This window comes from Cenococcum geophilum (assembly GCF_001692895.1).
Source record: "Cenococcum geophilum 1.58 unplaced genomic scaffold K441scaffold_40, whole genome shotgun sequence".
Classification (NCBI taxonomy): Eukaryota; Fungi; Ascomycota; class Dothideomycetes; order Gloniales; family Gloniaceae; genus Cenococcum; species Cenococcum geophilum.
Genome location: NW_027137598.1, coordinates 296582 through 439514, shown reverse-complemented (window position 1 = coordinate 439514; position 142933 = coordinate 296582). Strand labels below are relative to the sequence as shown.

At 39.1% G+C, this 142933-nt stretch overlaps 20 protein-coding genes across 20 annotated transcripts in view; 12 read left to right on the top strand and 8 right to left on the bottom strand.

The window, feature by feature from the left end:
- The window catches only part of K441DRAFT_220612 (subtilisin-like protein), a 2498-nt gene extending 2407 nt beyond the window's left edge, over window positions 1–91 (top strand). The window contains exon 6 of the mRNA XM_067640588.1: window positions 1–91. This exon is cut by the window's left edge and continues 616 nt beyond it. The gene's annotated coding sequence lies outside the window, so the exon portion shown is untranslated.
- Window positions 92–21194: 21103 nt separating this feature from the next.
- Window positions 21195–21470, top strand: K441DRAFT_436327 (uncharacterized protein; the record flags this gene model as incomplete). The annotated part of the gene is made up of 1 exon (XM_067641656.1): window positions 21195–21470. A coding segment is annotated over one exon (276 nt), but the record flags the coding sequence as incomplete, so codon positions are not given.
- Window positions 21471–22066: 596 nt separating this feature from the next.
- Window positions 22067–24031, bottom strand: K441DRAFT_730330 (uncharacterized protein). Its single transcript, XM_067654217.1, has 4 exons — window positions 23542–24031; window positions 22851–23482; window positions 22764–22799; window positions 22067–22632 (listed from the first exon to the last, which is right to left on the bottom strand). Exons 1-4 carry the CDS (start codon window positions 24006–24008, stop codon window positions 22529–22531), a joined length of 1239 nt encoding a protein of 412 aa, XP_067500721.1. The 5' UTR covers window positions 24009–24031; the 3' UTR covers window positions 22067–22528.
- Window positions 24032–25727: 1696 nt separating this feature from the next.
- Window positions 25728–26567, top strand: K441DRAFT_438736 (uncharacterized protein; the record flags this gene model as incomplete). The annotated part of the gene is made up of 2 exons (XM_067641663.1): window positions 25728–26084; window positions 26208–26567. Coding segments are annotated over 2 exons (717 nt in total), but the record flags the coding sequence as incomplete, so codon positions are not given.
- On the top strand, window positions 26418–27031 carry K441DRAFT_664845 (uncharacterized protein). The gene has a single exon (XM_067649414.1). The coding sequence runs from the start codon at window positions 26559–26561 to the stop codon at window positions 26970–26972; it is 414 nt and encodes a 137-aa protein (XP_067500719.1). The 5' UTR covers window positions 26418–26558; the 3' UTR covers window positions 26973–27031.
- A 181-nt stretch (window positions 27032–27212) lies between these two features.
- Window positions 27213–27973, top strand: K441DRAFT_616376 (uncharacterized protein; the record flags this gene model as incomplete). The annotated part of the gene is made up of 1 exon (XM_067645742.1): window positions 27213–27973. The coding sequence occupies one exon, from the start codon at window positions 27213–27215 to the stop codon at window positions 27909–27911; it is 699 nt and encodes a 232-aa protein (XP_067500718.1). The 3' UTR covers window positions 27912–27973.
- Window positions 27974–53147: 25174 nt separating this feature from the next.
- K441DRAFT_575420 (uncharacterized protein) lies at window positions 53148–53420 on the top strand (the record flags this gene model as incomplete). The annotated part of the gene is made up of 1 exon (XM_067644165.1): window positions 53148–53420. A coding segment is annotated over one exon (273 nt), but the record flags the coding sequence as incomplete, so codon positions are not given.
- Window positions 53421–59791: 6371 nt separating this feature from the next.
- Window positions 59792–59968, top strand: K441DRAFT_575446 (uncharacterized protein; the record flags this gene model as incomplete). The annotated part of the gene is made up of 1 exon (XM_067644167.1): window positions 59792–59968. A coding segment is annotated over one exon (177 nt), but the record flags the coding sequence as incomplete, so codon positions are not given.
- Window positions 59969–80467: 20499 nt separating this feature from the next.
- On the top strand, window positions 80468–80883 carry K441DRAFT_688957 (uncharacterized protein; the record flags this gene model as incomplete). Its single annotated transcript, XM_067652250.1, has 4 exons — window positions 80468–80525; window positions 80585–80589; window positions 80620–80679; window positions 80734–80883. 4 exons carry the CDS (start codon window positions 80468–80470, stop codon window positions 80881–80883), a joined length of 273 nt encoding a protein of 90 aa, XP_067500715.1.
- A 17519-nt stretch (window positions 80884–98402) lies between these two features.
- On the bottom strand, window positions 98403–99361 carry K441DRAFT_730318 (uncharacterized protein). The gene has a single exon (XM_067654216.1). The coding sequence runs from the start codon at window positions 99011–99013 to the stop codon at window positions 98855–98857; it is 159 nt and encodes a 52-aa protein (XP_067500714.1). The 5' UTR covers window positions 99014–99361; the 3' UTR covers window positions 98403–98854.
- Window positions 99362–103048: 3687 nt separating this feature from the next.
- On the bottom strand, window positions 103049–103600 carry K441DRAFT_220488 (uncharacterized protein). Its single transcript, XM_067640587.1, has one exon. It carries the CDS (start codon window positions 103447–103449, stop codon window positions 103111–103113), a length of 339 nt encoding a protein of 112 aa, XP_067500713.1. The 5' UTR covers window positions 103450–103600; the 3' UTR covers window positions 103049–103110.
- Window positions 103601–104684: 1084 nt separating this feature from the next.
- On the top strand, window positions 104685–106614 carry K441DRAFT_698532 (uncharacterized protein; the record flags this gene model as incomplete). The annotated part of the gene is made up of 7 exons (XM_067653073.1): window positions 104685–104759; window positions 104811–105367; window positions 105419–105555; window positions 105597–105752; window positions 105802–105963; window positions 106014–106118; window positions 106151–106614. The coding sequence occupies 7 exons, from the start codon at window positions 104685–104687 to the stop codon at window positions 106612–106614; spliced, it is 1656 nt and encodes a 551-aa protein (XP_067500712.1).
- Window positions 106615–111318: 4704 nt separating this feature from the next.
- K441DRAFT_220440 (uncharacterized protein) lies at window positions 111319–112158 on the top strand. The gene is made up of 3 exons (XM_067640586.1): window positions 111319–111655; window positions 111707–111806; window positions 111858–112158. Exons 1-3 carry the CDS (start codon window positions 111581–111583, stop codon window positions 112103–112105), a joined length of 423 nt encoding a protein of 140 aa, XP_067500711.1. The 5' UTR covers window positions 111319–111580; the 3' UTR covers window positions 112106–112158.
- A 2472-nt stretch (window positions 112159–114630) lies between these two features.
- On the top strand, window positions 114631–115616 carry K441DRAFT_220418 (uncharacterized protein). The gene is made up of 3 exons (XM_067640585.1): window positions 114631–114844; window positions 114973–115295; window positions 115366–115616. Exons 1-3 carry the CDS (start codon window positions 114811–114813, stop codon window positions 115450–115452), a joined length of 444 nt encoding a protein of 147 aa, XP_067500710.1. The 5' UTR covers window positions 114631–114810; the 3' UTR covers window positions 115453–115616.
- Window positions 115617–117970: 2354 nt separating this feature from the next.
- K441DRAFT_575731 (uncharacterized protein) lies at window positions 117971–118317 on the bottom strand (the record flags this gene model as incomplete). The annotated part of the gene is made up of 2 exons (XM_067644179.1): window positions 117971–118084; window positions 118162–118317. Coding segments are annotated over 2 exons (270 nt in total), but the record flags the coding sequence as incomplete, so codon positions are not given.
- Window positions 118318–118681: 364 nt separating this feature from the next.
- K441DRAFT_664838 (uncharacterized protein) lies at window positions 118682–119937 on the bottom strand. The gene is made up of 4 exons (XM_067649413.1): window positions 119623–119937; window positions 119419–119592; window positions 118996–119277; window positions 118682–118933 (listed from the first exon to the last, which is right to left on the bottom strand). The coding sequence occupies exons 1-4, from the start codon at window positions 119728–119730 to the stop codon at window positions 118793–118795; spliced, it is 705 nt and encodes a 234-aa protein (XP_067500708.1). The 5' UTR covers window positions 119731–119937; the 3' UTR covers window positions 118682–118792.
- Window positions 119938–122480: 2543 nt separating this feature from the next.
- On the bottom strand, window positions 122481–123986 carry K441DRAFT_679711 (kinase-like protein; the record flags this gene model as incomplete). Its single annotated transcript, XM_067651299.1, has 3 exons — window positions 122481–123393; window positions 123451–123779; window positions 123969–123986. 3 exons carry the CDS (start codon window positions 123984–123986, stop codon window positions 122481–122483), a joined length of 1260 nt encoding a protein of 419 aa, XP_067500707.1.
- Window positions 123987–124322: 336 nt separating this feature from the next.
- On the bottom strand, window positions 124323–124505 carry K441DRAFT_575299 (uncharacterized protein; the record flags this gene model as incomplete). Its single annotated transcript, XM_067644155.1, has 1 exon — window positions 124323–124505. A coding segment is annotated over one exon (183 nt), but the record flags the coding sequence as incomplete, so codon positions are not given.
- A 30-nt stretch (window positions 124506–124535) lies between these two features.
- On the bottom strand, window positions 124536–124868 carry K441DRAFT_679710 (uncharacterized protein; the record flags this gene model as incomplete). Its single annotated transcript, XM_067651298.1, has 1 exon — window positions 124536–124868. One exon carries the CDS (start codon window positions 124866–124868, stop codon window positions 124536–124538), a length of 333 nt encoding a protein of 110 aa, XP_067500705.1.
- A 369-nt stretch (window positions 124869–125237) lies between these two features.
- Window positions 125238–127007, top strand: K441DRAFT_698529 (uncharacterized protein; the record flags this gene model as incomplete). Its single annotated transcript, XM_067653072.1, has 5 exons — window positions 125238–125534; window positions 125597–125674; window positions 125746–125802; window positions 125858–126197; window positions 126453–127007. Exons 1-5 carry the CDS (start codon window positions 125461–125463, stop codon window positions 127005–127007), a joined length of 1104 nt encoding a protein of 367 aa, XP_067500704.1. The 5' UTR covers window positions 125238–125460.
- Between the last annotated feature and the right edge of the window lie 15926 nt (window positions 127008–142933).

Sequence of the window (142933 nt, the reverse complement as noted above, 5' to 3'; positions counted from 1 at the left end):
TCGGGGTTGATGTATTCGGGGGCATTAGGCGGACAGGATCCGGACAGTAACTCTTGGCAGTAACTTTACTGTCCGAATCTTCTGCCAAGTGTCATTCTGCCGGTGCAAAATTAGTGGCTTAGAGCTTATTTATTAGAGTTATAGCTTAATTAGCACGGCCTACCCCCTAGAGGCACCTCCGCGCCTCCATGCCTCCCCCGCACCTTTACGCCTCTCCCTGCGCCTCTACGCCTCTACGCCTTTGCGCCTCTACGCCTCTACGCCTCTACGCCTCTACCCTTTACATTTCCGCGTCCTTACGTTTTTATATCCACATCTATGTCTCTACACCTCTACCTAACCCCCATAAGACGTGCAATGAGATGCATAAGGAGACGCATAAGGAGATTCAAGGAGGCATGGGCAGAGACACGGGCAGAGACACGAGTAGACGCACGAGCAGAGTCACGAGCAGAGACACGAGTAGAGCCACGAGCAGAGCCGTAAGTAGAGCCACGAGCGGAGCCACAAGCAGAGCCACGAGCAGAGCCACAAGTAGAGATGTGGAAAAGTGGAGAGGTACAAAGGTGCGAGGCGTAGAGATATAAAGGGGTGTCTAAAAAGGGAATATCAAAGCTAAGCCTTAATTTACCCCTGTAGATCAACTAAGCACTGTTCATCTAGACCCACTTCCCCACCTATACTGACCCACCTTCCTATCTAGGCTGCCCCCTTTACTTCTCCCGTTGCTTCTCTCTTTACTCCTCCCTCTGCTCCTCCCTCTGCTCCTCCCTCTGCTTGTGGCTCTACTCTTAGTTCTGCTTATGCCTCCGCTTATGCCTCTGCTTGTGCCTCTATTTGTGCCTCTGCTCGCGTCTCTGCCCGTGTCTCGCCCGTGCCTCTCTTACAAAGGGAGACGCGTAGGGAGAGAGATGCGTGGGGAGAGAGACGCGTAGGGAGAGAGACGCGTAGGGAGAAAGACGCGTAGGGAGAAAGACGCGTAGGGGGAGAGACATAAAGCACAAGAAAGAGTAAAAATAGATAACGGCAAGGCTAAAATAGGCCCCAAATAGTGTCTTGGCTTCCTTTACCGCCTACTAAGCCGCCGCCGATCAAAAAGATTCGGACAGTAAAGTTACTGCCAAGAGTTACTGTCCGGATCCTGTCCGGGCATTAGGGACGGCGTTCTAGCGCAGCTCGTCACTTATTTCCCTTTACCATCACCATCGTAGAATGGATCCCGCCAGTGCTGCGCTAACTGAAGGCCTTGATCCTTCAAAGCCCAGAACATATGCCGCCCTGTTAGAATTTAGCAACATTCCTCCCTCTACCGTGTGGCATCGTGCACACGGACAACGCTCGAGATAAGAGAAGGCGGAACGCCAACAGTACCTCACCCCTTCGGAAGAGAAAGCCCTTGTTGAGTACTTATTACGAATGTCTAATAATGACTTCCCTGTTCCGATTAAGTATCTACGTTCGCGAGCGCTTATTATTGCGCGTTAGCGCTCCTCCTCCTAACGTAGTCATAGGACCCGTCAAGCACCTTGTTCATCGTTATTATCGGAATTCAAGAGACACTGGGCCCGGATTTCGGACCCTATAACATCGGTCGGTTTAATTGGTCGGCTTTTGTGGACACGCTAAACATAGGCGAACTAAGAGTTCTATTTTAGGAGTGGCCCTGTTTTGGGAGCTTTTCTTAAACTCGAAAATCGGTTCTACGTTTTAGGGGGCTCAAATTGGTCCCCTTTTTTTTAAAAAAAAAGAAAAAGTTCGTACAGTCGCTTGCGAAACCGGCTTTCGCCTCGGGCGCAGCTGTTGGAAACTTTTCCCTCGCTCTCGACCAGGGTTTCTTCTTTCCACCAAACCAAATTTGGTCAAGCGCCGGGTGCCCAATTATGGCACCCTGAACCAGCCTTGCTATCGTCAACGTTCCACTTTGCATCACAGATCAATCGAATCCAGTCCAAGACCTCTGCATATCTGTGCGCTAGCCGAAGAGTCCTTTTACCTATCCTTCACTCAATCCTGACCAAACAGGTACGCAAAAATTTTTGCGTGCCTGTCTAGAAACTCATGTTCAACGCATTCTGACCGATCAGCCTCCATCTCTAGGCTGAGGCCGACTGTCCTTTCCTTCAGGAAAGTCAACGTTAAGTCAGCTTGGCTGGCTCTCGGCATCGTGCTATAAGTCTCTTCTCTATGGAGTTCAGCGTCTGGCGTCCGTGACACAGTGCATGGGCTTACATACTCAATCGACAGCACTAAATTTCACGAGAATGTATCTCAGAGTTTCTAGTGGACACTCATACTGTCAGCTCTGGAATCATCATTCTATTACTTAGTGACTGGGTTGCTCACGTTTCTGCTCGTATCAAGGGATGCTTTTTGAAACCAAATAGAGACGAAATTTATCTGAAAGAGCGGGGGAAGTTGGTGCGTCTTAAGAGTCAAAGCTCGGAACTTTGATTTTAGTCGTATAGTACCACTAACGAAAACAATATATGCAAGGGTGCCGACAAACTTAGAATATGACAAGTGTTAAAGGACAATGGGAAATCGGTTATGGTTGGCAACGTTCTTCAAGTTTACAACGTGTCGTAACACGTAAACACTCCAGCCCCTATTTCATCGGCATGATGTCTTCCGCTTCGTAAGGGTGTGTGCTTGATGCCCTTCGGGTACCCTGGCGGACGCGTTCGTTCAAACCATCGCTCTTTCAGCCGTTATACACGCCGTCAACCTGGGTAGCAGGAAGAGGGTCTTTGGGATCTTCAAGGTGTTCGAAATTCGGAAGGCAACCGTTTAGTAGCTTCTTGTCAAGTTCTGTTTCCGAGAGAGCGTCGTCCCCATTAGTGGTTCCTAGTGTGGTTTAAAATAAAATCTTATCTGATAAGATCAATAAATTATTTTATTTTCGTATTTGTCATTATTTTTATTAATTGGCTGAAAAAATAAAATCTCTTCGCATACCCCACTGTACCCATCTAATATTAAGAATTCTATCAACTACTATTCTAATTTTATCTTTTATTGTACGGTATAATGGCTTCTAAAGTAGAGTCTTCTATTTTCTTATCTACTCTTAAATCTACTAAGGTTAAAGGACTAGAAGCTAGTGTACGCGGGCTATCGGATATCTCTCTCTACGAGCACACTTGGCTGCCGTATAACCATAAACTAGAAAGATATAAGAAGAATAAGATCTATTACTGTAAATACTATATAGATCTACTATATAGCGGAAAATCTATAATAAATCTTCGAAATTACCTTAAAAGCAAGCATTAAATTAATTGTCTAGTTGATGGCCTAGGCATTCGTATAATAGTAAAGACGTGGCTTAAGGAGTTATATAAGAGGCTCTCGGCTACTAATTAAGGAGAAGAAATTAACTAGATTATACTCCGTAAAGTTCTTAATAAGGAGCTTATTTATAAGGCTCTTATTTTATTAATTATTATATAATATCTTCTATTCCAAATAGTTAAGTAGCTAGAGTTTTATATACTTTATTATATTCTTAATCCTTAGGCGGACGATATTATTACAATAGCTTATTCTAAAGTTAGTAAACTAATTAATACCTCCTAGCTCTCCTAAAAGGATATTATACAAAATAAGCTTTAGGCAGTAATATTAAGTATCTATATCTCGCTTAATATCTAGATATCTCTAAATAAGTATCTTCTTCTTATAGTCTACGTATACTTTACTTAGTAGAATAAGCAGAAGCTTTTAAGGGCGCTTCTTACTCTTTGTACGGTATAATCTTATACCATTACTGGTTATAAAAGATTCTAGCTGGTCTAGAGGAAGGATAACTCCTATATTATATCCTAATGGCGAAAGACCAAATTTCACGTTACTCTATACGTGAGTCTATATGAAAATATAAACATATAGTTAGATATCGGATTGGTATAATGGGATCATATTACATAAAACGAATTATTAGAGAGTAGTTAAGAATCCATTAGTGGTAGCAAAGACGCTGCTTCTATGGAAAGCTTAGTAATTAACTAGCGTATATTAGCTAGAAGCATCGGATTCTAAGGCCGCCTCTACTTTCGGTTTAAGCTTAGCTTAGCTAGGAGCATTAAGTTCCAAGGCCGCCATTGCTTTCAGTTCGCAATATAAGACTTTAACTACACCCTCCCAACCGTTGCCGCAATGAGCGCCCGTTGGCCGCTATATACAGTAATGCTCTTTAGATAAGATAATACGACCACGCGACTGAACTACGGCAATAGTATAGTGGTAACCTTTAACTACCTTGTCCTAAACGTTGATTTGTATATCCTAATATGCCTAAAATATAGCCTTAGCCATTGCTATAAAATATCAGTAGTGTATAGCAAAAGTAAATATTAGTAAACTAACAGAGAACTAGTCTAAAGTCTATTGTCGACGGCACTATACTAATGTAGTTGTGCCAATAGGAGCAAGGAAACTATAGTTTTCTATTAATATCAGCTTCAGAAAATATTAGTTAGAGGTAGAAACGTACAAATCGTCGAGATTAGCATGCAGTAATTGGTGCTATCACTGAAATTGCGAGGTGTGGGTCGTAATGTAAAGGATTTAGTGGAGAAGGTATGGGGTTCTCAGCAGCCTTTTATATCATAGCACTGACTTAAGACTTAGCTTCTAACGCATAAAGGATAGCAAAGGGCGCGCTAATTGCGGTGTGCTTAGGCTTAGAAAGATTAACCTAACCTATATATATGCACGCGGCGGGTAACGAAAACCGGTAAGTGTCTGTCTCGGAATTGTTAAGGCTAGATTATAGATAGGAGGTGCCACTAATGTATATTTGAAGACTGTAAGGCTATAGAAAACTTGCGTAAATACCGCCTCGCGTCTAGCTATGCTTTAGACACTTATGGAATATAGGGCCGCTATTGGTGTTACGGATAGTAAAAATTAATAAAGGTTAAGAATGATATTTAAGGCTTAAATTGGATTGCCAGACGGTATAGGACGAGAAGACACTACGAATGCATTTGTAGAAGCCTATTCTACGCCGCCTTTAAGTTCTTTACCTTGCCGCCGGTTTTAGTAAGTGCACGCTACTTAACAACAGCATTCTCGGAGCAGGGCGTAAATTAAGAGGCACCAAATATAAGGGAGGAGTGAGCTGTATATATATCTGCGGAGGTTATTAAGCGCTAGGAAGTTTAGGGAGAATTTATATATACAACTGTGGAGGGCGAGATATTAGCATTGTGTTCTAAATAGAGAGGCTAGTCGTAGAGCTACTTGCCTATAAGTATTGCCTTTAGGATTAAATAAGAATTAGTAGGTAAAATTAATGGCTATATATATATTATTTAGAGGATACTATATATAATAAAGACCGGTCAAAGGTCGCGTGCTATATACCGTTAGTAGGTCTTATTGCAGCTATATATAAAGTCTAGGCCACTAAATATTATAAAGGGCGGGAAGGACGGTGTAAATATATATATATAGGATAAGATGTCAGGCATCTAATGCATATAGCGGCCTGCACAGCGGCTATTATACATATTGATTATAGGATACTACACATAGCAGAGATCGTTTAAAGGTTATGCGGCGTAATAGTTCCTATTAGAGCATATATAGGGTTTAAATTAGGCTGCCAAACGTTATAGAGGACGAGAAGGGGCGTTATAAGCATGCCTACGGAAAATAGGGGTTAGCAGCCTATTGCAGGTAGAGAGATATAGGTTATACAGTTGCTTGCCTTTAGCGGTGTGTTTAAGGCATTAAAAACATTACCACTAAATCCTCGCTAACAAAAATAGTAAAGCCTAAGCGTTAATAGTAACGTTTACTTAAGCATTAGGGCGTTAAATGTTTGAGGCTTATTTTAGATGCCAAGCATTTTAATATCCGTGCACGTTTACTAGCGGAGGTTAAAAAGCAAAAAGCCTGACGAAACCTGCCCCGCCTGCCCCGCCACTAAGTCAAATTTCCCAGCAGCGTCTATACCAAATTTGGATATAATAGTGCAAGCATAAGTAAGAATGAACCGCCTAAAAAAGCTCTCCTAGAGAGCAATATTGTTATACCCGTTATCGAAGAGAAGTATACAGACCTCGCACGGTCTAGCCTTAAGAAGATAATCGAGAATATTACATAAACTAGCGAAACATCCGCTGACCCTTTTATCGGTCTAGGGGAGACTAGGGAAAGCTCTTAAGCGCGCCAACGTGCCATAAATGTACGTTTACTTTAGCTCACTCCTATAGTAAGTCGGACGGCTAATGTAAACAAGATACTAAGATCGAAGATGCTAGAAATACTTTATAGGCTAGGGGTTAAAGTAGATAATATTTCCCTTATAATAGGCCTAACACTCTATTTTACGGGGAAGTATACTTAGATATATTACCTATATAAGTTAGTTATTTACACGTTAGTATTTAGCCGTTATAGGGACTTATAGGTCTTAGATAGTAATAAGGTTCTAAAGGTTAAAAGCGATTAGGGTTATTACTAGGCTAGGCCGCGATATATTAAATAGAAAGGGAGCGGAGGCGGCATTAATATAATTATAACGGTTTCTCTTATAAGCTTAGGCGTTACTGCTAGTTCTGCTTTATAAATAGTTAAATAATTATATTATATTAAGAGTTTAAAACTTAGGTGTAGGAATGTCCCTTATATATCTATTGCAGAGTATTAACCTCGTCTCCTTACTGTCGCTGCTTTCTAATAGAATGTTAATAGCGGTATTAGCCTTATATCCCCATTCCAGATTATTAAAGCTCATCTCTATATTGCCGCTGCTTGCTAATAGCATATTAGTAGCGGTGTAACCCTTATATGCCCATTGCAGAGCATTAAACCTCATCTCCTTACTGTCGTTGCTTTCTGGCGGAATGTTAATGGCGGTATTAGCCTCGTATCCCCATTCCAGATCATTAAAGCTCGTCTCTATGTTGTCGCCGCTTGCTAGTAGTATGTTGGTGGCGGTGCGATCCTTATATGCCTATTACAAAGCAGTAAAACTTGTCTCCTTGCTATTGCTACTTGCTAGCGAAATTTGCGCAAGGTTGCCGCGGGTATTAAAAGGTGGGGGGAAATCTTGTAACAAGTGTTCTTAACTAGGGGGGATTGTAAGGGATTCGCACACCAGCTTAAAGGCTTAAGGATATTATCCAACCAATTGTAGAGAAAATGTTCTATGGCCTATAATAAATTAGAGATTCTACTATTTAGAAGTATAGCTCTACTCTTATATATTTACATACTCTTTACCTAACGACTTATAACGGCTGCGAGTGCATCTAATCCCCCCCCATTATAAATTCCCCGATTTAATAGGTGATTCTAATTCATATTCGTCCCTTAGTAAAATACGCCTTCTAGCAAATTATTTAATTCAAGTCCAGTAGGGCCTAAGTAGGCATATAGTTCGATTAGCTAAGGAATTCCCGGTACACTTAATGCGTTTCCCTCTATAATACTAGTTAGTAACCTCAAAATACGGACTGGAAAGAGTACTAACGGATAGGCAATTAGCCCTATCTACTTACGCTAGGGATAAAGCCTAGCTCTAGCGTTGGGACGTAACTCCTCTATTAGCTTTAATTACTAAACGTAATCCGCTGCGCTGCCAGACCTGCACCTTAGGCGCTTATTAAAGCAGCGGAGTAGGTAATAAAATGGACCTTTTTACAGGGCTCTAGATATGCCTCTATATGTAAGGGCCGCTTAAGCATAAGAGTTTTTATATTTTAGATTAGCTAAGCGGAATAAACTAAAGTAGGTTTAAATAGTTATAGTAAGCTATTACAAATTCGTACACTAAGCTTATTCGCTTTTGCAGATTCCACTTTATCCTTAATTTTCAAGGTTATAAGAATTAAGACTGCCGCTTTAAGCTTAGGACCATTATTTAGCAATTAACCCCACCTAGATTTTTTAGTATTTTAGCATTCTTACACCTTTAGAGACTTATATATTATTACTAATTAATGCTAAAAGTAGAAATAGGAACCTATAACCACCCAGAGGAACTTTTAGATTATTAAACTTCGCCCTAGCTGCAACCTAATTTATTATATTTTCCCGTACCTTTTTCTCACTAGCCCTAGTGGCATTATAGATAAGCCTAGTTAGTATAGTATAGGTTAGTAGCAGTTAATATAACTAGTAATAAAACAGCATTAAGAATCTCCAGTAGATTCTGTTAATAATAACATTCTTCGCTAATAGGACGGTAGTATCATATCGCGCACCTAAGAGACGGCTAATATCAGCGTCTGATTTTTCTTCGGTTCTAGTTACTTAGAAGAGACGAGTTAAATCCTTAGTCTATTCTAAGTAGTCGGCTTCAATACTATTAGGAATGCAAAGCTACTTCTCCTTTATATTTAGCAAGCACTAAAGGTTAGCATCTAGCAAGAGGGCTTTGTCTAGCGAAGGCTCTATAACTAGTAACTCGCTTTAAGGAGTGCTTAATACTAAGGAGTTGTCTAGTAAAGGGCTTTAGGTATTAAATAAAGGCTCTATAACTGGTGACTTACTTTAAGGAGTGCTCAATACTAAGGAGTCGTCTAGTAAAGGACTTTGGGCATTAGATAAAGGCTCTATAACTAGTAAATCGCTTAGAAAAGTGCTTAACATTAAGTATTTATCTAAGACTAGATACCTTAAGGCTTGCTTAGCTTTTGAACATAGTGTTTAGGCTAATAGAGTAATAAGACTTTAAAACTAATAAACGCATTAGCAAATTTATATTAAAGAAGACCCAGCTAGTTACCTCTTCGTCTATAAGAGCTTTATTAAGTGATAAAGACTTAAACCGCTAGAATCCAGGCTTACTAATATTAGCGCCTATTATTAAGGCGCCGTAGGTATGAGTATAAAAAGGTTGCTAGAGATGTCTAGGGAAGCCTATACTATTTAGGCTGTGCCAAGGCGCCTACTTTATAACTATAAAATAGGCGCCTTAGCACAGCCTAATATCCACTAACTAATTCCCAAAACGTAACGGATGTATACGCTTCCTATATAACGGGACCAGAAATATAGCAGTGCTAGCATCCAAAAGATTTACGAGATCGGACCTATGGCGGAAGCCAATATAACATTTAAGAAAACTTTAAGCTATAGCGATGTTTTTCTTAGATAGCCTAGGGGCTTTAATCCTCAAGTTTTAATATAGATATTAGCTAGGTTAATACATAGACCTAGTCCAAAAATATCGTTTTATGGCGTTCTGCAAACCATCCCTACAAAATAAAGACGTTCTTACTAGAGGTTATAACCTATAAGCTATAGGCATACCTTCTCAAATAGGCACATTGACGCCGCAATGTCTTTCTTCGGCTTTACGGTATACTCCACGAGCGCTCCCCGAAAAGAAGTAATTACTATAGCGATACCCCTTTATTAGGGAAGCCAACGTTGGCTTCTAGAGGAGGGCAGTTATTAATAAATCTTTGGGTATATCCAAATCTTAAATATTATAGTAGGGGAGGATAGACGCTTAGTAATATATAGAGTAATTACGCCCTAGGGGCTAGAGATACACATTACATTATTAACTTATTGCCCTATTATCCTTAAGACCTTACCGATTTTCTTTTACCTTACATTTCCCCGCATACATAATCTGCTGCTCGAGCATTAGGCTAATGTATAGTACACTTATTAACATAAATTCTGTTCTTCCCCTTATTATTATTATACTCCTAGCCTACGTGGTCGCGGCCTTTAGCAACACTTACACCATTCTTATTACTAAAAGTCCTTTTATAACCTATATTAGGCCTTATCTAATTACTTATAATATAATGCATTTTGTTGTCCTTACTACAGTATGCGGATTATCATTAGGTATTAGGTAGTAGAATAGGTTAAACTAGGCCCTCCTAAAGGCCGCTTTATTTCTTATAGCTACTCTAGAGGTAAGTATAAAGCCTAAATCCCTTATGTATAACTAATACCTAGTTAGATTTTTATAGCAGCCATTTTTCTTCCCTTAAGTGCGAAGAATATATCCCTTATAGGTATTCTAAGATAGGTGTATCTGCTTATAAGTTCGGTTATTATAGTGCTAGGGATATTTTTAACAATACTTTTTGCGATTATATATATGAAAATTCTAAATTAGGGCTCTAACACTGACTTTGCCAAAGTGGAACTGCTGCTATAAAAACTAAAGCATATTGCGGAATACTGGCTATCCTTCTCTTTAGGAGTGTAATTATCCTTTCCTTTTACATAGACTACGGCAAGCCTATATTTGGCTCATAAACCGTAATTATTAAAAACTAGGGTTGGCTACAAGCTAGTTTACACGGATTTTTCATTATCGCGATTAGTATAGCCATAGGCGTGTTATCGAAATTCCCGGAATAAGGTTATAATATAGACTGGGTATGTCTTTACAAACTACTTTTCTTTTAATTACTAACATTTACAGGTCCTTCTTTTAATAATATCCTTCTTAAACCTTCGCGTTATACTATATAATAGCATTAGATACCTTAAACCGTCCTCTCCCCCAGATCGATATACCGGTAAAGATAACGCATTAACTATTAATCTACGCTCAATAACTGCTAGCAAATTATCTGTCAATATAGATCTAGAATCGATATCTCCTCCTCCTTCTCCTCTTCTTTTATTAGTTTATAAAACTAAGTTACCGGATAGGATCTACCGTTATCTATACTCTTAGATTACGCAAGGAAATGTTCCCCCTTGTTATATTACCAGTTTATTATCTAGCGCTACTAAAGCCCAAACAGAACAACTACTACTTGGGTTAGCCGCTTACCATAAGCTTCAGCGTTTTTGTTCAGATAGCGAAGTTACGACTAATATCGCGTATAAACCGATTTGTATATTTAGCAAAGAAGAATAGGTGTATTTCTATACCTATAACGATTTCAATAAAGACTGTAACATTGTTATAAGTCCGCATTTCTTTAAGCTAGGAGGAACTGAGGAAATGGAGAAAATGGATACCACAGTCGTGCAATTAATGTTTATCTCCTTATGTTTTTTCCGGGATCTTAATATTAGTTGTAGATGTTATAAATTTCTACTATTAGTAGATTAGATCTCCAAACGTAATTGCGATTAACTTTCTTATATCTTGGTTAGACCACCTCCGCTATAATGTAAGAAATCCGCAATTCTATTCCTATAGTTGTTTATCAAATTAAGTTAATAAAGGCAGTGTCCGTCTAACCTTTGTTTTACTACCTAAACTAGTAGAGCTACCACCAGTCTAAAATAACGATAAAGCGCCACTAGACTGATTTGCTAGAGTACCTATCCGTAATAATCCTAATAGTGCCCTCGTCCGGCTAATAAATTGCGCCTCTCTATACTTCCTCTAGCTTAGCAGTTCGCCCCCTAACAGTCTATCTTCTTAACTTTTTATATCCTACACTTCTACTATCTTAATTGTGAATCTTAACACTTTCTTAGTACGGTATTAAATGATATTGCTTACGTAAGTATTCAGTTATCTAGTTATTATTCGTGCATACTAAGCCAATATCTTATCTTTAGGTTCTTAAGGTCAAGACGGACGGATACATCCTTTGGGGTTCTCTGTAGTTATTGTAAAATTTTCTTAGTTCTATACATATAAGTTTAGCGCGCTAAATTTATAAAAATCCAGCAAATTCTTAAAGTATGCAGCTTGTAGCATGAATCCTTCCGGGAATCACCCTACTACGGACTTTAAGACAAGCGGCTGTAAACCGTGCACATTTATAGGCAGCTACCTTGATTTAGGTGAACACGTCCGACTAGGGAGCCAACCATAACACGGACCATGAACGCCAACTTGGATGCAACATTCCTTCTTCTATACTTCTTCTGTATCTACCCCTTACCTAATACTATAGGTCATAGCCCTAGTAATGGTAAGTGCAAGCCCATTCCCCCCCCCGCGGTCAGTCTCTCTGTTAAACCTCATCCAATGGATCTACGGGAGATCCTTAATGATAGACAATACAAGCTTCTTTTATAACCCCTTACACTTAACAAGCCTTCAGCATAATTACTTAACGCCGACGGTGCCTCATGGGGGGCTAGTCGGGTTTTTCCTCATGTTGATTTCAATTTCTCTTTCTCTCTAGATTAAAGCAGATCTCATTATATAGCAAACCATTTATCTATATCTCCTAATTTTCTAAACGAGTCGATACCTTTGATGCCAGCCATTTATAGGACCAATTCCAATGCCAACGTTTCAATGCAGATTCAAGGGTTACTAGATCACTGTGACGAAATCTAGTAACCGCCCTCGTCATGAAAGAAAAGCCCACGGAATACAAATCGACCGCAATTCTTACCTCTGTTTATATCCAGACTATAAGAAATCTCGGAAAGGCAAGGGATTTAATGAGCCGTAGGAATTGGAAACCCATATAAGAAGACATACTTAGAACCCTTATTTAACCCCAGGCTATATCGCGACGCCCCCTCAGACGAACCTAGGTTCGGCCGGGCCAAGTTCCAATCCCCAACCGGCAACGGATACTCTAGTACGGCCGTTTAAATGCAATGGTTAATATATCCCTAGCATACCTAAGTTACCAATGCATGTTAAGTGTTAATTAGTTAGCAGGATACCTGCCTAGCCTTCCACCCACTAGTCTCGACGCCTACACGCAGGAATTCATTCCAGTAACGTCTTCCGATACTATCCCTTCCCAGCAGAGACCAAATAATCCGACTTTTGGAAAGCTATGTGAGGGCTTAGAGCAGCCGGACTATATAGCGCCTCTACAAGATTCAATAGGTTGGGATTCTAATTCTCAGCCGACGACGAATAACTCAGCGTGGTCCTCCGAATATATCTCGGATGCCCGTCGCGTTATTACTGGTATGTCTATATTTCTCCTTAGCTTGCTAATACGTAGTGGGCATTAATGAGATATAAGTTATCAGATCCGCGCGCGCAGGAATTAAATCCAATAATGTCCTACCCTTTCCCCTCTACACCCCCTCCTGACAAACCGTACATTAAATATCAGGTAAGCAATGGACAGTACTGCCGAGCCTTCAAAACAACCACCAGCTTCATCACAGATCCCTATAACCGTAGTACACAGCGAACATACCCTAAAAGTGGCAGTAACATTATAGTCTTTACAAATGAAGGTGGCTCTCCCCATATCTTTAACGTGGCCTACATCCGTTAAATATATTAAGTCTCGTTTAATCTACTATTATCACCACGCCTACTATTTTTATTAAATGCTAATATAATTCATCTATAGAGCTTAAAATACTTCAATTGCTGCTTAAACAAGCTGGGAATATATCCCAGCTTAACGCAAAACTGTTAATACGGATGCCGGAGACAAACGACACACACATTGGAGAGATCCGAAGCGAGATTCAGGAGTACCATATAGCGCATCCAGAGTTAGCAGAGTGTCAACCACTTCAGAATAAGATCCTTCAGATAGCTAGCCCTTCATCCTCGGAAATATTCAGCAATTCACTTCCCCAGTCGGGTACAACAACCAGGCAGATAGAATCATGGCAACCCCCCCCGGCAACTCCTAATAGTTACTTGGAAATGCACGGAGGCTATCCATTTGCACCGCCCATACGGCAGGAAAAGGCATCTCCTACGTACAGTGGCAACACTCCCGCTCCGGGACTGTCCACAGCAGCTTCACGAATAAAATGTGAAATGTGTTGGAGGAGCTTCAATAGACGCCAAGACATGCTTCGACATAAACGAACTCGTAGGTTCGGCTTCATGCTACGACTTTTTTTAATTTCTAATGCCTCTAGATACGTCAAATTCAAAAATTAAGTGCTTAAAATGCGATAAAGACTTTTCGCGAAAGGAAAATCTCATAAGGCACCTGCGAGTTCGTCATTAAATCCCTACAAGCGTCTAAAATTAGGTTGTCTTAGTTGCCTACCACCTTATGTCTTACCACCCCGTTCCAGTTGCCTATTACCTGTCTCTGTTGCCTGTACCCCTCCCCCTTCCTGTTCCTACACCCTCCTCATGTGTATATAGAGGCCCTAGAGCCACATTTAATAGAGTTCTCTGTTCCGACTGATACTAGTACATACGATATTCCGGAACATTTCTGCCTCATTCTGGAACGAGTCGTCCTTGTTCCAGAATAAGTCGTGTATCACTTTGATCGGCTCCATTCCGGATTACTTGCCTTATTCCGGAAAAGATTTGAAGCTATATTAAGATTTAATAGAGCCTTTTTAACTTTTCGGTGAATATATAGATTTTGGCTATTTCCTAATGATTATAAATAAGGACCAATATATAATTAAGTTAATTTTGGCTGTAAAATAAGTGGTTATATATCTTAGATATTATAATCTATTATTTAATAGAGTATAGTCGCGATATATAGTATAAAAATATAAGATCTTAATTTTCTAATGAGATTTTCTATTACTCTAGAGATTAAATTTTACCACCCCCCCNAAANCACTANAACACNATTAGATTCCATCTAAACTAGGTCACGCTGCAATTTAAAGGTGTATTTAAAGGCCTTTCTACGTTATAGATATAGTCTATAAGTAGTAGAAACCAATTAGGTAGGGGGTAGTCAATTATGTTCCCCGACACCAAAATTTATAAATCGCGTAAAGCTTTAAACCTACTAAAATCTGTTAAAAGCCGGGCTCTCTAACGTTCTGCCGGCTATATACTAATTACCTAATTAGGTTTGGCGCGATTATAATTTAGATTTCTCCTAGCTACGCTAACCTTGCTTGCTCTATTATTCTCCTTTCCTTTAGCTTACGCAGCCTCGCCAGTAGGCTTAATTAATTACCTTCCTTATCCGCTGTTATTAATTAAGGTTATATAAAACTTTATAGAAGAGTCCCCCGTCGGGCTTGCTTTATTTAAGAGTTAATCTAAGTACTAGCAAGCCTTCTATAAGCTCTTACTGGAGGCTTACCCAAAGAGTCCTCCGTCGGTTAATTTGTATAAGGCTTTCCTCTATGGCAGTAGGAAGAACACTCTGTATTTCCTTTTTAACAGCTATACCGTTAATCGTTATATCCTTACCTATACCTACAGCGGGTAGGCCGTGCAGTTGTTAAATAGGCTTTAACTACTATAGAGAGCGGTAGGATTGTACTAACGCTTATATTAAGGCGAGCATTATAAGTCTCTAGCGGCTTAATAAGCTCGCTGCCTAAGAAGAGCTCCTTAATAATTCCGTACTAAGTACAAACCTTAAAGTAGCCGTGATTTTAAATCTTATATATGCGGCTAGGTATACGGGAGACTTTAGTACTACGTTAAAGCTTTCTAGGAATTCCAAAAAGGACGACGTCACCTATATTAAATTCGGTAACGTAGTATTGCTTGCTATACTTCTTCTTCATTCGTTCACGGGAGTGAGCAGCTCGCTATCAAACTCTCTTATATAAATCTAATAAATTATAAGTAGAGGAATCTAAACGTTGTGAGGGACTTTGTAGCTATTACAATCGTAATTCCTTCTAACGTTCCTTAAGTCTCTCTTACACCTACCATATAAGCTCTCGCCATGGTGGTATAGAGTGAATAGGGTAATTAGAGTCCTTTACCGCCCAAATTGACTTACGCTGGTAAGAAGGCATAGTAACGTTATGGTACTCATCAAAATCTATAGGTGGCAGGCCTACTCTACTAGCTGCGCGGTAGAGCTATACACGTATATCTTTAACCCTTATAGCAAGATTATCTATAAAAGAGCCTTCGGGTATATAAAAAGGATCCTCTAGATCTTTAATCCAGTTATCTAGATATAACTCCTCCTACTAATAGATAGATCGCTGCCTTCTTTTAATATTATAATTAAACTTAGCTTGCTATAGAGCTCTAGTAGCGGCGTCGGCTATAATCTATCTATTTAATTTAGTAAACTCTTCTCTTATTAATTACATCTGGGCATCTTAGCTTAGTGTAGGAAAGCCTTCTAGTAGAAGTGGAGGCTGCCTAAATCTACTTAATCCTGACGACTGCATAGCCTCTATAATCTCACGAGTTCGACTTAAGATTAGTGAGCAGCCTTTAAAGGTTTAATCGTCATTAGATAGGGTAGGGGTTAAAGGAGTCCTTAGCCTCTATATATTAACTTCTAATTAATCCTTATTCTCCTTATCTTCTAATTAATCCTTATTCTCCTTATCTTCTAATTAACCCTTATTCTCCTTATCTTCTAATTAATTCTTATTCTCCTTATCTTCTAATTAATCCTTATTCTCCTTATCTTTATATTTAGCTGCGACCGAGCTCTGGCTGCCGTTAGGTTCCTTATTAAAATATTCATTATCCTTACGCTCTTGCTTAGCTGCCTATCGCCTATTACCGTTCTCATCTAGCAGAGAACTAAGAACTTCCTTATTGCCATTAAGATCCTCTTCCTCCTTAGCTTTGGAGGCGTCGGTGACTTCTAGCGGAGGCTCTACAGTAGCCCGGTGGCCGGGCGCCACTAAAGTAGATAGCCAAGGATCTCTCCTATAGAGGCAGTAGAAAGGTATATAGCTGATTAATTTATAGTAGGTGCGATTAATTAAGGCTACGATAATTGGGCAAGCTGCCGCCTATCGCGAAGTTCCTAAGAGTCGCTTTGCTACATAAAGCTTCTTCTTTACATAACCGTTAGCTTGCTCTATAAGGCCTTACAACTAGGGGTATTATAGCCGGCTGTTAATTATCTTGATTCTATAACGCTAAAGTAGTATAAGAAGGGCGCCTTTAAATTCTAAGCCGTTATTGCTCTGCCAAATACGCGGGTAAATATAATGATGTATCCATTGGAGCACAGCTACGGCGACTTCCTCAGCGGTCTTCTGCTTAAGGGGGTAGAGGGCGTAGTATTTACTAAAGTAATCGCGTATCTATAGGATCTATTTGTATTCGCCGTCGGCCTTATTGCGCATATTAATAAGATCGCCCTAGATACGATTAAAAGGAGCTCTAGAGACAATTACATTAAGCGGTAGCCGTGTAGCGCTAGGGGCGCTCCTACGAGAATGTTAGTGTCACGTACGACTGACGATTTTATAAAAAGTTAAACTTACTTAATGCACACCCGGCAGTGTTCTAGAAGCTAAACAACTTCCACCAGCCGTATACCATATTAATTAGCCGCAAGCGTACTATATATCTTCTTCTGCCCTATATAGTGAAGCTCCTTATAGCACCAAACGATGGTATTATATATTTCTAGCTTAGGAACAACCTTTAAGCTACGGTTAGGCGAGCGAATTAACCGCCTCTAGAGGCCGCGTATATATTCTTCGCCTTATTCCTATATAAACCAGCGGCTCTTAGCCTTTGATTTAGCGTTCCGTTCGGCCTGCAAGAGAGCTTTACGGCCTAGATTAGTAAGCCAGGAGATAATGTCGTTATATTTTTCCTATATAACGCGCTTTATTAAGGCGTTCTAGGTTTCTTCTAGATACTTAGTAAAGGTAGGCTTTACTATAACTAAGAAGGAAACGACTGCTTAGCTAGCGTTATAGTCTTCGTTCACGGTAGGAGTATTGGTAAGAGGTAAGAGAGCCGCATTAGGTGCGGCCGCGGAGGTGGCCACGGAGGTGGCCGCGGGGGACGACATTGCTGTTACTGGTGTTAGATTTAAGCTAGCAGTAGAGTTAAATATATATTTAGAACTTATAGAAAAGGTACGCATATTGTTGAGGATCTAATTAAGTCATACGTAGAGGCGGTAGGTAAGGAAGGATTAATAAAAAAAATTTAAAGTTCGCGATAGCCCCTGCGCTAAGCCTAATTAGGCGATTATTAAGCAAAATTAATACTATAAAGGAGCTTACGAGAACTCTACAAAATGCCTGACGCTTAATTGTAAAATATTATTCGACTACCAAATATACACTTATTAAGTGGATCTTTTGGCGACGTTATATAGGCATAGTTAGCGTAATTTAAGGTTATTCTAGACCCTATGCGATAACTATTTACTAATTAAATCTAGAAATAAAAAAAAATAAAGGCATAAAATGAATCTATTTTAAAGAACTTTACGACTTGTAGTATACGTGTGGCCGTTGGCGAGCCTCTACCTGCTATACCACCTAGCAATTGGCCTAACCTTTAGAGATCTTTTCCGGAATGAGATAAGCAATCCGGAATAAGGTCGATCAAAGCGATACACGACTCATTCTGGAACAAGGACGACTCGTTCTAGAATGAGGCAGAAATGTTCCGGAACATCGTATGTACCAATATCAGTCGGAACATTCTCATTCTTAATCTCCCGATTGACATGTCGAACGCCCACTTGGCCCAAAAAGACTACTTGAAGATAAGCACTAAGGCACGCAGGATTTACGGGAACTACCCACTCCATATTAGCAGGACAGATAGATAATACATTAGAGAGAATATGACTAATTCACCGTCTTATAGGGATATAACTTATCTCAAATATGCTAAGTAGGTATTCAGATATTCTCACCTTTTAATTGCTCTATTTATTCGCAGTTGCAGGGTCTTAAATATAAAAATAATACGCGCGCGCGTTGGAAGATTAAAATATTTTTAGTTTCTATCCGGACTGTTGGCGAATTTATTAAGAGGTAATTGGCTATAATATAAAGCTTATATCCCTATTTATCTGGTCAAATATACCAACCCCTATCGTTATAACCTCGACTTCGTTCTTTAAAAGCAGCTATATAAATCTTTAAATTATTATAGATTATAAGCACCTTATCGCCCTAAAAGGTTCTAGAGAACATCCGTTTACTCACAACATTAATTATGGCCAGGGAAGAAAGCGAAGAAGGAACCGATCCAGACGCACTATGCGAAAAAGCATAAAAGAGCGCATAATTATGCTCGAGGGAACGGTCGCTAACTAAAATACTAAACTCGCCACCCTGCGGCACAAGATTATTTCCTAGAAAGGGCTGCTTTAGGCCAAAGAGTTCTCTGAGGTTCTTAACGAAGACCTAGCCTTTACATTTTACTCAAAATCCGAAAAGATAAGAGAAATTAACACTAGACTTATAAAGGAGGTCTCTAATAGAAATAAAGACCTATTATGCGCTAGAGATTACAAAGAAAAACTTAAAAAATAGCTTGGATAGCTTTAGCTTCAGCTTAGCGCTACGCGTACGTTATTCTTTAAATATTTATATCTTACCCTAGCTTAGCGGTCTACTAAAATAGATACTCTCTATACTTCTAACGCCTAGGCCGAACTTTGTAATCGGCCTACAACATTAAATACAACCCCTGGCTTAATAAGTAAGCAATTAAACACTAGCTCTATATATTTAGTATTAACTTAAGACTTAATAGGATTTGTAGAGATAGAGTAAAGCTAGATTAGTTATAAGTAATAATTGCCCTTGCGCAGGAGCTGGGTTTAAGCATTTACTAATACTGGCCCTTTTTACGCAAGGCATTAATTGTATTCGCATAAAAGAAAAGGAATTCCCCTTAGCCATTTAGATGTCTTAAAGGGGGGGGGGTTGGGTAATTCGGGCGCTAAAAGCCCGCGAGTCGGCCTGGGTGCGAAAAGAAGCAGTGATCTTTATTTTAAGTATACGTCCTATCTATAATAGAGTAAAGCTTTAGCACATAGTTCGTTATATATTTTATTCCGCCTAAATAGAAGCAATTTATATAATTCTAGATTCTACTTTTATCCCAACCTTTATAACAACACTTTAGAATTAGGATATTTATTACTCTAATATATAATCTATAGAGAGAGCCCATATTAACCATTGCTTAAATTTATACGGGTATTTAAAGTAGATATTCTAGGTACGGCAATAATCTTCAGTTCTTTGCGCATAGAGTAGGGTAGAGAACTAGATTAAGGCTCTTCTAAGTAACGTTAACTAAGATCCTAATAAAACCTATTTTATCTTAATTTACTTTTGCTTTTAAGGCATTAATAAATAATAGTTTTACAAGCCTTTTTTAGGAAGGGATTAGAGAGATATAGATGTAAATAATTAAGAAGAAGCGGGCGTGGGAATTATGTAGACCCTAAAAACCAGTTAAGGCCCCTTAGCGGAGTGCCGCTAATGTAGCACAGCTTAAAATATAAGCGGCTTTTCACTAACAGATAGCTGAATTTGTTACTAATTAATAAGAGTTCTTTATCTAATAATCCTTATAAATTATAGTATTCAAGGCTTAGCTAATTATCAATTAGCTAAGAAGTTACGTGTTTAGCCACGTAGATATACTACTAATATCACCGTATATTATACCTAACCATTCTAACTTATAAGTCAGCATAGTCAAATTTTAGAATCCCATAGTAATATATCATGCCCCTATTTTATAGAGCCTTGATTTGGAGTACAGCAGCAGCTAGGGTTTTAGTTCTTAATAAATATATACTAAATGCATCACAACCTAATCTCACCCTCGTATTACGAGCAGCTGTGCCTTAAAAGGAGTGGTGCTCCCTTACTTAATTAATTCTAATTAAATAAACATGCGCCCCTACACTTAAGACACTTTTCATCAACTTAATCACCCTCGAACTTTAGTCTATATAGGAAGAATTGGAAATATAGGCAATATTCTAACAGAGACCAGTCTTTTACCATCTATTATACTATAATAGTGTTCGTATTAAGGCTTTATTATTATAGCAATAGAGTAAGCAAACCTTTTCTAGAGCTTTCCGGACCTATACAGGAGCAATTAGCACGATAGCATTCATATTAGGAATGCCCTCTATACTCCTCCCCAAAGCAAGTTATTACTATTTAAGGATTACAACCCCCTCTATACCACTAGCTCCAGCTTTAAACGGAACAGAGAATTCAATATTAATAATTATCCTTCTCCGCCTAATACGGATAACTGGGTAAGCAATACTTTAATAGCTCTAGAAAATATGCCATTATTACCTTTACAAATCCATAAGTGGACAAACAACGCTAGAAAGACTCTGGTTGCTAGCATAGTCCTACCCCCGCTAATAATAAGAAAGCCCCCCCACTATCTTAAAATTTATAGCTAAACCACATAACCTGACGACCTATTACCTAAGCTGCATTACGGATCTCAGAGCTCTAGAACTGATTTAATTCCGCCTAAATAAATAAGAGTCTCGCCTCAGGAAATAAGGAACCGTTTGCCCCCGCCGTAAGCTTAGCAATCCCCCCTAAAACGACATAAGGTATCTCCAAAAGCTACCACTAGCACTACGACTATACTAGAAAAGAAAACACGCCGCGGCCGCAGACCTCTTAGTGTCTCTAAGGAAGATAGTGCCGCTAACCCTGCCTTCTCAGCTAAGCGCGAAAGCCATCTTAAAAAGAACCGCATTGTAGCGCATAAGTGCCGACAGAAGAAGAAAGAGTGGGTCGAGGGCCTGGAAATGCAAGCACGCGAACTCACAGCTGTCCGAGCGCATCTGAGATCCCATGTTGCGATGCTAGGAGGGCAGGTTCTATTGCTTAAGAACGAGCTGCTCTCCCATACGAATTGCGGATGTGGAAGGCTTGATGCGTATATCAATCGAACAGCGACGCAGATTTCACCGTCATCTTATATGGCAGCCTTGGAATTGCTAGGGGATATTAAGGGAAAGAGGGCGGAAGATAAGACTAAGCTGGGAGATAAGGACGCATTTAAGCGTTTGGAGGATATCCTGAAGATGGACGAGGGTGAAGGGTGAGGAGCTATTTGACATCACTTCTAGAAATAATTTCCTTAATGGCTTATCTTCTACTAACGTCGGAAGAGCGCGGAATCATGTCGCATCATAGCCTAACACCACTTCTCATCTGCAAAAAAATGAAGTGAGATTCCTATACATCAGGCTAGTACCCCTCTTATTAATTCCTCAAGTAGATATGCCATTTAATTTTATTCAATCGTTTGTAATATCCAATTACCGTGAAAAATTTCTAGTGGCGTAAGCCCTAGCGTGCTTTGACAACCCCGGATCACTCCCTGTAACCGACTACCAGTACACCATCAAATTACCTACACCTTGACTCGGTCAACGACTCGGTCACCGACTCGGTCACTACTTCAATTAATTACTCCGTTACTGCCTGTACCTTTCTTATGTATATATAGAGGCTCTAGAGCCACATTTACAATCAAGTCGCTTATTCAATTCTCACACACTGCAAAGCTTACACTCCCTAATAGCTCTGTCCTTACTTTCCTCGTCCATGTTATGAAATATTCTTATGTTACGTAGATATAACTATATAATTAACTGCGGAAATAGCGGAAATAAAAAGAGGGAGAGGTAGAGCTTTTGGGGGGAGCTCTGGGTCGGGGCAAGTGCGCTATCTACACGTGATAGCTTACGTGTAGATAACATCACGTGGAGGCCCGTGCCTAAAAGACAGGTGACGCAAACCGCAAGCGGTTTGCCCAAGCAGCCTTGAGGAACGAAGGTAGGCGATAGGCGAATTTTAGAGGGAAAACAATAATTTGGCGTGGGTGAGGCGAGCAGTTTGAAAGCTTGCAGTGGATAGTCCGACTGAACTTTCGATCCTTGTATTTAGCTATTATTATAATACATCACACAAGTTCCTTTTGCAGTACACTTAATGTTTGTAGGTGCTTTTATGCCGCCCGTCGCATGCTCATCACCCATACACTGCTGCCTGTGCTGTCGTACTCATTCGACCGTTTGGAGGGTGGTGTCGTATATGTGTTTAGTGTGGTTACTACGGAAATGGGGTTTAGGTCAGCAGGCTAGATTAAAGGCATGGAGGGCAAGACGAGTCATAGTGTAGGGATGGAGGCTGGAATTGGTGATGGTTGGATTTAAATCAGGGTACAGAAGATAAGCACGTACTAGAAGAGGAAGTGGAGTAAGCAGTGGGTGTCGATGCTAGAACATCATGTCAGTTTAATTCACGAGAAGAGAGAGGTTAGTACTAACAGCAAGGTGTAAGTCTGGTTGATTCTGTGCGTGAAGTTTGTCCGGTAGATGATATTATGCTCATCGTTGGGGTTATAGCTTGCTGAGTTGCCCGGTTTGATGGTGACATGAATTTAGCCCGACCAGAGGGATTCGTGAAAGGTTGCTTGGCTGGAGTGGTCACCAAGGGTGATGTGGAGATGGAGTCTCGGCCTGCCTTCTTGAAGAAGTCCCAAGTGTCCGGCACGATGATGAAGATTTTATCTTGCGTAAGCTGCGGTGGGTGGATCATAATACGGTGATTAAGGAAACCTGCTACCTTTCCAGTACAGAAAAATAAGGTATTCGATTGGAAATGGGTTTCACGTTTATCAATTAGTTTCTTGCAGAGCAATAACCAGGGTTTTAGGTGGATGGGGAAGATGATAAAGACTTGAAAAGGGTGGAAGCCCTTAAAGGGAGTTTTGCTTGGATTCCCGGGGGTAAGGTAGGTTGAGAGCTGTATGAATGCACAACATTTCAGTTGGATGTCCTCTAGGCCCGCCTCATCGTTAAGGAGTGTGTGACCAGAGCCGATGACAAGCCCAGTAAAACTGACTATCGGAGAGGCGATGGGAAAGGTATCTGCGATGTCAAACATTCGAGGGGTAACGCTGCGGCATTTGTTAGAGATAGTCACTTTGTATAACAAATGAGGGTATAATGAACTTACGGTTGATAACCTTGGTCGCGGACGATAAGTGCTGGAATAGTGTAATTTGCCAGATCATCGCCAGTTGCTTGACTGTCATCTAGTTTGACCTCCCAGGTAAGCGCATAAGGGTGAACACGGCCGTACATAAAGAACCACATGTCTTCCCATTCGGATGCAACGAGTGTTTGCTGATACATTGACAAGTTAAGGCTAAAGAAGGCCAAGTTAGAATCGTCATGTTCAGAGTTCGCTCGGAGGGCCCAGTACTCCGGGCTGGTTATCCAGGTTGGCGGGGGAAAAAGGATTTCTGCAATGGTCTCGACATTGAGACCCTTAATTTGCTGCTCCTCGGAAGAGGGAAGCTCCCTTAGGGATTGCGAGCGTGCAAAAAACATCATAGACATGTCGCCGCCTGCATTCTGTTGGCTCTCGAGGGGCTTGCGGGGATGGACCTCGTCATGTCTGGTTGGAGTGGAAGTAGGCATTGCGGCCGTATGTGAAAAAGGACGATAGGTGTGTCTGACTGGAGGGAGATTGGAGAGTAAGGCCTGTGCAAGGAGGGTAGACCGTAAATGTAAATGCGCGAACGGTTTCTGGAGGGTTATAGACTGTGGTCTGGGGCAGCATTGGTTAAAAGTCGGGACGTGCACGGAATGGATAGGGTCGGCGAGGTAAGGTCTGATACGAAGTGGAGGGTGTGTGGCATCAGTCGGCGAGGTAAGGTTTGATACGAAGTGGAGGACATGTGGCATTGGAGGATTGTGATGATCGGAGAGTTGATTACGAGAGATAGGTGTGAAGACTCTTTTAGTGTATCGAGCTTTGTCAAAATGCGGGGGATGGAAGGGATGGTTTGACTTGCAAAGGTTGCGGAAGTCGCAGAAGGACCTTGTGCTGAAGCTGGAAGGAGAACACGTGCTATGTGTGATGGGTGATAAAAAAAGAAAGGGGCTTTGAAGTTATGATCGGGGAAGGTGTGGAATTTGCAAAAAGGTCCTTGTGATAAGAAAGTGGCTTCGAAGTTGTAATCGGGGAAGGTTGCAGAACTCGCAAAAAGGTCCTTGTGACAAATAGTGCTGCAGCTGGAAGGATAACGCGTGCTATGTGTGATGGGTGATGAAAAGGTAAGTGGCTTCGAAGTTGTGGTCGGGGAGATGTATTCCGACATCCTAGTGGGACATGTGATGTGTAATAAAAAGGAAAGCGGCTTCGCAGTTGTGATCGGGGAGATATGTTCCGGTATCCGAATGGGACAAGTCCAATGGGGTACAAAGCCATACGCATTGTGAATAGAATCTGTTCGCGATGATCGTATTCGAAGTATGAGTGGAAAGAATCACGGGGCAAGGAGTTAAGTCTGAGTCGTGAGCTGAGCGAGGTAAAGGGCGTAAGGAGCTGGATTAGGTTGGAGGACTGGTGGCGCCATTAGCATTCAGTGAGATAATGACGAATGGGAGGTATTCTGCTGTAGAAGCGTGAATTTAGGATTCGATATGGTATATTTGTAGAGCGTAGCAGAGATAGAGAGATACAAAGGGTGCGGGTTGAATCGGATCAATATGAATGAAAATAATCAAGATTCCCTGTTTCTATCTGAGTTGTTGCGCCGCCAGGAAGCGCGCAATCGGCAGAATATAGCGCTTGCGGGTTTGGGCATACGCACGTCGGCGGATATATTTGATGCCGCACAGAAGGGGTTTGAACAGGCCAAGGCAGAGCGAAATGGAACGGTACGGGAAAGCAAAGCAATTCCACCAGATTCTGTCAGTGGCCCAGATGTGGATAGACACAATCGGCAGAACGTAACACTTGCAGGTTTGGGGACGCGCAAGTCGGTGGATATATTCGACGCCGCACAGGAGTCTGAACAGACCGGGGCAGAGCGAAATCGAACCGTGTCGGGAAGCAGAGCGATTCCACCAGATTCTGACTGCGTCCCAGACGTGAATAGACGCAATCGGCAGAATGTAGCACTTGCGGGTTTGGGGATGCGCACGTCGGCGGACATATTTGATGCCGCACAGAAGGAGTATGAGCAGGCGAGACTTGATAGGTGGGTTCGCAGATACTGGGCTCGAGGGCAGGGAAGCATAGCACCCCGTGAGGTCGTTGCCACTGCTGAGGATGACGTGGCACAGGAAGGTCGCGTTGTGGAGTCGACCGTCCGCCTGCCACAACGGAAGAGAGAGTATGTCGGTAGAACCGATCAGGAACGGCCGAAACGTGCTAGAACCGTGGCCCGTCGGGAGAGGAGCGATGATGAACAGAAGGAAGACCTTACCAGCGTTCTGCGGTGTCTAGAGGAGGAATTTGCGGAGAAAGAGCGACTGTCTCACGAACAGGCATGGTGTACATCAATCCCTCTTGCCAGGAAGGTATTCACGGTTCAGGAGTTTTACAATGCGTTCCATAACAGAAATACCTTGCCGATACATACCTGCAGAATCTGTTATCGCAAGTTTGGCAGGACAGAGCTGCGGGAGGTTGGTTGGGATATGTGGATAGCAAGTCAGATCAAGAAGAGGAAGAATTCACCCTTTAAGTGCAGCAGCTGTTTTCCTGTGGGGGAAGGAATTCTCGCGTGTGTAGATTGCGTGAGGCATCTGGGGCGAGGTGCTTTGTCCAGTGCGACTATGCTACATACTAAGCTAGGATGTGAGCATATGTTTCCGGATGAGTTGAAGGGACTTACACCGATTGAGGAGAAGCTCATTGCGCTAAACGCTTGTTATGGGTTCATCACCAAGTACAGCATCTCAAAGAGCCAAAGACAGAGCGTGACATACCCGAAACATATCAAAGGGCATATCACAGTGTTTCCCAACAATGTGCAGGAGCTCGTGACAAACGTTCTACCTCATCCACTCTTAAGGGTTCTGGATGAAATTCATGTGTCGTGGCAAGGAAGGGAGAAACCTGCACCAAGTGACCTCTCAGCACTCCTGTCGGTGCGGCGCCATGTTGTAGAGAGAGCGTTGGTGTGGTTAAAGAGGCATAATCCTCTATATGCCAACATCGACATTGACACGGCCGAAATGGATAGCTGGGAGGCGCTGGCGCACGGTGTGCCTTCTCAAGTCTATGAGCGTTTGGAACGGAACGAGCCGTCGGCGTGGGAGAAGGCGCGAACAGGGCAGGTTGTGCCGCCCACAGAGCGTGGTTTGGAGGAAGATGGCCCGGTAGACATTCGGGAAATCATGGCGATGCTTGGGCAGGAGGGTGATGCAATAAGCAATAGGCACGAGGGGGAGGAGGATTGTGAAGATGGTGAAGATAGCGATCATGAGGTGGACCCTGAGGATGCTAATGAGACCATTCACGAGATCGGTTCTTCTGGGATGTTTGCCCTCGATGCCGGGCCAGACATTGCGGATGCGGAGAAGCTGCAGTATGTTTGTAACGCTCTGGGGGGAAATAATTTCTGTGACCAAACTAGTGGGAGTACTTAGGCGGGATCGGCTGAGATCCGGCACGAACATGCCTCCGAGCCTTATATTGTTGTGTCTCGAGGTGATCAGTTCGCCGATTCTTTCGACACCTGGTTCTTTGCAAAAACGTTCCCAACGCTGTTCCCGTTCGGAAATGGGGGTCCACGCCAAGCGGAGGAGAGTATCAAAGATGTGGCGGAGGGTGTGGGAGTGGCTCCTGAGGCAGATGCTACGGCACAGAGTCTCCTGTCATCCCGGAACATGAGCCTGGAGATGTGGGCACAATTGGTACTTCAGCGACACGGTGGTCGTTTTGCGACCCACCACATTTTTGTGTTTCTCGTCTTCAATATGCTGGTCAGGTCAAAAAATCGTCGTGTCAGCATGCTGAGTGTGAAAAGGAAGGACTTTCCAGAGGTAGAGCGTATCGTACAGTCGCTGAGCGCTGAGAGGCTGGAGAGGGCTAAGAAGGATATGGAGGTTTCAGGAAAAACCACCGACGACGGTGTCAACCAGCTGTTAAGGAGCCTGTCACTCTACGGGTGTCGCCAGCCGATGTCTAGAGAGCATCGCCTACGCATGCGGCGAAGGATCAAGTCCCTCATAGTTCGGTGTGGCATCCCGGCCATATGGTTCACCTTGAACCCGAATGATATCACGAACCCGGTAAAGCTGAGGCTGGCAGCATACAGAAGTCGCGAACCGGAAGAAGCAGAAGCGTTCCTAACGAGCCTCGATTTGACGTACAAGCGGGCACGACTGGCGATATCGGATCCCATTAGTTCGGCAATATTCTTCCACAGGGAGATCTCCATGTTCTTCAAGTACTATGTGCGGACAGGGAAGCGGAGTTGGGAAACTGAAACAGCTCCTCCTTGTGATAGGCTGAAGAACATGAAGGTTTCTTATCATGAGTTAGCTTCAATAGCGACTCGTCAAGCCACGTTGTGGTCTGCATAGACTTCGCTTGCGCTACCAACCACATAAAAGACACCTGACACGTCAACGAAAATAGTACGCCCAGCTGTTCTATATCATTACTGCATAGCAGCCGCTCCCCGTAAACTTGGCCATCTCTTTCCGTGTCCTACCCTATTTCTTTATCTATTAGAACCTACTTAATAGCGAAAAAGGAATACGGGGTATGTTATAGATTACTATCACGTAAAAGCTATAAAGGTTACTTAGAAATACACAACCCTAACCAGATAAAACCTTATAAGTGCATATATTCCGGTTATAAAAGAGGATTCGTAAGACTTAGTAATCTTAAAATTCATCTACTAACCTATAACCCTACCCGAGTAAAACCTTATAAATGCTCATATACTAGGTATAAAAGAGAGTTTATAAGAAGTACTAATCTTTAAAGGCATAGGCCGGTAAGAATAATTTAACATTAGTTAGAGTATATACTAAGCAATTATAGTGCTATAGTAAGCAGCGCAATTATAAAAAATGCCCGCACTGTAAGGAAGAATTTAGTTAGAAAGATTCGTTATAGAGGTAGAGTTATCTATTAATCTATACACGTAATACTAATATTATTATAGGCATAAAAGATGTGGGTGCCCTACGCTTAAAGAAAAAGTAAAAGCAGTATTAAAGAAACAAAGTTTAAAATTGCCCAAGTTAACAGATATTAATAAAGAGTATTTTACAGCGGAAAGTGTGTCTGCTATTAATGAAGAGGAATTAGATTATAAATAAGTGGTTATATTAATAAAGTAGGAAGGCATAAGAAGTATAAAGCGCTCCTTAAAACCATTTAAAGTATCAAGTCTCTATATAGTAAGAGCTCTAGAGAGTACCTAAATAGGCTTATTTAGTTATAATATCAATATGCTTAGCAGTAGCAATAAATAAATATATAGATTTTTTATTACCCTATAAATATACTTAGTAGCAAGGGTATAAAAATATATAGATTTTTTATTACACTATAAATGTCCTTAGCAATAAGGGTATCCCTTCAACCGCTAAGTTATATCTAACGTTATTAATAAGGATCTAGGCCAATTAGAGACTCTTCTATATAGCTACTATTATGGTATAGCTGTCTATACGGCCTTAGCGTTAGACGCCAGTGGTTAAAGGGATAAAAATATATAGATTTTTTATTATACCCTAAATTGGCTTAGCGGTAAGGGTATATAAATAAATAAAAAATTATTATTATTAATTCTATTTATTGCCTAGTTCGGTCCCTCTTTTAGGAGCAGGCTTCTACCTTCTATATATAGGAAAAAGCCCCTAGTAGGGGGAAAACCTAAGTATATTCTTCCAGCTAGTCTTACACGCTCCGCCTTTACTTAGCACCCATGCCGTACGTTTAAGTGCATAGCGTGCCTAGACCCTTATTAAGGCGCTTTAACTTTAGCTACAGTTTCTTCGGCTGGAGATATATATAGCTACCTTAGGAACACACTAGACTCCCTTTATCTATTAGTTGTCTTACGGGATGGACGCTAAGCTTTATCGTCCCGAAAGATGGGATAAAGATATGCCACTAAACTATAACGAAACTAACGCGAAATAAGGTTATCTACTATATAATAGTAGTCTAAGGATATGTCTAGGAAGTAAGCGCCCTTTACTGTTAGTCAAGCTAGGATCACTTCTTAATATTAATTTATACTTCCTTTTATAGTTAATTTTGCGCTTACAGAAGCCGCCTATATAGTTATGCGGATTATTTAGAGATTCCGGACGATTAAGTTACCTAATAGTGCGGTTATAGAATTGACAGGAGTGGAACAGCAGATAATAACTTTAGTAGTATCTGCTACGGAAGGCTGTAAAGTAGAGTTATAATAGTGCATAATAGATAATATGCTATCCCTTAATACGGTAAGGTCCTTTACTAAGGTCGCTTATATTCATGACTAGATTTAATTAGATATTTGCATTAACCCAGCTTTTCCAATTAGTTTATTCTTATCGATAACCTAAGTACCAAAATTGCCGTATTAAGGGATAACTGTTTAAGGCTAGCGGGAGGGGGATTAATTCACGGTATTATATAATCAAATTTTATACACGCACAAGATAAGAATGGAGATAGCTAGTGGTAATAAGTTAAAAGCTTTTATAAATGTGCACGTTCCTACCATATTATTAAACGGACGATTAGGAGTTAGAACTCTAGTATTATAAGTGGGCCTAAGCGAGGCTAATAAGGTATAGAGTCGGACCGAATGGAGGCTTTGCTTTAATCTGGTAAAATCCTAACTAGACGGCGCTATAACAGCGCTAGGGCCGTATTTCTGCCATATTCCGCAATTCTACTATTGGCTCGCTTACGACTAGCGCCTTAAGATATTTGTTTATACTACCTATAACGGCACTACCATAGTATAGGGTTAGCGAGGTTTAGTGTCGCCCCCGGTAGCATCTAATTTTGCTTAAGCTTCGCCTAAATTAGTATGTAGAGCTAGCAAGTACGTGGTTAGGGCTTGAGCTACGGCCTACCTTAAATTCAGAGCTCTAAGCTCGATTTTAAAGCTATTCTAAACTCCTCTCCCTTACGTGTTATAAAGCCTCCTTCTCCTATTAATATAAGCTCTAAACGCGGGCGCATATATTTATACTAGCGCCGGCTATAAGAATGATTTTAAATAAAGGCATACTGCCAGTCACCTATATTTGGAGCTATATTAAGGAAGGCAACGGGGTAAAACACTAAGATCTAGAGGTGATATTATAATTTAGCAAAGCCCCAAATTCGAGGTAGGGCCGTAGCTTAAGCCCTAACTACGTACTTACTAGTTCTAATATACTAATTTAGGCGAAGCTCAAGCGGAATTAGATGCCACCGCTGCTATACACACTAGGGAGTCGACACTAAACCTCGCTGACCCTATAGGGGCGCATCACCTGCCAAATTCTGCTGCAATACTGCCATATTCTGCCAACTAGCGCCTTGGCGGCCAGCTTATATATTTATTTACGTCGGCCCTAGAATATCCCTTTTTCTTCTCTTAGCTTAGTATCTTTGTAATACAGTATTCGTTTAAGCTTTACCTTAGAGGCATTTATTCAAGCTATAACACTACCTCTAACGACCTTCTCCTTAGCTTAGTATCTTTGTACTATCCCTTACACCAATATTTTGCGTCCTTAGAGTATAGCTCTAAGGACGCAAAATATTAGTGCAAGGGATAGCAATCTATAAGCTTTACCTTAGAGGCGTTTATGCGAGCCGTTATAGGCGCTAGATTACATTTCAAAACTTAGATTAAAATAGTTAGAGTTTTGTACTAATTATAAATAACTATTATATATATATATATATATATATATTTTATTTTTAGTTTATTAAAAAGCTTTAAAGCTAAGTGTTTATAGGCTTTTTATTTATTTAAAAAAGAACCAATTCCATTCTCTACTTTTTATATCTTTAAGATGTTATATTCTAGTGCTATTATAAAGGTTACGTCAACTAAATCGCCTCTTAATATAAATACGCCAAATATAGATACCAGCCCCATTTGGAATCAGCTTCTAAAAATAAGAAAAAATATACAAAAGATAGAGAAAGATAATATCTAGCGCGTAGAAGACTACCTTAGTATAGAACGCCGTATCTTTAATCTAGAACTAGAAAAAGAAATGAGACTTTCTATTAGTAAGCAGGATAATCTAGGGCAGTAGGTTGGGTCTATAAGAGCGAAGTTTAAAAGGGATTATATTGAAGTTCTAGATTTAATAGAGAAGCTTAAAAAGAAGGTTACTATGCTTTAAAGCAAGAGAGAAAAGCGTTACAAATATCTTACCTATTGTATCGAGTTCATTCTTAAAGGGAAGACAATATAAGTACGTCGGTTAATAAATTATATTCGTCTAAGCACTTAAGAAGAATAGGATAGAAGGTAGTTAATATAAACCCCTATGCTAGTTGTATATAAGCTCTAGACGGAGCCTTACAGTATATAGGGGGACGACCTCCTTAGACCCCCTAACCCCCCGGGCATACCGCGTGCTCCATTTACACAGAGCTCCGTGCACAGTTTGCCCTAAAGCTTCGTCTACACAGCTCCTTACTAAGCTACTCGTAAAATTCTCTACCTCTACGCAGGTGCAGAGCATATAATTACTACTCCTCCGCCACCCTAGCTTACAGAGTTCTATAAAGTAGATATATTATATATAGGCAGAGTCCTCTAAAAAAATTATAAATCGGATTCTAGCTAGTCAAATGCAGGAAGATCCTCTATATATAAGAATTACAAGAATTTGAAATCTAAAGAGTTAGTTTAGCGCGAGATAAAGAGCTAAATTTTTCTATTAGTTCCCTCCTCCTAAATCTAGTTTTATATAGTAAAAACTAGTCTACAAATTATATAGAAGGGCTGCTATCGAAGAAATACTTCAACTTTATACTCCCAATCCTCAGTATATCTAGTAAAACTTTTACTTACTCTCTCTCTCAAGCTATAATATTTAGACGGGTTAAGAACTACTACCTATAGAACCTTAAACTTATATAGGAACTCAAGACGGATAGTTTTATAGATAGTAGTTTTATTATAACAGATATAGTCACGGAGAATCCTTATATAGCATAGGCTATCTAAGCATAGGACTCCGTACTGGGCATCGCAGTAGTAACAATAATATAGGTGTTTCTCGAAGTACCAAGCTATCCAATAATCTTCATCTTATAGATTTACTGGGCAACAAATTGATGTAACTAGAGACGTTAGGAAATGGACTGTTTAATAGTAATTACTTTTTATAGCTGCTACAAAAACTTATATTCTATATCTTTTAATAGAAGAGGTAAGACTAGTTATAGATGACCGTATATAACCGAATTAAAACCTTCTAAATATAATTTTAGTATTTAAAATACTCAAAAAAAAATCCTAAACAGTAACCTCTCTTTAGTAAATAAACTAAAGCAAAGCTATTCTAATTGCGTTTCTAATTAGGTCTTTATAAATAGGACGCGGTATAGAAAACGCATAGGAAATAAGTAATTAGAAGGCTAATTAGAATACAGGTAGGCTGAAAGAGCCGAAACCTATTAAACCTAAGGACTGGAGATATTAAGCAGACTAAGTACGAGCACCCTTTTCTAAACAGCTACTCTTTAGCAACTATATTAGGATGCCAAGGCCCTTAGGGTATATAGCAACGTAATAATAGTAGCGGAATGCAATAAGTATCCGGTTCTTAATGGAATAGAACTATAGAGCTAAATTCTGCTGTTCTCTAATACGGGGCGACTACGTTTTATAGGCGCCTCGCCTGCGCTAAGCCGGTTATAGCAAGTGCGTCTCTATGGCCTAACAAACTACTCCTTTTAAGAATTCCTTATCCCCTTATTCAAAGCGAAAGAGTATTTAGACGCTTACTATTACGACATATAGATTAAGCCTTTGAAGCCTCTACACGACCACCTATAAAGATTTACCCCCAATATAACCACCTCTTTCCTTGCCTCTCCTTCTTTACGTTATATCCTATGCGTAGAATATATTTCTAGTCTACAGAAGCTCTACGTTCTTACACTTAATATTAGCTAAATCCTAATAAGACGACTACGGACGAGAGTACCTCCCTAAATCCACTAGTACCTATTAAAAACAGCTTCTAGTTCCTCGATCTTGTCTATTAGATATGAATTTTAATCAAATATACAAGAAAGTAGCGTATATGGCTACGGGATGCGCTGGTATAGGACTAGGAATACTTTTTTTTCTAGTTATTTCCAGTAAAGAAAGAATGACTAAAGGAGTTCTTACTTTATATGTTAGTAAAACAAAGTCTAATAAGTAATTTTACTAATTCTAGCCTTTAGTTTTTATCTTCAGAGTATAAGTCTAAAAATCTAAAGAATATAACAATTGGAATAAGATACTTTTGTACAAGTTATATAAATGCTACATATTGTAATCCGCTTCCTATTCAAATTTCTTCACTATTAAGTAGCTTATCAATCTCTTATCCTATAAACCAGCTTATTTCTTTAGATAACGCTTTAGCTATACTTCTTTATAAAACAGCTGCAGGTTGCTTAATTATTAGTACTATACTCGCATTTTTCTTATAGTATATTTTAGCACTCTTGCTTTCTATTTCACGATGCGGTATTAATATATGGAATCCATTTCTTATTCCTATATATATTGCATATAGAAGTGTTTTTTGTATAATTTCTATATTTCCTTACTATTTTATTTTAAAACCAATATACTCCACTACTTACTTATTACAACCTAATATTAAAGTAGAAAAGGGAGATATAGAGGTATTTTATATAGGGGTATTTTGTCTTAGTTTTTGTATAGTACTATTCGCAAGCATTACTCTATTATTAAGTAGGTAGTATAAGTAGACATCTATAGATCGCCTTAAATAGCTCTAGAGGATTAAGCTAAGATTAATCAAGCATATACACTGGACGAGATCTCAGCCAATAGAAGTTCTATTTAATTAGGCCATATAACAATTTCCTTTCCTTAAGAACCCCTTGTCCACTTATACTATATTACTCTCTCTTAGCTAGCAGTTACTTCGGCTTAAAAATATATTACCTAGAATCTAATATTCTAAGCAGAATCCTAGGCTCGCTATCATCGTTGTATAGTGTTAAGCACTGGCTAAGCGAGTCAAACCCCTTCTCTTTTCTAATGTTATAGTTCCTTGAAGTTAAACTTATTAATACTCGTTTATTCTTCCAATAGAATAACCGGTAAAATAGTTAAGAAATATATGATTTAAATTGATTTTGCTTTATTAGAATGTAGAAGAGTAAAACTTATAATAAGCAATTAAATATACTTTAAAGTATTTAGAACTTTATTTATATATTTTTTAATAAATATACTGGCTATTAAAATTATAAATAGTAGACTTAGGTTTTATAAATAGTTATAATTAAATATAGTTAAATATAGGTTTTTTTTATAATAATAGACTTACTTTCATTATAAATAATAGTAATTTCCTTAATTTTACTAGCATTATGGATTCTACTAATTCTACTAACTTAAAGATAGGTAATAAAAATGGAGTTAAGTGTTCTAATAGTAAATCTAGAACTATTCTCGATTTATCGTAAATACAAAACTCTAATATAAAGGCTTAAGGGGCTAAAGCAAGGCAAAAACGGGAGATATTATGTAAAAGAACAAAGACCCTTTTCAAAAAAGCAGACGAGTTACAATCTATAGCTGGGGCAAAAGTATTCTATATTCTAAACGTGCAAAATAAATAGTACTTTTACACGTCTATAGAGTAGCCGTCATGGCCACTAACTATAGAACAGCTTATACGTTAACAACCTTTATTTAAAGATATATTCTAACTAAGTATAGAGTCAAATATATCTAGTGCCTACAAAGCTTATACCAAAAGACTTTAAAAAGGAGAAGAAGAACTAAATATAAAGAGAACGATGGCCATTTTCTATTAGCCCTTATGGTTTAGACAGCTAATTTAGTGTTACGGCTCAAACAAATGCCTCTAAACCAAAGATACTAAGCTAAGGAGAAGGAAAAGGGGTCGCTAGGACCGATATAAACAAATATATAGAGGTAGCCGCCAAGGCGCTAGTAGTCGAGCTAATTATAGGGTGTGGCAGAATATAGTAGCATTTAGTAGAATTTGGCAGGTGACGCGCCCTAGCACCGTCACATTTAGTTTACGCGTAACTTAGTAACTTCTCTTAAAGCAACCATAATCCCTATTAAAGCTAGTAAAACACCTTATATATATTATATACGTTTCTCTTAAAGTAGACAGTGTTTTATAGCCACTTTAGGTATTAAGTATAGTTATATAAGAACTCTTTTTATTACCTAGGCTAATAGGAGTGGGTCTCTATATACTAAGGCATCTTTACGCAAAACGTAGTGGTGTATAGTTTGTGTCTATAAATCACCCTTAGTATCTCCGCTGCTAGAAGGAGCCGCAATTTCTTTAGCAGTTAGGAACCGTCCACAAGGACTATATAGTCGTCTCGTCGCATACTTATGTTGGGATTTATACTAATATGGCTTTCGTCCTTTCTAAAACATGCTGTTAAATTATATACGAGCTTTACGTCTCACCAGAATCCGCTTATACTGCTTTACGTTAACGTATAAGGGCTTAGCCTTAACAGCTTCAAGCTTAGGTAACTATTCGTGTTACTCAATTAAAAGTGCCTACTAAGGATAATAAGTTGCAGCACCGCTTTCCTGTGGGTTCCTCCGCCTTTATAGTATATTAGGTAAAGAATGACTTCCTTTATCAACAAGTTCTGGCGATAGATCTGGCTTAATTTGTGTTATAGTTACTAAGACATTTAAATATCCTACCAATTGACCTTAATCTTCGCTAAGATAATACCGACCCGCGGTAGAAGCCTACGCAGCTTTTCGTATATCCAGTCGATATATCCCTAGAGGAAATCCATACATATTAGTAGTTATATCCTCTTTAGGATTCGGGTATCGTGGGTCCTACTAAGTAGCGTATGCTAGAGGGTTCTAATAGGCCGGGGGCTAAGGAACCTCTTATGGTATATAACTCTTACTTGAGATTTTATTGTCTTAATCTGCTAGAAGCCGATCCCCATATACTGTTTGCTATTACTAATGTTAGAGGTCTAGCTAATGTTCTAATAAGTACTATAGTAGACCTAAAAGATTTAAAATAGGTTGTTCCTCGTATATATAAGAGTATATAATAACTGCATTATTTATAGTTAGTAGTTCCTATTATTAGGGCGAAGTAAGAGCGTCTAGTTCTTATTTATTAATGTAAGGATTAGATAAAATGGCTAGATCAAGCATAGATAAGGGTGTAGGTTGCAAATTCCGCCAGGCCTAGCGGTGGCGGGGCGCTTCCAATATATACCCTAGGCTGACCCCTTCTTCTACAGCGCCGTCAATAGTACGGAGCGGCGTGGAAAAAAGGATAGACGGCCTACACATTTGTAATAAATCTCTACCACCAATGTGTAAAGGTTTTACTTCCCGTGCTGCACTTAGTAATCAACTAGCTACCTAATCTAGAGCTCTAGTATCTAGCATTAGTGTCTTAACGGAGAGATAGTTAGCCCACCGCTCCCGATTCTACAGATCTTCGCCTTTAAATATCTGCATAAAAGAGCTCCTTAAGACTATCGCCATTCTCTATAAAATTTCAATTTTTAATTCCTCCTTATTATTCTTTCTAATGCTTTCTACTGGCCTTATAGATAAGGCTTAGGTGGATATAGTCATTACTAGTGTCTTACTGGATGCCTTTTACCAAGACTACTTATTAATTACGCCGTTATTAGAACCCCCACCTTGCTAGGAGATGCCTATAATCGAGTCTTCTAAAATTAGTCTTCTAAAATAAGCAGAGGGGTCCTCTTTAGCTCTTCCCTAGCTTTCCCTAATCGCGTTTTATAAGGCGAACTAAAAATAGAACCACCAAATTATATATTAGAAAACCATATTTCCATCTTAATTCTATTATAGCGGATATTAATAATAGCAAACCTTTAATTAAACCTAACCACTCCTTGTAAAGCTATTACAATTCTCTTAAATCTCAAATAGGCTATAAACTTATGCTCGGCGAAACACGTCACTATGGCTATTATTTAGCAGAAGCTAAATAGCCGTTTCTAATTACTAGGGCCTTTAGGGCAATGGAAGACCATCTATTTAACTCCCTAAATCTTAGCGCTAGAGCTATAGTACTTAATGCGGGATATAGAGTAGGACACGTTGCAATATATATGGCAAAGAAAGGGTTACGCGTTTTTGGAATTAACGTCGTTAACTATTACCTCACTAAGGCGAACAGAAATATTAAGGTAGAAAATTTTAAACAGCAAGTATCTGCCCAAAAGATAGACTACCATTATCTAGACGGTCTCTAGAACAATTTAATTAACGGAGTTTATATTATAGAGACTCTTATATACGCAATAGACCCAGAATAAGTCCTATATAAGTTTTACCGAGTCCTTAAACTAGAGGGGTCCGTTATATTATATAAATACGATTTTAAATTCAATAAAGCGCCTAAATACCTTAAAGATGCTATAGATAAAATTAATACTTTCGCATCTATGCCAGCAAATAGGAAATTTGAAGAAGGAGTCCTACCGCAAATGCTAGAGGATATAGGTTTTCAAAATGTTGAGGTATAAGACCTATCCAACAATATTAGGCCGATGCTTTGTTTATTCTTCGCTATTACCTACCTACCTTTTCTAATTATTCGGCTTTTTGGCCTTAAGAAATAGTTTATTAATACTATTTCAGGTATAAAGGGCTATAGGGAAAGAAACTATTAGAGGTATATTGTTATAACCTATATAAAGCCAGGAATTCCCAAAGTTAATATACCATCGATTAATCCGGGCCTTCTAAAGTCTTAAGCGGTGTATAAAAATCTAGGCATTAAACGTTTATTCAAGTTCATAATAGTTATCTTTTAAAGTATACTTTAGATTAGTAAAGGGTGATTTTATTAATTATAACTAGGGCGGAGTTCTTGTTACACATAGGGTGTCTATTAGAGTTAGCCCCGCGAGATATTAGCCAGGCTTCCTATACTGCAAGCGCCTTTATTAATATGCTCGCAAAAGTAGCCAAACGACGTCTACTAGTTCCTTAAAAGCTTCCGCCGCAGTTATACTTTAGCCTCTATCCTAAGCCACGAGGCAAATATCTATAAACATTTTGTTAGCCTAAAATTTAACAAATATAGGGAATCTGCCTCCGTGGAGCTTAAAGGAGAATTACTATTCAGCGAGAGACAATAGTGAAGCCATCGCCCTAACGCTTAGAGAAAGAAGACAAGAACATTATATACAACATTAAGGAAATAGCGGAGTCGAGAGCCCCTTTTTAGTCTTTTTAAGACACGGATAAGCTAGAGTAAAGGATCGCTTAGGGGTTCTATAGAAAAACTATTCCTAGTTACCCAATTGCTTTATAGCCTTTTATATATGCTCCTAGTGATATTTATACAAGTCTAGTAATTAGCTAGTAGTGGTAGAAAGTTAAATAGATTGGCTGCAAAGTAAAACCGCTAGAGCCGCTCGCCGCTCCAGAGCTGGACTAGGTAGTGATAAATCTCGCCATAGCTTAGACGGGTAAAAAGTAACTAGCTCTGCCTGCCCTAGCAGTTCGTATGGCGTCTAGCTAAGGAGCCCCACAAGATAGAATAGTGTATATTCTATTCAACCTACTCGCCTAAACTTAAGGCGGCGTAGCTGTCCTATAGGTATTATCTAGACACTAAATAAAGATTAGACAGTACTGGTATTTCCATAGACTAATTAGGGCAGCGTAATTTTATAAAGACGTTATTAGGGGAGGGCCGGGGACTAGATTGGGTAGTGCAAGCCTTTAGTGGATACGAGTTAATAAGAAAACAAGGGGGCTGGATAGGATCGTTACTTTATAGCATTATTCTTAATTACTAGGCTTATCTTAGTTACTACTAGCGCAACTACTAAGATAGTCCACTATATCCGGTAGGATAAATTAGGCCCTATATAGACCTAGAAATTTTAGGATTATTTTACCATAGATTAAACAAACTTATCTTAGATAAGGGAGGATTTTATAGATTTCTCCTTTGTTAACACTGCTTGCCTTACTTAAATTGCAGCCGATATAAATTATACTTAGAGCCTTCTAGGACCTATTATCGAGCTTAAGGGGTGCTACTGTCAGATGTGTCTCTACACTTTATAGGATAACTAGTCCGGAACCGAGTTATAGCTAGAGAACTTTCGTCTATAGACTAAACCTAAATTAAAAATAGTTAAATAAAAGCTTAATAAGAAAGATAAAGTTATTAAATAAACAAAAGCTACTATAAAGAGATTAGAACGGGGGATAGACCAAATCGCCGAAGCATATTAGTATAAGAAAGAGGGTGGCTAATGCCAGAATTAAGTAAAAGCAGATAGTTAAACTCTCTTCTCTTTAACTAGTGTATAAACTAACCTTATATTAGAATATGTCTATATAGGCAAAAGAGACAGATGCTAAAATACGCTCACTTAATAGTATAATTGCCCCAAGTCTAGGAGGTCTTCTCCTTTACCAATATACTAAGTTTGTCGTAGATTGGAATACGGCGCGTTTATAAAGGCTAAGATTATATTTAACCAAATGGATTTGGAGAGATTATGTCAGAGAGTTTTAACAATAATAATAGTTAGAACTATAATAGCAAAAGGGCTAAAGTAAGATAGTTTAACTACAAATTAGGGAAAATCTTCCTCTCTATAAATTTTAACCTTCTATGCCAGATACCTTCTATAAGCCATTTTATAGAGACTATTTTGCACCGGGTCTAAGATTAGAAGTAAAGGCTTTGGCTAAGAAGTCGTTTCAAGTCCTATAGCTTAATCTTAGCGTTATTATAATAATGTAGAAATAAACGTACCATTTATTACTATATGCAACTCACTGCGAAGTTCTAACTTATATTTGAAGTGATATATACGGTAAAGGTCTAAATCTTGAGATTTTTCAAGGTATAACTATAATTTTCTTAATAAGCCTGTTAAGAGACTTGGAAGTGCTAAGGTAAAGTAGATATACGGTTTTAGCTTAAGGGCTTATAAAGCGTAGCAAAACTTTGCTTATATATGCATGGGCGCCTTAGGAGATTTAGCGTTAAAGCAGCCATCTATAAAGTATCTTTCCGTATAGTTACACGCGATATTTAGCGTAGTTAGATAACAAATAGTAGTCTAGGGTTTATAATCGTGAATCCTACAATAATAAGTTTCTCCTAGAGTGTAAAGACGGCTCGGAGTCGTAATATAATACATAATCGTTCTAAGATCGAAGTTCGATCTTAGTATTTGCAGTATTATAAGCCCTATTATAAATTATAAATATATAAAGACTAATACCTCAGAGTATTAATACGCTGTTATACCGTTATCGTCAGAGCTAGATAACTTATCTTGGGAGGTCTCCTTTAGGAGGCTATTAGAATTAATATTGCCTTATATGATATTAGTTTCCTAATAACGTTATCTTTGGTCATGGGCGCAATCCGCGGAATTATCTATTATTGCTAAAATATCGGTTTCTTCTATAAAACTCTTAAAACTATTATATTCCTCGCTGTATAGACTTTTATATTAGCTCCACAGCTTAATATTAACTTCTTTTTAAGTATAGTGGTCTCTCTCCTTATAGCGTAATTCCTAGCATTAAAATTCTTTTTTACGCTCTTAATATACCTCGTGCCTCTATAAACCCTAAATATATCCTATAATTTCTAGGCTAAGATCTAGTAGTAGCTAAGAGAGGCTTAAATTATCTAAAGCTTTAAATTTCGGCTTCATTTCGTTATAAACCTAGAGATGGGCTAGAAAATGTAGTGGGCTAATTAGAACAATCTAGGCCAGATTAGAGGGAGGATTACTAGGAGAGGGAGGGTTAACTAATTATACAGTTTGCCTTTAAGTGGATGTTATTATAAGAAATAGATAATAGTCGATTACTCCGTAATTTTACAACTTTATCTTATAGCTAGTTAAAGGCGAGACTATACCGGTATTTATATAAGTTACAGCATCACGTAATAAATAAAAATAATTATAGTTATTACTTAGCGCGAATATTTAGATTATTATTACTAAAATTAATTCTTAAGCTATAACTAATATAATTCTAAATAAGTTAAATAGTTATAAACTACTTAGACAATATACGGACAATTTTCTGCATAGCTGCAATAAGTAAAATAGCAGTACTCCAGTGTAATGCCCTACGTTTTATTGCTTTGCTAGTAACAGAGGGTCTTACTAGGGAATTTTAACTCCGTAGAATGATTGTAGCGGAAATTAAAGATGTGCTTAAAGAGAGAAAGGTGGAAGATATACTAGATATAGAGCCTAAACTAGTAGCGCCGGTAGATAGTAGAGTAGTGGGTAATAATAGAGTATTGGATACTATAGAACTAGACGCTAAGATAAATATACCTGCTAAGGATAATATAAAGTTAACTATATTTAGTAATGCTGTAGTAGATAACATAGCTGTAGAAGACGGTAAGGCGGTGGATATAGCTAAAGTAGATCCTAAGCTAGACATATTTACTGGTAATCCTAATAATACAGTGCTTAATAAAGATAGAGATGCTATAGTCGATAAGGCTATTAGCGTCGTAGAAATTAAACTTAGTAGTATAGATATAGGCATTACTGCATTTTAAATAAACTGCTCTATTTAGTTTCCGGGATTTAATACAAACACTATCCTAGTAGAGTAGTAGGATATAGGTATATATTACTTGCAGTAAAACCACTAGGGATTTATATTTTGGACAAGGAAAAAAAGGGTATCATTAGTACGATTTAATGGATTAAAGTGAATAAAATCTATATTAAATGAATTTATAGCCATACAAGGCTGCTTAAATGTTAATTATATTAAGGTGTAATTTAATACAAGAAATTAAAACTCTAGAACATCTTTAACGTTTATAGAAAGATTATTCGGCAAGAATAGCAATTCGCCATACGCTCTAACTTAAACCAAATATGTAGTTAAAGGCTAGCTTGCTGAGGGCGTTTGCGAGAGGAATCTAGTTAAAGCTATGACGATAAGTAACGGGCTACTCGCCGGCGTAATTAGCGTATTAGGAATGCTTAGTCCTATTACCTATATTCCAGATATTGTCTGAGCTTTTAAAGTAGCCATTTAAGAGGTCACGGCCATCCAAGAGGTGATTTCTGATATAATGGTTTGCGTATTTATAAGTGTCAAGATGCTTTACGCGGTAGAGGAAATAACCGGCGCTAGCGTTCCAGATAGAGCTACTGCGATTAATATTTGGCTGATCTAAGAGAGCGCCGGCTAATTGCTCTGCGGATTAGATTAGATAGCTCTAACTAGCTCAAATTTCAATTTAATATCAATTAAACTCTCTATATCTCCATTAACTTAGAATTTAAGGTTAATATTATAACTTGCCAGCGAGAGCAGTAATAGAAAGAGAACTAGTTTTATATTTAATTAATAACCTAAAGTACAGACCTAGAGTAAGAGTAATATTTATATTTATATTAAATATATACTTATTTTTAGGTTATATAAGTTCTATTTTAAGTTATATCTATATACCTTATTAGTTACCTTCCTAATTTAGCTGCTCCCTAAACTATTCCGTTTTAAATTATATACTAAATAAGTTTAAAAATAGAAATATATTTTTAGAATATGCTAATGAAAATAAAACCCTTTCTTCTATCTATAATGTCTACTTAACTTACATATTTCTTCCACTTTAAGTCTCCTACCTTTAATAACTTATCCAAAAACCCCTTATCCCCCAAGAATTCTAAAATTTCTACCTCTTTAAGAAGAAAATAAGCTTTCTCAAAGACATTCTCAACCTTATATTCACTTCAAAGCGGCCGCTGACTTAGATCTAAATAGTTCTTAAAGTAAAGATGACTTCCTTAATGAGATTGTTAAAGATTACTATAATCTAAGTAGCGATAGTAGCTTAGGTAGGATTTTAATATCTAGTAGTTTAATAGCCAATAGAAGGAAGATTGCTTAATATTAGGTATAATACCCATTATCTACCAACCCGCTAATAAATATATAGCATATTACTAAGAAGGTGTTACATTATATTCGCCTCAGCTTTAGGATAAAAAAAAGTGGAAAATAGAGGATATTATTAAGGAAAGACTTACTCTATAAGGCAAAGAGTATAAAGTTATATAAAAGGAATCCTGGGTTCCTAAGTCAGGATTAAGAAATGCAGAGCGTGTACTATATATATTTAAAATGCGGAAGGAACCATTATAGCTGCTTTTAGATAAACCAAAGTCTATATATAGTAGAAGGGATTCGTTTTAAGGCAGTACTATAAAATATTAAGTAATTAGTTAGTAATATAGATAAGTTAGACTAGCCCTAGAGTTAAGCTAAATTGACATTATACTTTTAAAGATTTTATAAGAACGTAGAGCTCTCTACGGAGGTGCGTTACAAAAGTCTTTGCCGGCCCTGCCTAAGTTAAGCCTAAAGAGCCCATATATAGCCGAAAATTGGGCGCATTCTAAGCCGGTTCTAGGGGACCCTAGGCGCTATTAGGCGGCTTTTAGCCCATTACCCTACTAACCTTAAGGCAGCCACCGCCCATAAGACCGCCTAATAAGGGGCGGTAAAAACTTTTATAACGCACCTCCGTACTACGGACTAGAACTGCGATCTATATATAAGATATAACATAAAGAAGGACTTAATAGGAGATTAAGGCTCGTGCCTATCCCCGACCTCTAATTATATCTTAACAAGTCTGCTAACGTCCGTCCCTAGGTCGCGGAAAGCACCACTATTAAGCTTTTTCCACGGTTAAAACTAATAAATAACCCTTATCTAATCCTTAGAGTCCCATAGCAATGCTAAGAAGTCCTTATTAGCCTTGTGGCTGTTATAGCGCAGATCTTTATGTAACCGGTCAGTACCTTTAATTAAAAAGACCGACGGCCCTAGTTAGCTCAAAACAACTCCGCGCATCCCGTAGATTTATTACAGTGTAATTTACTATAGTTAATATACTGATTTCTTGGTCCAAGCTTGTGGCTATAAATATGTGGCTAATTAGGGCCTTGTTAGCCCGCCTTAAGGGAGGAACAAACGCAGCGTTATAGCTTACCACTAACACCGACCGCAAGCACCAGTAGAAGGAGAAGCTTCGCAACAGCTAAGGCGTCCTTTCTTCTCCTGCTGCTTTTAAGGATTTATCCGCACTATTGCTAACGCTCTTTAAGAGTATAGGCCCTCCAAGTCCTTAAAGACTTCCCCTTCGTCCTCCGTACCTTTATAATAAAGAAGCATCTTATATAAGTCATTCTAGATAGGAATATAGTCGTTAAATAGGCACAAGCGGACTCTATCCTATGTCTTAATATTCACTTAAAGAGGGATTTAATAAGTCTTAGCGAAGTTATAAATTATAAGACAGGCGAATTCCTCTACTCTACCTTTACCTACGTTAATGATAAAGACATCGTATGGGTTGGTCGGGTACCTAGAATATAAAAGTACAACTTAACAGTTAAGGATCTTAAGTGAGAGCTGCGAAGAATCCCCAATAAGAAGATTTACCTGCTATATACGTGGATGTCTGTTATATCGGAATCCGATTAAAAGAACCTCTTTATTAAACGCCCTAAAATATTATGCGCTAATAATAAATACGAGATCAAGCTCGTGCCGCGGATACTTTTTAAAGAAGCCAAGGTTTTAGAATTACTTAAATAACATCCCTATCTAAACATTGTTAGATATTACGGCTATATTATTAATCGCGGCTATATTACCGGCCTCGCCCTCAAAAGATATAGAGTTATCTTATAATATCGTCATAAGGATATTCTATATAATCTTAATATTACTGCTTGCATAAACGGCATCCGTGCTAGTATGAGGCATCTCCATTTTCTTGGACTTGCATATAATAACCTCAATCCCATAAATATTGCCCTTAATAGCGATAACAAACCGATCATTCTTGACTTTAGGTCTTATAAAAAGTTTAGTAAAAAACTTCTTTTAGGAGGCATATATGGCTAGGTTAACAAAGATTACTCTATATCTACCTAACGTTATAATAAATCCGCGTTAGATAAAATAGAAGCGTAGCTAATAGAAAAGACCGAAAGAGCCAGAAGCACTTAATAGAAAAATATATTGTGTATATAACCAATATATAGCTTGCCCGCTATACGCCCAAGTCGATTATTAATATTAATTCAGACATGCCTTCCGCGTCCTCGCCCTTTAAATAAGTCGTTTAGAACGTCCGTTTCGAATCATAGGCAGCTTATACTCGCTTAGGAACCATAGTTTAGGTTACTATTAAACGTTGGGCAAGTACTCCTCCCATAATCATCTCTCCTAACCTCTATTCGCGTTTGTCTTTGGCCCTACTCGTTATACTAGACAACGATCGTAGTAGTATGCGTGCACCTTACTCTGCATTAGCATAGGACGTAGATAATGGAATTTTCCAGCTCACATTAGGAAGGGTAGGCTTGATACTTCTTCGATATTATTACCGTAACGTAGAATTATACAAAAGTTCTTAAAGTCAATGGCGCTTTTCACATAAGTCATCTAGCCACCAGGTTATCCGGCTAAGGGCGCTACTAGAAAAAGCCGGCCAAAACCGTAATAAAAACGCTAGGGTCCTTTTACGAGCTATCCCTTTATATAGCATTTAACACTTTTCGTATTAGGCGCTTTAGGCGCGTCTGCTTAGGTTAGGCCACTGCTCGCCATATACCCCTTAAATAATACCCATACACTTCCCCAAAACAAGCTTAAATCCTTCTATTTTAAGTTAGAATATTAGGTGCGTTTAACTTATTTACATCTAAATCGCGAAAATTAAATGTTAAAATACGACATATCTAATATATTTAAGATTGTTTTAAGTTAACTAATAGGACTACAGAGTGCTCTGCGAGGCGCTATAAGAACTAAATTAGGTGCTGCCGCCTCTATTTAATGTCTGTAGATTGCCTCTACGGACACACCTACGCCTACGCCTACGCCCGCGCCTACTCGCAGGTAGTGCAACTAGTATTTCGTTCGAATACTAAGAGCTCCCGCTAAGTAGAGTTATCGATGCGATTCGTAAAGCCAGCCGTAGAGCTAGCCAGCCGCGCGACCGCGACCGCGACCGCGACCGCGACCGCGACTACGACAACGCTGCAGGCTCTTGGTATGGGCGCATGGTGTTGTTTTTACGATTTAGGTGTAAACATTAAATATACGTAATATTCGAACTTAAAATAGAAGGATCTAAGCTTACCGCTTAACCTTCCCTAGACTAAACCTTAAGTCCCTTATAGCAAGATACCGAGGCTATTAGACGCGTTTTAGTCAAAGAGTAAAAAGGCAAGTAGATAGGTCCGTTATTTCCTCCGTATTTAATACGCGGTTAAACCTTAGACGAAGGTCTGGAAACGAGATAAAGAAGGCTCTCTTAAACCGCTGCGGGTGTTCTATAACTGTTACCAATATAATTAAATAGTAGTAACTCTTTAATTAACGTCTAATACGGATCCTACTGGCCCACGCAGACTACTCCGCATAGGGGGGAAAACTTATATATATATAGGAAGAAAACCCCTATAGTTGGGGGAGGAAAAACCCTATAAGCAGCCTTAGTAGGATAAAAAACCCCAATTTGCCATATTTGCACGTAGCTGCGGCCCTATAGGCCTATAGTACGTCCTCCTCCTTAGATATTTAAACTCCTTAGGAACTACTGCTTCCTTCTCTAGCTTATCTAAGCTAGGGTTTACTACGTCCTAGCTAGGCCTTGCCAATTAATTACTTATTGTTGTTGTTTCCCATATCTTGGCCATCCCCTATATACTATCTCTTATTTAACCATTACTATATACCCATACCTCCTTCCCCCCTAGGGCCATTAAAGGCGTAAGGGGGATTTATCCGTTCTAACTACTATTCTAATACCGAAAGGCGAGTGGGATGTATATATACTCCGGGTATCTTTTATACCTAGGCCCCGGTTACTAAGCCCTCTCTAAGGGCACCACTCCGTTAAGAGGAGATAGGGAAAACCGTGGGGGGTTGTAATCTAGGCTGCTAGGCAGTATTACGGCAGTAGAACGGCGAGTGACCGCATACTCCGCGGGCGATCGCCCTAGGGGTTAGGAGGGGCCATATATCTACTCGTGTTCGTTCGCGTTCGTTTAATCGTTTATTTAATATAAGGGGTTGTTAATACTTTCTATTGGGGGTCAGGGGATGCTATTAAATGCTGTGATCCATATTGGATCGTATAGGTGCCTTAATAGGAGAACAGTGCAGTAGCTGTTATTATAAAGGGGTACCAACGGTGGTGGTTTTCAAGATCTCACCATCTTATGTGAAAACTTTTCACCACCGCCCTAACGCTTACAACTACCACTAGGTCCTATCGCACGCTATATAACGTCTCTGCGTTAGCTCTAAGTCTGAACTTTAAAGACCTAGGTTTGTAGCCGTCACCACGTATAGGTATAGAGTCCGATTTCGACGGCCGATATAATTAAATAAAATATTACTTAAATATTCTTAGTATTTAAATTAACGTATTTCATCACCGAGCGTCCAATATTACCAAGTGTCCGACGTTAAAACGCACCAAAATTTAGGAAATTCATACCTTAATATCTTAATAACTACTAAATAATAATTTTTAATAACGTAGATTTAGACTTTTATATACACTTTACAGCTTCTATTAAAGTTGTATAGTAGTTAGATAAGTAGTTTCTAAGATATAAAATTTGGGGGCTAAAATAGAGCCAAAATTTTATATCTTAACAACTACTAAACTAATTACTATGCAACTTTAATAGAAGCTGTAAAGAGTATATAAAAGTCTAAATTTAAATTATTAGAATTTATTATTAAGTGGTTGTTAAGATATTAAGGTATAAATTTCCTAAATTTTGGTGCATTTTAACGTCGGACACTCGGTGATATTGGACACTTAGTAATGAAATACGTTATAATATAAGGGCCCTTTATTAAATTAATTATTTCCAAGTCTCTTTCCATTTTTTAATCTTATTAATGATAATATTTCTAGATACGTGATTAATATTACGGTACTGGCAGAACTTAGTAGATAGCTATAGTTACGTAACTTAAAGATTGTATAAAACTTCAAGCGGCGCTACTTGTCTGTTCCCTTTCCTTTTCTTTAGCTTTGGATCCTCGTTTATAGACAATCCAATTATATAGGCTTGCATACGTCTACCTTACTGTACTCGTGCCTTAATTAACTAAGTCGCTAACAATTAAGGTAATATAAATACCCGATTATTATTACTCTCTTAGCAGATATTACGTAATTAGATTTAAACTCTAAGTTATAGAATATATTAAAAGGTATATGCTTTATATATTTTATACCAAGACTACTTAAGTCTTACTTTAATCTTATTGTAGAGTTAACTATCCAGGATTGTATAAAGCTCTTACGGTTATAAGTACTAAGACACTCTAACAAAAATTTAACCTCTTTCCTCTTCTTAACGGTATTAATTAAATATACTATACCACCTGTAGGGCTAAATAAGACTATTCTATATCCTAGCGTATATATCATTCTAGTATCTATAGTACTAACTCTATTCCTTTTTATTAAGGTAAAGAAACATTTATAATTAAGCGCGGAAAGCATATAAAGAAGTGCTATATTTCTTATACCTTTATCATTTAAGAAAAGATAAATATTTCTTTCCTATAAATAGAAAATAATGGGAAATAGCTAGATAGCTTTTACTAGGTTATTTTATTAATCTAGATATAGGAATAGGAAAGGCCTATAGGTTACTTCTTGTCCTAGCAGATCGGCAATATCCTATATCTCTAAAGGGTATCTTAGCTGCCGCGATAATAACCCCAGTTGGTCTAGCACCCGCCCCCACTGCGGCCCCAGCACCCGCTCTTGCTCTTACTCTTACTTTTACTCTTACTCTAGCTCTTACTCTTACTTTTACTCTAGCTCTTACTCTTGCTCTTACTCTAGCTCTAGCTCTAGCTCTTACTCTTACTCTAGCTCTAGCTCTGGCTCTAGCTTTAGCTCTAGCTTTAGTACCTACTCTAGCTTTAACACCTACTTTAGTACCTACTCTAGCTCTAGCACCTACTCTAGCTCTAATACCTACTCTAGCTCTAGCACCTACTCTAGCTCTAACTCTAGCTCTAGCTTTAGCTCTAGCTCCGGCACTTACTCCTACTCTTACTCTTACTCTTACTCTTACTCTTACTCTTACTCTTACTCTTACTCTTACTCTTACTCTTACTCTAGCGCCTACTCTGGTTTGCCTAAGTTAGGTAAAGTAAGCTAGGGTAAGCTAGAGATAGATAGTAAATTAGAGAAAGCATTAGAGACTTTAAAGGATGAATATAATGGGGAAAATGTACTTATATTGGTATTACCAGAAAGTTCTAAAAATAACGCGAAAAGTTCTACCTCTGCCGTTAGGTAGCCAAAGAAGGAGAAATAAATATCTCTTTTAACTGCAAATAAGCTAATATACAACTCTGGCTCCCTCTCTACTAGCCTATAGATATATCTTAAATAAAGATATTCTTAGTCGATTTAATAAGATTTATTAAAAGGACGTCTATAAAGGTAAGTTATAGGGTACTTTTATATATCTTAGGTAAGTAACGGAAGGGGTTTTTATACACTACGGGCTATAATGTCCTTTATAGCATTGCAAATTTTTTATTTAATAATTTTAATTCGTGGCTTAATGCGATAGCGCTTTTCTAGGAAGTAGTTTTCAAGAAAATGATAAACAAGCTGCTAGTTAGGACTCTCTTTTTAAAGTTTAATTATCTTTAGCAACGTATAACCTTACTTAGATGCAAGACTAGCAAATAGAGACTATATACGTTCGCTAATAATTGCCTCTAATTTCAACTCTCTTTTATCCTTAAGGCAAGGGATTCCGGTTAGCTGTAAAGAATAACGCATAGTAGCTAGCCACATTGTTTTATACGTAATAGAAAATGCAATAGTTTGAGATTCTTTGATAGTGTGAAAAGAGCCTTCGGCAAGCTCAATTTTTGCCCTAGTATCGCGTAAATAGCTTTTATACATGCTGAACCGGAGAGTTTTATTAATATTTATGGGAAATAGGGACTTTAAAGCCTTTACCGGAGCCTCTAGATACTTAGTATCTTCCATAAACAATAAAAGCGAAGGAATACGTCCCTTAATATTTATAATACGTTGGTATATTCCTCTTCTGCTATATCTATCTCTTACTATAGGAAATAACTATCCATTTTTTATTTGTAATTCAATCTCTTCCTAGTCACATTTTAAGTACGCAGGAGTTAGTAGTTGTATTAAACAAACAGTTCTTAAGTCTAGATAATACGGGTGAAGTTCTCTAAGGATGTCTAAATAAGTTATTTGAATATGTTCTAGATAATGGACAAGCTCCTAATATAGATTAGCTAGCTTCTAGCTATATAGGAAATACTTAATACCTTATCGCATTTTATTGTTAGGATACGGTGTAAGGTTCCTATTTTAAACGTTACCTAGAAGCTAATAAACTCTGTTAGACTATTAAAAGCTCGCCTTAACAACTAATCCTTCCTTTCAGTTAATGTTTATATATCTTTTCTCTTACTTAGTAAAAGCCGATTAATCCAAATATCGTACCATCTATCATTACGAGACTTATAATAGCGTAAGTTGCGATAAATATCGCCATTATAGAAGGGATAGGAATAGGAGTAGTCGGTTTAAAAAGCGTCTTTATAAACATTAGAGAGATCTATACCTAGTTAGATATTTCTTAGTTATTATTTAGGAACTGACCAAAAGAATAGAAGTCCACTACCCACCACCTCTCTTCAGCATTAAAAAATCGCTTCGCTGCCTTAATTCGGTGTCTACCTTCTAGATAAACAAATAATCTATCTCTATAGGAAAGTGTCTTTAGTATATTAATATACTGTATAAATTCTTTTACTGTTATCTCTAATGCCTACAAGATATTACTAATATCTTCATTATAAATTAAGGCTTTCACCCGGTGCTTTAGATTAAGATTATCGCAGCCCTCTATATAAAATATATTGATAAGATGCTATATATAGTCATCATCTACGGTTTAAGTAGGTTAAACTTCTAGCCCTTTAACGGCTAGGTTTTTTAGGCGGACTTTAGCAGAACCATAGTAATATCCTTGTTTATTATAGAAATTATAATAATTATTATCTAAATTATCTATAGCTTGTTAGGGGATTCCCTTAAAGGGTGAGAGGCCCTAATAAGGATGCTGTCACTATAGGCAGTTTCTATTTTTACTTAAAACCACTACCCCTACTATATATATATCAAATGTTCTAGTTTTCTCTTTATCTACAGTAAGTATGTCTCTCTGCGATCATATCTCATAGCTACAAATTGCCGGTTCTAATAGCCTTATAATTAGCAATACTAGCCGTTTCCGGCACTTAGTAGATAAACTTCCGAAACCACATTTATAGATACTATTAATAATCTTTTTCTATAGCAAAACGGGTGGAAATAAAGATACGGCGTTGCGTTTTCTTTTTCCCTATAATAATACTAAAAGAAATTGATCCGGAGGTATAGTAAATATATATGTAGATAATGCAACAATACACGCAGAACACCCCATATTCTTTACCAATAGAAATACTAAAGTTACACTTCCGCCAAAGTAGACACCGTCGACTTGCCATAAAATAACAACGTATCCGCTTATATGGCCATGCGTAAATACCTAAATAGCGCTTAACATGGCCCTTACCCATATTATTCTACCGCAGTGTAGTGTTCTTATAATTTTTATAGACGACTTCGACAGTATAGACCTACTCCTCGGCCAGCTTGTGCGATGGACCGCTTTAAATATTTTTTTAAACCTACCCAAAAATATCCGGCCGAAACTTATCCTAGTATTCTCTATAAGTAACGGAACTTATAATTAACAAGTAATACAAACTATTAGTACGAATTCTTATGTCCAGGCGATATTTCCTTTAATTATCGTTTTTCTAATTAACAAAAAGCTTTCGCCCTCGGCCTGCTTTCGTCTATTAAAGGAGCAGCTTATAAAAGAAATTAACTTTTCTAGAGATGCTCACCGTTAATCCTATTAGCTTTTCTTAGCTACTTATCTTAAAGGGTTATATTAAGCTTGCTTAAGACATACAACACAAACTATTACTAAAGCGTTTAATCCCGTTATGGCCACAAGAACGTATACAATTCATAACGGCGTATTACTAAACCACCTCTAAAACTTCTTACAAATGGGCGTTAAATATGTTACATTGTACGAAGATATTACCACGTACATTGCTTTAAGCCTCTTTTTAGACACTTATCCTTATAGTACCCCTTATAAGCTCCCCTAAACAATAAGTCTTTTTTTTTACTAAAGATATTACAGTATTTACACCTAAAATTCTCCTGCGGCTATATAGACAGTCTTGCCTAAAAGCCTTTAATTTAGTTTATAACGTTGAAGAGCTTGCCTTAAAGCAATTTTAGAAGGTAGAGGAGAAGTTCTATCGCAACTTCTAAGAACTATAAAAATGGACTAGGGAAAACGATAATGCGTCCTCTATAGAGTCGCATATAAGTATAGCTTAATCTACTAAAATTATCTAGTCGACTTTAAAGTCTAGTAAAACGTGCCTTTACTGTTTTGTACGTATCCCACAACACATACTTAGCTACGGTCATTTAGTATATAACACTTACGTTAAAATGTTTAGGAAAGGTGCTCTTAGTACTAAATATAAGTTTACTATATCGGAATATATTCTTTACAGAGCTAGCTCCCTTACTACACTAATTAAACTACCAACTTATAGGGTTAGAATTCTTAGTATTAATAGCGGTAAAACAAGGGGGGTAGTTCCTCTAGAGTTCCTTATCCTCTTATAGAAGACTCTAGGTTCCGAATGCAAATTGTAAGATTTCTTTAATTTAACTGTAGGTATAAGCTCTGGTAAGAACATAATACACTTAATTTAAGTAGAATAATAACTAAATTACTAGGAGGATTAATTGTTCTTAGTATAGGTCTCTGCTTATGGGACGTTATATAGTGCAGTAAGAACTTTAAATCCATTATAAGGAGATTTTTCGCAAAGTAAAAGGAAAAGAAATCCTTTTTTAGCGACATTAAAAAGCTCATTAAGGCTTAGAGGTCTAACAGCTACTATAATACGATTGCTCTAGAATCCTTACTAAAGGAGACATTTAGTAATCGACAAATGTTTAGAAATCTACAGCTATCGGGCAAAAAGATAGCAGTTATCGCTACTTTAATTTTAATTAATCAGGCGCATGTCTTTGCAAATTATAATATGTATAAAACAGGTTTTGGTACACTATATTCCCTCCTTTTACTTCTTTATTAAATATAGAATCCTAATTAAGGTAAAGGATATAAGCGGGAAAAAGAAGTTAATATATAGGAAGCGTAAGTATTTTTAAGAATACTTAAAGCTTATATTAACCCTTTTATAGAGCAAGAGCCACCTCAGCCGCTCTAATGTAAGATTTAGCGCTTAGTAATATATTTAAGCTAACTATATAAGTTTATTTCCCCAAGTAGATCTAGAAAGTAGCCCTTACTTAGACGGTACGCTACTATATAATAACCCAATCGGAATTAGGGTATGGGAAAGCAATTATATCTAGCCTAAACAATTTCCTAATATAGTCCTCTTTCTAGGGACTATAATATCGGATCCTTAGCTAAATACAACATCCCAATTTCTGCCCTAGGGGGCAAAAAGTATCTATAACTCACTTTCTTCCCATACAGATGGTTAGAAACAATGGCAAGATATATATAATAGTCTCAATAGAAATTTAAGGCAAGATTACTTCTAATTAAATATTAAAGTGGAACAAGTACCCGGGCTTAATAATATTACGCAAATAGATAACCTACGAAAAGCAGTTTAATTCCAACCCTTAGGAAAGTCCAAACAGGAAAGAGTAGTCTTAGCACTACTTATATCTTCGTTCTATCTAAAGTTAGACTGCTTACCATATTATAAAAACGGGTTCTATAGATATAAAGGAGTTATACGTTGCTGAAATAACAGTTATGCTATTATATATACCCTAGCCAAGCTATTCTCATCTCCCCTAGAGTTTACTAGTAAGACAACTAGCGAGAGAGGCCTTTTAGCAGTTTTTAAAGGAGAAGAAGACATCTACTCATAGTGCCAATGATACGGTAAACAGATTGTTTTCTATATTAGACACCCACGCAATACAATTACTCTTTCCCTAAGAACAGACGAGCTAAACTACCGAAAACTCAGCGGCTTCCCACATAGCGTAGAGTGGTTTATAAAACAATAGAGGCTTAATGCTTAGTTTAGGACTGCAGACCATTATATTCCTAGAGCTTTTTTTTATTCTAAATGCGATATAACTAGGCTTTAACACCGTAAGCGTAAAGATTATAAGGCTGCGTGGCCACCGTTAAAACGGCAGCGGTAGGTATAGTTATTTATATCTGCATTCTATAATTAGATAGACACAATTGATTATAAAGTGTCCTGTCTTCACGCTCTATTTACAGATATATGATAGAATATAGCTTCAAGTAGCAGAGCCACGTTATTCCCCAGGCTTTTAATTAATAAGACTAAGACCAATCAACCCAGGCCTCCAAAACGATCGTTTCTTACCAGAGGAAACATTCCACCTAAACTTCCTATTGCTGTTAACTCTGGAAGTTTGTTTCCAGCTTTGCCCTAGCTAAAGGCCTTAATTCTACAGAATAAATCCCCTTGGCTAAAGTACTATAAGATACTTAACAAAGACTAGGCAGGCCTATATATAATTACGCACAAGAATAACTCTAAATTTATAGCAGTTGTAATTAAACAAAGACCTATAATGCACCAAAGTCGGAACCAGATTACACTTATACCAGTAAAACACCCAAATATTATTTCTCTTAAAGAAGCTTTTATTTTCTAGGATCTTTACTTAATTTATAAGCATTTATATATTAATATAACGCTAAAAGAAATTCAAGCAAGCCCATTAATTACCTTTAGAGATTACGAGCTGGCTGCAATTTATAAAGAAGTAAGTTTCAAAGGCCCTTTATATTCTTTAACTTATAAGTTCCTTAGGTTTTAACCAGAGTTTATTTTATTCACAATAAGTTAGGTATTTAGTATAGTTTTCTAAGTACGAAAAACGTCCTTGTCTCACAAACAGGAGATATTAAGCTTAGTACGTTTCTATATAATACTCTAAAGCTTGAACTAAACCTAGAGAAGCAAATGTTAGCGACAGTATATTACAGGGCCTTGACAAAGCAAATAATATTAGAGCCATTGGTTCAATATTAATTGAGTTTATTAAGCCCTTATCTGGTTTTTTAAATGCAGGCTCCTTAACACCTATTTATTTAGACCGATGGACCGAAAGCGCTTTAGAATTCTTTAAGAAATCAAAAACTGTATCTGTAGTAGAGCTTCTACGTATAGGGTATCCAAGCAACGTTTTCTTTACCGCAATTGACAGTAGTAGGACGACTTTCTTCAAAAATCACCTAGACCAGCCTGTCTTATACCGCATGCCATAATTACTAAAAGGTATCGTACTATATATATTAAAGATGACGAAGTATAAAGCTATGTGTAGTATAAGATTAAATTAGTATAAGCCCCTAACGTGTTCCACCACCGAGCGTATCACACTACCGGGCGTATTACTTTAGGGAACACCAAAAAGCCTAATTTTAAATATAAGCTTTTCTATATATATTTTAGTGCGTATTATAATATTAGAGTATATAACTTAATAGTTATTATAATATAGAGTTTAGGGGCTAAAAATAGAGATATTTCTAATATCTTAATAACCACTAGACTATATGCTTTTATATTATAATAGGCACTAGAATAGGCATATTAGAGCTTATATTTAAATTTTTAGAAAATATTATTAAGTAGTGGTTAAGATATTTAATATTTAAATTTAGGCTTTTTGGTGTTCCCCGAAGTGATACGCCCGGTAGTGTAATACGCTTGGTGGTGGAACACGTTAAACAAAATATATAAATAAAAATTGTAGAGATATATGCCTTATACTAAGGATGGCTAAAGCTATTCTATGTCTTGTAAAGAAACTATTAATAGTGTCGTAGTTAGTGATTATCACGGTGGTGTAGGGGAATCCATAAGGTGGAGGACATCGCCATTACATAATCGCAGGAGGTGCTTGTAAATGTTCGCCAATAGCGATTTATAAAAAAAATAGCCAAGTTTAAAGATAAAAAATTAATATATATATTAATCCCTGTTGCTAAGGAGAGTAAGTATATAATTGTTATATAGGGAGGCTGTGACGGGCTCGTATAAATGCTTCTAAACCAAAGCTTGTAGATTACTACAAGAATACTAAGCTAAGGAGGAGAAGAAGAAGACTTTTAGAGACTAGCAAGATATAAAGGGGTCGCTAAGGCGCTAGTGGTAAGCAGGCTAATAGCGATTTTCCATCCCGGGGATGGAAAATCCTAATTAGTTAGCTCTATAAGTAGTGCTAGTAGATTTTGGCAGAATATGGCAGATTTTGGCAGATTTTGGCAAATTGCCCAGAAAATGGCAAAGTAGTAGGTAACGCGCTCTAGCACTGTTATAGAGGCAGGCTCTCTCATTGTAAGGATAAAAGAGAGATTCGTAAGTGTATATGCTGTATATTCTACGTATATAATTAATTCGGTTATCTTAATTTACTAAGTTCTAGCTAGAGTATATAAGGTATACCTAGTTGTGTATTACTATTCTATAATATACTATATATAGTATACTACATCTATCCTACCTCTTTACTCTTCTTCTGTCTAGAGGAATACTTTTAAGTATTAATTAATAAACGAGAAAGGATTTAGTTCTGTCTTTGCTTACTATCCGCCTTTTAAGAATATAATACTTTTATAGAAGCCTTTGGTACCGGCTCCAAAGTCCACACTCTTTTAAAGTTTTTCCTATCTTTTCTTTAAAAACCTTTAGAATCTGGCTCCACACTAGTCCATCCTGCGCACGTAGAATAATTAGCAGTTCGTCTTTATAACTAACTCCCTTACTAATTAGTTCGAGATAGTTAGCCCGCGTATATTAAAATAATTTTAGTGAAATAAAAATCCTTGGCAGCCATATAGACCGAGGGGTAGGAATAGTTTTAATAATAACTAATATATTATTTTTTATAGTTACTTAATATATATAGTACTACGTAAACTATATAGCTTTTTAGCTAGGTAGCTACCCGGGCGCGTAAGTTTAACCCCTTTTAGTAGGCTTTTGAAATAAAATTAAATTTAGATAAGATATAAACTTATTAGAACCCTTCTAAAAATAACATTTAAGGCGCCAATTGAAGCTATAAAGTATGAAGGTGCCACTAAAAGGAGAGACAAAAATGTATATTATAATCTTATTGTTAAGGACTTTCTAATAGAAGCGACTTATTAAATACGTCTTTACTTAGGCAAATAAAGGTAGCGGCTCCGCGTCAATGCCGGGAGAACAAGTACCACCCCCTTATAAAGAGTTAGTGCCATAAAAGAGCTTCTTAAATTGATTTCTTACGTTTTTTTAGTCTGCTGACAAATATTAAAGAGGAAGAAGAAATACTACTACATTACGAAGAGTTAGTGCCGTAATAGATTTTTATATTAATTTCTTATGTTTCTTAGCTTGCCTATAAACGATAGAGAGCATAAATCGAACTAATAGTGTGGCTGGTACTAAGAATTGGTTTTATAAGCTTCGGCCAGGCGGATTTCTATAACCCTAGGATAACAATCTCTTTAGTATAATAGTTATATTTATTAGAACTTACAGAACTCACTTTAATTCGCCTACTTATTTTATGTTCTAAACTATTCTTTATACTCGGATATATTAGAGTCTATCTATAGCCCTGAGATTAAACTAACACTAGCGTCCCAAATCCAATAAACGCGCATAATTGATAGTCCTTGTGTAGGATAAATATAGGGTAAGCCCCTAAGGATTCGCATTGGTAGTCCCACTTACTGCTTGTAAACTAGGTCAGGCACATTAATGATTTAATATTCCGAGAAATTAAGGGCACTCTTCGCTGTGTCCAAAACAGTAAGGTAGCAGATTATTGTAGTAATCTAATAATCGTCAGTCTATCTCTTTATATTATTAATATTCAATATTAGTATAAGGCCATATTGATATTGAATACTAAATTCTTACTAAGCCTCTATATAAATATAAGGTGCGAACCGCGCATAACCAAGGCCTCGGCCGAAATGCACGCCTAGATGTCGCCTAAAATGGATACCTTATGTCTTAGCCGGACACCTTACATCGTCCCTATAACCTTTATATACCTTATTATACTATATTATATATAATAGAGTAGTATATCTCTCTAATACTTAGTAAAAGCTATAAAACTAGCTATTTTTATATATTCTCTTTTAATAACCAATATATTTCGTATTGAACATATCATATTAATATTAAACGTTTAATATTCAATATTCAGTACTATAACACCACTGCATCTATTAGCGACTCGGTCAATCGAGGCACGAGCACGGCAAGAGGGTCGCGCAGGCCTATACGATTATATTATCTATAAACGAGGATCTAAAGCTAGAGAAAGGAAAGGGGAAGAACGGAAGCACTGCTCGAAGTTATATACAATCCTCTGGTCACGTGACGGCAATTTACGGCAATCTAACGGCGATTTGCCAGTACTATAACAATGGCAACGTAGAGCGGGACACGTTATAAGGCAATTACCTTTACAAATTTAATATTTACTAATAGTAGTCCTTTTTATACAAGGCTTTAATTGTATCTATATAAATAAGAGAGCACGTGAGTCGGTCTGCGTGTGGGGAAATTAGTAGCTATTATTTTAAGTGCCTACTTAGTGTATAGCGAGCTTTAAAGTAAGCAAAGAACTCTCTTCTGTGATTTAACTACTATATCTTCCTAAAAATGATCTCAAATAGTAGTGGAGTGTTAGAATAAAGGAGGAAATGGAACATGCACGGTTTAGTATTGCTCTTAGCTGTTCTGCCTAAAGCGACAGAGTTAGATCCTTACTAGATAGTTATACAAGTGTAATATGCCTTAGTAAGAACAGATATATCTTTAAATACGCTGCGAGCCTCAAACTAATTTAGATTTACTAATTCTTATATTTTGTCCACTGTTATATATTTAATCTTCTACCTTTTTTCTACCGCTCTTCTGTTCAGGCTGGGGCTTATATACGCTTAAAATAAACAACTTACGGTAGTTTCTAACGGAGTTTTTACAGGAAATAATAGATATCCTCGCGGATATGTCTCTTGTAGTGATCCGGGCTTTGACGATAATATAATGACTTATCTTTTACTACCTTTAGCTTTAGAAAGGACAAGGGTAAATAGCTTGGATTTTCTATATACTCTAATATAGAGAACCGCTAACTAAACTGCAACATTTCCGCGACTTAATGTATTACTAGGAGCTTATATAGCTATAAAGTACCTTGAAAATAGATATATTACACTACCGTAAACCTAGCTAGGTAAGCCAAGAGCAGGTAAAATAGTCTATATATTTAGTATATCTCAGCCAAGTAATAGTGAAGTATTAGTAGACGTTCTATAGTGGACATTTAACGGTACCAGCGGTGACCTAAGAGGAAAACTATTAACTGCTTAAAATTTTAATAATAATAGATGTTATTAAATTAATAATGGTAGCATTTCTATAACACGTTAGAATTAGTTTCCCAACCCTATCCCTAGCCAACTAGGGTCCACCTATAAACAATAGTGCGAGACTAATCTATTAGTACCTACGGATCTATAGACTAATTCCACGTATACTATATACTGGGTTTAGTAGTGGCTAATAAAGCCTAGCGTGCCAGGGTTACCTAGCAGTAAAGATAAGTATTATACAACATACTCCGACCTTAGTATTATTACTAGCGTGCTTTAGGATAGCCCTTTAAACCCACTTCCCTAGCAAGACCCTTAAAGCAACACTGTTTCTAATTTCTAGTCCCATATAGCATACACTACTAACCCTCTCTCAACTGGTACTATTGCCTCTTTCCTATCTTAGTCGGCAGTTTCCAAATAATCGTAAAGGTAATGCCATGATATATATCTCTTTATATTCTTTATTTCACTTAGACCTTTAGGACGACACTAGAATTATAATATTCACTGCTCTAGAGGGAGTGAATAAGGTAGAAAATAATATATACACTCTAATAGATAGAGTCCGTATTCGGTAAATAGAGTTTAATAAAGCGTCTGCATCTACTTCTCTAGCATACTAAACTATTAATATATTTATTTTCCTGCATCTCTAGTTATCTTGTTAATTTATCTATTACGGATAAGTTTGGGTATTTATACGGGACGTCTATAGGACTAAGGATTAGTAATAGTAATAAACGTCTAGTTAATTCCAGAGCAATAATATAATAATTATATAATAGAAAGTCACTTAAAACTCTACGTCTAATAACCGTAAAAACGGGCTCTTTACCAACCAAATAACATAGTTTAAGATTCTATAGCTTATCGTCAGGAAAACGGGGGGTGGCGCACGAAATTTAGTTTCGCTAAAAGTGTTTTTGGGGCCCGGGGCTAGCTCTCCGCCATATTAGCCGACCCCCTAGAGCTCTACGCTAGCTTTCCGCCATATTAGCTGACCCCCTAGAGCTCTACGCCAGCTTTCTNCCATATCAGCTAGGCCCTAGAGCTATACGCTAGCATTATGCTAGCTTATGGCTATAAAATAAATATTATTACTATTATTGCGTTTATTGCTATTAGGGTATTAAAATCCTAAAGGCCTCCTAGCAGGCTCCTAGCAGGCTTCCTAGCAGGCTCCTAGTAGGACTTTAATTTTCCTGGTTATCTTAATCGTCCTGACAGCGNCCCACAGTGCTATCGGGTCCCCACTATATTCCCGGCAGCCTCTACGTGTCTTTGCATACCCCTTGTACACCTAAATACCACTTATTTTTTTTTACCCTTCCTTCCATCCTCTCTACCTAGGGAGGCACTACAATGGCAGCTAGTAGATGACTGTGGCCAGAACCAGACGACCGTCGCCAGAACCAAGACGACCGTCATCAGAACCAGACGACCGTCATCAGGACCAGACGACCGTCGTCAGACCAGACAACCGTCGTCAGGACCACCGTCGCCAGAACCAGACGACGTCGCCAGAATTAGACAAACCGTCGTCAGACCACCGTCGCCAGAACTAGACGACCGTCATCAGGACGACCGGTCATCAGGACCAGACGGACCGTCGCCAGAACTAGACGACCGTCGCCAGAACCAGACGACCGTCATCAGAACCAGACGACCGTCATCAGGACCAGACGACCGTCGCCAGAACTAGACGACGATCGTTCGAACAACCAGTCAGCAACACCACGAAACGACTTAATCGATCGATCGAATCGAACCAGAGCCTCGATATCAGCCCGCTACCGAATCAAATTGAATTAGATACCATAGACAGATATAGACGGTAGGCACAGACAGGTAGGCATATACAGGTAGGCACAGATAGGTATAGGGCAGGCAGGTAGGCAGGGCAGGTAGGCAGGCAGGTAGGCAGGCAGGTAGGCAGGCAGGTAGGCAGGCAGGTAGGCAGGCAGGTAGGCAGGCAGTAGGCAGGCAGGTAGGCAGGTAGGTAGGCAGGCAAGTAGGCAAGCAGGTAGGTAGGCAGGCAGACAGGTAGGCGGGTGCTAGGCCTAGTTAGGAAATCAGTACACGGCCGGTGGATCGTCAGGAATATCGCCAATTGACGATTTGGAGCCTCTGCAAGAGGCTTCCCACTTATTTTAATTAATTGCTTAATAACCAAATTTAAATTTAAAACCTATTATTATTCCCATATAAATATTGCAGTTATAGAAAATATTATAACTATTATAGTAAAAGATATATTATAATTTTTAAAATTAATATTATTAATATTACTAATATTGCTAATATTGCTAATATTGCTAATGTTGCTAATGTTGCTAATGTTGCTAATGTTGCTAATGTTGCTAATGTTGCTAATGTTGCTAATGTTGCTAATGTTGCTAATGTTGCTAATGTTGCTAATGGGGCCCGGGGCTAGCGTAAAGAAGTGTACATGAGCAGATCAGCGGATCCAGCTAAAATGACCCCGGGCCAGCCCCGGGCCAGCCCCTGGCTAGCCCCTACTACTCTCCCGTTTTCCTAACGCATAAAGAAAACGAACTTACCTTATCCCAACTTACTTTACTCCTCTTAGTATACTTAAAGGACATTTATAAATGGCAGTTATATAGACCTTTTCGGGAAGGGGATTGGAGAGATATAGTGTAAATTAATTAAGGGAGAAGTTGAAATAGGCGTGGGGATTATGTAAACCCTAAAAATCAGCCGAGAACTCTTTATAGAGCGTTACTAATGTGGCACAGCTTGGAATATGAATAGCTTTTTAGTAATAGACGGCTGCATCTTGCCCTAATTAATTGGAGCTCTTTATTTAACAAAACTGTATAAAACATCGCATAATTGGCCCAGACTGCTAGAGTTTATATTCTAAAGAAACGCCGCTTTAAAGGCTTAGAATCCGGCGTAGTTTTACTAAATTGTCCTAAGGTATAAGCATAAAGTAAGCTAGTAGAGAGGGGCTGGGGTTATCAGTGCCCCTAATAATAGGTATTAGTCTTATATACAAAGATTTACTACGCGGGGGTAAGCTTCTTACGACCTCTTAACCTCCTATGTGTATTAGCAGTGCAGCTAGGCACACTCGCATTCTATTTCATATACTAGAGCGACAAAAGAGGTCGGTTAGACATTTGGAGATATTCCAACTAGAAAATAAACGGTGCTTTAGTGCTAGGCCTTCTAGACAATAGGGATCTATAGAGGTGGCCCATGCGCTTTTGACGATCCTTGGCATAGTGTTGATTCCCATATTGGCGATAACTTGTAGATAATATATTGGAGACACGCCTATAAAAGTACAGTTCGGCGAATTAAGCTTTAGGGAACTACTTAAAGTCCTCTAAGCAACCAGTAATTATAATTCGTTAAAATTAGTAAGCGCTTTGCAAACTACTATTTCCTCCCGCCCCTCTGGTATTCCCTAGTAGATTACACTAAAATAAAATCATATTTCCTTTCTAATGCTATAGAACTTTAGTAGGGTTGCCTATGGTTGTAATAAGTTAATAGTAGTTATCGGAATGAGAATATTCTTACTAACTGTTTCTGAGCTAATAGGATACACCTATTACTACTCCCATTTCCTTAATACTCCGTTATATCTTACGTTTAAGCTACGCGATATTACCCTTAGAGCTAGAGATATAGGTTTTAGCACCGTGTTTAAATAAAACCTTAACAATAGTCTTGTGTCCCCCAAGCACTATATAGTATAGTGGCGAGTAATGCGGTATTCCTAGGTTTACTAAACCGCGTACACTTTATAGAATATCTTAATCCATCTCAATTGGGTAATTAATCTTAGCCCCATTCCAAATAAGAAGAAGGATAATAGCTTTATAACCTATCGCATAGGCTCTACTTAGTGGAGATCCGCAGCTAGTCCGCGCGTTAACTTTAGCACCTCTCTTAATAAGTAGCTCTGCAATGCCGTAATAACCTTTATAGCATGCCACAGTCAGTAGGGACACTAAGGATTATAGGTTAATGTCTGCCCCTTTATTAAGAAGATATCTCACTAGGTCTTCGCGACCTCTCTAGACTATATAAGCGAGTAGACGGCCTTATATAAGACGACATCTATTAATACACGCTCTATAGCGCACAAGGAACCTTACAATATCCTTAAATAAAGAAAGGCAAGCGTTTATAAATAGGGTTAACTAAAATATAGGGATATAGTGGTATAGACCGTTGTAAAGTAGATCCTGTTAAAGGATATTTTCTTAGTACGGATACTGTATCTTAGTAATTCGTATATCGTTAGCAATTAAACGGTCGTGACCTGCTAGCAGCAACTCTACGGGCTTAGTATCGTTGCCGTAGTCCAGAGTTATTGCGTTGCCGGGAAAGTAGGTTACTTTAAGCAATAATATCTTTAGGGCAGTATCCGGACGAAGATTCCTCCAGAATAATCCAAGAGTAGAGGCGTAGTTGAACTAAAAAGTTCTTTTTACGTAGAGGACGTCGCGCGCCTTATAGTAAATCTGACTGCAACTATATAAGATTTTAACGTATATTCCCGCTCCTGGCGTAACGGCTATTATTAACCCATGTCGGAACCCCAAAACCAACTAAATAACCAGTGTTTTTACTAATCCGCCTAAAAGAAGCTCATATATTTAAATGCGTAATTTAGTTAGTAATTTAAGAAATGACCTTTGTGGCAGTAGAGGGGTTTTTATAGGTTTAGGTTTAGAAGGTTTTAAGCGTAAGCATCGGCAAAATATGGTACCCTTTCAATGGCCTCAATGGCTGGTGGTTGACGCAATTGGCGCGCAGTTGAGGTCATTTGGCAACTCGACCGACTAGCCTATGTCGTGTTTTTTTGACACGCAGCCTGCGCGCAGCCTGCGCATTTGGCAACCATAATTATATTTACCTCTTTTATACTAATAGCATATTTAAATAAATAAAAGCTATTTTAAAGCTATTTATAAGGCTAGCAAAATAAATATTATTATTTTAGATAATTTAATATAATATAGCGATGGTTCTCTTCTACCTATCTACCTATTGACTTACCTACCTGGCCTATCTACCTACCTGCCTGCATCGCCTACCTGTCTGCATTGCCTACCTGTCTACATTGCCTACCTGTCTGCATCGCCTACCTGTTTGCATCTGCCTACCTGTCTATATCTGCCTACCCGTCAGCATCTGCCTACCTGTCTGCATCTGCTTACCTATCTGCATCTGCTTACCTGTCTGTATCTGCCTACCTGTCTACATCTGCCTACCCGTCAGCATCTCCTGTTTGTGCCTACCTGTCTGTGCTACCTTGATTCGATTAATCGATCGAATCGTTTATAGTGTTCGGCTGGCTAGTCGTTGTCGTCTGCTCTGGCGACAGTCGTTTGGTTCTAGCGACGGTCGTCTGGCTCTGGCGACAGTCGTCTGGTTCTGGCGACGGTCGTCTGGTTCTGGTTAACGGTCGTCTGGCTCTGGTAACGGTCGTTTGGTTTCTGGCGACGGTCGTCTGGCTCTGGCGACGGTCGTCTGGTTTGGCGACAGTCGTCTGACTCTGGAGACGTTGTCTGGTTTCTGGCGACGGTCGTCTGGCTCTAGCGACGGTTGTCTGGCTCTGGCGGACGGTCGTCTGGTTCTGGTAACGGTCGTCTGGTTCTGGCGACGGTTGTCTGGTTCTAGCGACAGTTGTCTGGCTCTGGCGATAGTCGTCTGGCTCTGACGACGGTTGTCTGGTTCTGGCGACGGTCGTCTGGCTCTGGCGACGGTCGTCTGGTTCTAGTAACGGTCGTCTGGTTCTGGCGACGGTGTTTAGTTCTAGCGATAGTCATCTAGTTCTAGCAACGGTCCTCTGCTGGCTGCCGTTCTAGTGCTCCCTAGTATAGGAGGATGTAAGGAAGGAAGGAAGGGTAAAAAATAAGGCGGCTACATAGGCAGAGACACGTGTAGACGCTATCGGGAATATAGCGGGGACCCGATGCAGAGCTTCGTGTAGAGCCTCCGTACGCAGAGCTTCGCGCAGAGCCTTTGTGCAGAGCCTCTGTACGTAGAGCTTCGTATAGAGCTTCGTGCAGAGCTTCGTGCAGAGCTTCGTGCAGAGCCTCCGTACGCAGAGCTTCGCGCAGAGCCTCGTGCAGAGCCTCTGTACGTAGAGCTTCGTGTAGAGCTTCGTGTAGAGCTTCGTGTAGAGCTTCGTGTAGAGCCTTGTGCAGAGCCTCTAAGTAATAAAACTGTGTAAAAATTCATTTGCGTAATTAGCATATAACTTTACCTTAATTGCATGTTAAGGAATATACAGTTAGCTTTTAAAGTTGTTAAATAGGTTAACTGCGTGTTAAGAAATATACAGTTAGCTATTAAGTAGGTTAACTGCGTGTCAAGGAATATATAGTTAGCTTTTAAAGTTGTTAAATAGGTCAACTGCGTGTTATTTAACTTTTAGATGTGTTAAATTGGTTAATTGCGTGTCAAGTTGGTCAATTGCGTGTCGAGTTAGTTAAATTGCATGTCAATTACGCGAAACGCGAAAACCAAAGTCTACTTGAATCTCATCCTGCGAATATTTTCCCGATGAGGTTAATATATTTTAAGTAGGCTTTTTCCAAAGCTATTTCCTAATACCAGATGGAAATGCTAACGTGTTTTTTAGAGGACCACCAGTTTTGTAGCGTGTCATGGCGTTAGTATTAAAATTAGTGGGTATTAAAGAGTTCTTAATAGGCTAGGCGAGTGTGTACGAATATATAGGTGTAGTTAACTAAAGGGGAAGGTTATATAAAAGGCTTTAGGGACTAGAGGGCGCTGGAATATAAATAAAAAGATATAATTCCAAACTAGAAAACTGTACACGTAAGAATATAACGGATTATCTGTATTAGGGATCCCCTGTTTAGTAGTATCTATATTATTAATGCACTCCACTTCAAGAAAAGACGGCTACCTGCACGATTTTCCCCTTTTTCCTAAGCTGGGCTGGTATGCGGAGTTAGGAAATCCTAAAATAGCCCCTCCTTTACATACCCCTGCCCTTATCTATAGTAGGTAAAGGGCGTAAAGGCTTCTCGTTATGGGTTAGTTTTAATCGCGCTATATTGTGGTCTATATAGGGCGGCTAGGCTTTGGTTCTAACCAACTATACCTAACACGTTAACGAAAATAGCACTCCCGGGCATTCTATATAATTGCTGCACGGCAGCCTTTATTTAAATTTAATAGATAATACCTCTCTCCGTGCTTCACCCTACCTTATCTATCTATAGCCACTCTATAATATAGCGAAGAAGAAATGCAATATATATTATTGATTACTATTACCTTAGAATTATATAGACTATTTGGAAATTTATAATCCTAATCAGAGAAAACCTCACAAGTATAAGAAATACTTTAATATTAGCTAGGGTATATACTAAAGCACATACAGAGCCAGAGTAAGCAGCGCAGCTACCAATGCGTAATAAAAAAAATTAGCCAGAAAGATTCGTTATAGAGATAAAGCCATTTATTAATTGGCATATATAATACTAATATTGTTACAGGCATTACCAATTTTGGTATAATACGCTAAAAGGGAATGTAAAAGTAGCGTTAATAAAGAGGTTACCCTAGTCGACAGATGTTAATAAACAGTATTTTACAGCGGAAAGTATATTTACTACTAATAAAGAGGAGTTAGATATGCCTGTATAAAGCTTTCCTATATAGGAGTCTATATAGTAAAAACTCTAGATATAGCTCTATAGGACCTTATATATAGTTATATTATTTATTTAGCCGTAAGAATAAATATATAGATTTTTTATTGCACTCTAAATATTCTTAGTAGCAAGGATATATAAATATATAAGATTTTTATTCTCTTATAAATAGTCTTAGTAGTAGTTAGATAAATTAATTATAACTTTATCCTAAATTTACCTCGCTGAAAAATCTATTAGTAGTAGTTGTCTTAGAACTAGGGGTATAACTATAGTTCTCTTTTTAACTTCAGAATTAGAATACCAAACCCTTGCTGCTAGTATTTTCCACTGCCGGTTTCGTTTCCCCTTAGGTATAGGTTAAACTAGAATTACTATACTAGAAGCCTAAAACAGTCTTAGTCCTAACGTCTTATAAAAGAAGATTATAAATTAGTTATAAGTTACTGTTCCGTTAGTAGCCAAGGCGTATTAGTTTTAGATTTATATATATAGAACTAATCTCGGTACCGCATTAAGAAATACACATCAGCGTTATAAGTTAGGCTTAACTCGTCAGCTTTCCTAAATATTGTTAAGCATCTTTTGCAGAAAGAGGACTGTTATCGCCTTTAGCTCTCTATAATATTCTCCAATTCACTTTTAGACTCTAGAGAGTTTATATATAGTTCGGTTAGTAATTAGTAACGGTAAAAGGGTCGCTTTTCTACATTTTCTAGTAAAGGGGGTTGTTGTTTTTGTCTTAGAATTTATATAAGGTTTAATTTTAAAGGACAGGAAAGTATTATATAAGCTATTACGGTTTTTCTAAAAGAGTATTAGGGTTGCTGCATTTGTAAATAAAGTATAGGCATATAGGTTTCCTTAAACTTAGAATATATAGTTTTTATAATTTAATTATAGTCTTATATAAGTTAGGCGACAATTTAGGGACGTGTTTTAGGTTAAATTTAGCATATACTTTTACAGCTAGTGCCCTATATAATTTGAAGGCATAACCTTTTTCTATCTATATAGAGATTTCAAGCTTCTATACACTTGCCGCTGGCGGCATCCTAGTAATAATTATTACTATTTATATTATTTTATCTTTTATCAACTTTTTATTTAAACCCTCTATATAGTTCTAGATATTTAAAATTTTTATCTATTTACGCCTTTATCTCTTTATAAGCGTACCTCGCTATAAAGCTTTATTACAGGCTATATATATAGCTAGAACAATCTCATCTAATATTATTGGCGTAAATACTCTTAAAGATGCTAGTATACGAGCTGCACGCCTTTCACTCGCAAATTTTATACCATTATTCTTCTTAAATCATTTAGGATATACTACATATATTATTAGAGTACCGCTATAGTTTATAGTACGCTTTTATAGCTTAATTGCTATTATTACCGTTATAGAGAGTATATTCCATATAGTAATAATCCTAATAATAAAATTATTCTCTTTAAAGAACCTTAAAAATATATATGGTATTCTTATAAGTATTAATAATCTATACTATAATCTAACTAACGCCTTTTACTTCTAGGGAGCCGCAACTCTAACTCTACTTATACTTATCCTTCTAATAAGAAGGTATTTCTATAAAGTGTTTCTTAAAACGCATATATTCCTTATAGTTGCGACTATAATTTCTATTTACTAGCATATAACAACTATTGCAAGCAAAGTAGTGCTTATAGTGCTAAGCGCCACCTTTATATTAATGGGAGTCTTCTAGATCGGTCGAATCTTCTATTATAATATCCCTCCTCTCAAAGCTAGAGAGCCTTAGCGACTAAAGACAATTTCATTCTTAACTCTTAACGACTATCGTCCTAAGGCACTATAAATTGCAGAACCATAGTATATAACTAGGAGTTGAACTAAATATTAGTACTACTTAGGCTTAGTAGTAACAGAGGAAAAGTATAGATTAGCTATAGATAGTATCTACTTACGTATTAAGCTGCCTCGGCCATAGAAAATACAGGCGGGCCACTATATTTAACTTTGCCTTCCGACTCTAGGGGCCTAGTCATTAATTTAAACTCACCCTTTTATAATTATATGGTGGGGATATAACTCTAATAGTGTTTCTATTAATCTTTTAATTAAAAAACAAAAGGGCTTCACCTTACAATTATTAGAGCTTATAAATACATAGCTTAGGGAGTTTCTAATCCTACTTAATAGTCTATACGGCCATCCAGAGAACTTTGGGATCTACTCTACTGTTATTTTATTCGTGGCGGACATTAAAATTGCTGGTGTAATTCTATACGCAAAAGAACTTCTAGAAAGCAGCCAAAAGAATAAAATATATACTAGAAAAATTGTTCTTATCTAAAGATACAGTACTAAAGGTAAGCTCTATATTAAGCGCAATTGATATAATCTAATATACTAGGATATCCTATATTTATAAGAAGCATATTATAAGACCTTCTTAAGCTAGAAAAGTTAATATATAACACCGAAGAGGGTAAGGAACTACAGCTTAATAAGAAAGAATCTACGGAGCTTAATGAGAAAAAACATGTAATGTTAACTGCATTAAATAAAATAATACTATACTAATGGTAATAGATCCTTAATATTATTGTAGATAATACTTCTTCTTTAGACAACTTTAAAGAAATATTTGGAGAGGAGTATTAACGTATTACTCGCTATAAAGGAGATCTCTTAATTAAATATATACTGAGAAGCTATATTCTAGATACCCCTAGACTTAAGGCTGTTGCAGATATATTATATAAATATGCTATAGTTGAACATTATATTAATATAATAAATAGTCTCAGCAGATATAAAAACTCGAGATAGAGTAAAAGACTAGGTTTATAAAAAAAATATAAGAGAGATTATTTTTAAGGATATAAGGTTTTATATAAAGAAAAGTGGTAGTAATATATTATTACCGGTATAGTAATAAAAAAGTATATAGATAATAATAGTTACTTAATTTATAATTACTAGTAAAGACTATAAAATAAAATTCTAACCTTTGCATAGAAAATATTTAATATCTCAGCTATTAATATAATGATGCTAGCCAAGGAATCTTATTCTATCTATATAATAGAGTGTTCCTATATACATACGCGGCGCAGTCTATCTAAACATAAAGGTACCCCAACTCCCGCAACTTAGTTTCTCACCTAACGCCTACTCCGAATTTTATATATCTATGGCTTTAACCTTAAAGGCTTATCGTATCACAAAGCGATCCAAGGCCAAAAATAACTAGATCTAAACCCTCTTATATAATGTCGTCAAAATCACTATTTAACCAGGCCCTAAAATATTTATAGTGTACCAGAACCTCCTTTTTACCAAAGCACCGTGGTTTAAGAAGGCTCTTCTTGGCCCTTTTATTGAAGCTAAACGCGGATATATTGCCTTTAAGGATACTAAAATCAAAGACGTGCACACAATAGGGACTTTTATTTCGTGGCTCTATAAATAGCACCCCCTCCTCTATCTTGGTAGTTCCGATAAGTAGTAGTTAGCGCTTAGTAAGATATGGGTCTTCGCTAACAAGATAAATGTGATTAATTTTGCGAACGACGTTATAACGGCTATGTGGCAAAAACGAAGAGATTAGGGGATAACTATCTCCATAACGACTTTAAACTAAATCTAGAATAACACCATACCAAACTTAATCTTTCAAAAATTTATAGTTCATGCTTCGGTTAAAATGTCTTTATCCTATATCTAAACCTATAGCAAAGATATAAATTCGGAGCTTCTTTAGGACATATTAATCCGATTTAGATAATCTCCTAACTACGAAAATATAAGTTAATTCGACTACTTCCTACTAGAAATAGTAAATTAACTAACAACATATAACGGCGTCGAAATATATTATATCTTTAATACTTATATTATTTAACGCATTATTAGCAAAACCTAGTTACTACGCTTAAATGGGGATTTGTCTGAGATAGAGCTTACTTTTAAAGACTATTGGCGGTCAACCGAAACGCTTTTTAACGCTATCCGAAATTTAAGCGTTTGTAAAGGAGTAGACTCAGATAATAATTTAATTTTTAAGCTTTAGCAGTTTGTCCCTAAAGGAGCTAATATTAATTATCTTGTATTCTCTAGAGACCGTAGTGGAACGGATATATAGATTAGAATGGGTGATAATAAAAAGCTAAAGGACATAGTCGCTGTGGCGTGCACTTCTCTCGCCGTTATAGCCTGCGCCGAAGTAAAGGTGGTTATTAGTTACCAGTAATAAATTTAATTCTTACATACTCTAAACTTATACATATACCCATTTTAAATTCATATCTAACCTAACTTATATACAAGCACTAAAAGGAGGTAGTAGCCGAGGTTAATAATAATGTGGTATTAAAAAAAGTAAATAATAAGAGGAAGGCGCTAAGGTAAGGATGGAAACAACCTAATGGTGCTAATTTTGTAAATTTTTACATCATTGCCATGTAATGCTAATCTTAGAACGTACCTATATTTTTATATACTTCTAAATCTCTTATTTTAATTGCCATTCGTGTTTAGTTCGGCTAGGGGTATAGGTAGCTTATATTAGCGTAGCGGCACTATTAAAAATTACGTAAAGGGTAGAAATTTAGTTTAATAAGCGTTTAAGTCTAGCGGGTATAAAGAGGCTTATCCTCCCTAACATTTCAATACTAGCACAGCTTCCTCTTTAAAAACCCTCTCTCTATATAACGCATACGCAGGTATTCGGCTCTACCTACTACAATAAGTCTGCCAATATCTCCTATATTTTATTTAACAGACAAAGACCGTAAATATCTGGATATATTACCGACCTTAGTTAATTAGCTCCTAAACCTTTAAGGAAAACTGTTTAAGGCTGATACACCATACTATCTAAGCGACGGCTAGTCTGGGCCGAACCGTTCAAATCGCCCAAACTAAGGGGTGGAAATTTTGGAAAAGATTTTCCAGCATCAATTAGCAGTTTGTTACTGTCCTTCTTAGGGCTCGCTAATATCTCTATCTCTAACGATAAACATTACTGGCCCTCTAAATATTAAGATTATCCGGGACAAGAAGGTTTCTGCTAGCGGGGATAAGTTTACAGCCATGCACGACAGCATAGATAAGACTAATGCGGATGGCGAGAGCACAGGGGATAAATCTAATTAAATTTTTCATAAGGAGCTCCAGAAGGAACTTAATAAGTTAAAATTTAAGGGACAAAACCTTAAGGACGAATTTTAGTGATAACTACTAGAGATTTTCCAACTTTTAGCCGCAAGTGTTAGCCATATTTATTCGCTAGTTTATCTCTTTATTCTTATTTTCCGCTTTACTAATCTAGTTTAAGTATATACATTTTAAGATGTTTAACGTTGCAATATACACTAAGTGATATTAAGCACTAAAAGGGAATACTTAATTAAGTATATTACGGACGTTTCCTTTTAAGATACCCTTAATTATATATACAAACGTTTCGTGGAACGTCGGCATTACTTAGTATATATAAGGGGGTAATATAAACGGGACGCCCCCCCGCTAGTACGGTAGACAAAATAACCTAGTTCTACTATATCACTTTAGACTCGCTTATTTCTTTACCCATACTAGCGGGGGGGCGTCTAAGGCATTAATATTACCCCCTTATAATCAATATAACTTAATTTTCCTTAACAAGCACGTATGGAATAAATCTGCGCCCTACGACCTCTCGCAAGCTATAGGCGTGGAGCTTTACAAAAGTTTTATAAAAATCTCTACTAAACAAATGCTCTGCGAGAGCTCTAGGCACGTAGTAAATATTTAAAGAATAGTTAAGGGCTCTATCATTAATACGCCAGAAATGCTCTTAAATTCCATTATAGTTATAAAACCATTTACATACAAAGCTATATAAATTATCCCAATTATCCCAATTATTAATCTCTTCTATGCCTTTTATAAGTTCTAGACTAAATGCTTCTTTTAGTACTGTAAGAATATCCCTACATTAAGCGTAAAGAAGCTTATAAGGTCCCTTTTTAAAGTAGGCATAATAATATACTTCTTAAGCGTAAGATTTAATAAACAAAGAGGAAGATAAATTAAGAAAAGATGCCCTTCTCACTAAGTAATAGAGACTGCTTATTTTCGTGTTATTCCATTAGGAGAATTATAGAATTTCTAGAAAGAGATATCCCTACTTAGCTTGCTATAAAGCCGAGGTTAAAAGTATTACTAGCCTATTAGAGAACCAAAGTATACTCTAATCAGAAGTACTAGTCTTAAATTCACGGAAATAATAGGCGAATTTTTTATTCAGATAGAAGTAGAAGAATAATTTAGTTATCCACCGTTGATTAATGCAGAAGGCTGTAAGCTGTAGCTCTTTCTCTAACGCTTGGTTAACAGATTTACGGGTATTAAATTAACTATCTCTCTTAGTCTAATCTAGTTAAAATAGTGCGAAGCAACTAAATGTATAATAGATACTTAAGTGCAATAGCTTAATTGCAATACGTTGCGATGTAAGTAGTAATTCTGGAACCAAAATACTGAGATATATTTTAATAATTATCTTAGTGGGTAATTTTTCAATAGGCGCAATTTGCCTTCTAAATATTAGCTTTTTAAATGAGTATAGTAGATTTACATACATTTTGCTTAACTAAAGATGCTAGGTTTTTAACTAAAAGGAAGGGTTTTAATAGGATGTTATATATTTAGGAGATCCTTGCATAATAGGAGGGCGTTTAGTTAAACGTTAGCTTTACTAACTAAATATATATATATATATTTATTACACTTAGCTATATTTAGTATATTTTAATAATAGAACGCCCTAGTATATAAAAGACACTAAAGCATTAATTAATAGTATAAACTTTCTTCTATATACTAATATTACTGTTTTTAATATGTCTAATAATTTGATTTGGTTTAATATAGAAGGGGACGCAATCCTTTTAACAAGCCATGGTTCGCATATCCTTGTCTCTTTAAAGATATTATAGTATGCTTCCCCGCCTTTTAAGGTTATCTTTTCCGACGAGGATATTAAAAGTAAACTTAGCACCAATTGTCCTCCTGTTATTCCTATCCTTAATCTTTATACTCCTTCTCTTTATTTTATATATAGTATCTTACATAGCCATAACAGCTTAATATGGTAACTATCATCGTCGGAACAACTGTTTAATGTGGCCATAACGGCTATATACGAGCTCCGTTGCCAAGACCGTATTAACTAGTTAATTAAACTCTATTTAGAGAGCTTTCTTATAGAGCCAAAATCGTCTAAGAATATCATTGACCTTCTTGCCACGGCAATGGTTTATAGGTTTAAGCGGATATTCCAAGAATTATCAATTATGCTAGTGTACGAGGCTACTGCCCCCCTTAGCCAGTTATTCTCTCGGAATAGCGGCAAAGTCCTTAGAAAAGCTCTACTAGGTAATAACCTCCTTTTTATACAAGCGATAAATAATAACACGTAGAAGAATCGATGGAATTAGAAAAACTTAAGCTTTAGCGTCAACTTATAGAAACCCTGCCTTCTCTTCTAGCACCCATAGGGTGCGTTAACGTAAAATGCCCCCTCCCAGGACTTAAAGCTAGAGGTTTCATCAACAAATTAACAAGGCTTGGAATTTGGCCTTTGTCAATTTCCGAGCTTAGCTTAGGGGAGACACTACGAAAGCTGGGAGAGTTTCGTAAGGTAGAAGAATCTATTATAGTTAGAAAGTATAGAGGCTATATATATGGATGCGTCTTCCATTATAAGCTATGAAATTTTCTTAAGGATATAGGACGCATTTAAGAGCACACACAAGCCTTATATACTGGGCATCCTATCTAACGCAACGTCACCAACCTAGAGAGAATACCAACTAATATACAAATTGATGGGACAAAGTTTCTTCTCCGACTACGTGGAGGACTATATACCTCTATTTGGCTTAATAGCTGCAGAATAGTGACTATATTCTTCCGAAAGGTTATAGATGCCCTAGGGAGTGATGTTCTACAGGGAGTGGAAATTAAGTTAATTATAGTGGAGCTCCCCTAGATTATAGGCTTTGCATAGGGATTTCAAATATCAAAAAACAGCTTAGAGGACTTTCTCTCATTACTAAACAGAATTACAGAGACCGTAGCTGAAGGGGACAAACTTGAAAATCTTATACTTGTTGCTAATATTTACCAAGGTCCTAAAGATATAAAGGCTAAGTAGTTTATATTCTATTAGATTAGAGGTCTAGAGTTTTAGTTCGTAAAATAGTATAGACTACCTTAAGAAAATGTTATATACCGAGACCTTATAGCTCCTTACGAGCTTTAGAAATTTCCTTATATCCTAATAAAGGGATCTATTAGCATTAAGCTGAAATTTTCAGTTATTAGTAGGAGTTATGTGTTACGGCACTGGCAGAACCTAATAGAACTTGGTAGAAAATGGCAGCTATAATAAAGTTTATTCCGCCCGGAGGCACTAAGCCTAAAGGGTACTAGTACTATATTATATAATTACACTTTCTTTAGTCTTGCTATATTCTCGTACAAGCCTATATATATGCCTTATTTAGTATTCCCTAGTATTACTTATGCCTTATTCTACGAGATCTCGTAGGTGGTTAGTAGTAGGTAGTCTTAGGGGGCTGTTCCTCTAAGTATTCAGTGTCCTATCTTCGGCAATTGAAGCGAGATCTGCTAGTGGCACGAGGGTGCATAGTATGGGATGGTTAAAGCGTAAAAGGGGGGGGGGAGTTTCTAACTATAGTGGACGGGTTATTGATCTAATTCTGCCTTAAGTCGTTTAGTAGCTATTGCATATTTTACTGTCGCTCGGACCGTGTCTACGTTTGGTGTCTACTATCTAGGGTCAATTAGCGCCTTCCCCCTAAAAGCAGCTAGTTATAGTTATGGTAGGTAAACGCAGAGCTCACGTAACTCTTACGTAACTAGGCACTGTACCCTACTTCGAACAGCGCTGCCCCTTCTTCTTTTCCTTTCCTTTCACTAGCTTTAGATCCTCGTTTATAGACAATCCAATCGCATAGGCTTGCGCGACCTTCTTGCCGTACTTGTGCCTCGATTGACTAAGTCGCTAACATTATGCAAGTTATAAAGATAGATTATTCTATACCTATATTTAAAACCTCTAGCTTATATCTTTTTTAAAATTATATAAATAAACCTATATCATTTATTTTAAAGTTATAAATAGTAATATTTTAGCATATTTATAAATAATATATTTTATTTAGTAATATATAGGCTTTTGTTCTAGAGTTTAAAAAAAAGTTATTACTATGGCTTTACACCACTCTTCCTCTACTATTTATGCTCCTAAAAGTATTCTTAGAGTAGCAGAAATAAGGCAACAAATCCTTAGTTATACCTCAATAATTAATATTACAGATTGGTGCGGATTAGGTCGAAATATAAAAGGTCTAGCTATAAAGCATTTAAAAGATCTAGACTATTTTCTTTCTATGCTCTTTTCTAATCTAGAGTATATTATAAGGACCTTTTCCTCCGGTTCTGTCTCACTCCGTAGGCTATACCTTAATAACTTTGCTTAAATATGGTCTATAAATACCTCCAATATAAACATGTATATGTTTATCCTAGTATAATTAACAACAATTTCAAGTTTTATAAGGGCAATAGCTTTGTTGCTTTAAAGCGAAGGCTATACTCTCCTACTTTGCGACTAGTCCTTAGATACTTAGGATCTCTTTCAAAATATTACTATATCTACACCCTCTGAACCTATACTATTTAATATACCGTATTTCTACACCAGAAAAGGGTTCCGTATTAATATACTTATTTATAATAACTCCTATATTACTACTACATGGGATAGTATTCCAGGAATTTGTATTTATAGTCTAGGATTTACTATTGTTTTAAAAAAAGACTTAACAAAAGTAAGGACTATCCGGTTATATAAATTTTATAACTTCCCTATTTAAAATCTAAATAGTAAGACGCCATTAAATTATATTGATATTTTTGGGCAAGATTTATGTCTTGCAATTAACTGTAATCCTTATATTACTAATATAAGTTTTACTCTTCTTACAAATACATACCTTTAACTAGTTAGTGCATTTCAAAGTCTAGGTTAAAATACCTATTTTATATATTATTTCCTTACTCTATCTAACTCCTCCGTGCTTTTCTTAAGCGCTTCTGCTACTTAGTACACTATATTACTCTAAAATCTATATATTTTATCTAGTTAATCTAGTTTAACCGGTTATATAACCTGTTTAGAGTCTTAATTTAAAATTTAGACCGGTTTTAGCCTCAGTTTTAAAACCTAACCTAACCGCTTACATCACTAGGATATTGCCAATCTACTAGGACAATGTCACGGCTCGAACAAATGCCTCTGAACCGAAGCTTAAACGAATGCTATATTACGAAGATACTAAGCTAAGGAGAAGGAAAAGGGGTCGCTAGGACCAATATAAACAAATATATAGGCCAGTCGCTAAGGCGCTAGTAGTAAGCGAGCTAATAGTAGGGTTGGCAGAATATGGCAGTATTGCGGCAGAATTTAGCAGGTGACGCGACTTAGCGCCGTCATAGATAAGAGGTAACCGACAGGCCCTTCCCATTTCTATACCTAGGAGGATAGGGTGATCTATAAAAGCTATCCAGCTATTTCCTATTCTTTTCTATTTATAGGAAAGAAATATTTATCTTTTTCCAAATAATAAAGGTATAAAAAATCTTAGACTTATATACTTTCTATACCTTAATAAAAACAAATAGAATTTGTACTATAAATACTAAAAGGATATATGCGCTAGAATATAGAATACTCTTATTTGCCCCTACTAGTGGTATAGTGTATTTAATTAATACAGTTAATGTAACGGCGCCGCCAAATTCTGCCGCAATACTGCTAACCCTATAATTGGCTAGCTATTAGCGACTTAGTCAATTAAGGCACGAGCATAGCAAGGATACATGCAAGCCTATACGATTAGATTGTCTATTAACGAGGATCCAAAGCTAGAGAAAAGGAGAGGTGAAGAGGAGCAGCGCCGTTCGAGGTAGGGTTTTTTTATATAGTCCTCTAGTTACGTAACTATAGCTATCTACCAAGTTCTGCCGCAATCTGCCTTATATATACTAAGTTAACTTTAAGCGAGAGTTGTTATTGGTCTAAAAATGTTCAGGTCACCTAATATAAGCTTACGTGCCTCGATTGACTGAGTCGCTAACATATACTCCTTAAATCTATATATTCTAAGTGCTTAGTGCGACCCGCAATGCCGGCATATCTATATATTAGAGTTTATTAAAATCAGCACCTAATTGGCAACTGATTAAAGATATATTAATGTTAATCGCCAAATTGGTCTAAAAAGACTGATCCTCTTAGCGAAGCCAAATAAGACGTATTTTATCAGTTAACAATTAACTACTTTATTCTAATCTAACTGCTTATTATATTCCTAATTGATTATATATTCCTATATTAAAACGAATCCCTTCTTACTCGTGGAAGCTTCGCCTTATTATAATTTATATCTAAAGGCAGCTTTAAATGTTTATTCCGCATTTTAAATGCAGAAAGTATTTGTTTTACATTTTGTAGTCCTGACTTTAGGACCCAGGAGTCCTTCTATACAATCTTATACTCTTTGCCTTATAGAGTAAATCTTTCTTTAATAATGTCCTTAATCTCCCACTCTTTATTATTCTAAAGCTTTAGCGAATATGACGTAATACTTTTTTGTTGGTGTGCTATATATTTGCTACTAGGCTAGATAATAATAGGTATTATATCTAAAAATAAGTAGTCTTCCTTTTATTAGCTATTATACTACTAGGTATTAAAGTCCTACCTAAGCTACTATCGCTACTTAAGTTATAGTAATCTTTAACAATCTTATTAAGGAAATCCTTGCTCTTAGGGCTTCTTAAACCCAAACCAGCGGCTTCTTTAAAGTGAAGAAAAGTATGAGAACGTCTTTGGGAAAGTTTATTTTCTTCTAGTATAATTTAAAGAGGTAGGAATTTTTGATTCATTCTTAGATAAGGAGTTTTTGGGAAATGCATAGGTTTAGAAAAAACTAAGTTTGAAATAGATAAAATGAAAAGGAAGCCTTTAAATTTTAATTAATGGATTCTAATAATATATTTCTATTTTAAAATCACTTATAGTATATAGCAGTTTCAATAGCGGCCTAACTAGGAAGGTTATAAGTGAGGTATATAAAATAAATTAGAAATAGGACTTAAAGTAGAACTTATATAACCTAAAAATAAATATCTTATTGCTCTTATTCTAGGCAATACTTCCGCTCGATAATTAAATATGAAATTAATTATCTTTTTATCACTGCTCTTGGTGGCGAGCTGCAATATATCCACCGTCCTAATACTTAAACACCCCCGTCCCACTATTACTACCTAAACTCCCAGCTTCCGCTACAATTTGTATAATAAAACCCAGTCGCCATCCCAGAAGCATATGCCTTTATAACTACTAAGCCAAATCTATAGTCGTTAAACATCTTCATTAATCAGCCGCCTAGTCGGTAAATCGTTCTCGCTCAACTCTACAAATTAATACACCATGGGAAAGCTTATTAAGAATCACTGGGCATGCCTAATCATCCTCACCGCTGCAACTTGTAAGCTTTCACTGCTACCGCCAACCCTAATTCAATTGTGCTAATATCTAACTCTTCAGACCAAGTCGCTGCAGCTATTAAAGGCTTCTTCTAGCCTAAGATACTCTGGGATTTTCTTACTAAGAACCTTAACGGCGCTGTCAAACCTATACCCGTCCTCTAAGTCATTAACCTTATCTTCGGTCTCTTTAGAATCGCATTTAAATAGCCACTAAAGTTTATTACCGGCACCTCAACCTACCAATCCATTAAAGCACGCCTAATTATATTCCCTCTTAGCGCTCTCGCAGCGGTACTTCAATACCAGTCAACTAACGCGGCCCTATACTATATAATTGGCATAGGTGTATATTTCTAGGCATATAGCGAAGGCGAGGTGGGTTCCACTTAACACTAGTTACTAAGAACTATTACTAATACTATATATAGATTGTCTGTAAAGAACCATAGACATTGCCGACGTCAATCACTCCCTCTGCTGCGTAGAGTGTCTTAACACCCACCAATACGCAAGCCATCACCATTAGCAATCACCTCTTAAATAGGCATAATCTCAGTATCTCAAATAGGCATGTCTGGCTTTAGGATCTACTTCGGCTATATCTAAAGTCCTACCGTCTTTCATAGCCGCGCTATTAACGGCAGCATTAACAAATTGAATTAGCTTTATATCATCTATTACCCGTTACTATACTATTTACTAGCGCCACTGCTTTAGGCTCTATATCTAGTATATCTTTCTCCTCTCCCTCTTCTAGTATATATTTGATTTCTGGTCTTAGAAAGCTAATAGTAAAAAGGGAGAGGTAGAATGCAGCTTTTAGAATAATACGACGAGTAGAACTTAAAATCTATATATCTTACCAACGATAAATTGGAATATTATAATATTTATACTATTGAATTCGCCTTATTGATCTCTATAATTCTATAATATAAAATATCTTAGTAGTTACCGCCTTTACGTTTTAGGAGAGACCCATTATTATAAGATTCATAACTATAAACCCCAGACTACCATTTGTTATCTAACTACGCCAAATATCGTATCTAAGTATACGGAAAGATACTTTATAGATAGCTACTTCAATACTAAGTCTCCTAAGGTACCCAAGTATATAAAGGCGATGTTTCTGTGCTCTATAAATCCTTAGGCTAAAACTATATATTTACTTTACCCTTAGTACTTCTAAGTCCCCCAATAGGTTTATTAAAGGTTATGGGTATACCTTAAAAATCTCAAGAATTAGACCCTTATCGTATATTTATATCACTTTTAGATACAAATTAGAATTTCGGAGTGAGTTGCATATAGCAATTAATGGTAGATTTATATCTTATATATTAATTCTCTAAGGAAGCCATAATAACGGTAGGTAGTGCGAAAGGCCTTAGTCTGGGTAAATAATATAGATGTAATAAGTAGAGGATCGGGAAGATATAGATATAGGGATGTCTAAGATGTCCCAGGGGAATAAGCCCCTATTATCCCTGGGGAATAAACCCTTAGGGGATATATCCCCTAGGGGAATAACCCCTACGGGATAAGCCCCTACGGGATCCCCCCGGGGAGTCCCCTGATCTATTTATATCCCGCGGTTAAATATAAGCTAGACTAGCGCACTAAGTCACTAAGCAATTTAAAAGGCTAGGATTGAGCTGCATTATCTATAGTCGGATATAAGAGTGATTCCTCTATTTAAATAAGCGAATTTCTTTACCTTAGAACCTCTCTATACCATAGATCAAGCATATTCGTCTCAGATAAGCGAGGATTTTATAAAATTTTCCTTCATTAACCCGGTTTGCCTTACTCAAGTTATAGCTAATATAGATTACGCCTAGAGCCCCTCTGAACCTATTATTAAGCCTAAGGTATATCGTTGTTAGACGTATCTCTATATTCAAATACTTAAAGAAGAGCTTATTTAAGATCGTATTACTATCGCATCTCTACAAAATAAGTAGTCCAAAACCGAGTTACGGTTTTAGAATTTTTGGCTACAAACTTAACGTAGATTTCAAATACTTAAGGGAAAGTTTAACGAGAACGATAAGGTTGTTAAAGAAACAAAAGTTGCTATAGAGAGATTAAGACAAGCAATGGAACGAATCATTATAGTATAGGAGTAGGAGAAAAAGGATAATGCTTTAAGAGCCCTTATTAGCCTCAGATTTGCTCTTCCCAAGTATTCTTTAGCTCTAGAAGGGATAGACATAGATAGTTAGACCCTCTCTTATCTTCGATAGCTACAAACTAACCTTATATCAGATTACGATTATATAGCGGAAGATGCTAAAATACTCTCTCTCAATGGTATAAACGGTGCGTTTATAGATAGAAAAGATAATATTTAAGGGGTGGATTTAGAGAGCTTAGTTAAGTTAGGTAGTAATACCTAAAACCCTTTTATAGGAAATTTGCCTACTACAGCCGTAGATTTAACTTTAAACGAGTTTGTGGACCAGATAATAGGTGCACTTAATACTACTTTTAGAGGGACTATTCTCTATAACCCTATTATAGGTATTCTAAACTGCCTTATTCTACTTAAGCTTTAAAAGAAAGCCTATATAGGTCTTATATAACGTATATATTAACTTCCCTATACTTGCAAATAACACTTTCTTACTTAGTACTATAGCTAGAATTAGGAGTAATTCTTCTTTAGCAAATCTCCTTGCTGACCCAAGTAGCAGCACCGCGGACGACATTTCTACCTTGGTTCTCGAGCTTATAAATAAACTTCAGAATAGTATCCGTATAGAAGCGATCATTGCAAGCTACCTCATTCTAATTTGGGTCTTCGTTGCGCTCATTGGCGTAGTCCGTATTTGTATACTCCTTTTTAGGCGCGAAAAAACCTATGCGGAAAGCGGCCAGGTATATACGGTTGATCCTATCACTAAAACCTTTTAAGGCTACGACTCCCAGCCCAATACCGCAGCACCGCTATATAAACCAACTTCTAACGCCTATAGCTCGGAAGCTGAAAAGGTTGGCCAAGTTGGTGCGCATAACGTCGGCGATTTAGTAGCTAGCCCTAGTTATCTACGGACGAGCAGCCACGGAGATATTAGAGGAAACTCCCCTCTTAACGAAAAATCCGCGAACAATCCATTTTTTGACTAATTCGCTAGCATTCATTTGCCAATCCTCCCCGACCTTTTCTCTTTTGCTATATTCTTATCTTATTGACCTAAATCAAGGTTCCTTACCACAATCTACTACTATCTGTCGGTCTAGATCGTCTATATAAACTATATCTTAGGTGTCTCTTAACTTATAACTAAAATGTTATATTAAATGTCTTATTACCTATTTCTATTACCTAACGGACGACGGAGTCGTCTATTTATTCAGCCACCTATTTAAATTAACTCTATCGTGTCCTAATTAGGCTAAGGTATCCCTATTAGCAAGGTCCTTCTTTATAGAGGGGTATATTACGTAGAGTATAGCCGAATTAGGTCCTTGGAGGACATATTAATATTTTAGTATTCGCGCACGGGCCTCTTTTAGTGCATAGGATAAAAGAATAAAATATAGAGTGAAAGCATAATACAACTTGTACTGGTAATTTAAGCTCAGCACTTCTTAGCAGGTAGACCCTTCTTATAACGTAAATTTTCCTTTATCGTTGTAATATTATTGCTAATATTATAACTCCATACCTAAATCTCTTAAAGATACTCTTAATGCATCTTTACTTAACTTCTAAGAGTTAGTAATCCTTGGTTACTTTATAAATATAACACTTCTTCGTTAACGCCTCAATTTTAGAGAATGTTTGTAGGCGCCTATCTCCCCTAGATACATCCTATTAAATTTTATAGGGGTCTATTCCTAGACCAGGGCCCGTATATATATAGTGGCTGTTAGGTATATAATATAAGGGCGTACGATTACTCACTATGGAGGAAGGTAAAATCGACTGAAGAAAGCAGTGTCGGGCTTAGCTTGCTAAACATATTAGTTAGTAGAGGCCTTTTTTAATCTGGTTTCACTAACTTCAATTTTAAAGGAGGCTTTAAATATTGATATTTTGCCCTAGAATGTTTGGTTAATAACTAGAAGCCAGGATCCCTATGACTGGGAAATCTCTTCTAATAAAAAATATTTATTTACTAAATAGATTAGCAAACACTTGACTAAAGCGCATTAAGACCTATATTATAGCGTTGGGTCAGGTTTCCAAGCCATCCCTAAAGGAAAGAAATTACTCCAGGAGATTGCGCCGGCAGGCTCTAACACTCTTTACGTTACTATTGCAAAGCTTTAAGCTGAAAACGCCATTCTAAAGCATGATATTGAAAACGCTAAGAAAAGGGAAATACTATTGCAGAAAGAAATGGTAATTGCGGATAAAAGACTTCACGATACGGAAAGACATAATAGCATTCTTTCGGAGGTGGCTAAATTCTATTACAATAAGACAATTCGATTTGGCCAAGGCATTTCCAAGATAATGAGAAATGCTAGTGATCTATATCAGGAAACTACTTCTCAATATTCGTTACCGGTTCTTAATAGTATAAAACAATAAAACAAAAGGTATAAGTATAATACAACTATTCAAGCTCGGGTGCGCAGTTTCTTGGCTTTTGGGCCCTCTTTATAACGTGAATTATCCTTCAGCATTGCGATATCGTTGCTGATAGTATGACTCCATGCTTGTATACTTTATAGATACTCTTTATATACCTATAATTGACTAGCAAGAGTTAATAATCTAAGAAAAAGTAATGGCTATGAAACTTACCGCGTTAATGCCTCAATTCTATAAAACTTTTAGCAACACTATAAATTCAAGCTAGTAGGTAAACGTACTAATTATATAACTCTTTGCGACTAGGCGCATTTTCGAAGTTAGGGTCTGGTATTTCTTGTTAAACTGCTTAAACTAAGGATGCTAAACTTAAATCAGAGCAGATAGGTTGCTGGAAAATGCCTAGGCAAATGTATATTGGATTTAGAAGCGACAAATTATCCGTTATATCCTGTAGCTGCGGCATATCTAATAAGCCAGATGTATTGAATTGGGGCTAAGGAAGGTTAGGATTAGAAAGAAGCCCTATAAAGAATTGGTCGTCCTTAAGCGGTATAAAATGCGGCAGAGATATATTTGTATCCATTATTATAGGGAGCCAAGGGTCAATAATTACTCCTATAGTCGACGTTATAGGAGAGCTGCAGGGGGTTTTCGGCATGGAAATCGTATCCCAAAGCGATATTTCCTGCCGTTTAGAGTCATTGGAAAGCTTAGAAAGTGCATTAATTTTAAAAAAGGTCTCGAACTCTTTCATCCAGGCGGCGTCTTGAGGATCCATTTCGTAAGGAATTAATTCTTTAGCTTACAGAAGTAGGTCAAAAAGATGTAATTTATATAAAATAAGAAGGCACTAATAAAACCTCCTACGTTGCAGAAAATGCTTTTTATATCACCCCTGTTTTAGGTATACTCCTAGTGCTATTAAAAATCTTATCCCGTACTTTATATAGAGCACTACACTTACGCACGTCCTTAAATACGTTTATTATAGAACCTAGGGGCTTATATTTTACTATTGCTTTATATAGAGCACTGCACTCGCGCGCGTATTTAGACATAATAATGATAGGTTTAAAAACTTATATTTCATTGCAAATATTCGCATCTTTTTAAATAAATCGTATTGTTGCAATAGATGTCACTAAAGTAAGCTATCGATTTATTTTTCAGTTAGTTACTAAATTAGAGATAGCCCCGCTGCTGCCTAAGCAAGTGCAAGACTATAAAGTGCTTAAAAGATCATATTATATAGATTAGCCTAGAGGTCGACCAAATACATCAAAACCTATTAGAATTAAAAAGAGCTATTCTACAGCCTAGTAAGTGAATTTTGCACACGTTTAGAAATATATTAATATATCTAGATTACATTTAGCTCCCGGATACTATAACAAAAGAAAAGGAGTTAATAGATGCTCCAAATTCGGCTAAGGAGGCTTAGGAGTCGTATTGTCGGGAGCGTCCACTATTGCCCCCTAAGGTAAACGAGTGTGGAACATAGAATTTAATACAATTTAATTTTTAACAGTAGAGAGTCATGCGGGTATCTTCTAAATTTAGTTAACTAAGCCTACCTTCTCACTTTGGAAGCAAGACTATTAAGGTACCTACACTCTAAATTTAATTTCTATAATCTATATAAGAACTATAAATATAGGTTTATTTCAGAGCAAATCAGCTAGACTAAAGAGAATTATTATTTCCCTAATATGCCCCCAAGATTGAATATACGCCGTAACGACGAAGAATCTCTTATTAAATCTCCTCGGTAAGGAAGAACGCCTAAAAGAGGATCTTTTCTAGCTTATCTAGCACGGACGCCAGGATTAAGAAGTAGAGGGCGCCATAACGGGGTTCTATAGAGCTTATTTGGACTTGCTAACCCTAACGCACTTACGCGTAACTTTAGACAAGAACAGTTAAGTTCCGTCTTATAATAGGCAAGCCCCGCCCCATAATAGGCAAACCCCGCCCTATAACAGCCAAGCCCCACCCTATAATAGCTAAGCCCCGCCCTATAACAGCTAAGCTCCGCCTTACAACAACTAGGCTCCGCCTTACAACAATTAGGCTCCACCTCATAACAGCTAAACTCTACCTCACAATAGCTAAGCTTCACCTTATAACAGCCAAGCTCCGCCTTATAACAGCTAGGCTCCACCTTAAGCTTCACCTTATAATAGCTAAGCTTCACCTTATAACAGCTAGGCTCCACCTTATAACAGCTAGGCTCCGCCTTATATCTACCTAACTTCTTTACTACTAATAGACCCGTAGGAGGTTCCGCCTTATAAGACGTATTAGTAGAACTACCTACATCCAGAGCATCTAATCCAATTACAACTAATCAACTAATATAAGTTAATTCGCAATCTAGAATCCCGCTAGACGCTGCTGGAAGCTCTAGATTATAGTCTATATTTACAATAACTGGAGATTAGAGAAGGGGACAAAGTCTTACGCCTACCGTTAAAAGTATTAATAATAAGACGGTAATTACTAATAGGCCAAGTAACTAATTAATGAGCTAAAATCTAGGATATATCTTATCCCTAGTAGAGCAAAATGTTCCTGAAGAAATTGTTCCCAAAGTCAGCCTGCCTTTTTAGTAGCTATTTTAGCAGCAGCAGCTTCCCTAGGGGCCACATTAACAGCTATATCAACAACCGCTTTAACAGCCACTTTAGCAGCCACTTCAGTAGCAGCAGCTTCCTTAGGGGCCATATTAACAGCCACATCAACAACCGCTTTAACAGCCACTTTAGCAGCCACTTTAGCAGCAGCAGCTTCCTTAGGGGCCATATCAACAGCCATATTAACAACCGCTTTAACAGCCACTTCAGCAGCCACTTTAACAGCCACTTTAAGAACTAGAGTGCGCCATATACTAACATGCACCTTTAAATAACCTAGAACCTACATCTAGACCTAACCTCTATAGGCACAAATTTCATAAGGAGTGTTTTGTTCGCCTAAGTATTACGGCACTTTTATAGGATAATAATATACCTTATCTATTATATAGGCGTATTATAGATAAGGATCTTAATATCTAGCCTATATATAAAAGATAGCTACCAGACGCCATTATAAGTTACCCAACTTCTAATCTAATTTATTAAGAACTTCAGTCATACTTACAACTTCTTATTTAAAAGAATAATATAAATATTCTAACCCCTATCTTACAAGCGGCATCGGATAGGCTCCAACAATTAGGTTCTCCACCTCTTCCTACTTAAAATCTATATAATCTATTTCAAAACCGCAAAAACTTAATCTATAACGACTTTTTGGAAGATGTAGGTCGCTAGGAAGGTAAAATATCTCAGTTAATATCTAGGCACCCTATCCCAATTACACTAATATATCAGTACTAGAGAAGTCTAATAGTGATTGATTTAGTAACACCAGATATATCTCCGCCTCCTTAATAGCCTCCGCTTCCTTAACAGCCTCCACTTCCTTAACAGCCTCTACCTCCTTAACAGCCTCCGCCTCCTCCACTTCCTTAATAGCCTCCGCCTCCTTAACAGCCTCCGCCTCCTTAACAGCCTCCGCCTCCTTAACAGCCTCCACCCCACCAACAGCCTCCACCCCATTAACAGCCTCCGCCTCTTTAGCAGCCTCCACTTCCTTAACAGCCTCTACCCCCTCAACAGCCTCTACCCCCTTAACAGCCTCCACCTCTACCTTATAGCGCACCTTACTAAGGCATACCTCCTTAACAGCCTCCACCTAATTATAGCGCACCCTTAGAATGGGTACCTCCTCCTCCTTTAGGGATGGGACCTCCCCAGGGCGCTAATCCAGTGTGGAGAGTACATAATAATCGCTTTTTTGCATAGGACCAAAATATTTAGAGAGAGTTAATCTCAGTACGAACAAGAAGCGATAACGACTTATATTATTTATTCTTTAAGAATGACGGACAACAATAAGGGACGCTAATTTTCAATGTTGTTCCTACGGACATAATATTAGGAGGACTTAACATCGCACAAAATTTTATTAAATGGGCCCGCGAAGCACAGCGAACAATATATATGAATGTTGGAAACGTAGAAACCCTAAGAGAGATACAATATAGTGGGGAAAATCTAGTAGTCCGAGGAGTTAGGTTCCTAAGAAGACGCCCTAATATTATATTTGGAAGGGCTACCTAGACGTAGGTCGAAATTAGAAATAGAGAAGAGTACGAATTCTTTATATTTAGTAATTACGCAAATACACTGCTCTATTTAGATATAGTAGCTCACCAGTAGGTTATAAGTATATATTATAATAGTAAACAGAGTATACCATCTGATTGGCCCCTAGATAGACGATAAGCCCATTCTAGGCAGAATATATGCTAAGTAAATACCTCCCTAGCCTAGGGCTTCCCTAGTCCCGCTAGGGGATACTTTAATCCAGCTAGAGGTTATCAAAATCCAGCCTATCAATATCCAGCCTATTAAAATCCAGCCTATTAAAATCCAGCCTATTAAAATCTAGCCTATCAAAATCTAGCCTATTAAAATCCAACCTATTAAAATCTAGCCTATTAAAATCCCGGAGGTTATTAAAATCCAACCTATTAAAATCTAACCTATTAAAATCTAGCCTATTAAAATCCAGCCTATTAAAATCCAGCCTATTAGAATCCAGCTAGAGTCTATTAAAATCTAACTAGGGGCTACTTTAATTAAGCACCTATGCCTGCGCCTACGCCTGCACCTACGCCTACGCCTACGCCTACATCTATATCTGTACCTACACCTATACCTACGCCTACATCTATACCTACACCTATACTTGTACCTATAGCACCACTAGCAGGTAATGCAGTTATTTAAGGACTTCTTAGTGCAATTATTACGTATAACTCTGGACAAGCTAATCCATTTTTAGTTCTCCTCTAAAACGCAATTACTAGAATAAGTAATAATATTAGAAATCCAGCTCTAGATAGACTACTTTATTTAATTCGTGCGCACCAACCTACAGATTAGGCGCTAGGCAATTTTCTTAATTTACTTACCACAGCACGTAGAATATAAAATCGTTTACCTACGGCCACATATATATAGATAGACAATAATACTGTGTATAATAACGTGCGAAATATATGCTACTTAAACAAGCTCTAAATCTCCCTTTTCTGCGGCGCGATCGTAATATCCTTATCTAAGCAACTCATTAGCCCCATTTTGCCTAAGGTAGGTACAGGTAACAGAAACTAGTAGTAAGCAATATAGTAATAAGAAACAGGGTGGCGAGTTATAAGGTAATAGGTAACTGAAAACAAAGTAAGTAAATCCAATCGTAGTTAATAGGATAACTAAGCTGGAATAAACCAGTACAGTTAGAAAATCCTTATAGTCTATAGTAACGTAGATTACTAACTAGTGTCTCTTAAATCGATTCGACAAGTACGGAATTTTCTTTTATAGATTATTCGAATTTAGGTCGAGCAACAACGGGGTTAAAGGATAGCCTAGGAATAATAGAAGCAATATAGGAGAGTGCCTAATAAAGTAAACGTCCTTTATAGATAGTTTTCTTTAGCTTAGCTTTTGATTTATCTACGTTATTATATAGAAAACCCTTTATTAGGTAAGGGGTAAGCATATTATAGAGTATAGAAGTTGCTTTTTTCCTAGAACTCGCTTAGAGTAGCTTCGGAAGTATTAATAAAGAGCGGAAGCCCTTTAAATAGGGCTAGCTCTTAGGATATACTATATGCTTCTATTAAGCATAACCTAGCTTAGGATCACCCTACGTAGAGGATATATAGGATGAGTTTACTAATATAAATAAGAGATATAATTCAGTGGAGTAAAGATTCACTTTATTAGAATACAGTATGCACCATATTATAGAATTTATACAAGAGGGCAGAGGATAGAAAGAATATTTTAGTATAGTAATAAGAATTCCTCTAGTTACATTAAAACAAGCCCTAAATTCCCCTTCCCCGCTATACCATTGCGATTTCCTTATCTAAGCAACTCATCAACCTCATTTTGCTTGTGATATTAGCATTAACCTTAGTCGAAGCCACGGGTAAGCCATTAAGAATATCGAGAACATTAGCTAAATTAAGTTCTTTTAACCCAGGTAATATTTTAATTAGGTATTTTCTAAGGTACTCCCAAATCTTTTTATAACCTATATTAGGGTAACTAAGCTAGAATAAACTAGTACTGTTAGCAATTCCCGCAACCTATAGTGGAGCGGATTACTAACTAATATCTCTTAAATTGATGCGATAAGTACAAGATCTGGTTTAGCGGATTATTTAAATTTAGGTCAAGTAACAGCGGGGTTAAAGGGTGGCCTAGGAATAGTAGAAGCAAACTTAAATTAAGGTATAAGAGGGCGTGATAAAGTGTACGTCCTTTAGTGATAGTTTTCTTTAGCTCAGCTTTCGATTTCTTACAGTTGTTATATAGGTAAAGCTTTTCCAGGCGAGGGACAACCGTATTATAAACTATAGTAGTTACTTTTTTCCTAATCTTACTCCGGGACTCGGCCCGTTAGTTTTTTACTACTTTAACTTCCTTAGAGAAGCTCTAAAAGTATCAATAAAAAGCGGACCTGTGCTCGTATAAGGAATTTAAACTAATATTATATTCGGAATTTTCTACTACAAGATATAACTCCATAATACCGTCTATGCTCTTTACTATATCTTTTATAGGTATATAAGACTCTATATAACGTATAGCATCTCTAAAACACTTAAGAATTGCTAGTTTCCCAATCTTATATATTAGTTAAATCGTCTAAAGCACACATCCATCTGTTTGATCTTCTAGACGATTATTTTACATTTTTAAAATATATAGTATTTGATGCTCCTTATAGCCCGCGGCCACCGCGGAGGCCTAAAGGCAGCACATCTAACAGTCACTAGTGGTTGAGATCGGTGAGGCTATATATATGTTTAGAGAAAAGCCCTCGTCTATTATATATTTTCTCTTTCTTCCTAATACCTAGGATCTATGGCCTGCTTTAAGTCCCGCTTTAAGTATACTTTCCCTACCTCCTAAAAGTAGTCCTAACGCTTACTTAACGTAGTATTCGGACCTCGGGGTCTAGTAGTAGGTATTTACAAAGTCTATAGACATAACCGTTAATGTTAGGGTATATATATCTATAATAGTGTCGTTATCTAGAGCTAGTAGTTCTTCGGAACTATCTAGTGGTGGCATACTTAAGGATCTCGGTAAGGGGTACTTAGAACCGCCGTCTAGGATAGAGTTTAGCATCGGTATATCTATAAGATGGAGGTCTATTGCAAATTCAACATCCAACCCATAGGTAGAAGAGGTGTAGGATTGTTCTTTAAACAACGAAGAAAGCTTAGAGGACCCTTAAAGAGCGTCTATATTAGTGGATTGCATATTAGGAACTCTAACAGACGAAACTACTTTAAGAGGAGTTCTATAATCTTCTAGTTCGAGCGCTTTCCTTAACTCACGCTTAAGAGCATCTAAGTCGGTTAATTTAGCCGAGTTAGGCGTTTCTAAAAGCTAATCGTCGAATTCTATATCCGAGATTGTATTATTTTTACGTTTATTTATAGCTACTTAATTATATCCAGGCCTTATATCATCTTCAAATAATAGAGAAAATTCCCGGTTTGAATTGCTGGGCAAGATAGATAAATCTTATGCGTTAATATATGCATCCTTTATACATTTCTCTAAGCAGAATCGGTAACTAATAGGAGCTTGCTAGTTGCCTTTTGGTATTAAGTTAATGGCCTTAGCGTAATTAGGACCCAGGTTTAGCCTAAAGTGGTATATATCTTCTAGAACTCTAATAACTTACCTAGGTTCCTAATGGATAATAGTAAAATTAATACTCTATTTCAGCAATTATAACGGGGTAATAAGAGGAGCTAAATAGCGGACAAATTAAGTATAAGACTTAATGCTGCGAAAGGTTTCTCTTAGCTTAGATTTAAGGAGACGGGAATAGTATAGGGGTATAATAATCTATACTTTTAGGGAGCTAGTATAGAGGAGATTAATAGAGCTAAGACCGGTATCTTTAATATATATACTAAACGGCGATATTGTTCGACTAATATATATATAGGGGTAGTGTATACCTTCTAACTTCTAGGCTGTTTGCATTAAGCGGTTATTATATTAAAGTAGTATTAGAGGCAAGCCAATCGAGGCTTATATCTCTAGGTCTTTTGCATTAAGTATATAGTAGTCTATATTAATAGGCAATCCTCCGATTAATTCGGTTAGCTAATCTCCCTAAGACTGCGCGGTCGGTAACGAAGGTAGATCTTTATATGGAGTAGGCGCCTTTATATCTAGTATAAAAGGATTCTTATAGGGCCTACCTTAGCCTACCTAATAGACTAAAGAGTTTAGAGACTTTTTTAAGAGGTTGTTATAGTGAAGCTAAAATATAGTACTTTCGAAATCTACCGATGGGAATCTTTTATGCGCTCTACTAAAGTCAAATGGTTCTATAGGCACTTTAATCCGGATAAATTCGTCCTTATAAACCTCCTCTGTAAGAATAGAGCGAAAGGTATAAAAAAGGTTTTATAACTCTTTAACAGTAAGTTGGTTACAGTCGCTAGTAGAAAGTTTAATTAAGTCCGGATATTAAACCCTCTAAATACCTAGACGGGTAGACGCTAAACCTAATATTCTTTTACTACGTCTTTTACGCGGCTTAGGATTTTCCGTATATTTATTAAAATATATAGAAATATTCTCTAGGCCCTTCTAAACCTTGTCCCATTTAACCCCTATATTGATTAAAATATCCTCATTTTTGCAAATATAAGGAAGATTGTCGGCATAGAATACCTTTACCCAATCCTAAATCTGGTCAGATATGGCTAAAGCTATATATCTTTAACGTACCAGGAGGTCTTTAGTAGCCCTTTTAATTTTACTAAACTCTCGGTCAATAATAGAGCTTCGCGCTATATCTAGTGTTATATATCTTTTTCGTTATTCCACTCCTAGCTAATTATAGCAGTCTATTTATTAGTATGCTACTAGCTTTGAAATTTATTTCTAGACTATAGAACATATCACATTTAACATATTATACACTTCTTAACCACGCCGTATAGTAAGAACCTATTATTAGAAAGAACAACCTACTATAAACGTTCGGTTATTAGTAAACTATAGTAGCACGGCAGGTTCGCTTATACGAACTTAAGCCTATAATAGGGTATATTACGCAGCCAAATCTAGATTTTAATACGCTGTACACGGCTAACGTTTAAAAACCCAATTAGTGTCCACTATAAAACGCTAGGTTATTAGTTAACCATAAATATAGCAGTTAGCTTAATTTAATAACAAGAGAAGATAACACAATTATCACTAGCAACTCCGTATTTTAGAACTCGGAGTATTCCCTAGTTACAGTTAGTACAGCCTTAGCGTTTCTATACGCTAACTAACGCTTTAACCTCCTGGTAGGACTAAAATAGTTTACCCCACGCTATAATAGAACCTACACTAATAGTTTTAGTAGCATTAAGATCGCCAGAGCAGGATATAGGTAGCTAGACTTCAAATTAAGCGGTCTCTAGAGATCTGCATTTTGTTACCCTATTAACTAAACCCAAAAATAACACATTTTTAAACTACATGGGCATTTCCCGTTAGTATTACTAAACTTAGAGCGCATCTTAAGGCCTACGCCAAAGGATCTTCCGCAATTCTTACTTTGCGACTTTATTATCGGTTTAGCTAAGGACCTAAGGTTTATATTAATAAGTTGTTACTTAAGCTAGTAGGAATAATTAAAGAAGAGTTTCTGCTCCCCTAGCGAGAGGTATCCTACTCTAAGTGGGATAAAGCAGTAAAATGCTAGGAAGGCTGATGCACTCAAACGGACTATATACGCTTATTGGGCCTAAAAACGTATGGACCGTTTATAACCAATTGGTCCTACTAGTATCGCCTCAATTATAACTTATTACTTAATTATAAACAGTCCTGCAAGTCCTAAATAGAAAGGTTTACTAAGAGTCTACCTATTAAGTCTATAGATAACTAGTTAACCCTAATAGAATATAATAAAGTATAAGATGCAATAACCGGAGCCGGCAATCGCTAAACGGTAGTAGATACTTAAGTCCAATTTTGGTCTTAAGACCGTTATCTTTTATTATAACATAAACTCTAAAATAGGTAAACTCCTAGGCTATTTAGATTGGTAGATAAACTTTTTAAAGATAACTTTTAGCTATCTTGTCCTCCTATTACGCCTTAGTATAGTTAGGCGGTTCTTAATATATAGATACTCTATAATATCCAACTCTAATAGATCGCGGTTTAGCTAAGCTATATATATCCTTAAACTTATATCCTCTATTTAGATTTTACAGCTATCGCACCTTATTAGGTAGTACTGTCCAATAACTTATAATATTAAGAGTAAGATAGATACTTTAGTATTATTAAAAGAGCAGGATATAAAGGGTTCCTTTGGCCTTTTAACCAGTATACTTATATTTCCTCCTAACCTTAAGCTATAATAACTAAGATGTAAAGGTAGCCTGCTTAAACTGGCCAAGACTTATAACATTCTCATTTTTTTATAATTTAGTGGTATTCCTAGGAGATAGTAGCGTTTAGAAAAATATCCCCTTCGCAATGGCTTAGTTTAAGTTAAATCTTATATATATAAAATAGCGTTGCGAAAGCACTATCTGGAGAGTTTACTTATTAAAATGAAATAGCATAAGCCTTAAGGAAACAGCTCTCTGTTAATAATACTATCCTCTCCTAGCGGGTAAGAAATAAATATTAACCCAAACTTAGTAGTAGGCACTTTTTAATTTTCCTTAAATAGAATGCTCTAAATGGTAAGAATTTGGATATAGCCCAATACTTATATATTATATCACCTGGATTACGCAGCTCTAAAGCTAAAATCTACCAATCCCACCAATGCTATACGATAGAGTTGCCATTTATGCCTGATAATTTCCACCTTCTGAGCTAAATCGAGGCTCCAACACTGCGTCGAACCCCGCAACTCCTTATCGCCCTTAGGCGTGTCACCCCTGTTACCGCCCTCCCCTGCTTACCACCCTAACCCATAAAACCCACCACATTAGCCATTGAAGTGCTCACCTTTTAGGTCCTTAAAAGTCGACCCAGTCGGCACTATAGAGAAAAGGTATAAATACTTACGCCAGCCTCTTACCCAAACTCGCCTCTTCTTCATTACCGCTATTCGTGACTTACCCGTCCCTATTTCAACGTCGTAACTCTAAACTATAGACCTCTTTCCTCATTTTATTCTTTCAGCACATGTCTTTACTCCTCCTTCTTTAAGTGTTACCCTTTACTCGCTTAACTGGCCATAGTCTATCCTACTTAAAGTAGTGTCTATATATCTAATATAATCCTAGATCTTAACCGCGGTTAGCAAATAGTTATAAATAAAGTGTGTAGAGTTAGGTGTTCTAGGTGTAAACGGTAGAGGTTTAACTTTAGAAACGCATAGAGTACTCGCGCAGCTTGCATTTTATTATAGAGAAACAGATCTTGCTTAAAGAAAACGCCTAGCGCTTTTCCTATAAGGGACTATTTATTAAAAGAAAACCGGTAGTTAAACATTATTACCGAGCTCTTTCAAGAGATATTTTTCTTCAGAGTTGGATTTTCTCCTTAGTGCGATTAGAACTTTCTTAATTATAAATATGGCAATAGTGGCAACCCCTATTGTGGTAGCTTTAAGCCTTATAGCTCTATCCTTAGTAATAAGAACGGCAGGCTTTGCTCCTAGATAGTCCCCTAAACGGCTCCCTCGAGCCTCTTAGTTTAGATCACTTTCTCTATAAGCCACCCTAATAATGGCTTTAACTAAATTCCTTCCTCCTTCCGTCATATAATCGCCTATTTGCTTAGCCATAAACCGCTAAGTAACATTACTATCCGTAGCGGTAGCAATTCGCACTTTTTTCTTTTCTATAATAGCAGCCCTAGTGCTACTAAGAGCATTTTATGCAGCTATACCTGTTAAATCTTTGTTCCCTAATAGTATAAGGAGCTTAGCGATAACTAGATATTTTAGTTAGATACGCCTATAAATTAACATTATATGCGGCTATATACCACTATCTGGAATTATAACGCTCCAATCGCCCTCCTTAAGTAGTATCTAAAATACGTCTTGTTAATTAAGTAGTAGATTAGCGTTATAAACTATAACCTAGTTTATAGGACCATTAATAGAGCACTAAAAGAAGACACGCAGTATTATCTTACGGTGTAATTCCTAAGTAGAATCCTATTAGCTGCCTTTATAAGAACGGGCGCATAGCCGCTCTAAGTCGTGGTGGCGCTTAGATTCTAAGTCTTAGGCGCTAATTATAGTTAACTAGAAAAACTTCTTCGTTTAGCTCTAAGATCTCGCACCCTTAGTAAGTCGTCATTAATATCGTAAACATTATCAGGCTTTTAACCTATATCTATTACATTAACTAACAGTAACGTACGATTTAAGGAATAAGAACCCTCTTTATTAGTTTCGTGCCCTAGCCGGACTTATATAAATACAGAGGACATAGACCACGTATTAGATGTGCGGTTATAATATATCCAGCGTTTATACTAAGATAAAGTTAGGCTAAAAGTCCTTAATTATAGCCTTTAATCTTATAGATGCGATTTATTAACTAAGGCGTAGAATACACTCCGTTTTTAATTTAATTGTTAAGGTAAGTTTAAAAGAGTGCTTCTCTTCATTATGCTTACTACTAAACTACTATTCTAGGAAATAGTATTAACTCTAAACTTGCTTATATATAAGGTAATCTTCTAGTAACGGACGGTTGTCGTTTTAATCTTAATTAGGGAATAGATCGTTTATAATAAGCGGCTCGTATCTCTTAGACTTTAATAACGTATTAAGGAAAACAACGATTTCTAACTAGGGGGCGATATTATATAGCAATGTGCTAATATATAAGATTAAAATAGCGGTAGAAAGGAATATAAACAAAACGTGAATATAAGGAAGAACATTTTTGTCCCTAATACGCCGAAGAATAAGAGCTAAAGTTAAAAATATTAGACAATAAGTACGGGAGAATATAAAATCGGAGGATAATTTAAGGAGCTAAGCGGATAGCTCTTTATTAGAAAAGTGTTTTAGTTCTAGAAAATCTAAAGATGGCGAACGACTTAAACCATTATCTAAGGGAGTTAATAGTTGTTTAGTGTAAGAGCTATAGAGCGATTTTTTAGCGTATAACTGGAAGGCATACCTAAGGATTAAGTCCTATAAGCCGTAATTAAAAAGTCTAGTAATATTAGTGATGGCAATATAGACACCTTACGTTTTCTATTTAGCGGTTACGCGCCTAATATAATTATCTAATTAACTTAAGAATAATATAAGAGCTTCTTTAAAGCCTTCTAATAATAGCTTTCCAAAGAGAATACTATAGGCTTTAATAAAATTTATATCTACGGGTAGAGAGTGCAAATATAACGTTTTAGAACGGCTAAGTATTAGATCTAATAGTATTAAGATAGATTCTCAGGTGCTTATAAACGGCTAAACGCAGGTTAAGGACCATAAATAGTAGTAAAGTTATTAGAGCGCATTAGGCCGCGCTAGTATAGCTAAATAATGGTATAAACGGCCTATAGAGGGACTCTTATTAGCAGCTTTACTATACTAGAAATGTATAATACTTACCTAGGTTTCGCGATCGCGTAGGTCCTTATCTTTAATAGCTATATAATATTAACTAAGATTACTAAGATATTTAATCTAAGTATCCTTAAATATAGGCACTATCTTATAGAGAAAAGCCATTATCTGATAAGTAAGGTATATAAAAGCGAGTATATAATCCAAACTTTCGGGTAGCCGACGGCGTAATAGCTTAAGGAAAGAGTAGATACTATATTTCCACATTCTAGTAGGCATAGAGTACTTAGATACTAGGCAACGTAATATAGGGGAAGTAGAAGAATGCTAAGAGGCTAAGAAGAAGTCGTAATGCTTATACAGTAGGGTTCGGTATAGAGCAATTAATGCTTGCTAGTGATTATTTACTAGTTTAGAATTAGGATCTCCTTTAGCTTTAGGAGACGCAGAGGCCTAAGCTCTGTCTATATAAATATATTTTATCTCTACTATTATAAGTCCAGTATATATAGACTTTACTTCTAAGGCAAGCTGCTCTTAAGAAATAGGGCGTGAATCGGGTTAAAGTAGAAAGTTTGGATATCGAGGATCAAAACGCTGAATTTTGACAACACCCGGTTGCTGTTGGAGGGTTGGCTGTATATTGAACGGTGACGGTAAGCCACCTGCCAAGCTGTGCTTTGGACTTTCATAATAAGATGGCGACCTATGGGTCCCGGATTGTCGCCGACGGGTAGAGCGGCAGCGGGAGTTCCCTTGAACGGACCACCCATCACTGGACGAGTTGCCCGTATACGGTTCACCGGCAATCTCATACCCGACTACTTTGGCACGCTTTGGACCGCCCCGGTGGATTGGAGTTCGCACGGCAAATTCTGTACGCTGCGCACCAGAGCCAGCAGCACGTTTCCTACTAGGTCGATACGTCGAGGGGGCTCGGCCGTTCCCGCTAGAACTCTTCTTGCCTCCAAGTGTCAGCCGAGTCAGGTCGGGTGTCGAACCAGTTGCATCGGATGATGCATGCGAGGCTTCCCGTGCCGGCCGATCAGCCGAAGATTTCCTGCAGAGGTAAATTAGCTTCCAGCAAGGGAGAGATGCTAAGGATGATAGAGCGGGCCGAGGAAAGGGGGCCGAGCTAAGTTTCCTAAGGCAGCCTAACACTCACGCCTTGCGAAGCTCTTCTTCTCGTAGAGTTTTCCGGAAAAGGGCAGTTCCTCCCTGGGGATTTAGCCCCGCTTCCTGCACTTTTGACGGGTGCTCAAGATTAACATGGCTATACAGCTGGTCCTCTCGCTGGAATATCCGCACATCACAAAATGGGCAGGCGAGGTTCTGTGGCAGATCGGCCATTGACGCAATAAACTTTTTAGGTCGGTGCTAGAAGTCGAGGGGAGATATAAATTTCTTGTGGGAGCTTTTGAGTGAAGGGGGGGACGCTGGGATTGGCAGCCTTATAGTAACAACTGCGATTCGTAGTTTTGCGCACCGATTGCCTTCTCTGACAACACGCCTGCCTCCTTCTTGTTGCCTTAAAAACGCGACCCGCAGTCGGCGCCACAGATAGGTAGGAATAAGCCACTGCCACATGCTAGGATAGATGATGTTTTTGTGTTCTAAGCGCCGAGTCCTCTGGCACTTGTCGATGGAAAGTTAAACCTTTGTAATTTCTGCAATTTTATGGTGATCCACGCAAGAAAAAAGCGAATGGACACTTTTGCATTGGACTTAAATTTAAGCTTTAAAACCTTCTGCAATGTGCCTGGCTTGTTGGAATAGACAATTCCAGGGACATATAGGATGTAACGGGGGGAGATTGATTAGCATGTGTGCATGGGCCGTCCGCATCCGGTCTGTCGATCTTTGGACTCTCTATGGATGACCTTCGATTCTAGGATTTGTCGTTTACGAAATGCATTAGAATCCTTGGCATGCAGATCCCCGATTTTTGCACCCAACCTTATGTGTAAAACCGTGAGATAGCCCATTTCCACGTTAACGCGACTTATTATTGATATAATGTCCCTATTAGGAGGCTTTATATATAAGCAAAGGATATATAAACTGGATAGAAGGCGCTCAAATCGCTCCAATTGACGTCGTAAACGCTCCAGCTCAGCCTGTTCTATATGTATTCCTCCTGCGGCGTGTTGAAACTGCTGCCGGGTAAAGGAATCGCACCTACTCTCACGGATGGCTCGCTTGAGAAACTCACTATAATTATGGTGGAATTCTCGAGTATATAGGTGCTAGCGACGGATCCACGCCTTCAAGACGGCCCATATAAGCTCAATTGGATTAAAGTCTGGTGAGTACGGCGGTAGATAGCGAATAATATGGCCCTCCTCTTTAATAGTAGCTGGAATCCGCGCGTTGACGTGAACTGGAAGGTTATCTATTACGATTACCATAGTCTGATTTGGATATCGCTCACGAAGCGCAGGAAATAGGCAGCTGTATAGCCACCTAATAAAGTTATTAATCTTGAAGTAGCCCTTACGGGCTTGATAGCAAACCCAGCCGTCAATCGTTGTAGCCGCGTAGATACTCCAAGTATCACCTCTTCGAAGATCGCCCTTATAGCACGCCTCCTCACCGATTGGAACTCGCCCTCTCGTCCGTCAGCCGGTCTTCTCGTTGAAAATAGCCTCGTTAAGGAATACCACGATATCTGCTGGAAACCGCCTCATATCATCACGATAGAGCTCCCTTAGCTGTGAGTTACGGCCCTGCGCCATACGCCTGATTGCCTTCCTTGACCACCCTTCCTTCTTTAAGACACGGTGGATTGTAGTACTAGTAACATTAAGATTACGTTCGTGATAGAACCAGTACTGAATTTCGTCTAGACATTTCCAACCGTCGTGGAGCAGGAGTTCAAGGAGAGCCTCTCTATCAGCCTTTGTTAACACCGCCGGCCGGCTAGCCTTTCGTATGAGGCCTGATAGGCTGGCCATATCGCATAAGGTTGCGTTCGGTGTTATACACGGTAGCTCGACTGACGTGTAGCTGTTCTGCGACAGCATCTGGCCGCCAGCCTAATTCAAGTAGACGGACCATATCCGCGCGACGGGCAGGGTCAATAGGAGGCACTATAACACTAGGAAACGCGTCAAGATAGGGCAAATAGCAGGGCGACGTCGGCTTCAACTTACTGACTGACGGTAGGGAGTTATGTCGACAATAAGGCGCGTTTGATGTGGGAAATGGGCTATCTCACGGTTTTGCACGTAAGGTTGGGCGCAAAAATCGGGGATCGGCATGCCAAGGATTCCAATGCATTTCGTAAACGGTAAATCTCGCTTAACTAGGTTAATGAAACTTGCTGAACGACCGTCGATTTCTGGACTCGCTTACAGCTTATACGAGCTTCGGTTTCTCCCCCCGTGTGCGCGTAACACACACACCTAATTTCGCTTTCTTGCACACTAGAGAATTTCAAGTTTAACTCTTGCAATTAAGCTTAAAAATTAGAGACTTTACCTTTCTTGTAAGTGCACTTGACTAGTTGTTAGCGAAATTAGGTGTGTGTGTTGCGCGCACACGGGGGGAGAAACCGAAGCTCGTACAAGCTGTATATGGATTACCTTTAATTCTAGGATCTCGCTTAATTAGGCTAATAAGGCGTGCCGCCATGAACAATGTGGGGGCAGAGGCTATGTGGCATAAATCCTTTGCATTTACCTAGATGGGGAACTGCGCGTAACCTCTCCTTCAACTCAATTGATCTTTTCCCCGAGACCGAAAAGGAGATTCTTCGTCTTCTTTGGGAAAGAACTAAAGGGCATCAAATACAGGATCCTATCTATTCGGCTTTATTGTTTAAACATTTACGGGATCGCCCTGACGCAATTGTATTCCAGGTACGTTTAATATCTCCTACGGTATCTGTTCTAATTAAACTGCAGACTCTAATGCAAGACATTGAGATTTTGGCATGCAATCAAATTTGAAGTCTACGCGTCTTTAGATAAGCCCACTTGCACCATAATGTGAATTCGCGTTCATGCGCATGAGACCTTTGAAATTACAGTGCGTGCAGCAGAAGAAGCCCGTGACGGTGGCGTTGTCATCTTTATCAGCTGCGCGGTGCTCCGTTAAAGGATGCGTTCCGCCGAATGTCCCTGCATCTTAACTAATACTTCCTCCTTCCCTCTCAACAATTCTACACAGATGGAGGGCTATTTCAACTATCAATTGCTATGGCAGTGCGATCTACTATCATCAGTATCGACCTGTTCAGCGCCAACAACATCACCCAGTTCGGCATAGCCGCCATAGGGCCAAAATCTGATTCTTTTTAGTGATTTTCTTTAGCAGGGTGGCAGCACGAACCTGAAATCTCAGTGCAGTCCACAGCGAAAATGCCAATAATCAACCTATCGGCCGGAAGGGGATCTGGGGCGGCTGAAGCTCCCTGTCCGCCAGACAGAACCAACTGAGAACGCCGATAGTGACTTGGAACGGAATGAAGCGAAGGAATAATTGAACGACAAGGTACTCCCAACGGGGGAACAGTGGTAGTGCCATCCAAGTAGAGAAATATCTACAGAACGTAAGTGCAAAACATTGTAATACCAATAAAGCAGTATATCAAGAAGTACAAGGCAACAAATGAGTTCTGCGCAGAAGTAGGTAGCGTAAGTAGGTGACTGATCATGCATCTTCGGGAGGGCAAAGGCGGAAGGCAAAAGCCTCAGCCTCGTCCAGTGCACCATTTATTAAATATCTCCAACATCAGGTGCATTGGCAGTTGGCTTGAATCAAAGGATCTCTCTCAGCCAGAAGGGGGTTAGGCCGAAATAGGCCCGCTCTGTTCCTGTCCATTCCAGTTCCGTCCCGTCCCGTCCCGTCACTTCACTCCCAAATATCGTGATAAGGCCGAGCTTTTAATTTCGAACAGTAATGCGCCTGTAGTGATCCAAGACTTCTTTTTGAAAAGCGGTCTTTGATCTGTTCCTATGAAAGATTCTGTTCCTTCTTTAAATTAGTAAGTAGCGCGTCTTCCTTATCCGTGAATTTTACTCTAGACTTTGGCTCTTGGGGCTTTGGCTTTTGAGACTGCTCAACCAGGTTATCCGATAAGCGGAATCGTTGAGTACAGCGAATATGGAGGCTGCTAGTCCTAGGTAGACTAAAATTATGTATGGAAGGAGAGCAACAAGAGATACCCGACGCATAGGGTCGGTCGTGGATCGAGCATGATGGGCAGCCCAATATGCAACCCAAATGCAGCACAAAATTGAGGGTATTAAGAGCGCTAATGGAATGGAAGCAAAGAGAGTGTGCATCCTTAAAAAGGAGACTAGTGCAACAAGGCAACTGGGGCGAAAAGCGGTGCAAGGCAGGGAAGGCCGCAAGGCAACGAGTAGATCAAAGGCGAACTTGCATTCTTAGCTTTGCATCGGGCGTAATAAGGCCTATATCGTCAAGTCTCCCTGTCTCCACTTTGAAGATTCATTGAGATTTCACCACACCTCCAGGAACCCAAGCCAGCTTCCGCGAAGGGGGCATTCCTGGACGTAAACGGAGCCCCGACTCAGCATGATTAAGCTAGTTGATCAATCTCTATTAATTTTGACCTCTTTGAGGAAAGCAGCTTTGAAGCACATACCTAACGGATGGGAAAGAATCCGATTAGTTCTCAGGGTGGTGGAGCCGTAATAGAGGCTTGCACTGATTCATCCTAGGAGTCTCCCGTCTGCCTCGTTTTGAGTGCGAGTGTTTTGACTCTAGGGTGATGTTTGGGTGCTAGTTATCGGATGCCGAGGCAAAGGCCATGCGTATGCCTAATATGTGGATGAGGACCGGGTTGCTTTATACTAGCACAAATTTGGGGCGCTAAAAAACGGGCCCGTTTTTTAGTGCCCTAAATTTGTGCTAGTACATTATTCCTCCTAAACCAAAATGCTCTGCCCACCATTTGCTGTGGGACATCCTCACACCTGGTGAAATGACTGATATCGCCACGAAACTCAGAGCTGCTTTGGCAGAAGAAGAACCAGCAAAAGTGCTTATAGAGCCGAGCGTAAGTAGACCGATTCCCTAGGCACCACCTCTCTACTTAGCTCTTTTACAGTTAATCCAAAGCGTCAATGAAGTACTTGAGTTAGTTCACCAGGCCAAGTCAAAATCGAAATCTTTCGCCAAAGGAATAACTTTCAAGGTTGACATTAAAGAAACTGGTATTTCGAAAACAAATCTTTCACGAATACGCGAGTCTCAGCCTAGCCATGAAGTTACGAGCTTTCTTGCTGAAGTTCAGGCCGGAACAGTTGCTTTCTGGAACCCTCAATTTCAGGAAATCTATACGGATGAGCAGAAGCATTTTCTTAAACTGCCACTCAATCATACACTCTTCATTTGCTTGGTCCTCGAAAAGAACGAGATACATCACAAGATCCTTCGCAGATTTGCTCGAGTAGTTCTATCGAAGCTCTCTCAAAATGGTTACACGGCAGCATCAATAGCCCAAGACTTCCACAGAATCGGCTTAAACACCGAGACCCTGCTTGAGAAGTTCACTCAACAGATAGAAGCCTTTATTATCGGTGGAAGCAAGTACTTCTTGATCGCGGATGCCCTTGGAGGGCCCGGTGCCTTGTTCTTCCTTCCTTCAGAGATAGGGAATATGGTGTAAGATTCAGCGATAAACAGTAGTTGTTTGTGTGCTCACCATACTCTTAGATGGGAAAAGGATTTCTCAAAGAAGGGTTCCAACCACGACGAATCAATTCAAGCCCTTAAAGTCGCAGGCGTTCACGATGCATCGAAAGACTATCATACACTTGCCCAAAGCTTGATTGGAGAAGGCATTAGTATGGGTGAGATCCCTATGAGTTAATGTGGATACTGACTTAGCTAGATACCACCGTTACTGTTGCGCAAAGAGCGATTAGCTGGATTTCGAAGGCTCCAAAAAGAGGACTTCAAGGCGCCGGGCGACTAGAGGGCAAGCGGCCCAGATATCAACGGAGCTCATCAGAGAGCCGCGGAGATAAGGCCGGTTTGGCTCTACAAGGTAAGACAGTTTATTCTGGCGTATTAGATGGCAGCTAAGATACAAGTAGATAAAGAGAGAACAATTCCAGCGGAACAAGGTAACGGCACTACGAGGCAAGGCCAACACTTGCGAGTTCCTAGCGTAGCAGAACCCGTTCCCACGTTCCAACAGGCTGCCCCAACATTACACACCCAAGAGTCACATGAATATACCACTATAAACAGCACGGGTAAGTGAAGATAGGACCAGGGGCCTAAGAAAATTCTAACTTCTTATAAGGCAATCCCGAAAATAATCCACACAGTCTGCCACCAGGGCATCGAGATAATATAGCTCAGTTATTTGACTCATCACATCCACTGGACCAGAGAAGCACGCCCCATGGTGAGTACCGCTGCAAATGCCCTTATACCCAGTACCTAACTTTAAGGGAGATGCATTTGAGCAAACGAAGACCATCGGCTCGGACGGACCATGTAGCGAGAATCAGGGAGATGCGACACAGTCACTGCCACAATTTCAGATAGGGATAATAGCTGGTCACGGCAATTTGTGTGTCCCAGTGAACGCCGCACAGCGGAAGGCACATTATGAAGACACAGTAATCTCATCTGACGCCGAGAATGGATCTGGGGGTTTCTTATCAAACCCATCCACTCCGCTGACAGACGCCGAAAGTTGTTTAGCCACACTAGATGGCGGAATGAGCGGAGAATCATCGACTCTAACGCAGAATGAAGTCCCTTCTCCGCCAGGGCTCCTCACAGACTTTGATCCACAATACAACCTGTTTGATGATTTCCTCCTCACATCCTTCGAGCCACAACACAACTTCTTTGGAACAGTCGACTTCACCAATCTTAACACAGAACAGCCATAATCTGCCTACCGGGCTTTCCTTTCGGACCGGCTACGGCGACAAGATAAGAAATAACACCTCGTCGCTAATAGCGGCTGGTTTACCGGCAGCACAAAACACAGCACACCCGCAAGCCAGTTCTACTTGCTGTTGAGTGCTTTTGTCGGTGATATATGAGGGCGCCTTTTGGATCTGGATAGGGATGACAAACTGGTCTCTTTGAGTTCCTATGCGTGCATCCTCTTTTGTAGATCGAAAAATGACCCAGCGTTGAGGAGGCTGCTAAGTAATCAGTAGATTACGTATAGTTCGATGGCTCACTACTTACCTTTGTAAACAACTTCAACCAAGCTACTCTGCATAGGTGCAAAGCTTCCTGATCCACCTCCTTAGATGTACATTTCTCTATACCTGGCTCCGAAAACGGTGTAAAAGTGGTTTCCTGCTTCTCCAGCACCTCATAAATGTTCTTGATTGTATGGCCGGTGTCCAGTTCAATCTTATCTAAATGTTCGGGCATGAGTGACGTCTACGAGAGCGGAAGGGTTCCGAAGAAAAAGATGGGGGATTTTGCCGTGTCAGGAAGATGTAAGATCAACCGCGTAGAAACTACATTCAAGGAAGCCCCTTTTTAGTATTGGTATTGCTAAGGCTCTAGCAAAGGTTTTTACTTACCGTCTTATGTAGTCTAAGTTACCGTTAAATGATCGATAAAAAGTGCGGATAATACTTTTCGGCGGACCTGGGTAGTGGGGTTTTTCTCGTCATGTGACTAGCTTATCGAGTGGAGGGGCAGCGGGAAAATGCTTGGCATGCATATGAGCCTCAATATGCAAGACAGATATGTCGCGCGCATGGGAGGCTAACGCATTTGCTTCTTTATGTCGTTTTTGTAGCCCAATTCAACTAAGTACTCTATAATGCCGCACTCAAACATTCTAGCGGCTGTGGCATGTGTCGATCCAATCGTAAAAAGGAACTAGAGGCAAGTCATACATATCTAGTGAATGGCTGAGAAAAATCTACCCCGCGGTCTAGCTAACGATCTCTAACTGCGACAATTGCCGCATTTTTGAGCGGAGCTTGCAACGCAGCTGGCTTTCTGGGATTTTCGGCTCGCTCAACAATTTCGCCGGGGGGTGGGCGATAATGGAGAAAGTAGGCTAATCCGAGCTTCTCGCTTATGAATGTATTTCCTAAAGGCTCGCTATTTAAAGCACTCGCCTTCGCCATAGTCTTTGGCAAGTATATATATCTAATAAGTCTTCTGGCTTTCTTCCACCATCAGTTTTCCTTCCAACTCCTCTCGCCTCTAGCTTGAATTTATTCGGATCTACTGAAACATACACGCCGTATCTAGCGTCTGCAATCAAATCTCCACAGGGAATCTCAACGAGATTGGCGAAGTTGGTCAGGATTTTTCTAGTCAAATTCCTTCTGCGGCTATTCCGGTAAATGAAACTTATTAACTATAAAACTAGCTTAAGCAGGGACTAACACTCCACTGTGAAGGCGCTTATGTCACTCAGGGGTGCCATCTAGGGGGTTGGTGAGGATAATATCATCACAGACGGACCTGCAGAGAATATATTGACCAGAGACGATTTCAGAATTGCGGAGCTACCCGAAAGGGTTCGCCTAGCTACGTTGGACGATCTGCAAGATCTGCCTCTTATCTATATAGTAGGGTTCTCGTATTCCCTAGTATTTAAAATGCAGCGGCCGTACTACCCCAAATATCCCAGGTATACTTTAAATTACTTCGAGCTCTAAATTATCAAGGCATTCTTAAGCGGTGCAACTATTTTTATTTTAGAGGACTCGTATAACTCAAGCGAAGAGGAAGAGTTTCCTAAAGTCCTTCCCTAAAGATGTCTCCGCGTAAAGACTAACAGTAAGGTTATTATTGGTATTGCTATTGTAATAGGCTTAAAACAAGGAATATTAACTAATAATGACCGAGGTATACACAATCTTTACTTTATATTAAAAACTCCACTAATAATATAATAGCTTATCTTAAACACCGTAAAGAGAGTATTGTAGTTCTAGACCATGATAAAGATATGGAAGCTGTTAAATTATATATTAATTAAACCGGAGTCGCCAAATTAGAGTATATGTCGTATAGGAGCCTAATGTCTTTAGCTGACTAGTTATAGATACTTTGAAGGGTGTCGATTGAAAGTTAATATACTTATAGTAGGCGGGCCTTATATGGACCGTGGCCATAGGACATCGCTACTAACCGCATGTACAAATCTGGCCGACTCTTATATTGTTAAAATAGCTGGATTATTTACACCATGGAGCAGAGAAATTGCTAGAAAATCTGGGTTTGATATTAAGGATCTTCCTGTGAAATATAAGGATTTGTCTTTTACTATAGGCCTTAGTGTCCGTAAGCCTCGCTAAGTATATAAGAGATTATAAGGAATATCTGGTTAGTGTATTAGGTAGTGAGGTCCGGAAGCAAGCTTACACGTATTTTAAGGCGTATATTTTAGATGTTAATAATTCGTTATTAAAGTAGATGTGATAGCATTTATTAGACGAACTCCTATGCCTCTTTAGAGTAGAATATTGCTCTAGCCTGCCACGATAGGCAGTGGATTCAGCTTTGCTGCCGTAGTTCTACAAGGTTAAAGTATTGCATTCGTCTGCAGGATAAATTGTTAAAGGACGTAGGATTAAACGTGTTCCAGTGAGATGACTCTATTTGCGCCGCTATATGAATTACCTAGCGGGTTTAAATCGGCCCGCTAAATCGACATTAAACATATCACAGCCGCGCTAAAGATTAAAAGGGCGTGGGGTTAGTCTAATTGAGTAACTGTATGGGTCCTGCTTTGAACAGCTCTCTGCGTGGCTGTGAGTGTGGTTATGAGGATTACCAAAGGATTGCGAAAGGACTATGAGGAGTCCCTAATAATATAAATAGGTTGGCTTAATAGTCTTTACTGTCTAGCAAGTCCTCCTTCTACATTACAGTAACTAGGCATGTTTTTGCTTCTGGTTATAATTTTCTATAGCTAACCTTAATATAAATAGTTAACCTAAACTAGCGCCATATCTATTAAGATGAAGGTAAAGTTTGCCTATGTCAAGTGTAAGTATACTAGCACTTACCCTTATAACCTACTAATAAAGCAGCAGCTCAGGCAAGAGCTCTCTATCCCGGCGACAGCTTTTATATTGTCTGGTACACTCTTAAGGGCGAGAATACTAAGGGCCATATGCATACTTACCTCACCGCCGCGCTCTTATTTGGTAATAATAAGAAGAAATATTTAACGCCTTCCTCCAAATATAGGGTTATAAATTGTTACTTAGAGTACGATAAAGCGCTTTACGAGTTGTTTAAAATACTTGTCGCTGAGTTTATAATAAAATACGGCATATCTCCTGAGAACACCAACACATCTCCTGAGGGCACTAATATATCTCCTGAGGGCACCAGCCTTATCGATTTATGAACGTTGGCAGTATTCTCGTGGATTGAATATGGAGCATACGAGGAAGCGGACATGTAGGAGACATGGCATGATGCTGTGAGGGGGGAGGGGATGAATGCGGAGGTAGATTAGTGGCGTCTATAGACCTTATTGGAACGTGAAAAACTTACCCTAATATTAACCCTACTATCGTGGGTACTCTGCCTTACTATACATAGTAAGCACTTCCTAATGCAGGATACTCCCTACTAGTGATCTTGTTGGACTGGAGCCAGTTTGGACTGGACTGGAGCTTTATAGGTAACCGTTAGTCCTATTTAGGTTTAGCGTTTATGGGGAACCTAGGGGAATGGGACCGCAAAGGCTTCCTTCCTCGTTTTAACGCCTGTTCAAAGTAAATTGAAGAGTTTTGACGATTGCTTTATGTGGTGTTGCAACGTATGTGCCATGAAGTAAGTTAGCTATTAATATTTGGTGAACAGATTTAACGAATATAGCTCTATTACTTATACCGATATGCTTTAAAGTTAATATCAACTAACGTTACTGGGAAACGTATAAACCATTTTTTACTCGTTGTTGGAGCATTGCTCTTTTGCGCTGGACTTACTATTTTTGTGGTGTGAGTTATTCCTATGCGTTTATTACCCGGCATCTAAAGCTCACTATAATAGCTTATGTATATTTGTGAACCACTTCCTCTATAACTATCTTTCTTATGCCTTTATCTGTGCGGGCTCTTCCTTGTTATGACGAATAAGGCCTTGATTTGGGTATTATACTTTTGGCTTATCACGGGAGGTACAGAAGTGAGGAACTTGAAGACAGACCTATACTCGACCTTAGTGATTTCAGGAGCGCAAGAAATGAGAAAGCTCAATTGCTTCTCTGTATAGTCTATTACATAGCGTTTACTATAATACTATGTACGGTTTTTGCAGGTCCGGCAGTTAAGTTTAGAGAACTTGATGAGGCTTTCGCAAGGTAAGAAATTCCTTGCGGAAGAGATTGACTAGATTGTTAAACTTTCGTAGTTCCAAGTTGGGGTGCTTGGCTGGAGAAGAGTGGTAAACATGAAGGAAATGAAACGCCCCCTCACTGCATTAAGAGCTTCTAGCTACGATCTGAGCATCATAAGCAGAAAGAATTTGAGAAACAGCGCCGACCTTTCTAGCTATGCGGTGGTATAATATCGTGGGAATGAGCTGGCTCCTGGAGTGAAGCGCTAGTAGGCCGTGGGGTGGATATCGCTAGCTAATCGAGATTAGTTGGTGTGCCCTTGCCCTTTGTCCGTCAAATGTATCACATGCAATTTACAGCTGGAGATTATAAGACGCTAGCACGTCTGACAGCCACATCTGGAATAGCCACGTCTGGAGCAGTCACGTCTGGAGAACAGTCACGTCTGGAGAACAACTAGTCTGACGAACGGTCACATCCGGAGAATAATAGTCCGCAGAAAGTCACAACTAGTCCGAGTCTTACCTGTTTTGCCTTCTTTCCACCGCGCCTCCTATGTCATTTTCGAGTTTATGGCCTACTCTCTGTACTACGTCGCCGGCAATCCTCACCTTAACGAAATTCGCTTAGCTGCAATACTTGGACAGGTAAAAACCCAATATCGCAATAACTATTAAGCAGGGCACTAACTATAACAGATACTCAATGGGCTTGCGTACCTCGCAACGAAAGGATTAGAGCATGGTTCGCTAAGTTGTTCAAATATACTCATTCATCCATATGGAGATGTGAAAATCGGTTAGTAATCAGCTTGGTTTTAAAACCGCCTTTGCTGACAAAATGTCACAGCGTATCAAGAATATTGCCATATCCGCCCATCACAAAACGCTGAACCTCGAGATATTAGAGCGCTAAGTTATATTGTTATGGAACTAATGCAGGGATACGTCAAAGAGGAGCGAGCTGTTGGCGTGGATGACCTGCGTCGTTGGCCGTCCGACTCCGACGCCGTCGGATTCCTCTCCGAAACAACCTCTGCTACTTCGGTTATCGATTCAAACATGCGGATCGTTAGGGTCCGCCAACGAAAATTTTAACCCGAGTTTATAACTAATAAGCTGATTGGTTAACCTAAAGCTTTAATTTAGAGCCTTATTATATAGAATTTAATTAATATATATATATAGATATGAGGTTTTCCAGGGGGAGACCCCCTGGACCCCCCCTATATAGAGCTTTTACTTAATTTAGAAGTAGTAGTAAGGCTAAGGCGTCTTAGTTACTGCTAGGTAGTATTATCTTATTAAAAGGATCTACTATAGTAACTGAGGCGGCCTACTTAAGCTAGGCTTAATTTAGAAGTAATGTATATATACCTCCGTCGTGCTGCGCTGCGGGGGCTGCTTTGCAGTAGGGGGTAAGCTTTAGGCAGAGGCTTGTGCAGAGCTTTAATAGAGCCTTGTGTAGAGCTTTGGTAGAGCCTTATGCAGAGCGTTGGTAGAGCCTCGTGCAGAGCGTTGGTAGAGCCTCGTGCAGAGCCACGTGCAGAGCCTTGTGCAGAGCCACGTGCAGGCGTGCAGGCGTGCAGGCGTGCAGGCGTGCAGGCGTGCGGACGTGCGGACGTGCAGACGTGCAGACGTGCAGACGTTTGTACTGGCGATTAATTGCAGAGACGTTTGTAGAGACAATTGTATGGGCAATTGTATGGACGTTTGATAGATCGTTCGTACGGGCGTTCGATTGATCGATTGTATGGGTGTTTGATTGTTTGATTGATTGATTGATTGATCGTATGGGCGTTCGTATGGGCGTTCGTACGGGCGATTGTGCAGACGTTCGTAGAGCCGTTTGTAGAGCCGTTCGTGTAGACGATTATAGAGCCTTCCTAGTATATTAGTGCTGCGTGTTAGTAGAGCTTTGAGCAGAGCTTTGAGCTCAAGGGGGAGACCCCCTTGGACCCCCCCTGCGCACTGCGTGCTCCATTTACTGCGTGGGCAGAGCTCTTGCAGAGGCTTTGGTAGAGCGTTTGGTAGAGCTTTTGCAGAGCTTCGTGTAGAGCTTCGTGTAAAACTTTGTATAGAGCTTCTATAGAGCCACATGCAGGCGTGCAGACGTTCGTACGGGCGATCAATTGTAGAGACGTTTATAGAGACGATCGTATAGGCAGTTGTATAGACGTTTGATTGATTGATTATACGGACGTTTAATTGGTTGATCGTATGGGCGTTTGTACGGGTGATCGTGTAGACGTTTATAGAGCCATTCGTAGAGCCGTTCGTAGAGACGATCGTATAGGCGTTCGTACGACCAATTGTAGAACCTTCTTAGTATATTAGTACTGCGTGTTAGTAGAGCTTTAGAGCTCCGTATTAAGCTTTAAGTGGAGCTCCGAGTAGAACTTTGAGCTCAAGGGGGAGACCCCCTTGGACCCCCCTGCGCCCTACGTGCTCTATTTACTGCGTGGGCAGAGCTCTTGCAGAGGCTTTGGTAGAGCGTTTAGTAGAGCTTTTAGTAGAGCTTTTGCAGAGCTTCGTACGGAGGTTCGTGCAGAGCTTTGGTAGAGCTTTGGTAGAGCTTTATGCAGAGCTTTGATAGAGCTTCGAGTAGAGCTTTGAGCAGAGCTTTGTATAGGCGTTCGTGCAGGCGTTCGTGCAGGCGTTCGTGCAGGCGTTCGTGCAGGCGTTCGTGCGGGCATTCGTGCAGGCGTTCGTACAGACGTTCGTACGGACGATTGTATGGGCGATTGTAGACGTTTGTAGAGACGTTTATATGGGCGTCTGATTGATTGTACGGGCGTCTGATTAATTGTATGGGCGTTTGACCGATCGTGTGGGCGTTTGTACGGGCAATTGTAGAGCCGTCGTAGAGGTGTTTGCAGAGACGTTTGTAGAGACGATTGTGAGACTTCCTAGTATATTAGTGCTGCGTGTTAATAGAGCTTTGGAGCTCTGTATAGGACTTCGAGCAGAGCTTTGAGCAGAGCTTCAAGGGGAGACCCCCTTGGACCCCCCTGCGTACTGCGTGCTCTATTTCACTGCGTGGCTAGTATACTGGGTAGGTAGAGGTGTTGCAAAGCCTTTGGTAGAGCTTTTGGTAGAGCTTTTGTAGAGCTTCGTACGGAGCTTTGTGCAGAGCTTTTGTAGGGCTTTGGTAGAGCTTGGAGTAGAGCTTTTGCAGAGCTTTGGTAGAGCTCCAGTGTTTTGAAGTTCGTCACGTGGATTCTGCCACAACTTACCGCGCGCTACAATTTTTCTAACCAATTAAAAGCCGGCTTGGCGGGGTTTGAAAATTTGAACACCCAACCACCTGAAAGTATAGACCACTCGTACCTCGGGTCAATGAAGGTACGTTAGAGCTTCATTTCCCGTGCTGTCATCTACTGACATTCTCTAGCATCCGTTATTGCAACTTCCTTGGCGAAAAGAAGTGCTTACGGGATTAGTATCTTTCGCCACTATTGGGGCGCGCATAGGTTACAAGTATCCACCAGAATAGGTAGCTCTTCTTAAACGTTTTCCATCTCGCGAGCATACTTAGAAATTTGGCTAGATTACCTGTATTAATAGCTAATGAAGTAGTAATGTCTTCACTCAATTCCAGCTGGTGACTAGGATTCTGTTACTGGGTCTATCATCGGGTTCCCGGTTCTAGACCTCTCACTAGATTCCCGATTCTGGTCCCTTTCTATTTTTGCCTTTAACGGATCTTCGGGCATCCCTTAAATCAACGAGTTTTCCGCTAATTTTTGCCATACTTCGCTGATTCCTTTTTCTTCCGCCCTTAAATAATAGTCCGTATTATTATGGAAATCACCCAAGTGTATGCTATAGCCACAGGTAGCATCTTTACTTTTCTTATCCTCGTTCACTTCCGTCCCTGTGTGCAGTCATTTTAAAAACCACTTCTCTTCTAGCATCTCAACATCTCACCTATCCGCAGCTGATCCGCCGCCATCGATATTTAGGTCCATGGAGTCGGGCCGATGTCCTTTTACAGTTATTTTATATCACAGTGAATGCGTTCTATGTCGGCTTTAAAGTCCAGGATATCCAGATGGCTGGTTTACGAGCTGCAAATCTCTCGTTAATTAATATGATCACACTTTTCGCTGGTCCTTATCTTAACTTTCTTGCAGATATACTCGGGGTTTCTCTAAACACGTACCAACGAGTTTATCGCTCGGTTGGGATAATGTCGTTCGTCCTTCTACTCTTTCACGTTCTTACGGTGATAGCTAGCCGAAACTCTTTCCCTTTACGTATAGCGGAGAATATGTGGGGAATTATTGTAAGCCTTACCCCCTCTTCCCCCTTTCTATAAAACCAATGCCTTACTAACCGTATCCAACACTGCATAGGGGGGATCGTTACTATGCTTTCTTCTCCTGCTCTCTTATCCTTTTCTCCGTAGGCCATCATACGAAATATTTATCCGCGTGTACTAAGTATTAGCAATCCTTTCCGCCTATTCTATTTGGCGGCACTTAACATTAAAGCCGCTCCCTCCTCGGCTATATGTCTATATCTTTGCGATAACATCCCTTTCGACCCTTCTTCTGCAGTCCGGATTCCTTATTTACCGAAATAGGGCCATAGGCTCCAGCTATTCTCGAGCTTATACCAGTCATGTTAATGATATTGTCAAGATACATCTAAGTTTATCTCGACCGTTAAGAATTGAATTTGCCGAGACTAACTGCTGCACAATCAACTGGCGGAGCATTTAGTAACAGCACTAACAGACCATTAGAGAGGGAGTTTACGTGGGATCCAATGCAAATGCCATTTGTTGCTGAAGAAGGCAAGCAACTTTTCATTGGATGGGTTAATCAGCTTAACGTGCTAGTATATACACCTCTAAATTTTACCGCCCGTGGGAGGGGGACCGCTTATATGCCACAAGAAATGAACGGAGTAGCTTTCGCCGTGGTAACAGTACAGCAGCCTAATAATGTCAATAATCTGACTCTTGCAACAATGGCAAGGCCGGTTATTGTGTTACCTTCCTAGAAGAAAGTAGAAAGGTCTTATTACGTCGTTATACGAAGTTTGGGTTTTACAGAGAGCGTCGTTTTATAGTGTAACAGAGTTCCTTTACTACAGCACCACTATTAAGCTCTTGCCACTTACAATACTTATAAAAGGGTCTTATCCAAGCCTTAGAGTCTCACTACGATACTGGGATATTGTCATCAGCCTTATGTCTGCTGTAGCGCGCAAATTCACGCAAGGTCGCTACGCAGGTTGGTACCTCCAATTAAAGCGATCACTAGTCCAGGCTAGTGCAGAACAACCCCGCCTCACATAATCAATCATCACGGTATAATTTACCTAGAGTGGCTGTGGTTGTGCGGAGTCTTGGCAAGCGGGCCAACCTTGGCCCATGCCTCGGTCAACCAGCTCAATTCTCTGAGAACACCTACAGAATTCGCCACCTCACAAGGGTCTGGTCAGTGCGGCTCGGCCACCCTCCCTGCTAGCGGGGGCGAGTTTAAAGTATTTTACGCTTTAATCATTTGCAGTAAATACCGCTAATTATGCTGCCGCTTATTGCGTCTTAGTAGTGATCCTGTGCAGATATTTTGCTTGATAATGATGATGATGAAGTTTATTCCGCCCGGAGGCACTAAGCCTAAAGGGCACTAGTACTATATTACATAATTACGCTTCCTTTAGTCTCGCTATATTCTCGTACAAGCCCGTATATATGCCTTATTTAGTATTCCCTAGTGTTACTTATGCTTTATTCTACGAGATCTCGTGGGTGGTTAGTAGCAGGTAATCTTAGGGGGCTGTTCCTCCAAGTGTTCAGTGTCCTATCTTCGGCAATTGAAGCGAGATCTGCTGGTGGCACGAGGGTNCATGGTGTGGGATGGTTAAAGCGTAAAGGGGGGGGGGATTTATTGATCCAATTCTGCCTCAAGTCGTTTAGTAGCTATTGCATATTTTACTGTCGCTCGGACCGCGTCCACGTTTGGTGTCCACTGTCTAGGGTCGGTTGGCGCCTTCCCCCCAAGATAGAAGGATAAGCTGCCTCTTCTTGTGTCTGTTTGCTGCAGCATTTGCTCTCGATGTGCTGTCCATTTTGTACACCTAAAGAGGAAGTGTTCGACTGTTTCTCTTGCCTGTCCGCAGTCACATTGATCTGATTCTGCCGCTCCAATGCGGTGCAGATATCCATTAAGTCGTATCATTCCTGTCCGTAACTGGGCCAACACATTTGCCTCTCCTCGCTTGAGGAAGTCATATAGCTTGCGGGTATGTTTACCTGGTAGCGCTGTGTCCATTTTTCTTAAGTACCTTCCTACTCCTTCCGGCAGTGTTTTCCTACCCCACTGTTTTGTTCTTGCAGCGTTTATTGTTGTAGCACTAGAAAATCTGGTGGAGTAACCGATGCATGCATAGATTCAATGTCAAATTATAAGGCATGGTCTACATATATCTATAGTGTGGGTGCTTGGTCAGAGCTGGGGCGATCTGTACGAGATGCTTTACGGAACATTGTGGATTAGTGGCACAATATCCTCACGTAGCTGTCTGAGCATTGCGCTTGACTATTCTGGGTAAAGCTCAGTGCCAAGACTGCTGCCTGAGGTGAGTCTGAGTAGTTTTGCTGCGCGCTCGGCTGCTGGACGTAAGGAGTGGCAGGGTTTATTGATATTATAGTCGCTTGCGAGAGGCAGTAAGAAACCGTAACATAGTACCGGCTATCTGGACCCCAAAGAACATGGATTCTCTACTTCGTCTATTTTAGTGGATGCATATATAGAAGAGCACCTAAAAGGATAATTGAAGCGCTCCGATTGCCATAAAAGCTATGTGATATAGATGTGCTTGGATTCACCATGAAGCGTTCTATCTTTCTTACCTCGAAGGGTAATTAGTCGTTTTCAAGAACATTTGGAAGTCTGACGTGCCGTAAATTTAAGAGCCTCAACTCTCCTAAAGCATCGTCTCCCGGAACTACGGCCAATACTCATCCCGGCCATATTTTACCATCTCTCTTAAGGCATTTAAAGTCTGATACATGCCCTTTATCTCTTTTGTTAAGCTAAAGTTCTCAGGCCCGTAAAGCATCTATAGACGGCTAATGTTAGCGTATCATATATAGACACCGTCTAAGAGAGTATAATTACAGAGCGTAACCAACTCACCGTCTCGCCCTCCTCCCCGATATAACACCAGTACATCTTTAAATCTAGCCCCTTAACCTTTAAGCACGGCATGGGTTTTAAATACATCCCTGGTTTCTCAGACCCTGTCTTTTCCTGTCTCATAAGCCCTTCTAACCGCTTCCTTAGGGCTGCTATTTAGACGCCTAGTTGTACCATGCCGTCCGTTCCAGGTAGACTCTTCTTGTATTCTATCACCGCGAGTTATGGGAGCCACTTAACATAATCTGCCGAGCCTGCTTGATTGATGCTGTGGTTATAGATGTCGACATTGCGGGAAGCGAGTCGGGTGCGTGCTTCTTGTTTCTTAGATTGGGAGAGGTAGATGCAGTAGTCTACACGTTTTGATTCGAAGGGGAGATCCTGTAAGCCGGTTGGGACTAGCGATTTTGGGAATATTTGAGTTGTAGTGCTGTATGAGAAGATAGAGTTAGTAAGATAGCATTTGCGTAGTTGGCAAAAGCACAGAAAAGTCATACACATTTTCTACTTGGACCTTTTGGTCGTTGTCCCGGTTTTCTAGCTTAGTAGCTAAGTCTAGCAATGGTCGGAAGACCTCCTCCATCCAAGACGGCTCTGGCTTTCCAAGATCTTGGTATTGTAACGCGGCGTCTCAAATCGATAGCAATTCCTTAAGCAATTCCCTAGTATGCACTGTGGCTTTGCTGTCGGAGTTGCTAAAGTTGTTGGGGTGGGCGGAGCGATTGAAGAAGATATCGCGGTACTCGCGGTCATCAAGTGCATTGAGCTGGTTCTATACAAATGTGTCTTGTAAGCTGTTGCCGGCCAGAATCTATTATCGGGAGGAGAAACTACCTGTAAATATCGCGGTAGGACGCCAATACTATCCTGGATGTCAATAAATCTATTCCATAGCACTTTGACATCTTGTGGTACCCTTATCGCCGCCTCTACTTCGATAGGCGGTTTCGCTGCTCTTAAGTCGCTAATCCTCTTCGTCGGGCTGCGCGATTGTAACCTGTAGTTGCGACTGGCGCTTGTGAGCTTGGTTGCTGCGGTAAATATAGTGGAGCGGGAGAGTGTTGTGGGTGTGCGGAAGTTAAGCTCGGAGGTTGTTGTAGAGAGATACTCTTTAAGCTAGAGCTGATTAATATTAACATTGTCAATAAGGTCCGGATCATCAGAAGCGGTGTTATTCTAAGCGTATTAATAGGATTTGGATAATTGCCCTGGTCTCCTAGTCGGCAGCTTTGTTTGTGAGGTAGTTTTCTTATCCACACTTTTGTTGAACCTGCTCTTTCTGCCTTGCGACCGTGTTGTTACCCCGCTCTCTCCGTCTCGTCCATTCCTAACGCGCTGGTTACCGTTATCCATGAAATTTCCGGGTAGTGATTGGGAACGCGGCCGGAGTCGTCGAACTTCGTCTAAAGCGGCCTTGTAATGCTGATTCCGCTTCTATGGTCTAAGAAAAGCAGAGGAGACTTCGAATAAATTAGTGGTTGAGGGGTCGGTTTCGCATGATCGCAGCCAATTATTGATGATGCGCTCGCTCTCTGAGAGCTTCCACGGCTCTTGGAGAGAGTTAGACATATTGGGGGTTGTCTGAAATAGTTTGAAGAATTCTCGAGCTAGAGCAATGATGAAGTTACTTGTAGATTTGAAGGCAGAAATAATTCTTGTTCGTGGACCGTTGCCCAGCAACACTGACGATCTGCAGGGGTCCTTTCCAGGACGCAAGGTGGCGTTCCTGCGACGGTTGCGGCGTCTTGGCGTAATGTCAAATACGCACAGCCTCTTCCATGTGGCACAATCATTACGTGGGGTGTTATCCATTTAACCAAAGCCTCTTTCCTTACCCAAAGAAGGGTGGCCGCTGTAAAGTTGGCGGCCATGATTATGGGAGACCGAGCTGCGTCAATGCATTCTGCAAGTCCTGCCCAGACAACTTCGTCTCGACATATGCGCAGATTGGGCGTTTCCGTAGAATTTTCTTGGGATTTAAATTATAATATAAGGACCCTTTATTAAATTAATTAATTTCCAAGTCTCTTTCCATTATTTAATCTCATTAATGAAATATTTCTAGATATGTGATCAGGGTAATACAAATACCCGATTTTTATTACTCTCTTGGCAGATATTACGTAATTATATTTAAACTCTAACGTGTTCGGCAAGCAAGCTGGCCATGCAAGCACCCGGGCCACCCACCACGCTACCGAGGGCAAATATTGGAAGTTACTTAACCACGAATAGTTGTATTAAGTGCAGCTATCTACTATCTACCAGTTTGACGTCTGGGGCACGTACGTGCTGTGTGTTCTGTTGATTCGCACATGCTGCACTTGCGCACTGCGCGTTGCGGCCGCTCAGCTGCTGCATCTGCTGTAGCCCCCTTACGCCTAGTTTGGGCGGTTTGTGCACGAGATAGGCCCTCTACTCCTGTTAGAACACCCCCCTTAGCTATATACGTGCGCCGCTTTGCCCTCTTCCTTTTCTGGCGTTGGTTTTCTGCCCGTAGCTTCTCATTTTCGCTTGCAAGCAGGACAGCGCTTAACATTGCCATTTCGCAACCTTTGACAAGCTGGCCAAGTGCTTGCTCTGTTGGACTTGGTGGGCTATGCGTACGCCGCCTGAGATAGCGCCTTAGCAGGGCCGTCTGGTGTTGTAGTTCAGCAATATTGTGAGGTTTCGGCTGCCTAAGATGCATTCGACTGCGGACAACGTTGGGGTGATGGCGTCTGATATTTGGCGTGTAGCTGATGCAGTGCTGCCTGCCTAGCCTGCTAGTCGAAATGTGGGAGTATGCACCATGGCGTTCCACTTCTACCTCGCAAGTATTTGCATCTTTCACGATTTACATAACTGATGCGAGATCCGGCGAGTGTCCGAAGGCGTCTCGGATACCGCTATTACATAATAGAATATACATACATACATACATACATACGTACTAAAAAAGAGCCGGGGGCCAGAAGCGCCCCCCTCCTAAAATAGAATGCCCGGGTTAGTGTGTCCACAGCAGCTGACCACTTAACCGACTCGCGTCGTCATTGGACCCAAAAACGGCCTCCACGAGATGTCGGGTCTAAGTTGGATGGATGAGATGACTGATGGGGGATGGGTGATACAGTTGCTACACAATATCTGACAGACGCTATTACTGCGACCAAAGAGTTCTAGACCGAATTTAGGGACGTCTTGATATGTTTAGGTAGAGCTCTGGTCATTCAAGGGGTGGGCTATGTATCGGTTGAGTTCCTAAGTAATATATTAGGTAGCTAATTGATCTTGCGTTCACCGGGGCTTGTATAGATCGACTAGGTATAGACAAGATATACATTCGAAACTTGGCAAAAATAACCAAGTGAAACCCTCGAAACAACGCGGCCTAAATTAAAGAGCGCAGTCCAGTAGCATGTATCCAGGAATGAGTCATGTCTCATGGAATGCGCTAGAAACAATCCTGAGCGGGGGCCTAAACTGGACCTGCGCAACCCTTTACAGCCCAAGCATTGGCTTCCCATAAGGAGACGCGGGTGTCCTTAACACATCTGGAATTCGCTATTACTGCGAATGTAGAATTTCAGTGTGATTTCATGGGAGGAGGCCAGTTTGATAATTTGCAGTCCTACACTTAGCTCTACAGAACGCACGCCCTTTTGGCACGTGGGCAGATATACGTTTAGAATTCAGCTATCCTTTCTCTTTCTTTACATTTATTCTTGTCAATAGTAACTGCACTGTCCATTGGCTAGTAATACTGTGTCAAAGCGCCTGACGATCGTTATGTGAGGGCGATCGTCAGGCGCTTTGACCCAGTATATGTACATCCCAATAAATTTGCGTTACGTAACTTTGATATGACATGAATACACAGCCTTAAGACTCGAAATTCGGAATACAATATCACGAGCGTCCTCAAATCCAAACGTATACTGGGATACTCCGCTGCAAATAATAGGGCACGGCGCCAAGCAGGCTATTCCACTATGGGTTTAGTTGGTAAGCATTCCCAAGAGGATATTTCCCCTCCGGATGCCCCGGCCAAGAGATTGACCCGAACACTGACGTGGAGATGATCATTAGTTACGCATGAGAGGGTAAAAATAGTTATAGTTCTTCTTTGATAAATTACAAATGCCAAATGCATTCCTACTAGCGCATCTGTAAGCGCTCACTTGATGCTTCAAAAGAAATGTATTAGACACGTATTACATGACAGTCGAGCGAGCGAAGAGATTTGTCGTTAGCTGCATGGCAGTCTGCTATTGGAGAAAACTCCATAAAATACTTGAGTTCATCACACGATAATACACAGTAAAAAGAAGACTCCGTTCCTACCTGGCCAGCAACTTAATAAGACGCTGTTCAAAGGAATCCAACCCTGCAGCACTCGTCACTGTCAGGTTCCGTTGCCCAGGACTTGCCTCCTCCACTTGCTCCTCAGCCGCGTCCTCGCTAGATCGTCTGCTCTCAAGGCTACCGGTGAAACGATCCTTTCTAATAAATAAACCTGCCACGGGACCTCCTTTATGCCTAAACCCAGAATCTAAATCAAAACCGCCATCCGAGTCAGAATTCGATAGACCGATTGTCGAAGACCGGCTTAATCCTGTGGAAGTTGACGTCGTCGGCCGGCGCGCCGGGGCCCCAGATATAGAGCCCTTAATGGTTGACAGCGAATTCATCGATCCTGCTCTATCGCCATCAACACTTCCCCAAAGGTTTCTAACTAAGAAGCTGGTATCGTTCATGTCTACTTCCGTCCACTGGGGTGACCGCAGAGTTGGTGTCTTTGTCCCGTCGTCTGCTTCCTCGGCTTCCTCGGCTTCCTCGGCTTGCGAAGTAGCGTCCTTTAAAGTGTTGACTTCTGTGTCGTTCGCACCCACAATATAACCATTATGAGTTTTTCTAAACAAACCATTGTGACATCCTCTCTCCAAACAACCCCAAAGGCTTCCAGCTATGAAGGTGGTCTTGTTCGTGCCTGTCTCTGACAGTTGGGGGGATTGCGGAGTTGGCGTCTCTACCCCGTCGTCTGCAAGCGTAGGGTCGGCTTGCGCTATGTCGTCTGCTGTGTCGTCCGCATCCGCATCTACAATGCGACCATCACGGGTCTTTTTGAACAAACCATTGCGACATCCCGTCTCTAAACACTGATTTGCCGAGTATCGTTTCTCCAGACGGGAATCGAGCATGTGAAAGAGGAGTTCTACTAACTTGTTATTGTTTTCGTCCTCATAATCAAGTCTTTTAAGGAGCAACTCGGTCCATATCGAGATCCATTTCTCCATTGCAACTGCTTACCGCCTAAGGTCTTTCTTCTTAGGAAGAGGCGGAACTTTTAGAAGGCCATACATATTAAATATAATGATTCCTACCGACCAGATGTCCACTTTGGCCCCATAGCCGTTACTCGTACGAGTCCTCCTAGGGAAAACGTCTGGCGCAGCATATGGCAGTGTCCCACAGAAAGTATTCAGGAGGTTGTTGGTTGGTGTTACAATCTTAGAAAGGCTAAAATCGGCGATAATAACGGTAATCTTGTCCTTGTCCTTGTCGATAAGTAGGTTTTCAGGCTTAAGATTACGATGGATTATCCCACGTTCATACAAGTGACGGAGGCCGAGGAGTATCTGTCGAAGGGCGGAGACGTATTATTTGTCCGTGAGGAGATGTCGCTCGAGGTGGCCGTTAGGGTAAAACGGCATCACGAGGGTAGGCTCAGGTGTAAGGTGAAAGTCAATCACCCGTATAACGTTTGGCTATTTAATAATTAGAGCTATAACCGGAGCTGACTCAGGTAGCGGTAATAGCACACTTACATAAGCATTGTTCCTCATGATATCAATTTCATTCTGTATTATGTCCCTCTACTTTTCTTCATCCCGCTTCCTCTTCTGGTCGCTGGCGGAGGCCTTAAATAGAGGGGTAAACGTCTTGGCGGCATAGTACAGCCCATCACGCATTCTAATAACCTTGCGAACTTCACCAAATTGGCCCTTTCCAATTACTTTGTTATCCAAGTAGATGGGCTAGTGCGTAGGAGTCTAATATTAACTGGGTATTGCGGTAGACTGATAGCTATCAAATTCGAGTGCCTTAACGGATGGGAGCGCTGTCTGGCTTTGTTTGAAGAATGCTTATAAGTTCTCCCTATATTCGGGTCGACCTGCTCGCTAGTTAGGAAACTCAATTTTGATTACTAGACCACCCGCATGGATTGTAACATCCTCCCATTTTAACTTAGTGCCAGGCCCGCGGGAGAGAATCCACGTCTCCTTCTTCCGCTTTTCGTCTTGTTTTTGGTTATCATAGCTGACAGCGGTCCCGTGCGACGAATGGTAATCGTAAAGAAATATCCAACCCCTCTCATCGACGTTAATGTTGTATTACTGGCCACTAATCCCTCTGGTTCCTCGATGCCCCAGGAGGACATCAGAAAGCTTGTTAGTGCCAAACTGCCACCCTTCCAAGGGGTCCTTGGGGGGCTTGTCGAAGGTCAGAATGATGCGATCAGTGGCATCCTGGTCTACCTCCCTCTCCTCCTCGGATAGCGACCATACGGACGGCGTGGGCTCCCGACTGTTGATTGTGGGTTCTTCAGCGACGCCCCCTGTGGCACTGTGGAAGCGATTCGCGTTTTCCGGCAGGCGAAAGGCCGTCATGGCCCTGTTTTTCCCATCGCGCGGGGTCAGAACTGCGAACACATTGGGGTTGTCCATGCTGAATGGCGAGGTGGGGACAACGAATTATGACAGGATAGATCGGTGGAATAAGAAATAGACCTTGACGGGAGTACTAGAGACAGAAAATGTCGAGGAAACGAACGGTTCTAGACAGAAGCACTCAGGAAGAGCAGCCAACACAGGTGATATACCCAGGCACTTCTGCTCTCAGGTACCCCCGTGGGTGCAGGGGCTCATAGCTGCATGAATTCGTGTTGATTTGATAGGCTTGTACACTACATTAAGCGCGGGGGCCAATGGGTCGCAGGGGCTTGCTTCAAGGGCAGGCCGCATTTGACACAAGGTGGCACGAGCACTGACTGGTGGGCGCCCCTACAAAATTTTCTCAAGGATCTCTCCGATCCTCGTCTTTTCTCGTCATCTCTTCTTCGCAGGTAGCCAGACAGCTAGTTATCTGGTCCTCAATCAATCAGCGTTAGGTTCAATCATCTCCAGCCTCCGGGCCGCTAAAAAAGGGCGGCCCGACTGTCATCCGAGGGACTGCGCCCACATAGGTCTCACATCTGCTGCCTGGCAGCCCGCGTCGTATAACAACAACTACTTCGCTGCCACCGCGTGCACCACCGCCATGGATTCTGACGACTCTTACATTGATGACCTGGTCGCCCGCCGTACTGTCAAAGACTTTGGTGGCGATTTTAGGTACGTGCTGGCTCACCACCCACAATTGCAGCTAATCATGCCAACACCTCTCCCTCGAAAAGCATCGTCACAGTACCAGGCTTAGAGACCCTCACCGAGCCAGAGAAAGCCAAAGTGTACGCCAAATTAGAGACTTTAGAGTACGAGTCCAGAAACCCCTCAGACTGCCCTAGGCGAGTCAAGCTGACGCAACACTTTCTTTCGCGCTTAGAAGCCAACTTCTAATCACATCTCATCAGGTCGATAATGCTCTTCTGTCTAGGCTACAGTCAGTACTCCTACCCCATCCATCCCTTCGTTACACTAATAATATGACAACGTAGAGACCTAACACCACCCCTTAACCCTAAGGCGGAGGAGGAGGAGTCTCGCTCCATAGAGGACCAGGCGCGCAAGGTTCTAGAAAAGGAAGGCTGTCCTCCTTGCTACCCAACTGATCTTAAGATTCCCTTGCTAGACATCCCCAAGCAATACCAAGGAATAATATTATACTGGAAATCGTTTGCCGGAACAGATGACTTAGTACTCCGTACCCAATTATCAGACTGGGAGCAATTCCGTCAATCTCAAAAGAAAACCCGACAACAGTATCGACACAAACCTTTCAGTAATTTTAAGGAGAAGGTCCGGGAACATCAGCGAAGGCATCAATTAGGAGGGAATGTACGTCTACAATCTAACTCAGGACAACAGAGTCGGCTAGAGAATTAGACTAAGTTTCAGAACTACCATCTTCAAAACCACGAGCGGTTAGAGAAGAAGAGAGATGATCGGAAGGGAGCGTTGGATATCGCTCAGAAGAAAGCCGAGGGTGCGGACGCCGCAGGCGTCGAATATGCAGCAGAAGGCCTAAATTTTCAGTACATGCTGGAGACTGCTAAACGGAAGTTAGGATACCACGAGAATCTCCTACGGTAGATCGAGCAGGAGCGTATGGCAATGGATGCTGTACAACCGCCATCCATCGAAGGAGACTATAACAATCAGGATGGCGGACTAAAAGCCATCCAGATGCCCTCCAAATTCGACCGCCGGAAGAGACGACTGAAAGCTCATGAGGTACTTAGCAAGGTAAGGGTTTCGAAATTCGAGCCCCAGAAACGGAACATGCAGCGCCAGAAGCGCAATGCACCAGAAGCTCAACCTGCCATCGAGGACTCGGGCCCTCCACAGAGCAGCGTCTCACGGAGCCCGGACAGCCGAGAGAGCAAGCCTCGAAGTACCAAGAAAGACGCCGCTCTACGTCAAATTTGTCCACAGAGGGTGTCCAAGGTCAAACGATTTGCTGATGCCAGCGCGAAATCACCGCCAGCGACGCCGCTCCGCCGGGTTTGGCAAAAACGAGCGCCAGATCGAGCACGACCCAAGCACCAGCAGTCCCCACAACGGCCACAATCTGCGCCTATGGTTGTCAAGACGCGCAGTGGACGGGAGTCGCGGAGACCGGAGAGGTGGGGGTTCCCAGATAAGTAGCTAGGCGTTCCTGGCGAATAGAAATGTTACTCCTAGTTCATCACACGATGATGCATTACCCCTTCTTCGCCATCATAGGTAATAAACCCGAGCAGCTTCTTGCGCGTCGTTATCGTCTGCGACTCGCCAGGCAGATGCGGGCTGGGGTAGCACGATAGTGGGTGGGAGCAAGCTTGGGATGGGCCGGGTGGGGCCCGGGTCTGGGTCTGTTCGGCGGCCAGGGGGACGGCATCGAGCCTCTTAGTAAAATAATTTATATATTAATAAAAGCTACAAGCCAAAACGCCCATGCGGGCTCAGGGTCGAACGGCGCTCGGCGAAATGGTCCGTGCTCCCATCACCTAGGCGCTGGTCTCTGTACAGGAAACATCATCGTGCATTCTCGGGATGCCCCCGCCAAGGTGGCACCTGGAATGTGCCTCCAAATGAGGCTCTCCTAGAGAGGACTCGAAAACTATACCTTTACGCTACCAGATATTATCATAGGCAAATATAGGCCTCATCTTCATCAAGCGGACCGAACTCATACATGCCTGGTTTAAGTTCTTCTGTGGTATATATAAATAATATCATGTTAAGCATTTAAGGGAGTAATACTAGGGCGCTCGTGGGAGCTGGGGATCCTATGAGCTAGGTAATCGTGCGAGTAGGGTGATCTAACCTAGCGCCCTCTAGCGTGTAAATAGGATATTAATGGGTTTAACAACTTCGCGGCTTTGATCCTGCGAGCTAGTTGATCCTACGAGCTAGGTGATCTTGCGAACTAGGCGATCGTGCGAGCTGGGAGTGCTCACAATACGAGGGGTACCCATAGAGGGGAGCACCCATGGAAACGTGGTACCTACGGAGTATCCACGAAAGCATGGAGTAACCCCGGAAGTAGGAGATCTTGCGACCTAAAGGATCGTGGGTCATAGGGGATCGTGGGTCATAAGGGATCGTGGGTCATAAGGGATCGTGCGACCATAGGACCATCAACAGAGCACTAAAAGAAGACACGCTGTATTATCTTACGGTGTAATTCCTGAGTAGCATCCTATTAGCAAAGGGAAGCCGGTTTCGCTGGCGACTGTAGCATGAGCGGCAAACACTAGAAGTATCTACGTTGCTGCTCGCGCTAATCTAGTTATAGGCTGGCGAGCCTGGTGATGGGTAATGCGGGCCATTAGATTTATGTGGGCCATCATGGCGAGGCATCGGCAAATGGATTGCACTGATATGCACGTACCGGTATACTCTAATGGTGTCTGACTATCCCGTGAATTTGCTGTTGGAAAACAAGCCCGCAACGATATCACGTGATGAGACTTGGAGAAACCTCTTGGCAGGAATCTGACCAATCAGACAACTTCAACCGGCAGTCGAAGTTCCTTGAAATCTCTTCAACCACCTATATAGAAAATAAGCAATACACAGAGTTTTAGCTCCATAACCTACATTTCAACATTTGCTGCAACGTCATTCTGCTCCAGCAATCCTGCAGCACCCATTCTCAGCAGCATACAAGAAGGTCGCCTTCTATCCAGCGGCATCCAGCTGCATCCAGCTACTATATCCAACAGCCCTCAAGCAGTTTCGCCTCTATTATGTACATATGTGCTGAATTTTAACCTTCACCCTTCATCTTATCGAACCCTGCTAGGAAGCATAAACGTGCCCAGGCGGCCTTGAAATCAACATGTCTCATGATTACGCGCTCATATCAGACTGCAGCGAGGAGCAGAAGAAGCTGTATATAGATGCATATTAGCAATGTAGTGACGGCTGCGGCAAAATAAACTAGGGGAGATCTGGGAGGGAGAAGTACCAAGAATGCATAGCCTATTAAAGTCTACCTCGCATCGGGCATATTGTAGCTGGGCTGGTTTAGATAGCCGTACGCATATTGGTGGGCATTAGGCTGGTAACCTGCGCCTTCTTGGATGTTGTTTTGAACCGCTGGAACCTCGTACATGACGATGGTTCTGGAGGAGTCCTCCACATGCGTCTACACGCGTTTCCTGCTTACATAAGCAGACTCCCCTTTCGTGCGGTCTCCGAAGCAACCACTACGGTCTCCGTAGATACAGGCCTATATCAAGGCCTATATTTCTCGTAGTTAGATTCAATAGAGCTTCAATTCATTCATTCCAATATCATTCAGTTCATCAGTACACTTCTGGTAGGGATGCGGGATTATAGTCCAGCTTGCTAGGCTGCTCAGAGGATGCTTGGCTGGGCTGCCAGACTTGTAGTTGGCCGCCTCCTGCGGTCTCTGTAACGAAATATTCCTCATAATCACATTCCCGATTTGTAGTCTTACAATAACCGCATGGTAACTCCCTGCTGCATCTCGTTTTACCTTTCCGACAAGGAGTACAGACTGTTCTATATCTGCGAAGCTTAGGCTCTGTCTTGATCTTAACAGAAGCTGGGGCATCTTGAGCGGTCCCGGTGGCGCTTGTAGAAATAGAACATCTATCGACGTCGGAGGTTGCTGGTGGGCCAGGTTGCTGGTGGATATCCTTCACCGAATCTAGGGTTGATGCGGGTAAGGGTTGAGGCTGCTTGAAGCGCAAATTCTCCGCTGAAATACAGAAAGTTAGTGTTGTTGAAGACTAAGGTTCTGATTACTTGGAAATATCACGGCTTCGCCAGGGTACCTTGGACTCGATTCCAGAAACCACACGTGCAACCAGCCATTCCATAAGTTACTAGGGTTCGCAGTGTGGTGTTCTCTTCGGCCAGATGGTTAATAGACTCAGTTAGTTCAGCCAACTTTGTCCTGGTATTATACAAAGCGCTGAGTTGGGGAGATTGTTCCATCTCTAAATTCAGGTAGAGAATGATGAATCACTTTCTTGAGGATCGCTTTGAGAGGGTAATGAGTTGATATCTATAAGTGACTGTGGAAACAAAATGAAGGAGCGGACACTGGGAGTAGAAAAGAATGAATGTTAAATGCTGGCTCAAATCTCGCCACGGCATCCCCTACTAGTCAATGCGTAATCATCTCTCCCGAGCTAGGCTTGCAGATATGGTACATGAGTAGGGATCCTCGTGCTGCTTTGGCGAACTCCGTCCCGTCAATGCATTAGAGTGAAAGCCGAGATTACGCCAATATCTGTAGAACGTGGGCCTTTTATCGCACCAAGAACGAGTATGGTACCTTGTCTGGGCAAGAACATTTGCAAGCGCGAAGATTTAATTTTAATATACATTTCACTAGTAATCTGACTTGAAATCGCAAGAGGTCATTTAATCCTTAACATTTTCTGCCCTTCTCTCTGATGAGTTCGTCTAAACTATCCACCTCATAAATCAATTGCGACAGCAATTGGATCAGGAAACACTTTGATCACCTGAAGGAATGTATGTACATTGACGGCGATTGGTGAGCAGCTAGACTGATTCCACAGGGCAGGAATAATAGATGATGAACAGTCAGTACAAGCAGAAGCTTGCAGTCCAGTTTAACCGCTTCGTTTTGACCCCGTCTTGTCATCAGACGTCCCGAATTGTGTTATACTGGTTCAAAGTTCCTGCGGCTTGCGCGAAAGAAGAGACTTCCCTGCCGGTTCACTCTTTGGCGCGCTGGGGGCGGGCTCTGGCGGAATTTGGGATGGGCGAGTTGCGTCCTGGGCAACGGTGGGCAATGCTGTTAGGTTGGGTGTTATTGTGTATAGATCAAAATACACTTATATAAGGAAAACACCACCCTCTTGCAAATTAACAACCGTCTTATCGTGGGCCCTCTATTTGTGACAACAATTGTAGCACAGTGTAGTCGGCACCGCTCTATAGAATGCTAGATTAATCTAACTAAATGGTAAAAAGTTATTACATCTATAGGAGTAAAGGAAGATAGGACCATCCAGAGCGTTCGCACGCACACTTAATTCTTACTCTCCCAGCTGCCTAGCCATAGATTTAACGGCTCTTAGGGACATTTATATTTTAATAGTAACCTTCTACCACATTTTATTTTTAAACCTAAGGGCATTATTAATTTATTAATTTTTTGGAAGTTTAGAGGGAAGATAGTTAAGAGTATACTTACTAATGATATATCCTAGCTAACTTATTTTTTTTCTTTAAATCCCAGGGATTATTTTTAAGGTAGTTTTAGTATCGCAAACGGCAACCTTCTGAGTTTCTCCCCGGTATTTGCTTCCCCTTAAGCATAGTGAGTAGGGTATCTTCAGCCGGAGTCCATTTCTCTTTAGACAGTAGGTTTTGTGCTTTTCTATATCTACGTTTACGCCAACGATTCTCGCTAGGCTCTGTATCGGGGAGTGATTGCTTGCGCGAGTATGATTGCAGTATTGATGAGGATGCCTTTGAGATTTCTGATGCTTTGCGTTTGTATCTATGGTTCTCGCTCGGCTGTATATGCAGGTTGGGACTGGTGAGCGACTGCATAGGCAAGGATATCTGCGGTGTTGGTAGTGGTGTCTTTGAAGTTGTGATCTCGTTTCCTGAAGAAGACTTGTCGACCTGTGAGACCCTATCAATCAGTTTTCATTACCAAGTGGCTATGTCGTTCAGCTGGCACTGAGTGGCAATGGTGGCAATTACGTATCACCCTCGGCATCATCGTCAGCGTTTCGCCACCTACCTTATATATATAGACTCTCTTCTTTTATAAATCAATCTACACACGAGTTCCAAGGTTTGACAAGACTTAGAGACCGCTAGGACCTATAGATTGATATTTATGACAGCTGATTTAGGCTAGCACTTTAGACGGCCAGCAGGATTTCTTGCGAGTAAGAAAGCGGTATTGTAAAGGGTGTATAAGGCATTGAGAGGAAAGTTAGTTGCATTATTGGCAGGAACCTTGCGCTCGGAGCCCAGATATAATAATTCTTCTCAGCTTCCTTCTTATTTACTTGCGTCCTCCCCAGACGCTGTATTTAATAAAGCCAAAACTTGAAACGGTAAGACATATGCCTGGTACTTAGCTGCAGGGAGACGCAAGAAAGGGGCGTTTAGCCAAGAGGTCCAATACGGGCCATACGGACTACGCGGACCATATGGACCACAGAACCTATTATAAGTATACTAGGCGGGGCCGAGCCGGGGTCACGTCCCGTTAGCCCCGTCTATATATATGGACTCGATCAACTGCTAGCGATACAAAACTAGCTAATGGCACTTGCGATGAAGGTAGAACTGCCTATAGATTATTAGTTGTCGCATCATCTATGCTAATAAAGGGTGAGTAGGCGAGTTTAACGGAGTATAGTATGTCTAGGGCTTAGCTACAGGGACTTAAAAGGGGTGGCGTTTGGCCAAGAGGTCCAATATGGACCTTTTGGACTATACGGACCACGCAGACTATATAGACCACACAGACTACGCAGACTATACAGACCATACAGACTAACGTAGACAATCCCAACCCCTATAAAACAAGTGGCTTTACCTAAGAGGTCCTAATACAGACTATATAAACCATATAGACTATATAGACTATATGGATAATCTAGCTAGTGCGACTTAGGGAAGGCGGTAGGACTAAGTGCTTGCTTTTTATCCAACTATATTTAGTAGGGGTGGTCCTGTATTAAGCTAAGAAAGTCTAATGGCGTATAGCGAAACCCTGCTTCTACCACAAATATATTGGTTTTAGGAGTTTCACTAATATTCCCTTTTTATAACGCCACTACGTATTATGGGTCTTAATGCTAATAATAAGTCGGATAACGTGCGGTAATATGTGTAACATGACCTAGACTAATGGAGAAAGTTCCTGGCAAGTACGGATAAGACTAGCTTAAATACGGTTATTAATAAAGATTAGCAGAATTTCACCAAGGACGAAGCTAGAAATATTATCCATTAGTAGCGTAAATAGAGTAATATCCCTTTATTTAAGATAGCGGCAGTTAGAGAACATATAAACTAGCAGCTGAGGCTTAATTAAACGCCTAAAGTAGATAGGGATATTATAAACTAGCGTATACCTAAAGCCCTTAAAAAGATTGCTGGTTAGTTTAAAATTTTCTTATAATTAGTACGGAATTCCTTAGTTAAATTTTAACCGTAGAAAGTTAAAAACCCCAAGGGGAATTAAGCTAATTAATTAATCAGCCCAAGGAACGGCATCTATAGTATGATCCTATAAGAGACATATAAGTGGCAAGTTGGGTTAGAACTATTTAAAGAGTGGAATATAGGTGGTGGATATGCGAGAAGATGCGTCTGAAACGATCGTCGATATAAGCGCTTAAATAAATCATCATCTTCTAATGTGAGTAGTGATGTGGCCAGGCCTTATCGCAAGGACTCATTTTCCTTTTAATGTGGTGACTATTTTCACCACAACCCGCCTCGAACGCTTAAATGAAACCTTAATCCCCCAGTGACGCCTGTTAATGCGCGATTATTATTTCAAAGGTATATACGCCAGCTTTATGCGCAAAAGCGCCTACATCAGGGGCTCCCTTTCATCTGCGCACATCGATCACAACATTTGCAGCATATGTGAGGTGTCGCCGTTTTGAGTCTGTAAAATGCATTACTACGCGCCGGGGTGGAGAATACATGACTATTCCTATACCAGATCTTTTAAAGCGGATAAGGCTTGCAGCTGACCTCCGTTAGATAAGTAGTTCAAGGCCGCAAGGCTCTAGAGTCTAGGTAAGTGCTATAAGTATAAAAAATAGAAATAACTATTAGTGCCGAGATAAACTGGGAGCTCTATTAAACTTAGAGCAACTAAGTATAGGTGGGGTGGTAAAACTCGGGAGGTCCTGTAAAGTGGCTGGGAGGGCTTAGGAGGGCTTAGGAGAGCTAGGGAGGGCTAAGGCCCCTATAACGATTAAGAAGGTCCTACTACTTTTTCTATTTCTTTAGCATTAGCTGTCTATATCTAGTTATATTTCTTACTATAGCTATCTAAACTTCTTTATAAAAATGTCGCCAATTACCTAATAAACTTCCTCAGCCTAAAGGGCATGTCTTACACGTAAGGGGTAAACGCCTGCCTATATACTAAGATTAATAACTAAAACCTCCTTTAAAGAGCGAGATTTATTAGGCGCAACACATAGAGAAACTGCCGGTAAAACTGTTAGTGAGGGAAACATTTAACTTCTCTAAGATCTTCCCGGAATGGAAGAACAGCAAAGCTCAGCTGCTGTTACCCACAATATTGCTGCGAAGTCAGCAGCAATACCACCGCATCTTATCGACCTAAGGATCTTGATCTTGCCTAAGAGAATCACAACTTAATAATGGGACAATCAGAGCCTCCCAGTTTCCAAACACCTAATAATGAAATGAATAGCCTTCTGGACAAAGTTCTTTCTCCTAGGGCAAGGGTAAAATTTGTACGTAAGCATCATGGCTCTACGCTTAAGAACCAACATTTATGCGATAGTTGTGAGGGGTCCTACTATAAAGTCCATCTTAGATTACACAGACGAACGAAACACGGTTAGATGAGATATTACTATAGTTATACAGATTGCCGTTATGCTAAGGGCGAGGGCTAGGGATATTTACGGCGACGAAAAGAAATGCCCCTACCCCGACTGTAAACGAGCTACTGGCAAAGGCTTTCGTAACATATCCCGCTTTCGCCGCTATATAGACAGATATTCTAAATTGTATCTTTGCCCTTATATTGGTTGCAAATTCTCTAGGGGCAAAGGGCTAGGTACTAAAGAAGCTCTTTCTATACATAAAAAGAGGGCTTACAGCTCTCTTTAATTCCACTACAGTATACCTAGTTGCGAAAAAGCTACTGGAAGAGGGTTATCTTGTAAAGATAGTCTTTAAAATTATATAATAATAGTCCACAGCTCTAATTCCTATTATTGCCCTAATGTTAACTACGAATGAGCTACTAGCCAAGAGTTTCGTTTATAAAGAACTCTTTAGGGGCATATAAACTGTGTCTACGGCCCTTAATACAAATGCCCTGTATCCAGCTATAAATAATCTGCTAGTAAGGGTTTAGCATCTAAAGAGATTCTTTAAGAGTATATAAAGTTACATAGGCGTAAAAACTAATAGGCGTAAAGGTTACTCGTATTATTACTAGTCTAATAGTTCGTTTCGTTTTATAAGGATATTTTAGGGTTGGATATGTATTAGCATAGTTAGTAGTAGTGATCTTAGACGATTTGTAACTGTAGTTATATTAATCCTGTAGCGCTATACTAAATTCGTGAAATGGAGACTAGAGAAACTCTGTACTTAGAATTCCTATATAGTATTCTATTCACCTAGCAATCTAATATACCAGCCTACCTTTTATACTAGTCTAACTTTTGTAGGCGAACTTCTAGGGTGCCAAAAACGGGACCCAAATATTAGTATTGACTATTAAGTCTAAAATAGGCTCTAACGATAATAAGACCGAAAATAATCCGCTCTAAATTAAGATTGTGTCTAAGGTAAAGTTAGGAGCGGAATAATCACGATTTAATGGCACTTAGAAAAAATATACTATATTATAATCTAGTATTTAGCATAAGCGGCAAATACTAGAGTATTTGCTTTGCTGCTTGCGCTAATCTAGTTATAGGCTGGTAGTGGATAATGCGGGCTATTAGATTTATGCGGGCTACTAGTTGCCTAACTGCCTAGATTATATGTATATTAAAGACTAGCTAAGCCGATAAGACAACCTAGACATAGTATATAAGACCCCCTATACGATTATAACGTGTTAGTAGGCTTAATCCTAATAAAGAGTGGATTGAGTGGTGATGTAGGAATATATTGATTATATCGGCGGGGCAGCACGCGGGTTGCGATATAGAAATGAGGATCGGATGGCTTACTAAGGTGCGCGATGAGAACCAGGCGATAGGAAATGATTAGTGGCCTATATTGCAATGGTAATAGTGATGTGGATCTAAATAAGGTAAACGTGGAGGAGACGGAAGACAGGAGGATCGGAAGTATGGTGTTGTTGGTGGGTAAGATGTTGGGTGAGGCAGTTACTTATTACTCGCAGTTTATCCCCCGCGCGAACATACGCCGAGACTCTAGAATGCGCAATTGAGGCAGGAAGAACGGAGGGAAGTTAAGCGAGAATTCGGCTGATGCGTGATAGTCCTTGCCAAGCCTCTCATGTGCAACGGCGTCGCATAGAAATTAGGCTAAATGGCGCCAAGCAGGTCATTCCAGTATAGGTTTAGTGAGGAGCATCTTGAGAGGATATTTCCGCTCCGGATGCCCCCGCTAAGAGAATGGCCACTGTAAGAGATAACCTAGAATCTATGCCTTTCTGTAGGCCGCCATTACTGGCACTTAGCTCTTAGAAGACTATTCCTAGGACCCGGAAGCTTCTAGGAGACTATTTCTAGAAGCCTAAGGCTAACACTAAGATATAGCATCCGTGCATGTACCGTGGCATCTTATATCGGGGGTTTGGAGCTCCTAGGAGAACACACTTTCTAAGGAGAGCCAGTTTTGGGAGACATACAATCCTAGGAAAATCGGTCATATAAGGAGGGCGGTGTAGTAAGCATCCTAGGATTTCTAAGCTCCTAGGAGGAATTTACTCCTAGACGCCTACACGTCCTAGGAGAATATAGCTCCTAAAAGCCTCTTTCCTACGAGTATTCGTCCTGCTCCGAACATATGCGTATGAGTTTTACAGCGCCGCAAAGACAGAACAATTGTTTCTTCTAGGATAGCATCCTTCTTGGGATTGGCTTACCTATCCCTCTCTACTATTATTATAAACTTATTATCCAAGGAGCGGGAAAGTATCCTTAATACTAGTATTCGGAAATAGGATTAAAACGGCTCCTATTCCCCTTTATAATTTACAAGCCTAGTAGAATAAATCCGTCTAAAAATTATCTCTTCCCCGGTCTGTAAATATCGGCGTCCAAAATAAATTCCTCGCTACTCGCTAGAGCCGAGATACTAATAAAATACCCCGTATATATTATATGCGTATCTCTTAAAATATATAATGCCCTTTAGTTGCATTGAACATTTAGGATAGCGACATTTAAACTCTCTTTAATACTTAGGTAGTCGAAAGTGGGTTTCTATATACTTTTTAAGGACGTCTTTATAAGGGACTAGGCGCATCCGTTTTTCGTATATAAACTTATTATTGCCTATATAGATGAGGTATACTAGGTAGGGAAGCTCTATGGGGTATAACTGAACAGTCTTGGCTTTAGCAGCGTCTAAAGTACTAAGCTCTTGTTAAATAGTCCCGCAATCTTTATTATCTGGTAACTCTTCCTTTAGGGACGTATAATTAGGAGTTTGGTGATTTAAGGTACTCTTAAGACCGATATCCTTTTATTTTTATATACGAGATATTTTCTTACTTTTAAAGATAATAAAGTTTATTTTCTTCTATTTTAAAGGTTTGCGTTAAGCCGTTTCTTATTAATAATATAGTTGAGCTAGGTTTTTAATAAACTTAACCCGGGCTTTTTTATTTTTAAAAGGTGTAAAGAGCATTCTAGCAATAGTAGCCTACCCTTAAAGTTTAAATTCTACCCTTAGTAGTGTTAATACCTTAGTTGGGCCCTTCCTACTAAGCTGCCTAGCTATCTTAATTGTGTTAACTAAGTTATGGAATTCGCGAATAGCGGTTATTAATTGTTCCCTCTATAACCTTTAATACGTTATACTAATATTCTACTTAGTCTCTTTATATTACTAGTATAATTTAATGCCTTTAGCCTTAGTAATAGGGTAGAGGCCTTTATCATAGATATAGTTTTTGTATTCTTCTTATTTGTTATAAAGCGCTCTAAGCTTAGGGTTATTGCGGACTTCTTCTAGCTGGTTGTTATCGAGCTCTATAGGCGCTTGTTAATTTTATAATAGCCCTATTCTCGTAATAGATTTAATAAGGAGATTTTATAAAGGACTTCTAAAATATATGCTTTAGTAATCGCGTGTAATATGGGTTGGTATATAATACCTCTTATATATACTACCGAGATGGCCTATGGTCTAGTTCCGCTCTTCTAGAGTAATAGTATCTATCTATATAATTAACGTATAACTAGATTTAGAGGTAATTATTAAGCGGACCTACTATTAATATTTTTGCCTAAAGCCTGTTGTAGCTAGTATAGCTCTAGTGCCTCCTTAAACCTAGTAATAAGCCCTAGGTGTATAAATATATTATAGTATTTAGCGTATAGAAAGGCCTTTTCTTTTATAATATTGCTACCTTTAGTTATATAGCTAATGTCGCAGAAGAATGGCCGATTTAGTACTTTGTCTTTCTATTTAATATATAGCATATTGCGGTGTGCCGGTACCTTAAGGTTAAAGATGTCTTAAATACTTATAAAGTTATCTTAGAATACGTCTTAACTAACGCTAATGGCTAAGATATACGAAACAATATAGAATATAGGAAGGTCTTTAAGACGGAAGGTAAATTTCTTTCTATAGATTTATAGTTAGTAGGATATATTGTTTAGACATAGCACGAAGCTTATAGTTTACTATCCTTTTTTTTGTTCTTAATATATTCTAGGTTTATATTTACTATAATTATACTCTTATTAGAGTGTTTCTCGCTATAAATAACTATAACGTTAATATTCTTAAACTAGACGGCTTTATTACTGCCTTTAGCACTAGCGCTTTTTACTAGAGCGCCTAGTCTTGTGGCTATAGCTACGCTAAGTAGGAGAAGAAGCGAAATTTAGACTTAAATAAAGCTATAGAGTGGCTTAGTATTGTTAATCTAGAGAGCGTAAAGGATAGTATAAAGGTCTTAAACAAATATAGTGTACTTTTTCTTTTCCGACTTATTAAGCCTAAGGCTTAGGATCTACTTCTATAGCTATTAGTCTACCTTAAAGAAGGGGTGGGAACTTATATTGTAAATATTAGTAAGGATATTACTGTCTATCTTATAGCGTGTAAGGTCTATATAGCATATGCTAATTTATTTCTAATAGCTCCGTATTAAGCTCTCCTTCTTAATTTAAAAATGTTTCTTTCGCTAGCGGAGATATGCTTTAAATACCTTTGGGGCGCATTTACGTAGCTAGTTGTTTAGGGTTTTTTAGGTTTTCTTTTTAATCTTTAGGCAGTACCTAGTTTATAGTAATTAGAGGGTGTAATAATAAGTTTAGCGGAAATTTTTATAATTTACCTCTCCCAGATTTCGCCTTCCCTTTTCTATAGTTTCTTAGTATAAGAAGTATAGTTCGGTTTTATAGGTCCCTCCTCTTTTAATTTAGTAATGTCTTTTAGTATTTCCTTAGCTTTAGAGTCTAATTCTACATTTAATCCCGTATCTAACTCTGTATTAAACTCCGCATCTAATTCCGCATTTAATTCTGTGTCTAATTCCCTAGAACCTAAATCTATACTATCTTTTAAACGAATGTATATATTTAGATTGGTGTCTATATCCGAGTCTGGACTTTAGAGTTATAAATTTAAGTTTTAATAAACGGCGGCGGCGTAGAGCGCTCCTCTTTTCTCCGTCCTATGGGCCGGAGCAGCTACTTTAATAGGTATACTACTATTCTGGTGACGACGAGTTTGCTAAATAGGTAAGGTAAGCATTATAGATAAGGGTTAAATTACCAAAGAGGAAGTGGAATAAGGATAGTAAAGGGAGAGAGAGAGGAAGTGGAACGAGGGTAGTAAAGGGAGAGAGTGCGGGGAGAGAGCGAGCAGGCCATTCCTTTAAGTAGACGCTGGCCTTTCCACATAGGCTGTGCCATTGTTGAATTAACGCAAGCGCTGATGAGCTTTGCTGAAGCTCGTGTCCCGTTTCTAACCCCTTTATAATAGGATGGGGCATAAATAGGGATGGGAAGTGCTTAAGCAAATAGAGCTTCTTTAAAGCGGCGATGTGATAGGGTCTAAGCAAAGTAAGAACGCCGCCAAAAGCGGCGGCTAACAACCTCCGAAAATAGATGCAATCCTACCACCACATATATTTAACTAGATATAATATTTATATATATTAAAGGATAAAATAAGTATAATATATACTCTCTTTAGCCTCTAAAGTNCTTTAGAAAATAGATACTCTATATAGGCGTATTTTATTATAAATATTTATACTTTTAGCTATAAAATTTTTATTATAAGGAAATTATAGAGGAAGACGAGAAAAGGATATATAAATATTATATTTATATTATTATATCTATTATATTAGATATATTGGGTATATTATCTTCTAGAACTAGTATATACCTATAGTTTTAATTATAAAGTTTATAAGGTATATAATTAAAATCTTACTTATAATCTATAGCCTCTATTTACTCTAGTATATTATATTCTAAATCTTACTAAATTATATAAAGCTAATATATTTTAGTCTCCTCTATTATAATATTAAATAATAGTTAGGTTTTACTATATTTTAGGTCTATTTTACTATTAGGTAAAATTATCTAGATATATCCTTAATATATCTAGCTTATAAGCTAATTATATTTAGTATATAAGAGTAGCTTATAGTCTTTACTTTATATAACTATTACTTAATAAGCTTAATTCTTATAATAGTTAATATTATAATAATTTTAATTAAATATTTATAAATAAGAAGCCTAGGTTCTATATATAAAAGCTAAAATAAAAGTAATTAAACTATAAAATTAAAAGATAGAGTTAGAGCTTAGAAAATTATAATAAAAACTTAGTTAATATATATTTTAATACTTATAAGTATAAGGAGTATAGGTTATATTAAGGTAATTACCTAAATATAAAGATATTATAATATCTAAGAAAAAGCCGATTTTAAATACTTCTACTATACTCTATATTCTATACTCTATACTTAATACTTAATAGTAAAGAATAAAACTAGGATAGAACTAGGATAAAACTAAGATAGAATTATACTATATTTAAAATCTAACTTATCCTAGATACTTAGTATAGCTCTTAATTATATTAAAAGGCTTATTACCCTTAAGGTTATCTATAATATCTAATAGCGTTATATTTAGTAAAATTAAGTTCTATTTCTAATTAGATTATTAATATATTCTAAATAAAAGAGTAATAGTTTATATTATTATAAATTCTAGCCTTTTTAACTGCCTTACTAATAGGGTTTATAATATTTAGTTTTACCTCTATCTAGATAGCTTTATAAAGGGTTTACTAAGCTACTATAGTAGGTTAGATCTAGGATATAATATAGATATATAAATAAATATACTAGCTAAATTACTAAATTATAGTTCTTTTTAACCTTTAGGCTTTATACTATAAATTATATAGCCTATATTTTTCTTTATTTTTTAGGTTAAAAGCTAGTTATAATATAGATATATTTAGGTTTTTACCTAGAAATATAATTTAATATACTTAATTAATCCTCTATAACTATTAGTAAATTTTATTCCCTAAGTATAAATATTATACTTANTATTTAGATCTTATTATAGTTAGATNTAGNATAAAATAGAGATATATAGCACTTATAACTATAATCTTCCTAATAATATAATTCTATTTAAAGAAAATATCCTCTAGTAGAATATAAATAAAGGGATATTTACTATAGTACTATATTAAAGTTAGATCCTAGATATAAGCTAGATATATACTAGATATTACCTTAATATAGAAGAATAGTACCTATATTAGGCGCTTACTAAGTCTAATATACTATACCTTAGTATATAGAGCTAGGGCGCTAGAAATGTACCTTATTATAGTATTTAGCTATAAAGTAGTATTAGGAGTACTAGAACCCTTACTCTTACTATTATCTAAGTTTAAAGAGCTTATATTATTCTAAGAAATAAGTTCTTTAAGATATAACCTAAAAGTTACTCTAAAGTACTANNTATAGCTATTATACTAATATTTANACCTTAAATAGGGCTATAAAAAACCTTATTAATAATATATTAAGGTTAGATTATAGATATAATATAGTTTTATCTAAAATATAATTTATATCTTATACTTATACTATCCTTATAAAAAGATTTACATACCTATTTTAGAGAAAGTTCTTATTTTATATCCTAATTAGATCCTTATTATATAATTATATATTTAGGCTATTAGGCGGTATCTATTTCTATATTAAATTATAGATATAACCTAAATATATACTTACGCTGCTTATAATAGAGCTATCTATTAGGTAATAAAGTTGCCTTACCTATATATATTATTCTATATAGCTATATTTAGCATTAAGCTAGTTATTTACTTACCTTTTATAGTAGTCTAGGTAATATAGAGCCTATTACCTTATACTATTATTATTATTCTATAGAGGCTAAAAGGGATTTAGTAGGAACTAATATAGTTTAATTAAATTTAAATAATAATATAGATAAAATATTAATAAATACCTTTTCTACTCTAATTTGCCTCTACTTCTCTAGAATTTATACCTATATTAGATCCTTAATATAACCTTAATATAACCTAAATATAACCTATTATAACTTACTTTATCTATAAGCTATTCTTCTATTATAGAAATATAATAAATTATTAAAACCACCTTTAAAAACGTTAAAATTAAAAAATAATTAAATTATAGCGTCTTAATATAGCGTAGTAAAAGTTAGATTATGTACCTAGTGAAGTTAGGCCGGAGCTAAAATATCTACACTAGCCGAGGTTTTAGGGCCTTGGCCAGTACTCCTAGAGCTTTTAGTAATATAGGCTAAGCTTTAAACTCGGCCTAACTTTACTAAGTATACAATCTAACTTTTACTATGCTATATTAAGACGCTATAATTTAATTGTTTTTTAATTTTAACGTTTTTAAAGGTGGTTTTAATAATTTATTATATTTCTATAATAGAAGCATAGCTTATAGATAAAGTAAGTTATAATAGGTTATATTTAGGTTATATTAAGGTTATATTAAGGATCTAATATAGGTATAAATTCTAGAGAAGTAGAGGCAAATTAGAGTAGAAAAGGTATTTATTAATATTTTATCTATATTATTATTTAAATTTAATTAAACTATATTAGTT

Excerpts from the sequence above, each read along its gene's own strand:
- K441DRAFT_730318 (XM_067654216.1), bottom strand. The coding sequence starts at position 99,013 with ATGCCTACTAGAATGTGGAAATATAGTATCTACTCTTTCCTTAAGCTA.
- K441DRAFT_220488 (XM_067640587.1), bottom strand. The coding sequence starts at position 103,449 with ATGGTGCACTGGACGAGGCTGAGGCTTTTGCCTTCCGCCTTTGCCCTC.
- K441DRAFT_664845 (XM_067649414.1), top strand. The coding sequence starts at position 26,559 with ATGGATAGCTGGGAGGCGCTGGCGCACGGTGTGCCTTCTCAAGTCTAT.
- K441DRAFT_730330 (XM_067654217.1), bottom strand. The coding sequence starts at position 24,008 with ATGCCTACTTCCACTCCAACCAGACATGACGAGGTCCATCCCCGCAAG. Across the intron at positions 22,800-22,850 it reads AACCAGACTTACACCTTGCT|CATCGACACCCACTGCTTAC; the intron begins GTTAGTACTAAC and ends ATGATGTTCTAG. Across the intron at positions 22,633-22,763 it reads TTACTCCACTTCCTCTTCTA|TAACCACACTAAACACATAT; the intron begins GTACGTGCTTAT and ends CCATTTCCGTAG.
- K441DRAFT_220440 (XM_067640586.1), top strand. The coding sequence starts at position 111,581 with ATGGCCTACTCTCTGTACTACGTCGCCGGCAATCCTCACCTTAACGAA. Across the intron at positions 111,656-111,706 it reads TAGCTGCAATACTTGGACAG|ATACTCAATGGGCTTGCGTA; the intron begins GTAAAAACCCAA and ends TAACTATAACAG. Across the intron at positions 111,807-111,857 it reads ATATGGAGATGTGAAAATCG|CGTATCAAGAATATTGCCAT; the intron begins GTTAGTAATCAG and ends AAAATGTCACAG.
- K441DRAFT_664838 (XM_067649413.1), bottom strand. The coding sequence starts at position 119,730 with ATGTCTAACTCTCTCCAAGAGCCGTGGAAGCTCTCAGAGAGCGAGCGC. Across the intron at positions 119,593-119,622 it reads CAACCACTAATTTATTCGAA|CGGAATCAGCATTACAAGGC; the intron begins GTCTCCTCTGCT and ends AGACCATAGAAG. Across the intron at positions 118,934-118,995 it reads TCCTACCGCGATATTTACAG|AACCAGCTCAATGCACTTGA; the intron begins GTAGTTTCTCCT and ends ACATTTGTATAG.
- K441DRAFT_220418 (XM_067640585.1), top strand. The coding sequence starts at position 114,811 with ATGGAAATCACCCAAGTGTATGCTATAGCCACAG. Across the intron at positions 114,845-114,972 it reads AGTGTATGCTATAGCCACAG|GTCCATGGAGTCGGGCCGAT; the intron begins GTAGCATCTTTA and ends ATCGATATTTAG. Across the intron at positions 115,296-115,365 it reads AGAATATGTGGGGAATTATT|GGGGGATCGTTACTATGCTT; the intron begins GTAAGCCTTACC and ends AACACTGCATAG.